General features: G+C 39.5%; 1 protein-coding gene and 1 long non-coding RNA gene across 3 annotated transcripts; one reads left to right on the top strand and one right to left on the bottom strand.

Annotated features, from left to right (window-relative positions):
• Window positions 1–2608: 2608 nt before the first annotated feature.
• GNAI1 (G protein subunit alpha i1) lies at window positions 2609–38956 on the bottom strand. The gene is made up of 9 exons (XM_075081474.1): window positions 38417–38956; window positions 19335–19377; window positions 19115–19256; window positions 14515–14672; window positions 12583–12711; window positions 6248–6377; window positions 4931–5084; window positions 3192–3406; window positions 2609–3090 (listed from the first exon to the last, which is right to left on the bottom strand). Exons 1-8 carry the CDS (start codon window positions 38532–38534, stop codon window positions 3216–3218), a joined length of 1065 nt encoding a protein of 354 aa, XP_074937575.1. The 5' UTR covers window positions 38535–38956; the 3' UTR covers window positions 2609–3090; window positions 3192–3215.
• An 80-nt stretch (window positions 38957–39036) lies between these two features.
• LOC142051855 (uncharacterized) lies at window positions 39037–46512 on the top strand. 2 transcript variants are annotated; one of them, XR_012658656.1, is made up of 2 exons: window positions 39037–39094; window positions 43029–46512. It is a non-coding gene; the product is annotated as an uncharacterized LOC142051855 (long non-coding RNA). The 2 variants fall into 2 exon arrangements; XR_012658655.1 differs by having other exon boundaries at window positions 39040–39099.
• The last annotated feature ends 75384 nt before the right edge of the window (window positions 46513–121896 follow it).

Below are 121896 nucleotides of genomic sequence, written 5' to 3'. Positions count from 1 at the left end.
ATATGGTATAATAACTTTCCACGCAGTAGGATAGCCAGTATCTTGGTAGGGTTTCCTTTCTGCTTGATTTAGAATAGAAACTTATCTTTTCATTTTCCCCAATTCTAAATGCATGCTAGCCATCATGCTGTTCAGCATGCTGCAGATTGCTCCCTAAGGTTTTATGTAGAATTTAAATCATCAAGCTGCTAATTGCGTAAATGGAAACACTGCAATCCAGCAAATGCTATGCTGTTCCCATGCTACGATCCTGGACCCTGTTTTAGTTACTAAGAAGTAACTACATTTAACATCAAACTTCCTCCAATTTCAATAGGTAGCATTACAAAGCCAAATACCAGATTTTCCAAACCACACTTTCTCCCAGTTAAGCCCCTTAAAAATAACTGCTTGTTTAATGATAGCTGCATTTTACTGAGAGACTTCAACCACAGACAATATGCTCACAAGACCACAGGGGCTGGAGAAGCCTCCCTAAGGTTATAATTCCCTACATATACTAAATTTAGAATATTTAAAATAATCTGAAAGAATATCTAAGCTAGTAGAGGGAGCTTCCTTGTGTAAGACCAGAAAAAGCAGTTTGTGTGGATACTTTGCATGAAGAAATGAGAGGAATGAAAAACTGGAAGAGAACGGAGGCTCAGATTGCTGAGGGACAAGACTGTCCTCCTCAGACAGTGGCGGAGCAAAGGATTTCCTCTGTTTTCTGCAGCGCTCGGACTGAGAAGCAGCACCCTGACAGAACAGAGATGGAGTGCGGCCTTATTACAACTGCAGTGAACACCAAGTATGCGACTCCCACTATTGCACGTAAATCCTCTTGTGGCTTTTCCTAGAGCAGTGGCCTTCCATCCCAGGACCAAGATTGATCAACCAGTACAGAGCAACTATAAGGAAACATACCTGCTACCCACTCATCAAGTCAAAAGAGGCAAGCTCATCTGCCTCGAAAAGCAAACGAAAGCAGTACACAATTTTGTTCTGTGTTAAGACGTAAATACTTTAGAAAACACCAGTTATGAAACTCCAAAAATTCTGACTGAAGGTGTTAGGAAAAATGGTAAAGGAAAATTATTTATGAATTATTCAATAAACATTAATTTATGCTCATTTTCATTTTACTGTTTCTTGCATAGTTTCTGAATTTACTCTTGACTTTGTATCTTCTCATTTTTATTACTAGTTGTCTCCATTGGATGGATGCAAAAAAATTTCCATCAGCACATTTAAGGAAAAACATTTCTTTCAAGCAAGGCACAAAATTTAGATTTATTTATGTAATCTGATTAATCCCAATTTTTGATTTACATTAAGTACAAAAACCATCTTGAATGTAGGTGTAAATACAATTTCCACAAAGTAGTTCAATGAGATTCAAGATCAGTCATGTATCCAGAACTGTAAAGCAGAATTAAAAGCAGCCCAGGATATACAGATTGCTACCGTAAGTGCTGAAAGAGCTCATAATGTATTAATATATTTAATAACCTCCAGTAATGAGTTATTTCCTTTCTAATCTTTCATTTGAAATGCATTTAGCAATTCTGTACCTAACAAAGGAAGCATTAAAGAATCAGAAGTGTGTAAGTTTTACTCAAGCTATTTGAGGCCTAAATGAAACACATACACAATCAAAAATTAAATAATAGAACAATGACTTAAATATTTTGGTTGAACATTTCTAAGAACAGAAATTCTAAGATAATATAGAAAAATATCAATGGGTTCAAAGACTTATTTACTTCTCAAAGAACTTACGGTGTACTGTAGCTGCCTGAAATATTTTAACAATTATAGAAAATTGTATTTCCAAGTTTGGTACGTTTGTGTTTTCTAGATGACATACATTTAAGACAACCATCCAACAACTTATTTACAAATAGAAGCTTATTCATTTTAAGATCTGTATTAAAAAAATCAGTTTTGGCACTACCCATAAGGCAATGGATGATATGTACCTAAGATAGCAAATCATACAATGAAAGCATAACCAGAAGAAAATTGTATTTTTAACTTATTATTTAAAGAAACTGTGAGACTTTAATTATAATTAAAGAGGAAATTAAAGAATCAGCATTTGCAAGTCACTAGAACAACATACCCAAAATACTGGATTCTTTTTATATGCAACAGGAAATTGCTTTAATCTGTGAAGCCACTGTGCCATGTCCTGTGGGAGAACCTGGTATTTCTGTGGTTATTAAATTATCAAACCAGTTTCATTACCAGAAAATAGCAAAAAGTTTAAGGAGAACACGATTTTACTTCTTAAGCAGGAAAAAAAAAACCATATTACTCTGAAGTCCAGCCTTTGTTAATGGTCTATAAACAAACACCCGAAAGTATTTTTGCCATTCACTCCACTGAGTAAAAACCACAGCTTCAAACTGTTTTTTTTTTATTGGTATGAATGGTTTTAACAACTTCCTGTTTGCATTTCCATCAGTTTCAATAATAGTTGAACCTTAAAATCCAATTTCTCAGTGTTGCCATATTTGCACTGCAAAGACTGCAAGCCCAGATTTCATAAACTGTGGATTTCATTTAAATTTAAAAAATAATCTTTGCATTTATCTTAGATTTATAAAAAGATTTTTTTCAAAACTTAAGGCAAAAACGAGTTTTATTGGTTACATTTCTTTAAATCTGAGCAGGAGACGAGGCTGTTGAAATATCAAAAAAGCTAATGCCATACACAGGATTACCAACAAAAGTAAAGAATAAGGCAGCATGCACCCTTAAGATGAAAAGAAAATTTAATTTTACAAGATGCTTAAATAATCCAAGGGCAAAAAGTATCTGTCTCCTCTAAGAGTATCTTAATAAAACACGGAAATTTTAGAGGACATCAAGTTACTAAAATATTCCGTTCAACGTTTATACAAATACATTACTACAATTATAAGTTTACATACAATCAACTGACATCTCAGTGTTAACTAATTACTTAAATTTACAAGACAAACATAAATAAAGCTGTTAAAACAGGCAAGTACAGTACTGATCTATCGTTCAGCACAATGTATTTTGTATTTCTTTCACCTTGAAAAGAATCAGATTAGAATTGTGCGAAGTCGTTCTCCAAACCTAGAAATAAAATAAAAGAGAGTTAAGTATATCTATGCAGGTTTTACACAGCACGGGCATACTCCAAATGCCTAAATCCTGTTTTCAGGCATGTAATTTACCATTTAACCACCTTTCATCTGTTCTCAGAAGAGGCCACAGTCTTTAAGGTTATTTTTAATAATGACATCAGTTACAGCATCGAAAACAAACTGCACATTTTTTGTGTCTGTGGCACATGTGAAGTGAGTGTATATTTCCTTTGTGTCTTTTCTCTTGTTCAGGTCTTCAAACTGACATTGAATATAAGCAGCTGCTTCTTCGTAAGTGTTTGATCCTAGAAAGAGAAAATTGCTCAGTAAGCAGCTTCCAGACTGAGAAAGAACAAGAGGCATATTGTATCTTTGAAAGAAGTGGGTTTTGGAAATAGTTAACCTAAATCTGAAGAGGAGTAATTCCACAGCCATTGATTTAAGATACCATAAATAAATCTTAAAGGAAACTTTTTGGACACATTTTTAAAAATAAAAACGGCCAATAAAAAAAAGGCCAATAGGACGCTGGGTTGCATCAAAAAGGGCATCACCAGCAGAGGTAAAAAAGTCATTATCCCGCTCTACTCAGCACTTGTCAGGCCACACCTGGAGTACTGTGTGCAGTTCTTGTCCCCGCTATACAAAAAGGATGTGGACAGGCTGGAAGGGGTCCAGAGAAGGGCCAGGATGATCAAAGGACTGGGAAGCTGCCATATGAGGATAGGCTGGGAGAACTGGGTTTGTTCAGCCTTGAGAAAAGGAGGCTCAGAGGGGATCTCATCACCATGTACCAGTACTTCAGGGGTAGCTACAAAGATGATGGAGGCTCCCTTTTTACACGGAGTCCCATGGAGAGGACAAGGGGGAATGGACACAAGTTGCTCTTGGGGACATTCCGATTGGACACCAGAGGGAAATTTTTCACACTGAGGACAGTCAATCACTGGAATAATCTCCCCAGGGAAGGGGCTGTCTGGGCCACACTGGACACTTTCAAGAGTTGTCTGGACAGGGTGCTGGGCCATCTTGTCTAGACTGTGCTCTTCCTAGAAAGGTTGGACTAGATGATCCCTGAGGTCCCTTCCAGCCCGTGGTTCTGTGATTCAATTCAATTCCAGCTGCAGGAAGAGTCTTTCCATCTACTTCAGTGGCAGACACAGCAAGTAATTAATGACCCATCACTGTTTCTAGATCAGATATTTTGTTTCCATCATTCATGGTTATTCACTTTGAAGTTTTATGTTTTTAAAATGTTTGAAATTTTTCCAAACTCAATTGAAGACATTTGACCTACATATTTCTCCTAAGCTTTTTACCTCCAACCTGCTACTCTCAGGACAATGGAAATAGTCTGAAGTTACAATGAAAATGATACTTAAAAAGGCTAAGGCCTGTTAAATGAAATCATCCTCTTTTGCTATATATTTCCTGAATAAGCCACCTACTTCTAACATGCATGTACACTCCCTTGTTCAAATAAACTCTCACGTATCCTCAGGGATTCCTGCTAGTGAAAAAAGTTACACCCAAGTATAAAAATAGGAGGACATCAGAAAAAAGAATGGGCTAAATAAATTAGGCTGAAAAGAGCTGCAGCAGTAACATGCAAATACTACCAGTGGACCGGCATTATTTCACCTGGTTAAAAAGATGAATCTGACTTAGCGCTATTTTATTTGTGATGTGTAAAACCAACACCCCCTTTTTAAACATTATTTCATTTAACTATTTTAGACACCTAGAGCTATTAAACTCATTCTCATTTGTGCATCAAAAATGAGGTAATTTAACAAAAAATTACTTGACATTGCACCCCCCTCCAATACCTGCATATTCAGGGTAGCAAATAGTGAGAGGACTCCTTTTGATTTTTTCTTCAAAAAGATCTTTCTTGTTCAGGAAAAGAATAATAGAAGTGTCTGTGAACCATTTATTGTTGCAGATACTGTCAAACAATTTCATGCTTTCATGCATCCGATTCTGTATTTGGAAAAAAAAAACACCTTGTTATATTTTATCAGACTACAGTAGTAAAATCAGGATACATGTTTTTGATTAGTTACAAACAAACCAGGTAAGTTACAAAACTAAGTTTCTAGCATACAGAATCACATTTTACCATAGGAAATAGAGAGAGGCCAAGACCACTTCAAAGAACACTTTCACAAGTAGGGTTCCCCCCCCACCCATTTCCAGGCTTAAGCTGTTTTACAGATATTCTACAAGAGTTGCTGAGTTACCTGAATTTGCTTTATACTGATTAGATCTTCTGGAAATCAAAAATTAAATTATGCAGATTCCAGCATAAAAAAATAGTTCTATAGAACCAGAAAATCAAGTATGTAGGTTTTTTTCCTTTTACCCTCATTTTTTAAGTCTGTTGGCAAACTACCCAACATATGAGTACTCTGGCCAAGCTCCAGTCATTATAAGTAGCAGGATGCTATCTACGACCTTCTTTGACTACATTTGACTTGAAAGGGTTTTTTATTTCTCTTTCCTGCCCAAACTATATTTTATAAGAAGTTGCAGATCATGAGGAAGAGCACAGAAGCACAGAAGTTTGTTAATGATTCACACACAACAGATAAGCATCACTTTAGATCATTGGGATAATAAAAAGCATGCACTCTGTGCGTACTGATATGGGGGGAGTCACATCTTGAAAGAGCAGAAAGGAGCAGAGTGGGTCACAAGGGAGAAGGAAGAGCAAAATTTCTGCAACTAAGGAAAGAGATCAGAGAAATAGAAAGAAACAAAAACTGAAGACTGAGGAAGGACAGGAAAAAAAACCCGTGGTAAAGTAGAAAACAGCTAAGCAATTTTTTATTATATACTTCTAGCATCCATAAAGAGTCTAAAATGTGTATTACTGACAATCTATCCTCACTAGTTTACACCTCCTTTAAAACATGAAAGAGGGTAGCTGAAAAGAATACTTGTCTCATAGAATTCCTTCTGAGAATGAAGAAATCCTTTGAAACCTGAAAACATTAATTCTATCACCATTTCTCAGACCTTTTACACAAAACCCATACATCTCATAAAGCAGGAATACACTAAGATATATTTATAGCTTTCCTTTCAAACTTATTTAGTTTCTATCCAACAACCGTTCCCTTCTTCAGCATTAAGGTACTTGCCATTTCCTCATCTTCAGCCAAGACCAAGTCATAATCACTTAATGCCACACAAAAAATAATTGCTGTAACACCCTCAAAACAATGAATCCATTTCTTCCGCTCAGATCTTTGGCCTCCAACATCAAACATTCTGCAAAACAGAAGTGCAAAGCAGGGAATGAACTTTGGAACGTCTAGCTTTCTGAATGTTAACCAATACAATCTAAAAGTATCTGCTGTGTATGTATGATCACAAAATTTAAAAAAGGCATAAATACCTGCAACATTTGTTCCTATTTAATGTCTCAGTATAAAAAATCAATTTTAATAAAGGCTTGAAAGCCTTCCTATGCAACATTTTACAAAACATGAGAAAGTGTGAGATGAAAGCTAAACAAAGCTTATCATTTACAATACTGTATTTCATTAACAAAGTTAATTGTAAACTATAAAAAATAAAAATACAGAGTTAGTTTTACTAAAACTAGATGAAACAGTTATTTAACCTCTAGTCCAAATAAATAAAAAGTCTAAAATTATAAAAGGTGTTGATCAACAATATAAGATTCTTTAAGAGCAGAGTTGTGCCTGTTTTAATACTTTGAAATAAGGCAATACTAAGGAAGTTGGATACAAGTAACACTGACTTCATTATTGTTGCTTTAGTATTCTGAATATATAAAATGAAATTTTCACTTTTTCAAACTTACTTTGGAATCTCTAAATCCTGGCTGAGTTTCAGCTCCTCTCTCTCCTAAACCAAAGTGCAGCTTGATCTATTTTCAGCTGTCCATGTTTAAATGGAAGTTTTTTAAGAGACACTAAAATTATTTTCAAAATTCTCTTAAAAGACAAAATAAGCTTTACAAGTAACAATATTAATTTTCCCCTCTAATAAATGCTTTTTTTTTGGAAATGTAGTGAAGTGAGGAAACTGAGCCATAAAGATGAGTCTTGTTTCTTTTTAATTCTTAGCTTAGCAAAAATAGAGCAACAGGAAAAGACCACATTCCAGAACTTAACAGCAGAGGATCAGCAAATTAGCATGATATAAATGGGTTTGCTTTCCTCTGCTATCTATGTGCTTTAAATGGCCATTTACTATGCGCTACAGCCACTCTTAAAGACAGAAATTTCATTAGACATCATTAGAAACTTCAAGTATTTTGCAAGCCAGATAAATACCACCCTGATAGAATGAACTGTGAATCATGGTGGGGACCCAACACACACACAAAACAAAAACAAAACCTCCAAACCCTACAAACAGTAGTATCCTGAAATTACGTGATACATACATGGTAGGATCTCCTCAGAGGGAACACAGACTATCACAGCAAAAGTAGTCTGTGGTCTCAAATTCTTGCGGTGACTTACGGCTTAGTTAATATTCTATCCTGCAAAAATTTTATTTTTCTTCCTATTTACAAGAGGCCTGACTTTTGTCTTCAAAAGTAATTTTAACCTTTTTCTACATTGTCATTAAAAAAAAAGCTTAGAATCCAGTAGGTATAAAAATGTTCAAATGGGAGCAAGAAAGAAGAGAAAGAACAGAGGACAGACCAGTTCCTACATCTCCATCCTCTTTCCTGTAAGTAGTAGAATGGCCAACTCTATCATGAAAGCCTTATTTGGGCAAAAATGTAATATGAACAGGAAGAGGAATCCAGAACAGAACAACAATTGTTCAGATGCATAGTTATAATTCTTGTAAAGATATTCCAGCATGGCCTAATTCAGAATTCTATTAGTAATACGACTATCACAGCAAGGGCTTTTGGTAGACGGTTGGCATGCAGGGTTGAACAACAACAAATCTCATTCTTTGCAGAACAGAACAGAATACAAGACAGAAAATTTAACTGAGAAACTGAGCAAGAAAATTGCTCCTTTCATTTTTTGTGGACACCAGCTTCTAAGGAACAGGAGAAATTAAATGCTTTATACTGATGGCAGGACTGTAATATCAAGCTGCATGGATCTCACTTGTTTCAATATCATCTTAGGGCACTGCTCAATGCAAAAATGTTACTACTACGATGGTAACCGAGAGGTATAAGAAGACATGGCACAACTTCCCATATTAATAAAAAAATGTAGTAAATCTATTCTTTCCAAGAACAGCAAAAATACGTAAAGAAAACAGCTCTGCACAACAGGCAGTGGATAATTTTGGCTTGTTCAGACTATGTTGCCAGCATGTATCCTGGGAAGGGAGGGGAAATGCAGAAGCCTGACAACTTCTAGAACATAAAAAGAAGTGTAATTTCCAGTTTGTATTTGCAGATATTGATTTTAGCTAGAAATGTTTGCTTCAGTTCAGAATAGCCTCTCTGCCCAGTGGTGTATTTCACCAGTGATGTTTGTCTCTTTTTGGGGTTGTACTTCTAACAAACTAACAGTCTCCCTAACAAACTCCCAGTTCTTTATCAAACCACCTTTCTGCACTCATCTTTGAAATTTTTATATACTAAAATCCAGCGTTGGATGAAGTTTTGGCACCACAGTTTCACTGTGAACACCCCAACAACAGCAAGTAGTAAGAACATGATGGACTGTTTTATGTAATGAAGCTTCTTCTCCATATGATATCAGTGCAGAGAAATACAGGCATACAGGAAAACAAACAAACAAATTAAAAACCCAACAAAACAAACAAAATCCAAAACGGACAAAACCCCCCCAACAAACTATCTGCCAGACAAAATTCTTAAAAAAGATAAGGCTGTAAGTATCTCTCAGAAAAATCAGATATGCTGAACAGAGTGGTCTTAAAAGTTCATAAGCTTTCCATCTGCCCTGTTAAAAGTCACACTGAGACTTGTTAGGTCACAGCCTCAAAAGGCTGAAACACTCATAGAAGCTGCTTAATCTGCAGACAAATTTTCAAAATTTTTAAAAGAATGATTTACAGTTTCCACCTTCCAATATGGGAGGGTGCGCACACAGGGTTGTGTGCAAGCACATCTCTACAGCTTCCTCACAAGGGGAGGAGGAGGGGCAGGCGCTGATCTCTCCTCTCTGGCAACCGTTGACAGGACCCGAGGGAACAGCAGGAAGATGTGCTGGGGAGGGTTAGGCTGGGTATAAGGTAAAGGTTCTTCCCCCAGAGAGCGGTGAGGCACTGGAACAGGCTCCCCAGGGAGGTACCAAGCCTGCCAATATTCAAGAAGCACTTGGGCAATGCCCTCAGAGATACAATGTGAATTTTCGGGCTGTCCTGTGCAGGGACAGGAGTTGCACTTGATCTTTGTGGGTCCCTTCCAACTCAGGACATGCTATGATTCTATCTTTTAAGCACTTGCTTCAGGCGCTAAAATTCACAGTACTGTCCATGGTTAGACTACTCAAAAGAACCGTATTTTGCTTACGCAAGGTAAGCTAGAGTCTATAAGACAGAGTACAACTAAAGAAATACAAAGCAGCGCTGAAAGAACTTAAGGTTGTAACAGCTGAATCTACCCCCCTTATCTAAAGAATGAAGGTATTAGAGAAATGCTTTGATGACTTTCCACTATTTAAAGAAAGCAGACTTCTCCAATGAGATTACAAGGTGACTATGCCACATTAAGACAAAATTCTTCGCAGCACTAGATGTAAAGCATTGAAGACACTTCTCCAGTCATCACTCAGTATAGCTATGTAACACAGTTTAGTAAAGTGGGTAGCTTTCTGAACGGTTTGTCTGCAGTTGTGTAAATTCAAGGACTTATGCAAGGCCCTTTCATTAGCACAATACATTTTTAAAAGCTAATGTTGCCAGATATACTATGTTCCGTTTCTTTCAGAAATTTAAGCAAATAACATGATGCCAGTAGCCGTACAAAATGTAATATGGGCCAAAAGGACACCAGATATTCATTATGAGTGCTTTCAGTTCTTTTTTTAAGGTTATACAAGTTGTTTGCTCCAGCACAAGCCTTGCAAAAGTGACTGAATTTGACAAACATTTTTTTGAGGTAGGGTGAGTGTTTACAAAAATATGATACATATTTAGAAAGTCTCACATGTCACACACTTATTAAAACTGACCTGTATTTTTAATTATCCCCATTTCCTGTCTTGCCTGGGCTGTAACATTGCAGGGGCCAGGGGAGGGGCCAGGTAGATTAAAAAACCTACCAATTTAATGTTTGTGTACTACATGAGTAGGTAAATTGCAGTAGAAGCGATTCAGTTATGGTTGTTATTTTTAGAAATCTTTGAGTGTTCTGAGTTGCTAGATTCTTCTTCAACAAATGCAGTAAAAGTAAGTAGAGAGGAAACAAATTAGAAATAAAACAAAGACCCTTGGTTTTCTGATCAAAAACTGTCAGAAACATCATAACCTCTAATGAGGTCTCCTACTTCGGTCCACTATCATGCAAGTGACAATGCTCATTGCCCATTTAATGTTCTACAATGGAATAATGCCATCTTAAGAACATTTTAAAAATTACTCCTGCTAGAATTTAAAAATGAAAAAAAGTATTCCTTAGAAGTGTTCCTTACTTTCAGAGATATCTTTGAGGGGAAGTCTCTGGATATCACCCTACACAACTGCAAGTCAGCCACATACTCCTACTTAGTTCTCAAATAATTAGTGAGGGCTGTACCCACAGAAATACATTTTGTACTTGTATACCTTAATAATTAATATCTTAAACTTTACTCATTATTTCTGTCAATTCTAATGCTAATGTTTTATAATTTTATACTAAGGCCTGAATTTCCATAATAATTTGTTAAATTATCAGAACAATATTCCTACAAAATAAGGTGTTCTTTGAAGACAAAAGTAGTAAATAATCAGATTCAGCTTCTGAAATAGTCTATAGAAACAGGATGAAGATGCCTTGCTATTTGCATTTTAGATTGAACCAATAATCAAAGCTATGCTAAATGCTTTACAGAGAAGGCTGAAATGAGACTAAACCTCAAAGAATCTAAACACACACGTGAAAACAGGGAAGAAAAGATAATGGAAAAAAACTGATGTACACAATATTGCACAGCTAGTCATGTTTATGCACCCTCACCTTGGTATAATCGAGCCTTTTATGCCTTTAGCTCATCTTAAAAATTCTTGTCAATGTTATGTAAGAATGTACTTCTTCAAGCCTTTCCAGTAACTTATTAAGCCTATCTCCTAAGGCGTCTAAAATTTAAACACCTGCTCTATAGGTGTTTAAATGTACAACATTACAGCTAAACACTTCCAAAGACCTGTCTTGAAGTTGCACATTTTATAGAAGTGTAATCATATGTTCCTTATAATGGACTTTATAGAGACTGTAATCGTATGGTCCTTATAACAGCCCTAATAATCAGTGCAGACTGGAAGTAGCTACCTGCATACAAATTCATTGAGATTGTAGAAGATTTTAAACCCACCTACAATAGGGAACTGAACAAGAAACATGAGAAAGTGAGTGAGAAAATGAATAACTCTCAGAATACCGAAGATCTCTCTTGAGGCTTGGCTAAGGACTACTCTCCTTAGGTTTGCAAGAGATTCATTCTCATCTACCACCTATTATTTTATGGATGAATACAAATTCTGTACACTTAAACCCTAAAACAAGGAAACAAAAAGTATCTCCACAGTACTGATGGTCCTGAGGCATCCACATTACAGTACTTGCTATGCATTTACATGAAACAAATATTTCCCATGAAGATATTAAAGAAATATATAGTATAGACACGCTGACAACAATCTCTACACAATCTAAATGCAGATGCAATGCAAGTTTAATGAATTTGCTTCTCATTCTTCCTGATCAGTAGGAGGTAGAACATTATTAGATATATACTATCCGATGTTTTCACCATGAAAATCTTTGGACATAAAATGTTCAGAATATTATCGTTATTTTGTAAATCCTACACCACAGGAAACGTAAGTCACATTCTTTCATCGCTAAATAAAGTACTACCTTAAAGTACAACACATATTTTAATTTAGTTCTTCAGGAAAATGGTTTTACTCTTTCATACAATACCAGCAAATATTTATAAGATCTCCAACTGAATTTAAAGGGAAGAATCCAATAGAAGAACAGCTATTTAACATGGCAGAAAAGGGAATATTTTAAAATTTAATTTACAAATAAAATATATTTACAAAAAGTTTCCAATAAAACCAAAGCATTTATTACTTAATATCTGCATATTTATTCTGAGTTATCACAGAAGTTCCAAAGACTCCCACATCCCTTCAAAAAGTTAAGCCAGGCATGAGGAATTCCTCCCTCCCAAGAAAAAAAGAGGGGGAAGGCAGATCAAAGACAAATTTGTTAAATTACATCACTGAAAGTCTATCTTCTAGAACTTTACAGAAACCGTAACAGAAACATGCAGCATGATTTACATACTTAAAATGAAGATCTTTGAAAGTAAAGTGAGTTTCCACTATTCCTGTAGTTTTCACTCTGGTCCTGAGAACATCCTGTTGGGTTGGAATGTAGCTGGTTTGTGCTATCCTGTCCAAGTCATTCAAGTAACTGAAGGTAAAAATAAATACTGCTTTCAGTTATTCATAAAACAGTAACAGGATAATTACAAAGAACTACAGAAGTTCTAGGTCCATTCATTATATTGTGCTTCACTTGTATAAAATAGCTTTCTCTGAGATGAGACAAACACCAAGACACATTATTCTCAATTCTACAAGGTTTTTTGAAATAAGCTTTAAAGACACAAAGATATTTCATCGTCGAAGAAAGAAAACTTATGCAATTGACTCCACTAGCAAGAATTATTCTTTTGAAATCCTAAAATGTAAACAAGGTTCCATGTACACCCATGTTATTTACACTAAGTATAAGAACACCTTCACCTTTGTAACCTACTGAACTACAAGGTACTTTGAAATATAACCAAAGACCCAAATTACCCTAGATTTGATGACAGGTATGAAAAGAACAACTCAGTGTTTTCCCCAGAATTAATGTGTTTTAAGAAAATGCTTAATACATAACAATTAACTTTCTATTAAGAATTTCTAATTGCACATTTTTATAATCTTATAGTTTCATTGCCAAAGTTCTTGTGATGCAGGCCAAGAAGCCCAGCGTTTCTAAAAAACATACAAATCTTATTTGTGCTTTTCCCATAGTAAATAGGGAAGGCACTATGTTGTTCTTCCAGTGTAACCAGAAGTTAGCAATTTTAAGAATACAGTTGCATGGCTAGAACAACGGTTTTCTTATGAAATTGGAGGCAGAGGTATCTACAACAACAAAATAGAACAGAGGAGGTTACCAGAGGAAAATAAGTAATCCTCCAAATGAAGTGTTTCATACTGAAGAAAAGACATAGCTCTTCTATAAACTAAGTCGAGAGATCTGTCATCGTGAGCTCAGATTGTTGCCATCTACCTTCTGTACCCTCAGAACAACTTCAGCAGACAAGTAACAATCATGCTGGAAGTATCAGTGTTAATTCAATACAATTGGATCACATTTCTGTTCATTCAGCAAGTCTATAATTACATTACTCCAGCTGTAGCCTTCTCAGTTACCTCACCTGCATGTTGTTTATTTACGTACAGTTACTCTAAAGAACAAAAGTACCTTAAGGAATGTGAAAACCAACTTCCAACACTAAAAATTCAGAATGATAAAGCTTTAAAAAAACTGCCCTATAAGGCCAGTATCACTGCTATGCTGTTCTTTACCACGGGAGAGGTAAGAATTCTCCTTTGATGAGCTCTTCTCCTTGACTGACTTAGCATTACTTGCTGCCATCACGTTTTATTTCTCACACACTTGATTCCTTACTGTTTCATTTTTTAATGAAGTACCCTAGCATAGAAGATACATCCTGACTGTTACCTTTGCTCGACACGTTTCTAACAGAGACTGTTAATGAACAAAGAAAATGCCGCAATGTTGAACCATAGGAGAAACTCTATTATGAACATGATAGTAGTATCCTTGGTAATACAAATTCACATCATGTAATCAAGTTTCCTGGACATATTCAGATACTGAACAGGTACTTGAGTCATGTTATTGTAATAAAAATGCTGTCAAAATACCTTAAAGCAATTTTTGTCTTCCCTAAGATGATGAAACAACCGGTCAGAACACGACTCAAATTCATAATTACACCACATCTCTTCCTTTCCAACCTAGAAGACTAGTTGGAGCATTTTGACCCAAGTAGACAAAATGTTTGTCGAGATACTTCTAAATTTTCCAGCTACGTGGAAGCAAAATTCCTCAAAAGATGATACTTCCATTATGTTCCTTTAGTTACTAATTACAAGACAAAGAGAATCTTGTCTGTCACATGGTACTTACTAGGCAGCAGAGTCATTAAGCTGGTATTCTCTAGATCTGTTGAAACAAGCTTGAACTCCACCGTCTTTCCACAGTCTTTTGATAACTCCTGCAAGCTCTGCAGTCATAAATCCTTCTTCTGCTGCTCCAGCTAACACAAAAAGTTGGCGAGCATCATCCTGTAAGGATGTAAACAGAAAGTGAAGAGACAAACATTGAAAAATACAACAGAAGTAGTATCACCTCCGAACTATATTCATCAAATGAATGAGTTAACCTGCAAATGTGAATGTAACCAAACAAAAAAAATGTGAAAGAAAACAACTGGTTTTAGTGTTCTGCATATGATATTAATTCCCACACATTTCAACAACAGAAAAAGACTAGTAAACCAAATTTTTCATTAGATGATAAAGTGTCTTCTGATCTGTTTATAATTTGAACTAAGCTTCTATAAACTGTAGTAACATATTTTGTGCTCAAGTCTGAAGCTAACCTTATTTGCTTATCAGATTCCACAACTCAAAAGAATGGTTACAACGCATACTAGAACCTTCATAAATGCAGATGTATATTGATTGACTCAACACATTGACCACTTACACTTCAAAAACCAACTTTCTCTGAAAGTGACAAATGATCATTTCTTCCTAAATCATGCATCAGGAAACAGAAAAATATTTCTTAAAACCTTTCCAGATAAATCAGCTACAGATAGCCAGTACCTTAATTATTCCACAGAGACCACATTTTCTTGACGATGCAATATAAAGGAAACATCAAGATTTTTAAGAGCAAATGCTGGATTTTAAGACTATATATAGACTGTCTTTGAGAGCGAGGCTAATGTTGCACAAGTTGCCAATCCACCAATCTCCTTTAACAGAATTTGACCAGTTGGCTACCTTCATCCAATTCTGACTGAGGAAAGAAACTTAAAAAATTGTTAGACCTGTAAGACACTGGAAAAAGAAGATAGCAGCTGGCTAGAGGAAATAGATTCACATTAATACTCTCCTGCGGGTAACTGCTTGACCTTGGTTATTAGCTCTATGTGATCTAATGCCAAGGTATGTCAGCCAGAAAAATCAGCATACTTGTGGCTTGTAACTACTACCCACAGCATGGACTGTTTGTCCAATAATTAAAAAAAAGAGAACAGATGATATGGGAAAGGAAGAAGAAGAAAAAAAGAGACTTAGGCACATCAGCTGGGAACTGAAAGTATTTCAAGAAAGATTAAAAAAAGGCAACAAAAACCCTGTAGTTCAGTCAACTCAAGGCGAACCTGAAGACATTTTTATATATGTATACATATGTAGTTATACATATGAACAACAGGTATATAGTTCAAGAAGTCTTTTGAAAGCTAGAGTAGTTAAAAATCTATAAATGAACATGTGTCAAGCAAATTAATCGAGTACTGATTACTATGCATGCATAGGACAAATTATGGACAACTAATAAAAATTCAGTGGATTGCATTCATAATTACATAAAAATCAGAGTGGTTAATATCAAGGGGTTGGACAGTCAGATCTCACAGACTGAGCGATAAGCCTGCATAGAAGAAACCTAAATGACAATTCCAGTCTTGAATATTCTTTGTGGATGCAAATGCCAAGGACCTACAACTCACAGAAGCAGCAGATCTTGAACAAGAGCCAATATATTAAGACACATGATGGAAACAGCTTAAAAACTGACAGTCAATTATGTCATGAATGATTATGCCATTTTATACCTAACTTGGTCTGACTTTCAAACACACAAAATTTATCCTGCTTCAAATTGCTCTAACCTCTACATGCTCTAAAATGGGGGGAGAGGAAAGGGGAGGTGGAACAAGAGAATCAATTTCAGCTTTTTAAAAGCCCAAACATTAAAATAGAAGTTGTCTCTGTTATCCCATACTCCCTTTTCTAAGGATGGCAAGTACTACAGACACCACAAGTGAGGTAGTATGCCATGACCAGGCCCTATTTTCATTATTACCCGATTCTAGATACTTTCCTTTAATTTTACTGGAATGGGGCAGCTTCCTTTCTAGGTGTCATTATTTTTATACCAGATTTCATAAATTCGATAATATAAAGAAACTAGTTTAACCATCTCTCTAGCTAATTACAGCAAATCTCACATTCAGAAAGTTGTCTATAGTACTTTAAAGTATATTCACTAAATGTCTCTCAAAACCTGGTTTCTACTTTAGTACCAAAACATCCTGCAGGACAGAAGAAGATACACCAGTCTTGAGACTGACCATTACTGAAGCTGCTGGTGCAATCTGTGCTCCCTTGATTCAATAGCTTTTAAAAAGAAAACATTCAACTCACTCTTTTACCATTAATCTTATGACAGAAATAAGAGTATATAATTTTCTAAAGAAACTTATCCCATTTAGAGTAAAACCCTAAGAAATTCCCCTCGGAAATTTGAGGAAAAGAGTCTGAATGTAACAGTTTTCATCAGGTGTTACAATTTTGAGCTTTTTTTTTCCCCAAGAAGCCAAAAAAATTACCACAAAGTAGAATAAAACTAAAAAGACTATACTACAATAATCGAAGAGTAACCATACTTTTTTATTTTAAAGTAAGACTGATATATAACACAAGCTCTGAATTCCTTTTTCCATTTCTGACTTTACAATGGGCAAAAATTTAGTACTGACGTTCCATAGCAGCGTTGCTCTGAAAAACTAATTTGGACCACCAAGACCTGCCGAAGTGCAAAGGGATGGACACCTATTTTAAGATTATCCCTGACAAATGTTTGCCTCATCGTTTATATAGCTCTCTGAAGTCAAGAAACTCAGATGACTTCAAACTGATATCACATATAAAATAGCCCTCAAAATCTTGTTAGTCATTTTATCTGCTAACACCTAAATTTACTCCTCCTCCGTTTTCTCTTACTATGTATTTAGTAACATGAGTCTACCATCTGCCTCTTTCCAACACTAACTGCCAGACTCCAGAGAGGACTCCACTGCACAAATACTGAACTAACATGTGGTAAGATACTGTTGCTGCCCTGGAAAACTTTAGCCTTGAGGAAGGACAACAAGAAACATGAGAACAAATGTGGAGAAGAATAACAAATGAAAAAGAGGCTTTTACTAGCTATGCTTACAACTGAAGAGGTTTCAGGTGGAATTAACATATGTACATAAAATAAGGACTATCAAAGAGCAAACTGAAAATTAACTAATAATTCATGACTGCCAATCAGATTTAGACTTCAGATACAACTTTATGACCCACTTTATGTAATCTAACAAGCATTTGTCTTCATTATAACAACCATACATAATGCATTACATGAGGTTACTGAAGGTATATGCTCTAATATTTATAAATTGCTTTTTAAGCAATAAGATCTTGAACACAAGACTTTGTAATGAATGAAGAATTTACATACCATTTCTTATTTTTCAAGACCCTCCTCTTCTCCCAAACTGTAATTCAACCTTAACATGATGGAAAGAACTTAACTATGACAGAATACCCTTCTGACTACCTTACATACTTATTTCAATACATGAAAAGCAAAAGAACTTCCTTCATCTTTCCTGCAAGACAGCCATAACGTGGCTAGTTACTGCTTCAAAAACTGTACTGGTGAGCACTCCGTATTCTGACACGGATTTCTGTGGAAAGAAAATAAAACATCCCAAACTAAGTTTGTATACTATTCAGACTAACAACTTTGGTGATCAATTTCAGCACTGCAGCACAGAGTGTACTCCTGTAGCCAGAAGACAAGCAAAAACACTTAAGCTAAGCATTTTACAGAGAGATTCAAAGCATCTAACCTCCTGACAAGACAAGAGTGTAATCAGGGTCACCACAGGTAAGAGTATAGGGTTAGGAATGGAGAAACAATAAGCCAAAAGAATGAATTCTGCAGACCAGCTTCAACAGGTGGAATGGCAAATAGACCCATCAGAGGTTTGTATATGGCACATTAGATGAAACGAGATGGAAAAGGTGCAGAAAAGCTTAGAAAAAGGCCTCCTGTTTCTTGGGAAAAATCCTTAATCCATGTAGTATCGTGAAAAAATGGGATACCAGCAGCAGGGCTATGCCCATGTCTCTGCTTTAAGTAAAATAAAATCCTCCACACTGGAAATCAGTATGAAACAAGATCAAGCTCAGAGGCTGGAAACATTTGAGGCACCGCTGTGCCTATGACATAGTAGAAAAGTGCAGACAGTAGCTATTAGATGCCTACCTACTTAAGCTGTGTTTTTTAAGGAACGTGAAGATGTCTAACTTAAATGAGTTACAGAACACCCCACAAGTCCATACAAATAAAGAGACATACCTGCATAGTTTAATGTTATTCAAAAAATCCCTAAGACTCAGATGTTTAGTTCTCAAAATTTAGATAGAATTTGGAAAGCTGTATCTAAAATGAATAGTTGTTGTGAATCAGCCCAGTGCTGATTGCTCTGTAGGTCACCTTGCCAGGTAAAGACCAATGGCATTTAATCGAACTTTGTATCCTACAAAAAGATTTTTGGATATCAAGAGATTTTTTCAGGAAATAGTAACAGACAAAAAAATGAAAACGAATGGATATTTCAGCTGTATATCTCTGTGTGTACTTCAATACTCACAGCCCTGGTTGGATCACCAAAGTCTATCTTCAACCTCCCCATTGCTCTAATGATAGCAATAATGGACTGAATGGTGTTACTGTAGACAACAGCTTTGTACTGTTTACATTCTTCTTCTGAATAACCAGCTTCATGGATAATCCTATGGAAGGAAAAAAAATAAATTCTCTATTCAAATTTAAAAAAATATTTCTCTATCATAGTATTTCACCATACTTACTTCATTTGTTTGACGATTGTGCTTTTCCCTGATTCACCAGCTCCTGAAAAATAAATGTGTGAAAATTCATTAGAGTAGACTTTTATTAATCTTTGAAAATACATTTAGTTTCTACACTTCAAATAACTAATATAAAAACCTTTGATAGTTAAAAATATATTTGTTAAAAATTAATTTTTAATATTGGAATTTTCAAAATCAAGACATTTTAAGAACAAATCATTCAGCTCTAAAGTCTTTGCTTCTCTTTCTACAGAGGTGAGCATAATCTTTACATAGTCTGCTGATGTTTCTAATGCAAACAGATGATCAGTTGTTCAACTTCAAAGGGGTCTGAAGCTCAATTCCTCTAACTGCCTTTTTAATCAACGCCTAACCAAAAACATCGTTCTAAGTTCCCAACACCGTATTAATGGTCTTCAGTGTTGCAAAAGAACATGTTCAAACTCTTCAGGGTTCTAGCCTTTGCAATCATCTTTTGGCCCTTGCAAGAATAAACATACACAGACAACTTTTTGTTGGAACAGATTGCATGGGGTTTGCCAGACATCCTAATACCACTCTCAATGCCTAACAAATTAAAAAAGAAAAAGCATGCTATGCTATAAAAACAATTAGTATGCCTGTCAGCAGACGGGGGATTAAAAAAAAGCAGTTTTTGCTGTCTCAGCAACCTTAGTTTACCTCCACTTTCTTTAGTCTCTTTCTTTCTCTGAAAAAATTATGGAACTCTTAGAGCTGTGATCTAACGCCTTTAGACAGCACGCTCCACGTTTGTCTGTGACTTGTGCTGAATTATTCCTTTTACATTTCTTCTCGCTCAATATGGTTTTGCAGAAATTAGTAGAATCTTCACAGAGTCTACAGGTGTTTCCAATGCAAACAGATCGCCAGTTGTCCAATTCCAATACAACCACAGAAATCTCTTTTCTTTAGAGGTCACTGTGACCACAGGAAGCCACTGATAAAGGCTGTGTTTATTCAGCTTCAAAAAAGGGTGAGAAGAAAATCTGAGGCGTTGTGAGACAGTCAGCCTCACCTTGATCATCAGACTAACTATAGAGCAAATACTCCTGGAAGTAATTTTCAGGCACATGAATGAAAAGGTGACTGGGAATTGCCAGCATGGATTTACAAAGTGCAAACTGCACCTAACTTGATAACTTTTTGTGAGGAAACAGCTGGTTTTGGGGATGAAGGACACCAACAGATGTCATTGACTCTAATAAGGTTCCAATGCCACCTCCCACAGCGTCTTGCACCAAATTGGATAAATATCGACCTCAAGGTGTCTGGGAAATCTGCCTAGACACGCAGACTTAAAGACAGTTCAAAATCTAACTGGAAGCCAGTTAGAAGAGGCAATCTTCAGGAGATGATACTGGGCTAATGCACTTTAACATCTTCATCAATGACCTGAAAGCCAGGATGGAAGGCACCCACACCAAGTCTGCAGGCAGCACCAGCCTGGGAGGCCATGAAGTGGCCACAGTGTTAGAGAACAGAGGTACTGTTCAGAGGGTCCTCAACAAGCTAGATAACTGAGCTGACAGGAATCTCATGACAGTGAACAGAGGCAAATGTGAAGTCCTGCAAGTGGCATAGAATAAGCCATGCAACAATACAGACTTGGGACTAATAGGTAGGGGACAACCTTGAGGAAAACTCTGGGGATCAACAACCTGAAGAATCAGTAGTGGGCCCTTGTGGCAATGAGGGTCAACCACATATCAGGCTGCTGCGCTGGATCTGGCTGGATTAGAGATAACTTTCTTCGCAGCAGCCCATATGGTGCTGCGCTTTGGATTCGTGGCTAAACCAGTGCAGATAACAGCGTAGTGTTTTTGCTATTGCTGAAAAGTGCATGCACTGCATTGAGGCTTTTTCTCTTTTTCACCATCCCCCACCCCCAGCAAGCAGGCTGGGGGTGGACAAGAAGCTGAAAAGGGACATAGCCAGGAGTACTGACCCAAGCTGACATTCCATACTTTAGGATGGCTAAGCAGTAAAAGCTCAGGGAAAGAATAAGGGTAGACATTTGTCATCACAGCATTTGTCTTAATCTTTGTCATAAGCTTTGGAAGGGTGATTATGATGAAGGCTCTAGAGCACAAGTCTTATGAGGAGCAGCTGAGGAAACTGGCATTTTTTAGTCTGGAGAAGAGCAGGCTTATCACTCTCTACAGCTACCGGAAAGGAGGTTGTAGAGAAGTGGGTGTCAGTCTCTTCTCCCAAGTAACAAGCAATAGGACGAGAGGAAATGGCCTCACATTGTGCCAGGGGAGGTTTAGATTGCATAGTGGGGAAAAAATTCTTCCCCGAAAGGGTTGTCAAGCACTGGAACAGGTTACCCAGGGAAGTGGGTGAGTCACCATCCCTGGAGGTATTTAGAAGACATGTAGATGCGGTGTTTGTGGACATGGTTTAGAGGTGGACTTGGCAATGCTAGGTTAACAGTTGGACTTGGTGATCATTAAGGTCTTTTCCAACCTAAATGATTCTATAATTCTTTGCACGCATCCATTATGCAGGCTGAGGCCCTGCTTTCCAGGAAGTGGACAAACATCGGCCAAACATCTGCCTCCCAATGGGAAGCAGGGAATTAATTCCTTTTGCTTTGCCTCTGTGAGTGCATGCAAGTTTTTGCTTTCCCTATTAAAACATCATTATCTCTATCCACTAGTCTTCTTGCCTTCCATTTTCTCCTTATCCCAAGGGAGAGGATAGTGATCAAGCAGCTTGTGTGGATGTTTGGGTTGACCCCAGCAAACAGTCACTGGCAAAGCTATAGTCAAAAAGTCAAAAGAGGCTGTTACTCCCCAGCAGTCAGCATTAGTGACACCGTATCCAAGTACTGCGTACTGTTCCCCCCTCAGCACTCAGTAAATGTAATACTGATAAACTGACAAAAAAAACAGTAGATGACAACTTAGTTGATTAGGGGGCTGGTGCACATGGCATAGAAGCAAAAGCTACAGAGAACTGAGCTTTTTAATCATGGAAAGACTACTGGGGGGGCAGGGCATGTATGGTGGGCTGTGTGTCCAATTGCTGTCCTCTCCATAAAACCCGGTTAAGACAGCTGAAGACAGAAGCAAACTTCTCAGAGGTACACAACAAAACAATGGGAGGCAATCAAGAATCTGCAGCACAGGCAATTTCGCAGATATTAAGGGGGGCAGGGAACCTATCGCCATGGAAGAGGTTAAGCACTGGAACCAACTGTGCATAGAGAAAGTAGAAACTCAGCCTTGGGGTTCTTCAAAATTCAGCTGGACAAGGCTCTGAGCAACCTTATCTTTCTTGATCTTAGCCTGGCTTTGAGCAAAGGGTTGAGCTAGACAACCTGTAAAGGTTTCTTCCAAGTTAAAATATTATTTGGTGTCAGTGTAACAGAATATTTCTATACTTTGACTATTGTATAGCGATGCCTTTGGGATATTCCTTCTATTAAACCAAATATGTAGCTTCATGACAGGCTCAAGCCAGTGGGGCTGCCAAAAGTTGTCCCACCTCCGCCCCAGCACTGCTACTGATGTGGCTAGACTTCCCTTCCTCCAACACACAGTAGAATGAGCGTTAGCACCCACAGGAGCTAGTGTGCTGCAGAATTAAGTAGCTAAGGAATAAAGTAGGCCTGTCAACATCAATCTAAGATTGCTAAAAGCCATCTTTAGCTAACGCCCAAGTAAAAGATGTTTTTGATAAACCTGTAGCAATAGTCCTCAGACTCTGAGCTGCCATGGAAGTTCAGTATCAGTAAGAAAAGAGAGATGGCAGTACAAAAGTAATTTGTTATTGTGACACCTGAAGCATTTGTAAATCAAATTAACACAAGCTGTAAATACCTAATTATGCACTTATGGACAGATAGAATACGAAAGTTTAAAGATTATCTTTATTAATGAAATTACTATAATTTGCTTTGGGTTAACATTTTTATTCAAACAATTTGAAGGAAGTATATACCCCTGCATTCAACAGCAATTTTAGAGATATTAAGAAATACTACTACAGCATTTAACATACATAACCTTGTGAAGTGCTCTTTCTGGTAAAGATTTGCCACACTTGGCAAACCAAGCAGGTCCAAGTCAGGGCTAGTCACAGTATTGAAATTTAATTATTTTGTAATACACTTTCTACTGTTTCTCCCGAGTTAGATACATGTGCTTCTCTATGGTGTTAGAATTCACATGTACCAAACACCTAGAATTCTCATAAAAGTCCTCTCAGTAATATAATCAAACACTCATAATACATATGAAAAATAATTGAGTCATTTGTTACAGAGTACCTAAAATCAGCAGTGAGTTCCTGGAAGATGCATTTCCCTATTTTATTTAATGGAAAATAGAAACGGTTGTGTTTGATTTGGGTTTTTTCTTTAACTGCATGCTAAAATGCCTGCAGCCTGCCTAACAATCTTTACTAAGTATGTAAGAAAATTACACCTTACTCACTGTCCCATACTGAAAGGAGGTTCATTATTTTTGCACTCCTGAATGCAGAGGTCAGGCAGACTTTCTGATGGATGTATATGCAAAATTTCCTCCCTCATCTCAGCGTAAGTTGTCCATACAGCAAAATTACAACTAACTCTGTTCTACAAAGTTTTAGACAGGAGCGAGCAGTATCAAATATTTCACGTGACAGCTGCATATCAAGTGTCAGAGCTAACTGTACTGTCACAACCAAACCCCACCCAAATGTAGACAGACTTGATTGTATATTCTTCAGTCACCTAGAAAATGATGCAATTTCAGCTTCACTACTGCCAATAATCTGAACAGTCTTATTGGCTCAGTTACTATTTATGTGTAACAAAAATATTAATAAAAAGACTTGACAGTTCTGCTCAGACTAGAAAAATAGCAATGTATCAGTTCCGAATTTGAAAGAATCATGAGCGGTTTTTCTTTGCTTAGTTTTAAATGAAAGTCTAAGCTAACTGTTAGGTCATTACTTTTACAAAAGAAAGTTTCAATAACTGCTGAATATTTTTCTCTTGCACATTTTGCATCCTTTATGTTTGCCTCAAAAGAAAAAAAAGAGGGCAACATCCTATGAAAATCCAATTTAAAGCACAGAATTTTAAAGCTTTTATTCACATAGTTCAGTAGCAATATAACTTCAGCTAAGTCTCTTGTTACACCTGCTTGCCGGAAAGCAGGCAGATCCTTATGCCTCATTATGCAGACTGACAAAGCATGGAAGCAAAGCACGTCCAACTTAATCAGCACAATTTAACAGAGGAAACAGCAGAAGCACATTCTCCCCAATAGATTCTACTATAATCTGAAGGGTCTTTTCCTCAAAGTTTATTAATCAGGCTCTACCTTCACATGTCAATACTTCCACAGCTAGTACTGGTGCTATCCAAAGCACTTGTTTACCTAGATCCAGCATGAGTTATGACAGCACTCAGTGAATTCCTACCTTGCACATAAACCCAGGCCTATGATGAACCCTGCTGCACCATCCATGGCAGTTAATTTAAAGCTCAGTTAAATAATGGGCTAAATTTGTATTACAATTTTTCTTTCAAAGTCAACTTTCAACTTTGGAAACAAAAAAAAAAAAATCAAAGCATCTTCATGTTCAAAAGAACAATTAAAAAAACATTTAACAGATCAACCTCTGAACAAACTGAGTAGGGCTAGCAAAGCTCAAATAAACTTAAGAAATGGCTAAAGCAATATTCAATCTTCCAAGCTGCTATTTGGCCAGTTACTCAAGAACTTACTAAAAAATATTAAAAAGACAGACTTGGTTGGACTCAATGATCTTAAGGGTCTTTTCCAACTTAAATGATTCTGTGATCCTATGACTCACTACTACAGAATTGTAGCAAACATCATTTTATACAGATTCAATATTCTTTTACATTCCAAATGGAGCAGGTCTGTGTTTAAAAAGAATTGAAGTAAGTATTTTATAATGATTAAAAATAACAGGTCAGCAAAAATGTTACTTTGAACTACTCATAGTGTCTCATGATTTATTATCCCACACACTGCCTACGTGGCAAGCATTCCAGAACTACAAATTTCTGGAACAAATGTTTTATGCACCCAAGCACAGAAACTGCTGTTTGCAGGTGCCGAGATCTTAATAGTAACCTTTCTAACTTGTGAAGCATTTGCTAATCACTTACTGAGGAAGCTAATCAAATACCAAAATAAAAAAGCAATGTAAACTTCAAGTTCACAGTATCCCTCTTTGGAAGAAACCAACTGTGAAGTACAGTTCCTAATAGCACAAATATGCTCCTCACAACACTAACACAGAAAAGATCACAGACTAAATATTGTGGAGGAAAAAAACCCCTAGATTAGGAGAAGAGGAGTTAGATAAAAACTGATGAGTAGAATGGGGCTGGCTTTGAACCACCAACTAAGTCGGACAGGAACTAAACCCACAAACAAGTAGAATAGTCTTGTATGTTGCCAGAAGAGAGTTCAAGTATGGACAAGAGTAATTAGTACAAATCTTTCAATGGATGCTTGTCAGCTTTTCAGACTGTAAAACAGGAGACTTGCACCAGATTAAATTAAACATAGAGACACATGCAAAATTTAAAATAAAACACATAGGGTCATAAATTGTTGGGTTCTCATACTGTAAAGTCCTCTCCGCACAACCCTCCTATCCAGTCTCCTGGCAGATGTTAGTATTTCACAGAAGGCAGAAGATGAATGGTGCCTTCTCCTCATCTGTCACTGGTCACAGCACAAGCTAAATGCCCTGACTTCTGTTTCTGCTACAGGGCCAGGAATCTCTTACAAAAGGAAATGGCAAGCAAACAGCTTGGAAGTATAATGTCTTCAATTTCTTACCTCATGACAAATTACCAGGCATGAGACTTAAATTAGAATGCAAGCTGCTAATCACTTTTACTAATATATTTACTATATTCAAAATATACCAATTCAGTACAAAGAACCCATAAACAGTGGAAACTGTTGCTACACATCCACTAGACAGGTTGACCACTAAATGAAACGTCCTCTGACACCAGCACCCACACCACTCTATCTCCCTGCAAAATTTTTTTTTTTTGTCCCCACTCCCCCTTTTTGGAGCCACACAGCAGTTATGCTTCTTATCTACCACCATCTTGTTTTCTTCTAATTCTGGGGCAGCTGCTGCCAATGACAAGAGTTTAGTTTTCCCCTTTTCCCCTTCCCAACTATTTTCATGTAGTCAATCAAAGATTGACAGGACTCATATGGTGGCATTAGTCTTGGAACTTCTGTAGCTACTGGAATTTGAATGTGCCAGGAAACTTTGAATGAGTTAAGAATGAAGCTGTGTGAATAATATTTGGAAGAAAATATTTCAGTAACTTCGCCATGTAGTAATAGTGTGAATCCTAGATTACATCATTAGTGAAACCACAGGAGTGACAGACTCTAAAATTATGACGCTGACTCAGATAAAAAATCTGAGATGATTCTCAGGGTTTCAGTAGCTGCATACTGGCTTAGTTCTACAGAAGAAGCACCATTTAAATCCATAAGCCACTGTCACTTTGGTAAATTCCCTATCAATAAGTAATTACAACTAATTATTTCCTAGGTCGTCAGTATTACTCCTAGTAGATGCTTGAAATCAATAGTACACAACAAAATAGTCAATAAATTCTATATAAAACATCATTTAAGAAAACCATTGATGCAAAATAATACATACAATCACGTATTAACTCACATTAGTGTCCTGTGTGTTTACTCAGGTCTAGACGTCCAATAAACTGCTTTAAGTTTCTTAGATACCTAGGCTATTACTATAGTGAACGCATAAGCAAGTGATAAAGACTGTATTAATTAATATTGAAACAACAAAAAAGTATGGGTTTATATTCAGTATAACCTCTGGAATTCAATGAATTAAAAAAATAAAGCTTCCTGTGAAATGAACAGAGCACAAACTCCATTTTGCAAACCTTAAGGTAACTTTTATTCACATCTTTATCTTTAGAAGTATTTCAAATTTTCTATTAATGCTTAATATTTTTGACAGAAGTTTTATATCTTTTTTGCTTAGAATTTGATGCATGTGATAAAAAATTCTGCCTAGGAGTCTGCTTATTATATGCAATTTTATGTACCACTTAAACCATGTCCACTTAAATGCATGCAGTTTTGAATACAAATTGTTTCTGTTCTTCAAAACTGTTCTTATATTCCCCAACTGTTTCAAATTACTGCCTGTACAGCTACTGCTATATAGTAGGAATGCTTTTATCATTATGTGCATCACTTACACCATAACCATATTGTGGACTCATCATCTCACAATAAAGGAGAGCACCAGTACAATGCCAAGTGTCATGTTTCAGAAATTCTGTGAGACATTCAAAAGGAAATATGGTACCTTGGAACTGAATCTACTTTAAAAAGACATATCCATTGAGAATGTACATGAGATCTCTTTAAAAAAACCAGTACCATTGCCTTACAGAGGGACAGTGCCATTGTACTTCAAAATCTGAAGTATTTTCCTCAGTTAAGATGTAGGTATAGCTTCCTTTGTGTAAGGTGCCAAACCCAGCAGGACGATGACAAATTGAGCCTCAAAGGTTTGGAAATAAACCTCTTATTATGCCAGAAATTAAATAAGGGAATGGATGCACATTTAGAGATGAAAACTACACAGCAATCATGCTTGCTGCCTGACAACCATATGCCACACTACCAACAGCTAAAACATTTGTGGCTCTGGGTTTATCTAACATGTCAGTGCTGACAGCAGCTTGGTAAGATTATCAGTTGACTATTTAAATGTATCAAAGGCCAACCTCCACACTACTATCCTCCAAAAGATTTGGGAATCTCCTCAAAATTTAAAGTCCGAAAACTTCTTAATGTTTCTAATGGAACTTCACTAATAGCAAATGATTGCTCTCAAATTAAATTGAGAAAGCTTTGAAGTAAATTAAAATTTCAACCCATTCAAACAGGCAGCTGCACCCAACAAGTCCAGAAGCAAGGAATAAGATAGATACCTACATAAAGAGCAGCTTGTTGGGCCTCAAACAAGTATGTTGTCAAAGCCCGATCTAATCTAACCCCAAAAGGTCCTATGTTCCAGAACAGCAGACAGAAAATAACCTAAGTAGTCTCTAACCTAGGAATTAAATTACAGCCTTTGCTAGCAAACACTGAGGCACTAAAGCATATTAGAAGGAATCCCTGTCAACATCTTTAAGAGCTTTAGAAAGCATATAATGGTTTTGCTAAGAGTTTATTGGATTTATTAAGGATCAGTAACTGAACCTGCATACAGCTGAGAAAGCCACTTTCAGAATGCTTCAAGAAATATTTAATACATCAGGGATACAGACAACACTTAAACGACAGGTAGGAGCTTCATTTCAGTCCACTCTTGTACAGTGCCTCACTGGTAGATTCTGAATTCAAAGAGCATTCAAAATAATATTTAATTAAATAAAACCTATAAACACTCAAGACAATTGTCTTGTTTACTCCAATTTTATTATTGGAAGACATTTATCTCCAGTCACAGCAAGTTTTAAAATTGCATTCCAATACTACATTCACTCTGTATTCTGTTTATAATATCAGTACAACTTTACTGTTTTAACTGGAGACTGTCTCCATTCTCTTCTCTGTTTGGACACTGAGCTGGCCATTATGCTGCTTGCTCACTACCATCCTGCATTCTTCACAAGGTGCTAGGTACAAGAGGATTCTTCCTAGTCAAGTATACAACCTGTAAGTTAGAATAGCATAAGGAAAGATAGGTCTGAGACTCCTTGGACTTGGAACGAAAACAAACTCCGACCTCCATTCTCCAATCAAGTGCCTGAATCAACACACTATGTGAGGGACCGGCACTACCTCCTATTCCAGATTTTACAATAAGTAGGTTCTGAGTAGGGTTTGATATATCTATCAACTGGAACTCACAAGTGAACACAATTTCACATTATTCCTCATCAAATTCTACAGTAAACTGTGACACAGAAATGCAGAAAGTCAAAGAATCGTCTTCTGTACCCATTTTCCCCTCCACCTGCTGCTATGCATTTCCAGTATTCCATTTGCACAAGGCAAGTATTCCTCTGCTCCTCATCGTGCTTTTATTCAGGTCCTCACCAGACCACTATGAAATATCAGTTAAACTGACCACTCTAGCAGCAAACAAAGTCCAAACAGGACAGCCCATTTGACTTCTAAACCAGCACAAACCCGAATTAAGCATTTAGAAGTGCCAGGGAGAGGGCAAAACCATTCAGCCAGATGCTGCAAGAGCACTCTCCTTTTTAGCAACACAGAGCTTCTAGAATGGCTCAACTGCTTATTAGGCAACACACACTGCTTATTTTCAGCATTCCGATACAGATTTAGAAAGTAGGCAAGAACCTCTTGAGTTTTACTGGAAACTATTAAAAAAAACCCAGAGATTCAGAATGTCCTTATGATCAGGATAGGTAACAACTCATAATATGAGCCAAACAGCTACAACAGCTACACCCATGTAAAAAACTCAACATATAGTTGCATGCAAGAAATTCTTTTATCAGTTCTGCAAAGGGAAGATGGTATCCTCTTCATTCCAACAGTATTTTCATTTCAGGAAACATACCATATTAAATTTGAGAATATATAAGAATTATAAACCTGCTTCACAGCTTCAACAGGAATTTTCATTACAGTACATTGATTTCTTCTTTAAAAGCAATCTATTTAGAGCAATGATTGTAAAGACTTCCTGTCCATTCTGGTTGCCTAGATACTGCTATATTTCACTAAAGATTTAATCAGGTACCTTTGCTAAGTATATTACGCACTTCAAATGCAATACTACATTTCTAAAAAGCCTATATGAAAAAGTAACGAGGTACAGTTTATTTCATAAATTGAAGCACTGTATATTTGAATGGTGTTGATTCCTTTAAATAAGTAGCTTTACATAAAGTATTTTCTAATTTCAATATGAATTTATATAGGTACATATAATATTGCAGTTTACATGTATCTCTAAATATAAATACATAGTGCCCATTGAAACATATAGATATATGTCAACACTGCTGCTTGATTTATTAAGTTGATCCCTGAACATACAAGCAATTGTGTTATTCAGAGCTTCAGTGACTCTTCAATTACCAAAGCCAGGAAAGGAAAGCAATTTACTTGCCTATCATATGTCTAACAACAAATCTTGTATTTAAAGAAATGGTTCTTAAATGCTCTCTGTCAATTACCCCCAACACCTGAGATCCTGAAAGAATGATATTAAGAGAAATTTTAAGACATTACACAGAAATATGATTTTCAAGGAAGGTCCTAGCCATTAACTAAACCAAAATTAAATGGGAAGTAAAAGTTTGACCTGAACAGATAACATACTTTCAAATCAAGGAATAATGCATACGGGTTATCTGTGACACTAGGTGATCTTTAGGCCATCTTACTCGGACAGTATAAACAGATACATGATACTTTACCTCCTGTTACATATTCAAGATATAAGATAATCCCAGAGATTCTGAAGCTGGCTCCACAGCTTTGCAAATTCCAAGGGCAAAGCCACGATGATGGGAAACATCTTCCAAATTCTCAACTCTAATAGCTCTTATAGCTACACTGCAAGAGGGTTATGAGCAGTCACAAACACGGATAATTAGTCTACAACATCATATCATTCCTTTGTTTCCCACCCTGATTCTCATTAAAAAAAAATCTTATTTTGTCTTGTCTGCTCCTACTCAATGGACAAGGACAATAAAATACGTTTAGCATTAGGAAGAGGCGAGCTTGAATCTTTTACTGCAAAAGCATACATTCCCAGTACACAAGTGTCTCAGCAAAAAGTTTACTTCTGTCTTAATCGTCTAATAAATTTCAGTATCTTAATTATCCTTCTCTCAGATATATCACTAAGAGAAGCCACTTCAGAAATTGCATTTTTCTGAATAGTGCACTCAAAACTTCTTGCTCTCGAGTTCAAAGTTCTGATTTTCTCAACTGCTCTCTATATACCTTACCAACTGAAATAGTTTTTGGATACAGAATCCCTCAGGTAAAGCAAACTAAGTTGCACTTACAGAATAACAAATGGGTGATTTACATATAGGCTGAGTTAACAGTAGGACACTAAGCAAACAGGGACAATAACTAGAACAGCTGACTTCAGTAAAGCTGGACAATGACTAAGACAACCTCAGAATAGCAAGTTTTCATCAATACAGGTTCTCCTATACATATCTTAGAAATAAACTTTTAATAGCTAATTATCAAGTCAGTTCAGCTGACTTGATAATTCAGATGCAGACATCCATTAAGCTCAACAGCAAAACTGACTTTAGAATTTCATGCTCTCTGAAGCCAAACTCACAGCTTGATTTCAAAATATTTAGCCAGACTTTAGGATGTCCTGACTACTCAATTATTCATTCTCAGAGGACCAAAACAACTAAAGGGTAAAATGTGGCAGCAAAAGAACAATTCACTTTGGCGATACAATTACATAAATCAGCACAGCCTAACTCTCTATAGGACAAAGCCAAAGTGCAAGTTGTGCCACCACAACTATGCAAGGAGCTATAATACTGTAAACTTTAGTTCTGAAGTGAGTTAAAAATAACTTCACAAAAGGAGGTTAGCTTAAATACATTATAATTTCAGTAATATAATCTATAGGACTGAAGTAAACTGTTGTATCAGCACAATGATGATACAATAAACTGTACTGCCAGACAAAGTAGGAAGAAAGTAATTAAGTCACTGTATTACAGAACTTATGTGCAGTCTTGAGGCACCACTGATGATGGGAGCAAACAGCTTACCAAAAAGTACCTCACCAGAGCCTTTCTGGTCTCTAATTCAGGAGGTGGGAAGCATTACATTGGTTTTAAAAAACAGTTTGAAGAAAAATAATTTTTTAGCTTAAAATGTTTTCTAACCCTTAAAATATAATATAAAAAAGCCTTAATGCCTAATGCAAAAGATAAGTTAAAGTGATTTTTATGTATCTGTAACTATATTTTTTAATCAAAAGACAAAAAAACAAAGTCACCATAACTGGTACCATGATGTAGTACAAATCGTACAGTTTCTCTTTAGCCTCTTCTAAAGCTACATGTACTTAAGTAAATTTTTTCCTAAGACTGTTAAAGAATTAAAATCATGATACAATCATAAATGGTAACTTTATGAAGAAACTTCCAAAATCAAGATTTAAAATAGTAGTGTAACAGATGACCTGAAATCACTAAAGATAATGTGTATTTTCATAAAGTCTATATGCACATTAAAGACCAATCCTATAATATTGTAAATTATTATACCAACAGATAGAAAGTGACAAGTATAAAAGAACCCAAACTGCAATTATGCAAACACAACCATAACTGAATGACTGTTTTCTGTACATCCATGAGCCTCTTTCACAAAGCAAGGGGGATTATTACACTGTGCCAATCTAGTAATTTTGACTTTGTTCTTTGAAATTGTTATGTTCAGTACAAAGGCTTGAGGATTTCATTGACTTAACTACAAAGTCAGATATAAAAGTCCACATAAATAACATCCTGATTGCCAGAGTCCAACTGTACCATATTAAAATACAAGAGAGTTCCTAGTTCAGAACTCCCACTAAATCTAAGCAGACAGGCAGAAAGTTGGGGGGGGGGGGGGCAGGACAGGGACAACAATACAACAGACACAAGACCAACAAGAAAAAAAACCCCAACCAACCAAAAAAAAAATCCTCCAAACATAAAGACTTTTTAGATATCACAAAACAGCTTTTAAGTAAGAGGTGAACTTTGTAAATATCTATAAATAGATAGTTGTCTCACAGCGAGACAGGAAATATTTTGTCAGACATGTTTTAGACTAGACTGGTATAACTTACAAAGATGAGGTCAATGTCTCTGAAATATGCAATGGTTGTTGTGAGAATAAGGCTTTTCTGAGAGCTCCCATAAATTCAGCCTTCTAAAGTCTTTTTTGTCTGCAAGTGTGAAGAAAGAGAATACTCTGGAGGAAAGGCAAGAGAAGTAATGGTACAAACAATGTGTGTGTATATATTTTTTTTTTTAGTCCAGTGTGCAGTCAGGCCTGGAGGAAGGCAGGTATTGCCAAAGACTGCAAGGATCATGCTGTTGAAAAGATTGAGCATGCAGAGGCAGTTGATTGAGCAGAGAGAAGGATGGAGGTCTGTAAGAAAAAGCAGCCAGAAAAGATGCCCGAGATGTGAAGATTTACAAGAACAACAACACAGAATTGCTCTTGTTACTGCCTTAAGGAACAGGAAGAACGTCAATGAAAAAGATTAAGAGCAGTACTCAGTCTTAAATTAAAAAACAGCTGTCTTTAAGAATTCAAGATGCCAATGTTTGGTATGAATCACAAGGACCTACTTGGGAATAGAAAAATGGCTCTGTCGGTCATGAGTATGAGATTTAACAAGGCCAAGTGCCAGGTCCTGCACTTGGGGCACAACCCCAGGCAACACTGCAGGCTTGGGGAAGAGTGGCTAGAAAGCTGCCTGGTGGAGAAGGACCTGGGGGTGTTGGCTGACAGCCACCTGATCATGAGCCAGCAGTGTGCCCTGGCGGCCAAGAAGGCCAACAGCATCCTGGCTTGTATCAGCAATAGCGTGGCCAGCAGGAGCAGGGAGGTGATCGTGCCCCTGTACTCGGCACTGGTGAGGCTGCACCTCAAATACTGTGTTCAGTTTTGTGCCCCTCACTACAAGAAGGACACTGAGGTGCTGGAACGTGTCCAGAGAAGGGCAACGAAGCTGGTGAAGGGTCTGGAGCACAAGTCTGATGAGGAGCAGCTGAGGGAACTGGAGTGGTTTACTGTGGAGGAGGCTGAGGGGAAACCTTACTGCTCTCTGCAGCTACCTGGAAGGAGGCTGTAGCAAGGTGGGGGGGTCAGCCTTTTCTCCCAAGTAACAAGCAACAGGACAAGAAGAAATGGCCTCCAGTTGCACCAGGGGAGGTTTAGATTGGATAGTAGGAAAAATTTCTTCACTGAAAGGCATACCAAGCACGGGAACAGGCTGCCCAGAGAGGTGGTGAAGTCTCCATCCCTGGAGGTATTTAAAACATGTGTAGATGTCATGCTTGGGGACATGGATTAGAGTTGGACTTGGCAGTGCTAGCTTAACAGCTGGACTTGAAGACCTTAAAGGTCTTCTCCAACCTAAATGACTCTACAATTCTATGAGTTTAAAGGTATCCATTGAAGTTAAATCTGTGAACATGATTATCCAGAAAGAAGACAGATAAGTACAGTTGTCAAACACATGGTCTGTGACCTCCTGGATCCCAGGATCCACTGCTAAAGAACATTTAAGACATATCTATTGCCTTTTGCATTCAAGATACTAAGAACCTGAATGCTGAATTTCCTATATTAGGCGAAGAATGAGATAATCCACAAGACAAAGTGCTAATCCTATAAACTCATGATGCCAGTTTGAACATATTTGTGAAACCTGATGAGTTAACCTCATACCAGAAGGCTTTCTACTAAATGAGGTACTGCCTGTTCTCCTGCAGCTGGCATGAATTCAGTCTTATGTTCTTTAGCTAATTCAACAGAAATGTACTTGCAAATCCACACCTGATCTGGATCACATGTATATTAATGCAGCACACAGATCAGTCACACAGAACTACCACCTCCCAACATGAGTAGAATTACATTCATTCTGCAAGCATCACTGGAATTTTTATTTATTGAGCAGTAAAAGTTAAGATTAGGAACCATGGAAGAGAAAAACAACTTGATCTACTGCTTTTTCTACTTGGAAGCCAGCTAAAATATGCACTGTTTTTCAAAAATATCACTCACACTAAGTATATGAGCTTATCTATAAGAAACTAACAACAGAAAAGAACCAAACATTACCTCAAACAATTAGGAAACAGAAGTTTAGGAACTGTCAAATTGACACAAATACTGAAGTGCTTAAGGAGAAGTACTTATGTTAATTATTTAGTGTTGGACAATATACCAGACTGCATTTGCATTTTCATGAAATTTAAGTATTTCTTTGTCGCACATTGATGGAAAAGAATTTTAAGTGAAAGAAGGTTATTTAATGATTTTAAAAAATAAAATCACCAAATTCCATGTGTAAACAAGCATTTTCCATTTGGCTTACAAACTACATGCTCAAATTCAGCTTACTTCTAATAATGAGGGTGGCTTTCAAATTTTCCAGAAAAGACTCTCCTCCTGTTGGGATAGCACACTGAAGTGCTTAGAACTGTAAGGTTAAAATAATCTTATACATGGATAATGTTCAGAATCCTGTATTTTTACTCCAAATGACCCGTAGTCAAATTTGTACAGAATCATGCACCAATTTACAGATATGACGAAAGAAGTTAGATAATCCAGGCACAGTTTAAATGTTTGCTTCTTCCTAGAGACAGGACAACCAAATATAAATCTAACATGGATCAATTATATTGTTCACAAAGCCATGGTTTAAGTCCAGCAATGTCACATCTATCTCTTAATTAAATCACTCCAATTTCCTGTTTTTGAAAAAAACTTTAGAAAAGCATATAATGGAACAAATTAAATTTAAAGGCTAGAAATAGACTGATTTTATAAACACATCTTCCCTCAACTGAGCATTCTAGCTCAAGCTTCAGTAGGATTCTCTAATCACCACACAAAAATATAGTTTTTATAGGTACTGAAATTAATCTGCCTTATTGGCTCAATAGGTATACAGCTACATGCTCTTTCTCTACATAAGCAAGGTATTTTAGATGCCTGTCACGCATTGTGTTTTCCTGGCAGCAGACCACAGTTTGTACTTTTCCTTTTATTTCAGTATCTTTTTAACAGAACAAGCCCATAAATAGATGTAGGAGTACAACTGAGGAAATGATAAACTATGACATATGGGCTGAACAAGCAAATGGGAAAGTGAGCAGTGAGAAGAAAGTGACTCTAGTGGAAGTAACTTTAAATAGTTTTGCCATCAGATAAAGCACTGACATAACATTTAAGACATCTGACACAGTTGCAAGGAAAAGTAGCAGAAAAAACTTTCATACCAAGACATGCGAAATACACAAACACATCCATGAGTGTATATACAAAACCTCATCCTGAGTTCAGTAAACATTTAGGTGATTTTTGTTTAAATAACAATTCAAACACTGGTCCTAAAAGAAGTTAGCCTGCTACTTCTCACACCTCTTTTTAATAGGGGAGGGGGAAATATTAAACCAACTGAGCTACAGCTCAGAACACTATAAGAACACACATGTAATTGAGCATTTGTTCCATATCCAAAGATTTTATGAGATTCCAGCAAAAAAAAATATTTTCCTCAAAAGCTTTTCTGTATTAGAAACTCAGAAATGTATACATTTATTTTTAAGTTTTATAAAAAGAGCATTAAACAACTGAAAATAATGACAAAATGCATTCTCAAGTTTAAAGTGTCTTTCTATAGATGTGGACTTCATCTGTATCCCCAGAATATGATGAAAGATATGAAGACAACTACCAAACCAGGTGTACTAGAAGTTCCATACGGAACAGCAAAAATACTGAAAAAAATAATTTTAAATGCCTTGCCTGAAGACATATAAAGCATTATTTCGCCACCTTCCAAAAAGACAGTAACATCTTCTGAACTATTGCTGCTGATCCCATAGGGGATAACCTTTCCACGCAACAATCTGAGGATTCCAAAGGAGTGCAGGACTAGGCACAGTACCAACCAAAAGCCTAACACTTTCTGGAAAATAAACCAAAAAATTTTTTTTTAATTGTTTCTCTCACAAGCAAAATTTTAAATCTATAAGCATATTTTAGGACTTTTGTTTCATCTCTTTATCTGCACATGAAAGTGCTTCACTTTCCTTTCTGTACCTTTCTGGAGCTATTTTAGAATTCAGCAACAAAAAGAAGTTAATTAAGAGGTCTATGGCAGTGTTGGTAGTGAATAGAGCACTGCAGATGAGGAATCTAGCAAAATCAATGTTAAGGAGAGTGACAAATTGGTCAGTTGTTTAAAAAGTTTGCCTGAAAGTGTAGCTCTGGGAGGAGAAAGGCAGCATGAAGAGAGCTGCAAGTCAACAGCTTTTTACCTCCTGATTAGAAGGATCCAGTCTAGTTTAGCTCTATGGTATATACTGCAAAACTCCCTACAACATTAACACAATGCAAATTTGCCGCATTCAGCTCTCCGCAAGTTGTGCGGTCATTTTAGTCCTGCACAAAGGTATTTCTAATTAAAACCCTTGCTCCCTTTTTTCTTTTGTTTTTTTTTAAATCTTATTTATTTTTACATGCAGGCATTTCACTTAAAACACACAAAAGCAGCTAGCTTCAAGTACTTGTGAGCAAAACGCATAAAACACACGATAGCATGTTATGTGAGTCACTGTATTATAGGTGTAGAACCCCCATCAAGGTTGCACTTCCCGCTGTACCATTTCAGCAACATAGGCAACTCCCACAACAATAAAACAATGCAGAAAGTTAAGCAGTGCTTTGCCTTGTGTTCCTTTGACGCTTTCTGCACTTAATTCTTACGGGAACAGCTCAGGTAGCGGTCGGGTCTACAAACGTTAAGAGCACACATCCCCCAACCGAAAATTTCCTTCCCCTGAGCAGAGGTGCACGGAATCTACGTCAAAAGTGTGAGGTGTTATCCCCTTCGTATGGAAGTTGGTGCTCGCCCTGAAGCGGGGCCCCAACCGAGTGCGCCGTGCCGTCTCCCCACAGCAGCCCTGCCTCCCCCCAGCCGCGGCGGAGGCCGGGGCGCCCACCGGCCCGCCCAGGGTGCCGTGCCTCCCCTCACCCCGGCAACCTTCGGGTGTCATGAGCACATCCCCGGCTCGGGCCAGGCGGCGCTCCCCCCGCCACGCCACGCCACGCCACGCCACGCCGCCCGCGGGAGGCGTCCCGCCGCCCTCCCAGCCGCGAAGCGGGGCCCTCTCCTCCGCCACCCGCCGTGCCACACGGCTGTGAGCGGGCTCGGCGGCCGCCTGCCGAGCGGCTCTTCCCGCCGGGCCGGGCGGCGACGGGGCACCGCGCCTCGGGGGGGGGAACCCTTACCCAGGAGGAGCAGCTTCACCTCCCTGGCGGCTTTTTCGCCGTCCTCCCGCAGGTTCCTGTCGATCATCTTGCTCCTCTCCACCGCCGCCTTGTCCTCGGCGCTCAGCGTGCACCCCATGGCGGGGAGGGGGCTGCTCTGCTCGGCTCCGCCGGGAGAGAGACGCGAGGGAGCGGCGAGGTCTGGCGCCCGCGGCCGCCGGAGAGGCGCTGAGGAGGGAGGGGGAGCGAGCGCCGCCCCGCTCTTTCTCCTTCTCCCCCTCCCTCACCTGAAACGCAACGGCGGCGTAGGCACCACGCGCCGAGTTTACCTCACACGCAAGCGGGCAAAGAGGAGGAAAACCGGGGGTGGGCGGGGGGGAGGCTGGCCTGAGGCCGTCCCGAGGCCGTCCCGGGGGCGCGGGGGGGCCGCTGGCGGCGGTGGGATGCTAGCGGGGGACACGCACCGGGGGCCGCTGCCGGTCCAGAGGTTGCCTCTCCCGCCGCCGAAGCCCTCGCGCTTCCGCGGCACCGCCCCCGCCCCTCCAGAGGCGCTCGGCCGCGCGCACCGCCCACACGGCGGCGAGAGCGGGGCGGGGGGGGAGCGCGCGCACGGCGGGCAGGGCGGGGCGACTGCGCGTGCGCACGGCATCAGCGAGCCGTTGATGGGGGGCGGGGGCGCGCAACGGAACCGAAACGCGAGTGAGGTTAAAAACGGGCGCGAGAGGGGGCGGTGGAGGGCACACGATAGTTCCCTTGGTTCGGGCTGTATCTGTGCGACGCCATCACGCGCGAGCCGCGGACACCCGCCGCTGGCGCGGAGGCAGCTGTTGAGGGTTCGAATTTAAACGGTCCTGTGCGGGAGGTCCCATCACGGGGTGGGGCGGGTGCCGGGGGCTGAGGTCGCCCGGGGCGTGGCGGGGAGGGAGGCCGGCGGGGAGGAGCGTCCGCTTCAGTCACGGCCCCACCGAGCGGCCGCCGTCCCGGTGCTAGCCCCCAGCCGCCCCAGCCCTCCCGGTGCTCGCCCCCAGTCGCTCCCGCCCGCCGCCCCAGCCCGCCCGGTGCTCATCCCTCGCCGCCCCCGCCCGCCCTGTGCTCGCCGGCCGCCGCTCCCCTGCCGCGGTCTTTCAGAGGGCCTCGGGTCCGGCTCCTCCCGCGGCGCTGGGACTGGCGGCTGCGGGCGATCGTCCGCTCAGGAGCGGGGTGCCGGGAGGAGACCCGGAGGGGACCCGGGGCAGCAGCGGGGCTCTCTGCCCTCCCGAGACTCACGGGGCAGCGGTGTTTTTTCCCCTGCGAAAGGAAAGCCGGGCGACGTGATCCCACCCCGCGGCTCAAGACTACTCAGTCAACTTTCTCGTCGTGTCGCTGGCATGCCCTCCCAGAGCTCAAGTGTCGGGCTGCCTGCATATCCATGTCCTGTCCGTGGGTTGTTGCCTGTTCTTCAAGATAAAACCCTAAGAAAACTACATGCACTGTCTCCAACTCTTTCCCCCTGTTGAGCTGTTTGGATTCCAAAAGCAAGATCCTAGTACCTTACAAAAGAATGGCAAAAATTTGGGTTGGAGAGACCTCAGAGGATCACCTGGTCCAACCTCCTGCTCAAAGCAGGATTAGCTGAGCTTCTGCATGGCTTTACAAGTTGGGGGGGGGGGGGCGGGGAGTGAGGGGGGGAGAGAGCAATGGATGTAAGCACAGTCACTTTGAAACAGTACATTTCTCAGAATTTATTAGATGAACAGCCTGGACAAGAGATAACACTTTGTGAATCTCAGGAAAAGTTTCAGTCAAAATGTCACATGACACAAGGATCTACAAGGCAAATTGTTAAATTAAGGTTCGTCTTCCCCAGGGAGTCTTCAGGACGTTTGGTTTCTATGGGATGTCAAGAATTTCTGCCCCCAGAATGAGCTCAAAAAGAGCAGGGTTTTATGATACAGGAGATGTTTTAGCGTTCGAGTATGAATAAGTTAGACTCAGCTATTACTATACTTTCTAAATTAAAAGTTTTTTCCTGTAATACTTAATCTTGAAGGAAAAGTGTATCAAATGTTCAATTTTTATTGGACATGTTGGATTTTTCTTCTTTACAGGGGTCTTTGAATGCTGATGCTGAATAAACCATAAATAATTCTATAAAATGAAGTAGAAAACGCTCAATTAAGCTGTGATTTAAATAATTTTAACATTTTCTGGTTGGTAAGCATGCACTTAACACTAGCAAAGTATGGTATAAAATCCTTTCTTAAAGGAACCCCAAACAACATCAACTCTTAATGCTTCATAAGACCCCTGAGACATTTTATTTGGCTGTCTTCATTGTGCTGCTGCTGTTGAGCATGGCTGGTGGCAGCTGAGAGGTGCGACTGGCTGCTCTGCCACCAGCCATTCACCCTCCTGCATGGTTCGTGTACACAGTCCATTTTATGTTCTCTTGTGCAGACTCCCACACTGGTACCATGGGATAAGAGCTTTTACAAAACAGTTCAGCTCACATATGAGAGCCTAGTCTTGTTTTAGGGTACCTGGCGTCTCCTGGGACAAAGTGGTAGACATAGTGATGTAGACTGCTGCTTGGGAGGGAATGGAGTGAGGGGAGAGGAAGATCAGTAAGCTTAGGAGTAGTTTTCTGGTTTGGAAATAAAGGATAAAGAATGATAAAGAATGAACACATCGTTTGGATATTGGCAAGTGAAAGTGTGTGGATTAAGGGATAAGAAAGAGGTAAACAGAGATTAGGGTGGATGGAAATAAGTGACAATGAGAGATGTAGATGTTATAAGGATGGAGATACTGCGAGTAGGACGCTCCAACTTTCCATGGATTTTGTTTCATTTAATCTTGTCTAGCACACGCATTTTTATACTTTTAACTAAGAGTGTCTGCTATGGTTCTGTCTCTGTCCTTGCCGTTTTAACACTGTCACTACACCCAGAGGTATAAAACATGAAATAGGCCTGAATTCCTTTCCTTTTTATCACCCTGTAGCAGGAAAACAGAACTGTGTAGTGTCTGGGGTTTTTTACACATTTAGCTAGTTTTCAGCATAAACAGATCTGTTTCTCTTTTTAGCCCTGTTTATCTTAAAAGCACTTTCTTTCATAATTAGGGACTTTTCTACTACCTTTTTCCTATTACAATCCTGTGGATAAGGTGTGCCTTTTTGTACACAGACAACAATATCAAAAACAGGGCTAGTCCTGAAGACATGCTTGCATATGTTCTCTCTGACATGTATGTTACTTGTGTTGAAATATGCAGGCAATTTTATTGATTTTTAATTTTACAGGAAGTACTTGTTACAGGTTATATATGATTCACCAATATTATTTCCTTACGCAGTCTGCTTTGAAATAACAAGAGCTTTTCAATTGTATTCACCAATGTCAGCTGTTTAGTTTACTTATGGAATAATGGCCCAGGTGATTAATGTTTATATTCTATAGTTACTTCACATCAGTAGAAGCTCTCAGGATCATGGAATAATGCATACTCTTTTCACAGTGCTCAGGAAGGCTGAAGAATGATCGTGCTAACTATTGTGGCCAAGAAACTCGCAATATTCAAAACAAAGTTTGTCAGTACAGTGCTTTACAATAAATAATGTCTTACATGATGTGAAGTTGTAGAGCAGTGGAGGCCTGAATCTACATCCGGAGCTAGTATAGATCTGTACGTGGGAGCAGACATTCACTTCTGCTATCTTAAAAGTATTTTCTTATAACCTAAAATGTTCTACTCCATAGTAAAAGAAACTATAGTTAAATAGTTAAATATAGCCCGTATTTGGGCAGTACACCATCTATCGATTTTATTCCAGAATGTCAGGAATTATGTTTGCTCTAACTCATTGGTCCGAGTTGCTTCACAATAGTATGGTTATATAAAATAGTGTATTTCATCCCTATAGTTAGAATTATACAGCTTTTCCCTTCATCTGACAAGCTGGGAGGTTGCTCAGAAACTGTGTGTCTGTTTTGCGGCCTCATTCCCGAGAGAGGATTGTTTAGATTTTGTGGTTTTGCTTGCTTTAACAACAAATAGCTGTTGGTTGATATGACCTCTTTTTGAGTCCCCAGCACCTGCTCTTGGGCTCATTTCTCTGCAAGATTATCTTTAGCTGCTGTTGCATCAGCTTAATAGATAAAATTTCTTGTGTTTGGTGTGGAATAGACAGTGTTGTGTGCAGATAATTATCACCCTTCACCTTTCTAGTTTGTTGTTCTCCAGTTTTTAATTTAAATCATCTGATTCAGCCACCTTACTTGCTCTCGTCTTTAACTAGACACAGTACACAAAAGCACATATGAGAAATTAAATGTAATTGTTATGAAATAAATAGAGGATCATAGAAAGAATTTTAATTTCTGTCTTTGAAAAAGTGAATAGAGGAAAGTAAAATAGTTTCTGAATGAAGCATGTAACTATATGCATAATTATAACTCAGTGCCTAAGCTAAAATTTTATCTAATATATTTAATTTGTTTTTTGTGCTAAGAAAACAAGATGTTACCAAGATTCAATGCAAGGCATCTTCTTCCATATTACTCCTTCACTTTTAGAGTGTGTATATTGCAGTTTTCCCTTTAGCCAGCTTCTTGAATTTTTTACAATTCTAGTAACCCCCATTTTTTCCCAGGTTAACTAGGGTCCTCCCATGCGATGTCATCGTCCCATGTGGCACCATATCTAAATCATTACCAATGGTAGGAAGCTGTACTACACTATTTGAAATTTAGAGGTGAACAAATGGTAAAAGAGACATCAAAGGTAGTTAGCGAATACAAATCCATGATATGAATTAAACGTCAGCTGCTTCTCTGCTTCACTGCTGAGTCTCCTCTTGGTGAAATATGTGCAGTCCACCTTCAAGGACCTGTGGATTACACTGTACGCATACCCAAAGTTGATCTCTTCTCATGTTAGTGTGATTAATTAATAGGCAGTGGATACTTTAGATGTTAATTAGCTATAATAATGTCTTTGTTCAGCAGTGTCACTAATGACAGGGCAGACCTCAGATGTCATGTGCAACACCTCTGTGACAGGCCTTCCTGAATAAGAGATTTTGTATGTTTTAATTCAAAATGAAATTTTTATTGGAAACAAAACAAGTTCAGGTTTAAAATTTCCTAACACCATAGCTGAACAATACTGAATAGATTAAGCTGTAACTGTGCAGCATGTTGACACCAATACTGCTTGTTCAGGTGGATGTAAGCAATTAATGTCAGTCCCTTGGGAGGTTCCAAGGTGTGTATTGTGTGAGGATGATGCTGTTGGGAGGGAGGGGAGATGTATGTCATGTAAGTCAGTGAGTGCTGGGCATGACCCAGTACTTACTGCTGGCCTGAAATACACAGTGAGGATTCTGTTAATTTTAATGAAGGCAGTGCTAATTACAGTGATGTGGGAGGAGAATCAGCTTTGTGTATGCATACAGTGTAATCCAGAGGTCCTTGAAGGTGGACTGCATGTGTTCTGCTAGGAGGAGGCTCAGCAATGGGGCAGAGGGGAATTTGACATTTCATTCATATTATGTTAACCTTTCCAAAAGATCAGGTTTCCAGCAAGTTGTGCAAGTCTGTAAATTGATGATTTTAATGTTCAAAACGCTGTCAATAAGTCCTCTGCTAGAATATGATAGAGCCTGATGCAAATGTTTAGCAAGGCGGATTTCTTTTTGTGCAGTCTGCATGTTTTTGAATGATTACCTTAGATTTGTTTCTGAATAGTTGTGGCAAAAGAAACTATATAATCTACTCTCCATTCTAGCCCTGAGCTGCAAATGAACTTATCATGATATGGACTTCGTATATAAATAAACAAAAGAAGAACTCCTTGAAAAACTGAGCATGCTATTAATAAAGGTTATATTAATTTGTAAGAGAGAGAGACACACACACACACAGATACACATTTGTTTCCATGGTGCTAAGAGGCCAGCACAAAATCTAGAACTTCAGAACATTATGCCTTTATTATCGTAGAAACAAATTACATGTAAAATAAACAACAGAAAATCAGGTAAACATGTAATATTATGAAATACATGCCTCTTTGGGACGTGGTCTGGGCAGTTATTTTTTGTTCCTTTGTAGGTATGGATAAATTTAAATTCTTTCACAGTAAGTGTGAAACAGCACTGTGAACCACTCAGTGTTGTGTTTATAAATGTTATTTCATATGAGTAAAAATTAGATACATGAATATGTATATTCATGTGCAGTTGTCGACAAAAATTGCAGGGTGGATATCATTCTATTTGTGTAAAGCTTTAGTAAACCATTTTTGTAGTGACTGTTTCAATTTTGAATTGTAGGAAGTAAGCATCAGTGTTTATGCAAAAAGTATAATGTTTACTCTTGAAATGCGAGGTCATTGTAAGTTGATGTCTTTTTAAATTAATTTAAGATAAACGTCTTTAGTCAAGGTTTGTAAAAGTATAGTGAGTGAAGCAACTATGTAAGATGATATACTAAATGAGATATTCTGGAAAATTACATGTAAATGAAAAAATAATTTCTTAACAAGTGGACCTTTTCATTTTTGCAAACATTTACATGTGGCTTATGACAGTAGTCTTTTGATTTTAGATTAGAATGTTTAGATTAGAATGTTGCATAACTGTGAGTACTGACCAATAATACCAAGTAAAACTACTTTGAAATATATATATATTGAAGTGGACTTTCCGTCTCTTTGCCAGGCATGATGACATAAAGCTTAATACAAGACCTTGGGATTCTATTACTGTGACTGTAGGATTCTCTTGATTATAAGAGATGGAGAAGGAACAAAGTCATAAAACTGCCTATTTCCTTTTAGTAATTATTATTGTGCAGCAACATCAAGCAGGTCTGAAGGAAGGCCTTTGCCATGGTTTTATGTTTACGCTGAATCTTCAAAATGTTCCTGATCATCCTCAGTCGTACACGGTCTCGGATTCAATTCAGAGTTATATTTACATCTATGCTTGCTTTCTCTCTTAGCTTGTACTTGCCTTTGAAGTCTGCTGCTTCTGAAGAAGGGCTTGTGTGCCCTAAAGCTTGTCCTAGCTACACTGGTGGATCTAAAGATATTACCTCTACCAAAAAAAAATAGTTTTAAGCAGTTTATTGGTAGCAGCAAAGTTCATGGTTCAAGTCCTGGCTGTACTGAAGTAAATGGAAATGTTTCCGTTACTATTACTTTACCGTTACTGTACTTCAGTACAGCCAGAACTTCTCCTTTGGAACTGCTCAGGTGCTTCAAGCTATACAAGTGTTTAAGTGCATTCCCAACCTACAGCCAGAGTACTCAGCATCTTTCAAAATTAAGTCATGCATAGTTAGATTATGCTGACACTTGCTGTGTTGCAAAAACATGGCTTTTACTGGGTAAAGGGAGAAAGTAATTATAACTTTTTGTCTAAAATCTGATCCTAAATGATTTGGGAGGAAAGATATAGTTTAGGCCTTGAAATCATAACATCTGGGTTAATTTCCATGTCGGTTCAAAATGTTGTGTTTCTGTGGACCGAGTAGTTTTCTCGTTTATGTTTCTCCTTCAGTTGCCTGAAAAAACCCAGAACATTTTCTGTCATCACAGGGATACGAATAAGTATACAGGATATTCTCTAATGCGGTGGGAAGATGGGTTGTCTTTTGTTGATTTATATGAAATGAATAATCACTCAGTGCAAAACAGATATTAGCCTCATTACAAGAAAAAGTGGTTTCTAGTGCTTCTTCCTTCATCTTCTGAACAGGAACAAGTAAACCCAACCCGTAGTTGATTAGATTTCAGTGCTCCTTTTTTGCCGTGGCATTTGCTTCACTTATATATAAGTATCAAATTAGCCCAAGCTGCCTGGGCAATGTTACTCATTCTGTTGTTCGGTTGCGTGTCCAATGCCCTTATACCTTGTAGTAATGATGGGCTGCTACTTTCTTCGAGTAGATTACTTCACTTTTCTCAGTATCTGTGCAGAATACAGAAAATCAATGGTTGCAAAGTTATTCATTTTTAATTTTCATCATGAATTGAATACCGTTATGGTGTTTAGGTGAATAATACATTACGTCTAATGGTGCCTGGTATTATAAATTAATTTTGAATAAAATCTTCCTTTTGAAAGCTAAGACATTTCACCTTGGAGTATTTTGTTGAGCTGTTTAAATCTCACAAAAAAACCTGCAATCACATGTACCAGAGGAGGATTCTGACAGGGGGAGATTTTTTCTTTAATACAGTTTGTAAAATCAATTGTGTTAACAGAATAAAATCAAGTAACACAATGTTTTTTATAAAAATGCAATGTTGAAACAGGCATAAAAACTGTTTGTAAAATAACAAGAAAATATTTTCAGTAATATTTTGTGTTAAAATTGTTATTTGTTAGCAATAGAAGTAATATATGTTAGCTAAATACTGTCAACGTTATTAATACCAAATCCTGGATCCACTGCAATGAAAGAAGAATGCTGTCATCAATATCTCTAAGACTTGGTTGTAACTTTGGATTCCACAGTGCTGAAGGAAGCGTTAAAAGAATGCAGGAATAAAAGCCTTGCTTTACAAAATAATTTTTTCTCCTCTCCAGTATGCAAAAATAATTTTTCCTTGTCTGTGTCATGAGATCACCTGATTAGATAATCAGGCAGACTGTTCTATGCAGTTTATTCCGTCATGTTGAGTTTTGGCTAGTGTATCTAGGCTTTATTCCCAGGAAAGTAGATGCTGTTTTCAGCTTCTCTCATGAGAGGCATTTGGAAGATCCAGATAGTTCCCTAACTGAAACAGCACTATAAAACTGAGTTGTGAGCCTTTGCTGCAAGAACTTGAGGAACCCAGATTAAGAAAACTATGTCTTGATAAAACTGTCTAAGGGAACAAAAACAGGAAATGTTTTTAGATGAGAAACTGCTGTCAGGAATTTAAACAGGAAAGGCTGAGTACAGTTTGTTACTGCAGAATGCTAATGCTGTGTGCAGAATGACCATTGCCCTAATGATTAGAGCTTTAACAGAAACTCAGTCCAAGGTCAGGCAATCCAGGTCAGCAGCGCGAAGTGGTCCGCAAGGGACTTCGCTGCTTAAAAAAGCTGAAAATGGAAACAGAGGCAAGGGAGTCAGAAGTCAAACTATCCCCTAAGTTAGTAGGACCAAGTTGCAAACAAGAATTAGGATCAGAAGAAGATCTGGGGCACTCTAAAAGCAAAGTACTGCAGCTAGGGTCAGAGAAGCCAGAGGCAAGCTGCGAAGTCCAGACAAGCAGTGAGCTCCAGCTGGCGCAGAGTAATACAGTACCACAGATACAGTAACCGGGAGCTGATCACAAATGGAGGTACAAGCAGGTACGGGGCTGGCACACAGAATGGGTCATTGTCTGCAGGGCAGAAAGCCTTGAAAAAAAGGAAGATGCGGCAATGATTTCAATGCGTCATGATAGCGTGCCTTATGGCGTGACTCAAGAGCTGCCCTTCCCCCGGGCGTGGCAAGGCAGGCTGCGTGGGCTGGGAGGGAGCCCGAGCTCCGGTTTCAGAGCAGACCGGCAAGCAATGGGCAGTTTTCCCCCAGAACTTTGCCTTGGACTGAAACCAGATAGATAGTGAGCAAAACAGTTTGGGATCCACAAATTCCATTTTTGCAAAAACAAAACACAACCAACCAACCGAAAACCATCTAACATTCACATACGTTCTAAACGGATCCATTTGGTAGGTTTCCTTCACCTTAAATAAGCCTTCTCTCTCACTGGTCTAAGCTTCCATTGCATATTGGAGCAAAGTAAGAGTAAGTCCCATCACAACCTTTGGTTTTGCCAGGCAAAGTCGGCACGAGTTTGGGCTGTATTGTATCACTTCCAGAGGTATTCTGATGTATGTTCGAGTAATGTATAAAGACTAGGTTCCTACAACAAGTTTCTGTTCCTACAAAAATGGATCTGATGTTATTGTATTATTTATTTAAAAGTAGTAAGGAGTTTATGCATACAGAAATATTATAAAAAATAAGTACGATATTAACATTGAAATAGTGCTGCTGAGATATGCCCTGCTCCAGTAGGCTGGTCAGCCTGAGACAGAGTAACAGAAAACAGATATACAGTTCACTTCCTTATGAATTAAAAGGTAGGAATAAAATCATTTCCGATCAACATTTTACTGAATTTTATTTTCCAAAAATAAATCTTTATTTTTTTATGAAAACCTGTAAGGTTTTTGACTAAGTATTCCATGACATTCAGATTGAAAATGTAGCAATATGCGTTATCCATGATTCAGACCTTAGAGGGATTTATGAGAAGTAAGCTGGAGGATTTTTTTAAGATATACATAGAATTTTGTATCTTTATATAGATATGTATTTTTGTCATTTGTGACATTTATGTAAATATTATGTCCAGATTTTAACCTTTGTAGAAGGGTTCTGCAGAAAACAGGACACGTTTCTGTTTTGTTCAACACTGTGTTTGATAACTTTGAATTAATTATCATACCATATCTGATCAAACTTGCATATGACACACAGGCCAACAAAACATTAAGTAATGATGATGCTGAGGCAGTTATAGAGAGTGACCTAGAATGACTGTATTACTGGACACTGGCAGGGGGAAGATGTTTATATGGCTAAACAAAGAATAAGTGTATGAGGAGGCGATTTTACCTCTTCTTGAAGTTTTAATGAGGCCAATATTGAAGTACTACTTACAGACCTAGTGTGGACGCACCAAAAAAAGGAAGTTGACAATCTGCAGTCAATATATAAATAATCATAAAAAATGCCCAGGGAAAATTCGCTAATAAAAAGGATGAGGCACGTGAGCAGCGACGGAAGGAGCTTGGCTGCACCGTGTCTGGCAGCGACTTGGACAGTCCCTTCCGACAGCAGGGCGCGTCTGTGCTTTACTGAGACGAAGGCGGGGGTTCAGAGCAGTCGCCTCATGCCGGGCAATGCACTGAGGAGACGGTTGAAACTTCCTCTCTCAAATAACAAGTGCATAATTTAAGGGTCGGTGATAGATGGAAAATCAAACTAGATAATCTGGTGTTTATACTTCCTTAACGTCAGTATACCAATGATAAAATAATTTAGGAATGAGCTCTAGCAAATCTTTTCTAATCAGAGATGACAAATTGCCTCAGTGTGATCTTGTGAAAGATCCCACAAGTGAAGCTGATTCTCAAAACAGCACAATTGTCCTTTAGTTAAATTAAAGCTGTGTGACTTGCCACTGATAGCTGTGATACAGATTTCTGTGATTTGAATAAAAGGAACCTTTTAATTCATTATGAAACATGGTGGAGATACCTGGCAACTTTCATGTTCCTTTGAACTCCTTTTTAGCTCATTGCTAGCCTAATGGCTGCTAGGCCTTACAGTTACAGCTCGAAGCCTGATTTATGTTACTGATTAAAAGTCACCTAAAAGCTGCTGGAAAGAAAAGTATGGGCATGTGAGTATGCAGTACGGGTCCATCTACCGGGTTTACCAAGCCTTTTACTGGATCTGGCTGCTGAATTTTGATTCTTATTGAAGTTTCAGATCTTGATGACTGGCAGAAAAAAGACGCTGGTCTTGGCATTAAAAAGTCACCTCTGTAGTTATTGCACAGAGTAGTCTGACTCTTCAGTCTCTCATCTGATATCTAAACAGGATAGTATATGTAACTGATAAATATGACAAAGAGAACTGGGGAGAGAACAGATGGTGCTTTCCAGTTATGGCATCATGGGTGAACATGTGATGTGAATATGTGACTTGACCATGGAGATTACAGAGACAAAGGACACTGTAGCAGTTTGTGTGACAGCACTGACAGCGAGTTGATTTTACACAGGGAATGCCCACACTGCGCAGTGGTCAGGGGCATGGCAGTTTCTGAGCTAGCAGGGCCATGCAAGAAAAACTCTTTGCGTTTACTGTGCTTCAAGGAGGGCTTGTAAGGCCGGGCATACTGCAGTACCTTGCCTAAACCGCAGAGTTGGCTCCCCAGCTCTGCTGGCTCCTCAGTGCAGTTTGAAAGTGTCTGCGTGACCCAGACACCCTCTGCTAGTGTCCACTGCTTGCTATGCCCTATTTAGTAACATAATAAGAGAGCAAATAACCCAGATTTCAGGGGCGAGGAACAATAAAGGTATCATAGAAACATGGCAGTTTTCTCAGGAATAGGTGCTACAGCACCGACTTGGCCACACCAGCCTAGCCTATCCAAATATAAATGTTATTTTTCACACCAAACTTTTTCATTTTAACTTCCTCTTTATACATGTACATACATTGTTTATTCACAAGCATGTTACAGCTTCTAGTGGGTTGAAGCAGGCAGTGGGGTATCTCTCTATTCATACATTTCTGCTTTTTAATAGGATCTATTCAGAGCAAGACAAAAGCCTGATTGAATGCTGGGAGAAATTTTGTATCATAGAGTCATTTAAATGTGAACTAGGACATTCTCTGGACAATTACATTAAAATGGCAAGCGACCCTCTGTACAATAGTTGCTTTCAACATGATCCAAGGCCAAGACAGGCTTTTGACAGTTACATAATGCAGATGGGTCATGATCAGCCAGCACAGGAATGTTCAACATTGTGCAAAACGAGAATCACATTGAGCAAAGTTGAAACTGAAAAAAAAAGACAGACAAAAAAGCTTTCATTTTCAGTATGCTGATCAATTTTCTAATTAATAATATTCACATTTAGAAATATTTATTTGTAGTCTGAAAGCAAAATACTAATAGGAAGATTGGAAAAGGCTGAAATAAGAAATCTGGGCGGTCTTCAAACTTTGACACACCTGTTTGCAAAAACATCTGTAATATATTTTAAATGGTTTATGAAACTACAGATTAGCAATCATATATGCTATTGATTTACATAGAATACAGGTATTTTTATTTAGAAATATTTTACTATGCCTTTAAAATAGCTATAGGCGAATTTAGTTACAGAAATGAATTCCAGAATTCACAAATCCAAATAATTTATCTCACTGCTAGCATCCTGCTGCTTCTGCTTTTCTTCCTGCTTTACCCACTGCAAAAAATGTTGCTTAGTGCTTTGTGTTAATACTTATTTGCTCTTTCTTACACCAAAACAATAATTTCACAGAAAAATATCAACAATGTATCTGAAAAAATACACTTGCATCAGTAAACACCACATTGCAGCAGTGTGAACCTTCTCGTCTCCCAATGGCAATAAGGTCTTAAACTACGTGGAATTGTGGCATTTCGGTGTACTTAATTTATACTGTAAAAGCCAAAGGCTTTACAAACAGATATGTGTATCTCTCTATATATAAAAAATACATTAAAAAAATATAAAGCCTTTTATATCATAGAATCATAGAATTATTAAGGTTGGAAAAGAATTCTAGGATCATCAAGTCCAACCGTCAACCCAACACTACCATTCATCCTAAATATATATATAAATCTGCTGCAGGGGAGCTATAGCATAAGCTTCTTTGCTATCTCTACTATTATTTTCTCACTGTAGCCTGAAGAGAAATCTGTTGATATTAAGGATAATTTATGGTCTTCCTTTGCATTCGCTCATTGACTTCCAGGATGAGATTGAGAGTGTTGATTACTGACATAGAGGAATTGTAATATCATTTCACATTAATTATCCTTTTGTGGTATCCCTTCTTTCAGAATAGCTGGCCCCAAATGTTGCCCAGTAAATATTCCAAAATACTGTAGTGGATAATCATGTAAAAACAAATCAAGAAACTTTTTTGCAAGTGAGGCTAGTAAATGGTTTGTTTATACAAACTGGTGTTGCAAATATTAGTATCTTGATTTTGTGTAACTAAAGACAATATTTTATTATTCACTCTGATCCTTTTTTTCCTATTAAACCTCCTTATATTCACAAAAACTTTTATAGCAGTGAAGGAGTGAATTATAGGTTGCAGTAAAAACAAGATTTCCATCTCCACCCTTAGGTTCCTGTTTTAATATGTATAAACTGAATTACAGTGGTGAATTTTATCAAGAAGCAGGTTTTTTATGCTAAATCATAAAAAAAGGCCTCTATTACTTGTCATGCAGTCTTTTCTGCTTCGAGGCTAGATAGTTTTGGTTACTAATTCTTTTTGCCAAGTTGTATACTGTCAGTCCATGGAACAAGTATACAAAAGGCTGAATCTGAAAGAGTGAAAATTAAATTTGATCCAAAACAATACTGGACATTGAGCAAGTGTTGTTTAATAATAAAAATGTTTTTATAACTTAAGTTATCAATCACTGCCTGTTACCAACATGATTGTTCTGAATTTGATACTAATTAATCTCTTGAGGCTGTTTTTTGTCAGAGCTTTTTTTCCAAAGCCTAGTTAGGTAGGGAATTATTCCAAAATACTTCCACCTCTTAACACAGTAAATATGCAAGCTTTAACTCTTCCGTGGAGCCTTCCTTACTATTAAATAACAGCAAAGATAAACCCTAATTTGATATTCTTGTTAAAGATGGCTTGTTTCCAAACCCTCTTTCTGCTCTTCCAGGTCCATTTCCTCCTCGTGGGCTCTTGTATGGATAGCCTCCTAGGAAAACAACATAAATAATAAGCAGTGTTACATCTTTTTGCAGAACCCCCGTACCTGGTACTTAACTGAACCAATGCATCATCTTTACATATCACTGTAGAACTGTGGAATGACAGGTCCCTGACTGTGGGAACTGCATTCATTATGAAAGTAGTATTGAATTAGTTCATTGCCAAAAACATATAAAGAAGTCCTAAAGCAAACAAGCACTGGTTGACAACAAATAGTCAAGAGCCTGACAGATTAATCATTCCAGCTTTAATTTTGTTTAATTTAGTCATTGATTAATAAGGACCTTTCCACCTACAATACACTGAAATCTCATAAAATTTGGCAGAACCTGCATGAGAATAAACTGAAAGATACAGAGAGGAAAGCAAGGTTTCCTCCAAACTGTAGTACTTTTCAACAGAAACGATATAAAGATCTCATTTAGAACCTTATCTTTATCTCACAGAATTTATAATGAGTATTTAAAGAATTGCAATGAACTTCAGATAATGCCCTTGCTGCATTAGTATCTGATAGTGGATTTTATTCACCTCACAGCAAAGCAGAAGTGCAAGCTTACAAATATTTAATCCTTTCCATTTAGTTTGGGTGAATGAACCTGTATAGACTTTGAGAAATAAGTATAGTGTTTAATAACACAGTACCCTTTGCTGTGTTTTTTCAAAAGTAGGTCTTACAATGCTGGCTGGACTTCACTTTGGGTCATTAGCCTCCATTTAAATTTCCCCTGTGGTTCTTCCTAGTTGGAAAACGTTATATTTCACTGACCTTTTTGGGGACATAGATTGCTTTTTCCATATTAAATGTAACTACCTTTTCTAACAATTTTATGTCTGTCAACTCTTTGGCTTCATTGTTCCCCATTACATATATATAATAATATATAACCCATTATATATATAAAAATATAAAATATACCCCATTATTATATATAAACCTGTCTGCCCCTACTGTCATGTTTCTATGTAATGTTTAGTTAAGGCTCATGCCAGACAGCAAACTCTCTAAGGTATAGCCTAAATCTCAGTGCGTTCTAAAGAACCATCCATACTTAAATCACTCTATAAATGATAACACAGAATAAAAAAGACTTCATTGTGACATAGGTATCAGTGGTATGTTTCAGCTGCTATCTAGCAACACTGCAATCAGGGGTAAATGTGTACGTTACACAGCTTAGTTCTTTGTAATAAACTCTAAATGTAGGGTGCCATTTTAGTAGACAAAGACTGAACATGGAAGCAGAAACTCAGAGGAAGCAGAAACAGAACATCCAAACCCTTGGATGACGTTCTTAATATACACATACAAAAATGTATTCTTTCTCATAAATCTGGGGTTAGCTGTGAACAATTCAAGGAAAAAGATGTATGTTAACTGTTGTCAGCTGTGGAGAGAGTGAACTTTCTTGATATTAACAATACTGGTTTGTTGTAAAAAAAAGCCAAGATGATAGAAAAGATATGGCAAAGGTTTGTGGGAGAAAGAGTCCTATTCACCTGTTATCTTGGGAGTTTAACCAAGTGATTCCCCCCCACATTACGGGGAAGCAAAGCCAATGTTAAAGTAAGCAAAGTTAAATGAAAATTTGCAAATGGTTGATGAAATATGAATATGGAAAAAATAATGCACACAGTGATGCTATCCAAAAGTGTCAGAAATGCCATTTCCCCTGCTGTTTGCACTCCTGAAAGAATTCAAATGACACCTTGCATCTAAAATCACAATTACCAAGCCTCTCCTTTTGCTTCTGAGAAGAGAGGGATTGCTATGGAGACAATATATACCTAATAGCTGGAGGGTAGGTGGAATAAATTCAATAAATAAACAGTCGCAGCTGAAAAGAAGGAACAAGGGATGACAACCAAGTCTGACAAAAAGCTTCTGATTTTATACTGAAACTTTGAAAATTATGTGGAAATCAAACACTGTCACTAAAAAATGATAAAGCCATTGAATCGATCAGGAAAAAACATCAGGAAATGATATGTTCAAAATGAGAAGCTAACCGACAATCATAGGACCTTTTACTAAACTCTACAGCTGTTTCTATGGCTTTGAACTGGTCATTTATATTATTGCACTCTCTGAGCATCAGATTACTCTGAAATCCCTCTAGGTTTCCAGTCTGGGCATTGTGTGAACACTTGCCCTCTATTTAGCCAGTTCATTTCTTCCTGTGCTCCTAAAAACAGCAAAAAGCTGGGCTGGTATGACGAGCCAACTCCAAGGCATACAATCAAACAGCCTTACAAATCACCTGCTGATTTTAAAAAGCAATTAAATGTCTGAGAAAGGTCATTAAATAATGCATAGTATGGCAAGTGACATAGAGTTATATTAATGGAAACACTTAACACTGTTACCATGGTTAGCATGAAAAACATGCCCAAAAAGGGCCAGTGCTGTTGACTGCCACCATTGATTCCAGAAAACCTCATTAGTTCTGCTTCTCAACAACTTAGGAAATACTGGAGAAATGCCTGTCGTTGTTCTTCTGTCAATTAGACTCAAATAACAAACGTATAATCTGGTTTTTGTTACCGTATCTCTGTTCTGTATGTAGCTCCTGTCCACATTATATTATTTAGTATTGAACAACAGAAGTATTTTAATGGTGGGAAAGGAAAACTCTGACTGCAATTGTTACCTTCTAATAGTCTTTCTGTGTACCTGGTCTGGCTTCACATCTTTTGTTACGGAGCCAGATCATAAATACTTATCCTTTAGTGACTTTTTCCTTTTCAATCAGATGGCTTTTAATCATTAACTTGTGCAGTTTTATGCTGCCTTTCCTCAGATTCACAACCTGGTTCTGATGCTGTCACTGGCCATCTTTCACATACCAGTAAAGGAAGAGGGTCTTTTTGGGAGGGGTGGGGAGGAGGAGGTGAATGGAAAGGCTGAAGGGTTTTTTTGCTAGAGCCCCAAATTCTTTATATCTCTTCTGTCCCAGTTATTCACCCAAACTGTAGCTGATCAGGGTGACAACTTTGTTAATTTTTGCTGTTATTTGCAAGAAATTAGCTTTGTCCTATTTATTAGTATATAGCCTGAGTTCTACGAGCTCATTTGTGTTCCTCAATATTCTTCTGTAAAATAATACAAATCTTTTAACAATTTGCAAAGAAAACTGACAGAGCTCTGGTTAGAAGATTGCGTTTGGCTCATTTTTCTCTCTGTTTCACCTAGTATCCTTCAAATCACACATGGCTCACAGTGAACTGTAGCAGTTGAGAAGCTGACATGCATCAACCTTTGATTGTCCTATTGCAGATGCAATAACCTACTGCTAAGAAACTATAGTGGCTGCTGAGGGCAGTAATACACTGACATGACGAGATCCAACAAATACTGTTTACCTAAGAAACTCATGGGCTATTCACTTTAATTGCTGCCATAATTGGTGGAAGAGGGCAAGTGGGTGTGATTAGGCTATGGAGGAAGAAATAGGCGGGACCATAACTGGGAAGCCTGGACTTTTAATGCCAGCATGCCTTCATTTTAATGCCAAAAGCATCAAGAGGAGCTATATTACTCAAAGTTTCTTTTACAATATACTGACATGTAGCACATGAGAACATGCATTGTAGACTTCTGTATATAGAGAAATATAAAGAATCCTCGCATTCCCCCAGGGCAATAAAAGCTACATGTGCACAGTTCAGTGAACCCTGACGTGGAACAGTACTACCACTATCCTCCAACCACCACCTGTCTGTCTCGGCCTACACTTTCCACCTCTCTGACCTCTACTCCTGGGCAGCCCACTGGACGTTGCAGCAGCACATGGCTAGCACTGAGTTACTTGACGTGTTCTTGGTACTGTAGGAGTCCAGAGAGGGCACCATGGAACTGGCCACGTGTTAACCTTCTCTTCACCTAGGATGGGTTTGCAGTGCATGCTGGCATCTGTGCTGCCACAGTGGTTAAAGGCCACGTCCAAACTGTGCTCCCATCACTAATTAAGATTCTTTTTTCTTCTCATTTTAGCTATCTAGAAATTAGGTATCTAATCTAGTGGGCGTTACCTCCGTGTAAGCAATGGGAAAGTTAGAAACTTCTGAAAGACAGTTTGTCTTCTATTGCGTTCAACCACTTTGGGATTAGATGAGTCACCCCTAGATTTCTCAGTCCCTCCACACTGAATTACAAAGGAAGCCTTTATGACTAGCTGAGATTACACCACTTTTCAGATGATAAGAGCCTGGAGACATGAATCCCACCTAACCTGAGTGACAGGAAAATTAGTTGAAAAAGTTATTTCAGTGAGGGAAGCTGAAATATAGAACTGCATAGAAGCTAACAAGTAAAACAATAGAAGTAGTAAAACAATAGCTCTACACGTCATTGTAGTAAAGCACTGTAAATTAATTTATAGCGTAATGAAGCTTTGTTACAAAATGCCATAGTACACCCAAGAAGTGGAGACATTACCTTGTGTGTTGAAATTCTTCTGTTTCACTGAAAAAAAAAACAAACTCGAAATTGGCTAATGTCACAGTGTTTTGTAGTTTTATTTATATGCTCTGGTAATGTTCTAGACTATTTCAATGTCGTCGAGCTATGGATGCCAATATCTAGGCACATTAACTCTGTGAGCAAATTATCAACTGCACAAATAAACAGAATTCCACTGGTGTAAGTACAGCAATACTGATTTAAGCCAACTGTGATTTTGGAGCTATGTATTTTGATGGAAAGCTTTGAGAAAAATAATTCCATAATATAAAAAGTGTAAAAAGAAATTTGAAAACAGAAATAATTCACTCCATTTAACTGTCCAGGATGAAACACAATTGCATCTTTTCTTCTTTTGTGCATTCTTCTTTATGATACACAGTAAACTATCAAATGGAAACAACCGACATATTGTGTAGCTTCTAACAGTGGCTGACACTAGGTTCAAACAGATGATCTTGACAGCATGCCCAAAGAAATGTTTCAGCTTTACGGTCTAGAAAATGTTTTGTTTCTTCTGTGAACTAAGTGCTTACCATGAAGCATGTATAGATAAACTTTTAAAATTAAGAATGTAGTCTTTATTTCATTGTGACTGCATTGTTCAAGCTTGCGGCCCCACGAGGAGGAAAAGGAGTTCTCGGAGAAATGAATGGAGTGCTGATTGAACTTCACTGCTCATCTGAAATACCATGAAAACTATTAATACAGCTGGAGTAGCTGACTCAATCACATGTTTTCATGTGTTCTCAAAGGATGATATTAGCTGCCAGGGCTTAGAGCAGAAGACATGACTGAATCATGACACTTCTCAACGAGGCTGTGTGAACTCTCTGGGTCTGCACCAGAACCGTGGCAACGTACAGACTGTAGCTGTGCTGTGGCCAGGGATCAGGCTTTTGGGGTTTGTATGAATGCATGTGAACGCATGGGTCTGTGATTTCAGGGAGTGTCGACTCCGCAAGTGAACTATGGAAATAAAATAAATTCAAGATGCCCAATGTATCAGGCTGTGGATGTTGTAAATTTTGTACCAGATTTGTATGTTTGTACCAGAATTGTGCGAGCTGCCTAGTCTGGAATGCTACCAACAGTAGAATGGAAAATTCAAGGCTGCTAGGCTCTCTTTTCTCATCCATTATGTTTATAGGTCATTGACGTCTATAAACGTAGAATAGCTTGGTCATGTTTGGAAAGCTCTATAAAATATCGCATTTGCTCAAAGCAATTTGAATTAATACAGAAGTGTGTGAATAGATCAAATTCTTCTGATAGTTTTCATCCCAAGTATCTGAGTTAACATTTATTTTTTTTATAATAGTCCCCTTCAGTCACAGGGACGATGAATCCGAACACAGGCTGCAGCCCAACACCTTCACAAATCTATGTGGACAAAGTGTGGCCTGAAAGGTGTGTTTGGTTTACAGTAAACTAGCATGATCAGCAAGAGGTTCTGCATGTGATCTTGCTGTTTGGGGTAAACCAACAGCTGCCAAAGCTTATGATTTCTATCAGTTCTGTAAGAAATGCTGGGTCTGTGATACAGCTAAGTATAAATTTGGCCTTTTTTAAAGGAATAAATATTTAAATGTATAAATATTAACTTCTGCTGGAATGCTCACTCCAATATAACTATGAAATGGTGCAGTATCACATATTCTGACATTTCAATTTTTGAAAGCATTCAGCTGTTTAACAAAACATTAAGGAACAATATTTTATCTTCACGTGCACTGTTACATTAGCTATGTGCATTTAGTTATCAGCATGAGTGTATCTATTGAAATGATTCGTTGTGATAACTCAGACTATGAATCACACTCAGGCAGCACGGGAAGCCTGCAGTAGCTGATGTGCTGTTAGAAGGGCAACCAAGTTGTCCACTGCTATGCCAAAGTGCGATGCATTCGGGCGCACACAAAATGCAGCATAGCCTAAGGGGAAGCTTTTAGGCTGCTGTGAACCCGTTATTCCTGGGTTTCAGCTCCGCTGCTTACTGGATTTATGATTTCAGAATTATTTCCTACTCTCTCTGACCAGCTCTGTACTAACTGGTTTTGCTATAAACTGCCTACGGTTGCTATCAGCCTGACAGCTCCGGTTTTGGCAGCAGGAGCTGGAACCTTGTCACCTGTGAGGCTCCGGTGGACACTGTCAGCCAAATCATGCCTGGGTTCTGTAGAGCTGCTCTGACAGCCAAAACTCAGACAACTTCTGCAGAAATCACCTAGTGATAACCACGGTGTGTTATATCAGACGTGATTTCAACGTAATGCACATACGTTCTGCTGGTGCCATGAGGTCAGCTGATGTTTGGTCAGATGCTAAATGAGAGTGAAACCTGCAGTTTCAGTCTCCAGCCTTTATAAAGATATGGCTTAACTGGAATTAGAAGAAAAAGAAAAATATCAGGCTAAGTCATAATGTAATTAATATTATTTTTAGAAAGGTCAGTACTTTATTTCATTCACATTTTTATATCCCAGACTTTTAAAAATAATAGTCTTTTATTCAGTATGCCCACTCAAGGGAGAATAGACTCTCTGTTAGCACATCCTAATTAAGAGGCTTTTCTAGTAGATTACAAATGTGACTTTTTAGCCTAATTATGTACAATAATATTGACTGATTTAGCTCTGCATCTGTCAGTGCAGTCTTTACTGCACCCTCATTCCCTTGTTTTTCTGTTATGTGAGTACTCCATAAATAACATCAGTTCCTCTATTCCTGGGACACAGCCTGCCTGGGGCGAGTCAAGTTTTATCAATGTTTGGGTTGTTTTCCAGTTTGTTTCTCAGAAACATACTGGCAGAAATATACTGGCAAGTATGGCAGATATGCTGAAAATTATTTCCCTACCATGTTGCAATCATGTAAACCCTTTGCTTCGTGGAAAGACTTTCTGATGTATATTGAATCTGAACTATGGACTTGATAACATTGCTAATAGTTCTGCAGAAATTGTGCACATTTATCAAATCAGAAATTGAATGTTACACATCTGTATCCCATCCTCCGATTTTTCTTCACAAGAAGACCAAACATGGATCTTGCTTCTCTGCTGTATAAATGTATATTAAGCTTTGGAATTAAATTTAAAAATATAGTAAAAAAACCCCAAACCTGGAATAAAATTGTTGAATGTTAACTTTGGATTCATTAATGATTTGTTCAAAATGGGCTGTGATTGAGGCTTTACTTCAAATTAAAATGGGGACAGTGTATGATATCTGCTGGTCAGCAACAGAACATACATCCTTAGTCCAGCACACAGTCCCCACTCCAAAATATCAACTATTTTCTATTGCAAATAGAAAGTGAACTTTTCCCTGAAGACTATAATCAGAGAATCAAATATTAATTCAGGTGTTTATTATGAGGCATTCATAGCATATATGAAAGGCACAAATATCAGCCCACAATATTTTCAAGATATTTTGGTGAGAATTTTCAAAACTGCAATCTTTCAACAACTAATTTGAATCAGCAGGTGCAGAAGAAGTATTTACAGTGGGGTTTTTTCCCATTTTCCAGCCAGCTCACCTTGAATTTATATTCCTGATTTTTAGCATTTAATATGCCCATCCATTAATGACCTAATTTCATGACTTCATGAAATAATTTGGGATGTGACCCTGGATATGTGTACGTAGGGCCAATAAGAAGTCACTGGGAAGGCTGCAGTGCAGAGCAGAGGGTGTTTCTTGTGGGATGGGCATTGGGACCACAGCATATTTAAAGCATACTCTTAATTTTATTTTCTCATTTGAGCACACCGTGTTGATTTGACAGAGTACAGCAGAATGGAAATAATTTAGAGAAGATGTCAGAGGGTTTTTACCGTCTGAGACTGAAGTTGCTGCCTTTGGGACTGTGCCTGATTAATACCATCTGCCACGTGCCCGGCATCTCACCGACAGGCAGGGAACATCCCGCAGACTGGAGCAAACTCAAATTCTGCTGTTTTCTTTAACTATTAACTCTTCGGGAATGAAAAAGGGTTCAGAGGCACAGCAAGCTGTGCTTGGCCTCTGTTTGATTTGTGACAGTTTTAGTACAGTTTTCCTTTTGCAGGTTATTCTACAGTCTATAGGTCTGTTAAATCTTGGTATTTTTTTAGAAAGCCAGGTTCTCTGCAGCTATGGTGGGTTTATAGGGGCAGATTTAGTTTGTGGAACAAACAAAGGAATGATCCAAGACGAACACAGACTGAGAAGAAGAAAACAGACAAATGTGAAGTGGACAGGGCACACTGTAAAGGAATAGATAGGAACATATTGGTATTGGCTGGGCACAGTCTGCAGCAAAAAAGTTATTCCATTGTCACAGCAACTAAAAGCCAAGAGGAAAGAGTAATAAGCAGTGGTGAGGCCTTAACAGTATTAAAGGATGCCCCATGATGCCTTTTTTCATTTGAGTTTCAGATTAGATATTAACTGCAGTTGTTCTGTCACTTTCCTGCAGTGTAGTGTTTGCGCTCTTTGCACATCACAGGCCTGTTTCTGTGGAGGGCTGGGTGCTTCAGAGCCGACGGAGGTGAGGCTGCTCAGCAGCTTGAAACACCGCATCCCATCCCAGTTTATAGAGGAAATCTGCATTATCTGTCTGGCAGTACCAAAACTTGCTATATTTTGTTTCACAACATCTTTAAAATGTTATCTAGGCTCTACCTACGAACGCAATCGGACTGTTGCCTCCAGCTCACCTGTTTCATACCCGCACAATTCTACTGAGGTCAGAGCGGTTCCTATATTAAACTGTTCAAGACGAAAAAAAAAGAATGAAAGGTTTGTAGTCTGCAAGCCTATGGCTGTGAGTGATTAGTACCAGCTGTCTCATCAAACTTGATATGTCAGATGGAAATGCAGCTGGAAAGCTACATGCAAATGAGCATATATTGGCTACGCAGTAAGAGAAATCCTGTCAGTAACAGCATGAAGTAAGGCTACAGACTGATGGTGGTTTTCCAGAAAATGGAAACACGCTACAACATTAAAATGCACTATTTATTTCTAATCATCCCTGTTCTGGCAAGCAAGGTTTCTAAAAACAGTGTCAGTGAACCTGGATCCTGGTGTTACTACATTGAAAACACCATTTTGCCACCTAGTGGTGGACTCTGGTTTTATGTTTTACATGTTTTTACTTCTCAAACTTGCATCTTCTTACTGTGTGGTAAACCATATATCGTTCAGGCAGACAGTTCTTCCTAGAAGGCGTATAGTAACTTTCTAGAAAAGTAGCTCTGTTTTCTCAAAGTTTGGTGGGATGAACTAGCCAGTTTATTCAAGTATTACCCGATCTGGAGAGTTTCTTAATGTGCAAGATTAGTATTATTTTGTGAAAGATCAAAATAATTAGCCTTTTAGCCCTGTCAAAGGTTTTAATTAGACAGCATCTTCCAAAGTTTTACTCTGTTATGATTTTCAGAGTAGGTAGAAGACTTGATGCTCTAGTGCTTCATCAGGGGAGGTTTAGATTGCATATTAAGAAAAATTTCTTTAATGAAAGAGTGGTCAGGCATTGGAACAGGCTGCCCAGAGAGGTGGTGGAGTCGCCATCCCTGGAGGTATTTAAAAGCCGTGTAGACGCGGCACTTCAGGGCATGGTTTAGGAGACACGGTAGTGTTTGGTTGGCAGTTGGACTTGATGATCCTAGAGGTCTTTTCCAACATTAATGATTCTGTGATTCTATGGTTCTATATAGCCAAGCAGAGCCACACGTAGCTTTCTGAGCCTCATTGGGCTGCAGCAACAAGGCTGTAGGTGCTTTGGTGCATTGATGCATTGCACCTAATTTTGATGGATGTAGGGAGCTGTTGTGCAGCACAGCAATAAACCCTTCTGAAATAACAATATCTCTAAAAGAAGTCCTTGCAAAACTGTGCCCTGTGTGTGGGATTTTGTGCATGGAGACACTCCCATCTGAGATATGTTTATTTATAACAAAGCTGTCTTTTGTTTAGCATCTCAGAAAAGCTGTGTTTTGTCCATAAGGCAGAGAACAAAACTGGGAAAAAAAATAAAGGTGTGTTATTTTAGTCTGTGTAGTTTTATTTTGATGTTTTCTGCTTGTGGGATTGAATGGAGGTAACATATTTCCTGAGTGGTTTCCCAAACATTTTTTTCATTTAAACCTCTAAAATATGTGCCAAAACTCCAGTGACCTTTTCTCTTACTATAATGGCTCTTGTCTTACTGGAGAGGGCTAGCTAAGTATTGCTGGTAAAATTATACCTTCCCGAATGTGATATGGAGCTGGCTAAAAAAAAGAACCATGTAGAAAGGAAAACTATTCAAGACCTAAGAGGCTAAGGAAATTATGTACAATTCTTCCCAAGAAAATGGCCTGTTTCTAGGTTTTCTCAGTCACGGACACCACTGTGTGAACTGATGAGAAGTCAGAGAGTATTGTGTAAAGACTGGATCAGTGACAGTTCCAACCTGTCAGTTGGGGGGGGCTAAGGGCACCCTTAGCAAAGGTAAACTCAGGTGCGTCAGGGCCATCTGGTGAGCAAGGATGGTCTGGGGAGCGAGGCCAGAACTACACACAAACACTCAGTCATTTTTGTTTGCCTGGTTATTCATTCACAGCATGGCATCATTGTGCATATTCCTTTAAAGACAAACTCTTGGGTTAGTGGATAGACCCATTACTCTAGGGTTTCCAAATGAAAGTGAATGACTCATTGTCAGCTCCCCAAAAATCCATCTAAAGTGGCAAACCTTTCTTCAATAGGCCAAGATAAAATTCAGAGGGCAAGAAGACATAGTCCAGAATTGTGTGTGATTTGACACAGGCTACACTAAATTTTACCAATTTCCTGAATACATTTCAAAGTAAAATATCAAAAAGATCCTCAGAAAACTATTTTAACTCATGCTGACAAATATGAATCCTAAAGAAGACGTATTGTTCAACTTTTCCTCTCTCTCCTCTCTCCCCAAAATTAAAGAATTTAATTTATAAGTAAAGTCTAAGTTAGATCCAACTTTATTAATAGCAGATCTCATACAAAAATACTTATTTATTTCATTGTTGTTTTAACTTTGGTAAGGTTAATGCACATTTGTAGAAATTCCCATTAAGGATGTTTACTCTATGTTTCTTCAAATTATTTATTTCCTGACAAAAATAAAACAAAGCTTTCTTCCTTGCACGTATATCAAGTCATGCACCAAATGACCAGTGAATTTTACTGTGGATTTGAATCAGGTTGTTGTGGTATAGAAAACGGAAACCATGACCTTTATTTCCATCAGCTTCACCTCTTTGGTAAACAGATGGTATTCAGTTTGGTTGAGTAAACAGAGATATTTCTGAATTGACTTTAATCATCCATCTGTGCAAGTTGTTTTTCAATAAATTGTAGGATCGTAGGATAATTCAAGTGGGAGAAGACCTCAGGAAGTCTCTAGTTTAACCTCCTCCTCCAAGCAGGATCAGCTATGGGGTCAGACCAGGTTGCTCAGGGCTTTGTCCAGTCAGGTCGTGAAACCCTCCCAGAATGAAGATTGAAACAATCTCTCTGTGCAACCTCTGCTACTGCTTGGTGGTCCTCACTGAACACTTTGACTGAGCACAAGATGCCTGAGAGACCTTGTCAGTGAAGACTGAGGCAGGGAAAGCACTGAGTACCGCAGCCATACCAATGTCTGCTGTCACTAAATCACCTTCCCATTCAGCAATGGTTCCACATATCCCTTGTTCAGCCTTGTACTATGAACATAGCAGAAGGACCTCTTCATTGTTCCCTTTGGTGTCCCTTGCAAGTCTCAATTCCAGCTGAGCTTTGGCTTTCCCAACTTTATCCCTGCATTCCTGGGCTATGTTTCTTCCACCTCCATAGGCTGCCTTTTTGCACTGAAGCTCCATCGCAAGTTCCCAGGTCAGCCAAGCCAGTCTTCTGATTTGTCTACTTGTTTTCTTGAGTATTGCAGTGGAGGATGATGTCCTTAAAGACCTGTCAGTTTCCTGAGCTCCTTTATCCTTCAGGGATGCCTCCCATGGGATCCTCCCTGGTAGTTCCCTAGATAAGCCAAAGTCTGTTTTCCCAATGTCCAGGGTCTTCACACTGCTACTGTCTTTCCTCACTCCCCACAAGATCTTGAAGTGCATGATTTCATGTTTTCTACTAACAAGACTGCCAATGATTATCCAGACATGTCTGGGTAATCACAGCATCACAGAATGGTGGGGGTTGGAAGGGACCTCTGGAGATCATCTTGTCCAACCCCCCTGCTTGAGCAGGCACACCCAGAGCAGGGGGCACAGGAACGCGTCCAGGTGGGGTTTGAATGTCTCCAGGGAAGGAGACTCCACAACTCCTCTTGGCAGCCTGTGCCACTGCTCTGGCACCCACACAGAAAAGGAGTTTCTTCTCATATTGAGCTGGAACTTCCTGTGTTCCAGCTTGTGCCCGTTGCCCCTTGTCCGGTCGTTGGGCTCTATTGAAAAGAGTCTAGACCCATCGTTCCAACACACTCTCTTTAGATATTTACAGCTATTGATGAAATCCCCCCTCAGTCTTCTCTTCTCCAGGCTAAACAAACCCAAATCTCTCAGCCCTTCCTCATAAGGGAGATGCTCCAGCCCCCTGATCATCTTGGTAGCTCTCTGCTGGACTTGCTCAAGCAGTTCCACATCTTCCTTAAACTGGTGGGCCCAAAACTGGACACAGGACTCCAAATGTGGTCTCACTAGGGCAGAGTAGAGGGGGAGGATAACTTCCCTCGCCCTGCTGGTCACACTCCTTTTAATGCACCCCAGAGATGCCCTACCAGTTCTTCCTGTGACTAGGAGATCCAGCTGTGCATCATCCCTGGTTGTCCCATACAGTACCTGTATTGAGAAGTTACCCCTGACAATCATCAGAAATCTCACTGGCTCTTTGTGTCCCATTGTTGCCCATCCACCAGACGATTGGGGGTTCAGGTGCCCCCTCAGAACCAGGGTATGTGACCAGAAACAGCCTTGAGTTGCTTAAAAAAATCTCTGTCCACTTCTTCACCCTAATCAGGAGGTCTGTAAAAACAACCCACCACAATGTCTACCTTACCAACCTCTCCTCTATTCCTGACCCACAGGCCATATGTCCCCAGTCATATGTCCATCCCATAGGAGAAGTCCATACAACCAAGCTGCTCCTGCACACAGAGGACAACCCCTCCTCCTTGTTTTCCCTGCCTATCTTTTCCGGTGAGCTTGCATCCATCCTGTTGCTCCCTCCAGTTGTGCAAAATGTCCCAACATGTCTCAGTTATTCCAACAATGTTGTGGTTTTGTGACTCTATGCAGAGCTCTACTTCCTTCTGCTTCTTCCCCAGGTTGCAGGTCTTTGTGTACTCTTTACCCTTTTCATTGATTCTGACGTGTCTCTTGTTCCTGCCACCCTGTACCCTTTGCTTTCCACCCTTGTTCACTGCTACCTCCCTTAACCATGGGTTGTTTTTTCTGTCATAATTTCTAGTTTAAAACTAACCTCACCAGGTTGGCCAGCTTGTTGGCAAACACTTTCTTGCCCTACATTGTCAGGTGGGTCCCATCTCCCCCTAGCAGTCCTCAATCCTCAAAAAGGATCCAGTGTTTTTAAAAGCCAAATCCCTGTTGATGACACCAGTTGCACAACCAGGTATTGATTTGTAGGGCCATCTGCTCCTTCACAAGCATTTCCGCTTCACCAGTGGGACCAAAGAAGCACCACCTGGGCCTCCATGCCCTTTACCCTCATGCCTGGAGCCATGTAGTTGCTACTGACTAGCTGTTACCAGTATAAACAATTTATTTCATTGCTGAAATTAGATGCTTATATTAGAAATATAACTTGAATCTAAGATTCTCTTAAATATGCAATTATTCAAGACTTTAAATAATTTTCTTCTTTCTATCCAAATTTGACCGAACATTGAACCTTGGAAAATCAATTACTTAGGAATAGATACAATCATACAAATCCTTTGAACTTTGATCGCTACATTCCTCTTGCATCACTAGTATTTCTTGATAAATTTCTTTTTATTGTGAATTTTATAGATAGGGACAGTATTTCAGCTACCCCTGTAGACTACAGACTGGAAAAGTCTGTATATTTCTATATACCTATAGTCTTTTCCTGTGATTTGTTTGTAGAATGCTGTCTCTTGATTTTGGTCTCACAAACCAGAGAAAACTGACTGTCCTTTCATAAGAAATGACCTTTCTGTTGCTGAGATATCTGTTCCTTCAAGAATCTAGGAAAAATTGTCTGCCATAGTAAAGACTGTTCAAAAACGAGATTAAATGTTTTCATTGTAGATAACATCTTTTATTGGATCTTGAACCTCAAATTGAAGGCAAGGCAACATAGTTCTCAAAGAAATCCTGAACTCCTCCTGACTGAACAATTCATGTTTTCTGTCTTAAAATACAGTTTCCAGTGGGAATAATTTGTTACAAATTAATTCTATGATTTCACAACACCTCTGCAGTGCCATTTAGTAGTGTTTTGGCTTCCCATTAACTACAGCAGTGAGTGGGATTTTTTACAACAGTATTTGTTCTCAGTGTTTTAACTCTTTTCTCTAATTACCTCTGATGTTAAAATCGCCACATTGTCAAGTCTAGCGAAAATTTCACAAACATTCATTGTCTGCACAAAAAGAATGAAATCTCAGCTATAAAATGCCCGCTGATTATACAGCCTTGAATGAAACATTATACTTCTTACTTTGCATTACTATGAAAACATTTTATGTCTGTTCTGGAATATGCAGAGCAGGTTTTCATTTTGTTCAGTATTTATATGGAATATTTGATATGAATTCCAAGTTATGAAATGAACATCTGTCTCTGTGCATTGTAAGTTCAGAAAACTATATGGCAAAAAGCTAGCAAACCAACAAGGGTTCTCTTAGCAGAGAACAAAGCGCACTTTCTTCTGTAAAATACTTATTTCATATTAGTATATGGGAGGTATGAAAGATATAAGGTATGAGGAATAAAAAAGTATTTTGCATCTACAACCTCATCACTTTGTACAAAAATATGTACTGATCCAGCCAGCAATAACAGGCAAATAAGGTCCCTAATTTTTCCCTGGTAAATCTCTGCCTATGTAAGGCTACAAACAAATTTTGTAATTAATTAACAGTTATATTCATGATTAGGAAACAGTCTGAATTGCATAAAAGTATAGAATGGTACTCTCTGCCCAGAAAGAGGAAAAAAGTTTAGCTATGACTCTGTGTATGTGACAACTGTAAATGTAATCAAAGATGTGTGCATCTTGCCTGCCCCCTTTGCAAGCACACAAAAAGAATGCAGTGACAAGGGAACAAAATTCAGTGCCAGTCACTTTTTCGTACAGATAGATCATCTGTTGGTCTAAAATGAAACAAAATTGGTGCTCCATGATCTCCAGAAGAGCAGTAACCAACTGGGCCTATCTCAAACCTGTCTGGATGGAGATGGGAAATTTTTGTGCAGAGAGAAAAAGGATCACTGAGAGAAACAACCTGCCTGGTTGTGGGAAGTCTTAAAGAAGCTTATACAAGCAAGCAGGAAAAGTTTTCTTTCCCTTCAGGGCAGAAAGGACTCTGCTTGCTTCAGGAGCAACTTTTACCTCATCCCCTACTAGCAGGATCCCAGTAGCAACTCTGTTTTTAGCGAAGTGAATAAAATTTAACTTTAAAGAGCTATTGTATCCCCAAAGTTCAGCAATAACCATGTCCTCTTCTTTTAGGTGAGGGACTCCTGAGGCAGTTGGTGATAAACTATAGCTTTCATCATAGATCCACTGTACTCAGGTATCAAGTCCTGGGGCTCAATCATCACTCAATCACCTCACCACGTCTCCATCCCCAGGCTCCTGGGAGCTACCCTGGAGTCTGCACCCTCCAACTCCTGCATAATGCTGGGCTGCTCACTCAGATACAGCTCTTGCTTAGTCCTGCCACATCTCAGCTCTTTCAGCTTTATTGCATGGTGATCCAATTAATGTGAATGTCTTCACTTGTAGAAAAATAGGAAGGTAAAAAAAGATGCTTAGGCCTGCTCATTAGTTTCTTCCATTAATCACCCTCTATCTCTGCTATATTGTCACTCTGGACTTCAGCCCTTCTTAAGCTGCGGTTATCCTTTTTTCTTATTTTAGGCCTCAGTCATCAAATTCACAGTTCTGGTAAGAGAAGTAGTTTTAAAGAATTGGTATTAGTTTAAAAGCAGTTTTACAGAGGATTGCTTTATTTTAATGGCCATCTTTTTAACAGCCAGCAACCTTGCAAAAAGTTGTCTTTGCCCTCTGTGCTTTAAAAGGAATAATTTTTCATGAGTAGAATTGCCTATGAATTCTTAATATGCAAGCTTTATGAAAAACCGACTTAAAACGCTGAGCAGCAGAGAACACTAAGACTGTGTTGTGCTGCATAAGGAAAAGCAGTCAGAAGAACAAGAATTTATTTGGGCATTGAAAGTCCTAAGCTATGAAAAGTTAGACATTATTACATGGCCTGTTTGTTCATCGTCTGTACCACGCTTTTCCAAGCGTCACATCTGCAGTTCCCAATTCACTCTATGATTACTAGAGGCAGCACAGGATTGCTATAAATAGGCAAAGCAGAAAATATTTGGGATCTAGCAGCTCCTTTTGAATGAGAAAACACCAATCCCAAGCTGTAGCTGTAATCTTGGTACTCTTTGTTGGTGCACACTAAATCCTGCCTCCCAAAAGGAAGAAAAAACACCAAAATCTCCTCATCCACCAGTTTTCAAGTAGGCACCTGTAGCAGGTATGTGTCTTTAAGCCCTCACACAGGCAGTGTGTTAACTGTGCTTAAGAGTGGGTGCAGAAATAGGCATAAATAAGTTTTTCTATTTCATGAAAAAAATGGGTGCTGTTGGAAGACTTATCTCAAGAGAGAGCCACACTAAGAGAGGAAACATCCAATAAGTTTTTAACACCCTTTCTATTTTCATAGAATCATAGAATCATTAAGGTTGGAAAAGACCCTTAAGATCATCGAGTCCAACCACTTTTTTTTTTTTTTTTTTAAAATGAGATTTACTTTAAGACTGAGCTATAAAGTATTACTCTTTTGGGACTTACCCTCCTTTGTGTGTTTAGTTTAGCAACAGTCTTATTTGGAAGCAGAATATTCTTCTCTCCTGTTGTCCTTTAGTTCCAGCTGTAAATGTTTACTTGGAGAGGCATACAAATATGGGTATCTGTCTGACATTGCAGAATAAAAGGAAAACAGAAACCGGGGACCCCTCATTCAGAGTGAGGGAGGAGAAGGACCAATGAATCACTCTTTCCTGGCACTCTGTAGCTATCTGTCCAGCCCCAGGGGTAGACAGCATGTATCTCTCACATCATCTGGGTCCTTCCAAAGTACCTGTTCTTTCTACTAAAGTTCTGTCCCCAGCTGCACACAGCCCTCACCAGCTACAGCTGATAATCTGGCTCAAAACTTGTCGAACAGATGTCAGAAGACATCTTTTCCCTATATGATTTGCAAAAGGAATCTACTTCCAAATAAAATACAAGATAGCTGCACCAGAACACCGAAGTAGTCTGAGGCTTCCTCAGAGTAGTCTGAGTTATCTGAACTGAAATTTGCTGTGATGCATTTGGAGTCCAGCTTTACCCTTTCATTTGTTTCTTTCTGCTAGTTGCCGTTATCTCAGATTTGGGTTGCTGAACTGTCAAGGAAATGGGCAGATTGACCAGGCAAATGGGCTCTATACAGCACTGTGGCACTGAAAAGCCTCAAAATGTCAAAGTCCTTGGGCTTTATGGAGTCCTGGCACTGCCTTATAGCAGTCAACACAATACTGCATCTCTGGACAATTTTGATTTTTGTAGACCCATAATTCTACCCTGATAAATGAAAACTGTCTCCTTGCTATTCACATGGGACACGATGGTGTTGACATAATTACTCTGTATACACTGCACTGGAATGCGCCGATGAGATTTTGGGATTTCAAGTATCTTAGAATATTTGTTCAACAGTGCAAACATTAACAGCCTTATGAAGTTCTGCCTCGGGATCAATTGCAGAATGTCATAGGTGACTCAGAAATGCAGGATTGTAATGGCGTGTTGTAAAACAGACAAAATCCTACCCATGAGCTTGTTCGCATATTTAAAGAATACTCATCCTAAATCCTTTTAATTACAATTGAAATAACAAGGTGGATGTTTAAAGGAGTGTTTTCTGTGAAAATACACTCCAGATTAAATTTAGGACTCGGTTAACTCAAAATGAAAACCTTAAACCCAGATCCGTTGAGTTTAAGACCAATAAACATTTGAAGTCTTTTAAGGCATGTGTGATTCTTGCCTCCAAAAGTCTGAAAAATGCTGTGTTACTCAGAGGGTCAGAGGAGGGTTTAGGATGAGCTGTTGAAAACTCTTTTGTAAAATAAATATATGAATGTAGGCTGACACTGAATAAATCCACTGTGCATGAATTGAAAACAATCTGCAAAGATCTGATACTGTTGTTGTTTATTTTCCCTGTAGGATCTGTTCTGTATGCACTGCTGTGCAGTTCGGTGTGGTAGCCAAACTCCTCCCAATAGCACTCCAAGCAATCAGGCTAACACATGCCAAGTATGACTAGAGTTTCTTAGCCAGGAACCCCACTGTGGAAGACAGGCATCGTACATGAGCATAAATAAAACAGCATACTCATGCTAAAAATCTTGCAATAAGGAATCATCAAAAATTTCAGTTAAATTCCCTGGGGTCCGCATGAGGTTCCACTTGGCTGCAGCATCTGCTGAGCATTAATATCTGAGCATCAGTGTCCTGAAGTTGATTGCTCCTTCCTACCTGTGTGCTTTCCCCTCAGAAGCTGGCATAGATCAGCTGTGGTGATCTGAGCTACAGAAGGGATTCAGGTTAAAAACAACGTCTTTTTTTTTTTTAACAGTTCTGACCCTGGTAGTTTCTTATATGGCCCAAAAACAGAAGCTGGAGGGGAGAGGGGAAAGGAAGTGGAGGGACAGAGACAAATTGCTGGTAGTTCAAGAAAGGTCATAGCACCTCTTCCTGCAGCAGTGTTTGCTCATGGAAACACAGGGACAGCTCCTTGTGTTGGATCTTTGTGGGCAGAGGAGAGAGATGGGAACTTCCAGAAAGTAGTTTTTAAAATCTTTAACAAAAGGTATCTACTAATGCTGGTGTGCCTCTCTAATCCTCTTTGTTGATTTGTAAAACAAGGATTCAAATTTGAGAAATTATCTCTACACCTATTTAATTTGTTTTGCATCTATTTTTCTGTCTTATGTTATCACTGCATTCTGTTCTTTGAAATCTTGATAATTTACTTTGCGAATGGCTGTTGCAAGGACAAAGAAGAGGAGAAGTAGCTTAAAGCCAGATCTTTGTGCTGCTTTAAACCGCTGTAGTTCATTTATGGAGTTTCCTACCTATAAAACTTGATAAACTGCGTCATTCTTTGGATAATATGCAGTTCCGTTACACAAACGCGTAAATGGTACCCAGTGAGCTCAAGCATGACTTGTACTTTCTCATGACCAAATTCTGAAGAGTGAATCAGAGCAGGCTCGTTGCCTAAACATCTCTTTTACATCACTAGTTGCATGCTGCTTTTGTACACCCAGACTGTAGGGCTCCAGTCATCTTGATGGATGTCCCACCTGTGAGGGCAAGTCTGTGCTCAGCACCTGAGACCTAAACCATAACTGATCACTTTTCTCAGCCCTGAGGTTCTCAGCATGTTTTCTTTGGGCAAACCTCATCTCTAAGCTGAGCTTGCCTGGTCCCTCTATAAACAATGCAATGAAATGGACACTCCTGGCTGTGATTCATCTCAGCCCAGAGCAGTTACTTGAAACAGGTCAAACAAATTTCTGCCTCTGCCTTTCTTCTGGGGAGCATAAATTTCTCTCAATTGACTATAAAGGGAAATAGGAGTTACCACCTCGTGACCCTCCCTTAATTACCTCCCTCAAGACACAGCTTCATTTCAGGACCATATGTAAAAAGATCTGTATAATTTCATTTAAACTGGCTCTCTGCATTGGGCTTATTGTCCACAGGTTACAACAAGAAGGATTTATCTTTCATTAGCCATATAATAAAATGAATTTTCCGAACTGTCAAAGCTATTCATCAAACACCAGCAGTTATCAGATCCTGAGAGCTTCTTTAGGAAGCACTGGGGAGATAAACTCCACAACACCTTCAACTGATGTCTCCAGCCATGGACATCAGATAAATAATATGGCTTCCCATTACAGGCAGCAAGACGAATAGGTTGGGATACAAAACCAGGGTCCATTTTGCTGTTCCTGCTGGCAAGCATCCCCTCTGATAAAGCACAGAATGACAAATCAACATACCAGTTGCTAGAGAGCTGGAAATAAACATTGCTCCTTAGACTTCTGGCTGGATTAGGAAATGAAAAATCTCTTTAACCACTTTCGGGTCCTGAAAACAACTTGAAATATTCTTTTGCAATTCAGCCTCCTGAGTGTTCTCAAAATTTATCATCGGAAACAATTGCAAAAGATGGGAAAATATTTAGTTGACCTATAACCTTACAAAATTAAACTGAGTTGATTTTACAGGTGTTATTTTAACCATTTTTGAAAAACGTGCAATAAAGTCTTGTTTTAGACCTTTTTGTTTAGTTTCTCTCAAGAATATTTGTTTCTAATTAAACTTATTAGATATATATTAGCATTTTGGGTTTTTTTATTTTTATTTTTTTATTTTATAAAAATGTTTCAGCCTTTAAAATGCTGCAATCACTTTTCAGGAAAGAATCATAAAAATATTTAAAATGCGGAGCCTCCTTCCAGTTACACACACTGCCTATTATGGGATGACATCAGAAACACTGATAGGGCACTGATTGTGTCCCATTGCTATTCTCTATTAAAAAGGAGCAACAAATAAAAAAAGTTCCTATATTTTAAACTATATGTGGCTATGGGCTGCTGTATTAAGACTTCCTGTTGTTGCCACTAGATAGCAGTGTATGTCTTCTGAGTTTAGAAAACAGTTCTTACCCAGCTAACCTATAGATCTCACTTCTTATGTATTAGTATTTATTTAAATTCTTCCTGCAGGGTGTTGCAGGATTTGTGGAAAGAGCTATAGAATAGCATATGCTAAATATATAAAGTAATATTTGCTGTTATTTGCTAATTTTTTATGAAAACAAATGAGCTGCAAAATAGAAAGGATGAAAAAAGGTGTAGACCTTTTGATGTACCACTTGTGCAGATTCACAGAAAATCGATTAATTAGAATGGATTTCCTCTGATTTATATTAGTATAGTGGGAGGAAAATATGTCCCACAGTCTATGAATTTCTAAGCCTCCCAAGAAAGTGGAGGATTAAACAAACATAGCTATCACAGGTTGAAGGGAGAGCAAGGCTGTCTATACTTGCCTGCTGTATTTATTGCTATATTCCATTGAAAAAGGTCTTGCTTCAGTCAGCACTGTGGTAGTCAAAGCATGTAAGAGCATTGTGCTTAAAAATGAGTCACTGTCGGTCCATTGCAACATGTTGAATAACCTGATTTAATTGACTTCAGCAGTTCACTCTCTCTGTTCTTAGAAATATTTTGATGTAAACCTTTCCCTGTTTAATGCATACGGAAGTTAAAAATACAGCCACCTAAGAGGTGACTCTGGTCTGCTTTCCCACTGCCCATCTCTGCTGAAATAAAACTGTTGTTCTTGGTAATGCAAAATTAAGAGGCTCTGCCTTCCAGAGATTTACTCAAACAAGTTATCACTCTGATGTGAAGTAGGCTGTGATTCAAAGATTGCACTTTTCTGATGAACACCATTAAAAAAAAAATCAGAAAAAAATTAATGCCAATATTGTTATAAGGAGACATTGCTGAACAGATGGGCAAGCTTCTGGCAGGAGGACTTTAGAAACTAGCATCAGTGACTTGGCTGCAGGGAGGGAGAGAGAGGGAGAAGGGAGGATAAAGGAGAAGAAAATAAGATAGACAGATGCCCAAACTTCAGCAGAATCCTAGCCAACTCAAAGCAACAAATAAAATTGCCTTGTCTATCACTTTAGAGAAGAAAACATGGAGTTTATTATTAGGTGCCTTGCTTTGTTGCTGTACTCAGGAGTTCAAAAGACTTGAATAAATTTAAATATTTGAATATAAGGGTAAATATAAATATTTGAGAATTCTTCATTTTGTGCTCATTGGGGTTTGTTTTGTTTTGTTTTATTCTGGTGGGCCAAGGTGATATTCTTTAGGGAAGAATAAGCCTGAAGCCAAGGCACAACTAGCTCTCAAGATTGACTGGATCTGATGTATGGGTATTGTTTTAAACATAGAGGAATCAAAAAATATACAATGAAAAGCTTTTCCATGTTAGAGACTGAGCAAAAGAACCAGAGCTGCCACTGGACTTGTCCTTCCTGGGATAAATGGCATCCTGCAAGGGCAGAACTGTAGCCTTTTCCTTCAGTTGCCTTGCTTTTTCTGAGGGTTCCTCTGGGGGAAGCCATTTATTCCCTTTCAGGGATTTTCTACATCTCTTCTTTGCCACTGACCGTATAACGTTATATTCCCCCCACCTCCCACCCCGCCTCAGTTGTCCGTGGGATCAGCTGGAGGAGGTGCCTGGGTGCAGAACATGAGCCACCACTATAGATGGAAACTCCCCTCCTGAGCAGGGAAACACACGGAAAACACAAATAGCAGTGGAAACCCATGTTTCCAAAAGTGGTGTTGAGAAATTATCTAAGGCACTGTGCAATAGAGATCAGAATTTTTGCTATGTGTCCAGGCCCCCTTAATTTCTCATCGTTTCAGAAGAAGGCTTCCACCGCAGTCACATTTTCATTTTTGTCTGATGGTGACCTAGTGCTGTTGGAATGAGGCTGGTATAAGTCAAATGAGAAGCAGGAGCACAGCTTCCACTGCTGACTGCAGTGCTTCTATCCACATCTTAATCATATACTCTGCAATGTTTCTCTTAATTTCCCTTGTGGCAAGCTCTTTTGAAGTTTTAATATGTGACCTGTTGCCATCTACTCAAATAGCTCTTTTTTTTTCTATTTTCTCTTTTTCTATGCTCTTTGGAACATTACATTTCTTAGCTCCAGCCCTTTTAATCTCTTGATATATTAATAAAAAGTATCATAAACCTGTTCTTTCATCATACCTATGTTATGCAATGAACCTATATAGTTTATCTGGGTCAGATAATCTACTTAAATAGCATTGAAATAAGTGAAGAGATAAATGTGAACTTCAGTCAGGTCATTTATTTAATCTCAGAATGTTATGCACTATACTGTATTGTAACTAGAGCTGGTCAAAATGAGTGAAAATTATGTCAATGACAATTGCTTTCATTTTTCAAGGATTTTGTTTTTTCAGAGTTTTTTTTCTTCCTTTTTTTTTTTTTTTAATAGGAAAACAGTGTAGGTCTGCACCTATTTATTTTCAAAGGCAAAAGAATTAAGAAAGAAGAAAACGAAAATAAGTATAATTTTCATCTTTCACAATAATTTCTGAGAATTCAGACTTTCTTGTATCAGCAGAATCAATCACTTCTAGCAGCAGAGGATCTGTGTGGTAGGATTGAGCTATTTTGGTTCTGTACACCTGAAATTAGTTGAACAGAGATTCACACTCTCTACTTAAGTGGGGCCGAACAAAAAAGCACTGAAGTCACTTCTAAAAGAGAAGGAAGAGAGGAAATAAGGAGACAAGATTATATTTATATTGCTTTGAAACTGGAGATGGGGACTGACTGCACTGTCTGTCTTGTTTCCATTTAGAAAGCCTCACCTTAATAAGCCTTTTTGTCAACCAACAGAACTTTAACATAATAACAACAGCCCAGAGGTACTGGGATAAAGAAGGTCAATGTGTGCCTTCTTATTCCAGTCTGAGTATATTGATGGGATTATTTTATAAAGCCACCTAACTAAATAGGCAGCAAAGTGGCCTTTGGGTATGAAAACGGTAAAATGAATCTGGGAAGGCTCAATGCGCACTGGAAAGCATGCAGCTTCCAGTCAGCCCAATAAACTGAGTCTGAAACTGCTTTCTAGTTATACTCAATTAAACAAATCAGCAAAAAATAACAACTATAGGTATACACCTGGTATTACTGAAAAGACATTGTCAGGGAAACCTGAAAGTTTATAATTCCAGGGCAAATCTTGGTTACTGCAGTTTAGGGATTCCTTATGTTGACACTGATCATAAGAAAACAAATCATGTATAAACTCAAACCACTCCACACAATTTAAAATATATTAATGAGATTTGGAAGACATCAGAAACCTTACGTAGTTTATGCATTGTTATGTTTTCATCCATCTCCTTGACCTTCCCAGAAGCCTCTGTTGCCTCGCTCATGACGGAGCTACTGAGAACCAATGTCTCTGCAGGCTTTTGCCTGAACCTTGCTAAAATGAAGAGTGCTGAGCCTGTGGGCATTGCAGTATTGGGGTCAGATGAGGAGTGTTCTCCTCCTGCCTGCCTTTAATACTGCCTTTTGCAGCACTCAGGTTCACATGTCGTAAAAAATTGTCGTGGCTGTATGGCCAGATAGATGCCTCTGCTCATAGGTGTTACCAAGGTCAGCGGACCAGTCCTTGCTAATACAGACACATTCAGTGTGTTGACAGTGGTGTTTCAGCTGTCTCTAAGGAAAAGCCAGTGTCAAAAGAGGCAAAGGAAATTTCCCTTCCTGGAATTGGTATTTTCTTGGGAAAGCAGTTCAAGTCTGGTTTGAGTCAGAGCTGTAAGATGTTTCTAGCCTTGTAGCAAGAGTCTTCTGTAAAAGTCAGATCCTGAAACAGTTAGTTAGAAACGGATGGGTACATCAGGCTGTGGTCTGTGAACCCAGGCAGGAAATGGGGCAGGAAGATTGATAAGGAACTGGAAGTTACGCTTCATATTTCCTCATGCTCTTTTCTTCCTGGTAAAGGATCTGAATTGGTAGTGCTATGAAAATAAAATTAATTTGCATCATCCAAACCTTCTCCAGTTATTGAATAGATTATGCTATCAAAGAATGACTCTGACCATGCTATGAGATGCTTAATGGGCCACTGATTAACTGATATCCAAGCAAGTAGAAGCTGGAACACACCAGAATATTGAAATAAAAACTCACACACAAAAAGGAGGCGATAATTTTCATTTACAGGCTTAGAATATACATTTCTTTTATTTCTTTAAAATAATTCACAAATTTTAGTCTTGGAAATGTTACCTTTCTGGAAGTGATTCAGGTTTTTCTTTCTTTCTCATCTTCCGGTCTTCTCTCGACCCTCTTTGCTGCCCCCCTAGAGAGGGAAGTGGGTGGGAGAGAGAGAGAAAGGACGCAAAGGGAAAGAAATGAACAATTATTATTAATTTTCCCATTTCATCAAAATGGCAAATGTGTTTCGTTTTTTATATATATAATGATTTTTTTCCCCCACAGTTTTGTAGTATAATGAGCCCAAACTAAGCATTTATTGTCTGGTTGGAATCTTCTTTCTTTTACAAAAATTTTTTGGGTCCTTTTGTATTACATCAGCTTTATAAATATAGTGTTTATAGCTTTAGCACAATATTATTAAATAGCTATGTCTTATTGGCCGTTATGAATTTCTCTGTGAAAAGCAAATGAGGCTGGACTATTAAGTCTAATAACATTATTTATCACTGATCTTGAGAAATGTTGTTATAAAAATTTTAGTCACTTTAATTCATTGAGAACTAAGATAACCAGTTCATTTTAATGAATTACAAAATAAATCAAACCATAGCTTTCTCTCAAAAAATATCCCAAATTTTATCTTTTCAGCACATCATTAATAGTTTCAGCTTCTATCTTTAAGAAGCAAGTTAGTATTGACTGGCTGACAAGGCAGGGTATCGTAACAGTATTTTATGCTTTTTACTAAAACTCTTGGAGAAAGCCAGATAAAACTCTTCCATAAAAGAATTGCTTGGGCAAAACAAAATTTGTGATTTCTTGTATTCCAGTTTCAGCATAAAAATTTTCTTCTCCAAAACAAAATGCCACCCCAGAGAGGGCTAAAAGGAGGAAAAGAGTACACAAGAGCAAAAAAGCTAAAGCTAGCCAGGGAGGTGGTGCGCATGAAAGCAACTGAAGACGCAAGGAAGATCTGGCTCTGGATTTAGACACGTAGCACCAAGCAGTGCTTGCAGATGCCCACGTGTGAGCAAGGGCAGCAGCAATATCTGGACCATCCAGTGGAAGCTGGAAAGCAATTCAGCTCACCCTGAAGTTGACATCAGGGACTCAGCTCAGTTGCCCAAATGTACATGTCTAATACCACAGGGGACAGCCTTGAGTATGAGAGTATTCGAGATGCATCCTGCAGGCAGGATGGCCTACAGGTCTGTGTGTGAGCTGACTGACCAAGCCATTAAACCATCAGTTTTAACAGTTGACTACCTTGAGAAAGGAAGGTATTTCACTAGCTATACAGAGAAGTACAATAAGGCTCAGGACAATGAAATTGTAAAAGCTCTACAGGTGAATACTGGTAGTGCTGGGCCTGGAGCCCAAGGACACAGTTCTGCAAACACACAGTGTAAATTTATTTGGTGATTTCAGCATTCCCGTCTACATCAGTACATCAAAACACAGAAGGAGCAATAAATCCATTATAACTTTATCAAAGTATGAATAATATTGCCAAGGACACTTGTTTCTTGGAATTACAGATTTGTGAAATTTCCTCCCTCTCACAAATATACAGGATTTGGTGTATATATACCAGATTTGAGAATTTAGTAACGAAGTTTTGAAAATCCTGGTTATCTATACCCCAAGGAACTTCTGAAGATTTGCACTTTAAGCTCTGCTGAGATTCTGTCACCTTTTAATTTAGGAAAGTGTGGTAATAAGAAAGAGAGAGAATCTGCTATAAAAATATTAACAATGTATGCTATAGTATATCAGTAAATGCTTCAGTACACTGCCAGCATATTTAGAAACAATAAAACTTGGATGCCCTGGAAAGGGCATGAACCTTGCTCTCATTCATGCTTGATTTCATAGGAGATAAGTGCTCTTGTGGCACCATAAAATACATTCTTGCACTCCATCAGCAAGATCATTCACAACTGTAACTTGTCTCCCAAATTGTTGTCTGCCAGGTTGAAAAAGAAAGGAACCTAATCCACTATAGAAAAGAGTTTGCAAATGGCTCTGCTTTATTACACTGATGGCAGAATAAGGAAGAGACAGTCTTCATATAATTAAGAATCTGCAAATAAAAAGGCTCAGGGCAGCACTGTTTTAGGATTACATCTAGAGGAGGCTGCTGAGGTCACTGATTTTATTTTTAGCTACTAACACATTTGTTTCAACTACAGAAGCTGCTCCTTGAAAGAACTCTGAGAACAAACATTCTTCTTCATTGCTTTCTTTTTTTTTAAATAAAACCAGAAAACCTTGAAGATTAAGCTACTTATCAACACTTCTAGGGATATGTTCTGCTTTTTTGCATCTCCTGTCTAGCTGGAGCCTCAAAATCAATTATCTAAAAGGTCTTCATCACCTCTGGAATTCCACTCATTCACATCAGTAATTACAGAAGGTCTCCATGAAGCAGTGGTTTCTCAAAGAGTTAATTGAAATGCAGGAACAGCTTAATACTGATTCAGCAGACTTAGCTCTAAACTTCAAAGGTATTGTGATTTACCACTTGGTTCTTTATTTGTCTATTTAAATTAATCATATTGCTCAAAGGCAAGGAAAATGAAATGTCAGAGGTCTCAGTCATTCCAGCATAAATGTTAAGATACCAATTCTGAATTTATATTTTATTTTTATTTCTTTTATAAAATATTTATTTCATCTATCTTTTCTGGCAAATATAGGATTTGCCCCTCAAATCTCTGAACTGTACACCACATCCAGGTTTATTAATCTTAAATACACTAACATAAGAAAACACCCCCAGGGCCTGGTTCAAGTTTTACAAAGGTAATACAAAGCTTATCAGATCTGTGATTTACTTACTCTCTAGATGGAGTAGGCTGCCCAGCAATCCCAGCACAATTCACAACTTCAAATAGATACCTACTACTGCTTTAGACATCCTGATGTTTGGCAACAATTTATCTCAACAGACGCAAAATGAATTTGTAACACCTGCACTATGCACCTGTATTTTGATCCCCAGACATGCAAAGTCATAAGGCCAGAAAGGGGAGTTTACAGGATGCCACTGGGTTTATGTCCATGCATGCTGTCACCGTTCTCCATCTGAAAGAGTGAATGACAGGAAGGTGAGACTACACAAAGACCTTATCCAGCTTCCTAGATCTTCCTGACAAGGCAAGTGTAATATCAACGCCATGAATTCCTGGGCAGCCTCTTCTGAGACATCTCAACCTTTAGTACTCACCACAGCCAGGGCACGTGTGATTAACTGATAACCTCCCAGCGCAGGGATGGACTAATAAACATCACTAGCTAGGTGCATATCCTTCTGCTGAGAAGGGAGAACATTTTATCTACTTGTGGTGTCCAGAAACAGCCTGTGCAGACTTGTCCAGACAGGGTTTCCCTGGTGTGGTGCCACAGTGGAAGGCATTTGCATCAATATCCAGAAGCCACCCAGGGAGGTTGGCACCAAAAGACATACATGAAGAAACAATGACTGTCTGCAGTGGCCAGTCCCCACCTTAGCAGCCTCTCCCCGATGCTCGTGGGTTGTTCCAGTCTGGCTTCAGCTGTCGCTTCACTGTGGTCAGCAGAGTTGGTGAATCGCTCACAAGCCAGCCTCCACAGCTTTCTTCTCTACCTATAGCATCCTGGCTTACTCCATGCAGCAGGGATAGGCTCCATGGGTGACACTGTTGCTGGACAGAGAGGGTGGACTTCAGCAGAGGACACCTGCAGCTACAAAACTCAGCTCCCTCTGACTTTTAAGGTTTGCCGATCACTAGTAATGCCTCATGTTATGGACTACTTCACCCCAGATGTCATCCTTCTCAGTGTCTCTTTGCCCAGGTCTGACCATCATTAAGTCCTTGTGTGTCTGCATAAATCGGTATATTTCTGTGAGCTGCTTATAGATTAACAACTGCTGCTTGAGAACCAGACATAGCTCTGCTTCCTTCTCTTCTTTGACACTGCTCCAGAGGGTCTGCTACTGGGAAAGATCCTCATGCTACTTATCCTGCACCATCATATACAAAAAATATCTCTTCCGACGTGTCTGCCTGGTATTGCCTGAGCAGCAAGAGATTGTTGCCAGCCAGCCAGCAAGGAACATCTCAGCCACACGTAGACATCTCTCACACGTCTGTGTTATGAAGACTTTTCAGGACGTGCCATCTAACATGTGCTATGAGTTACTTGCTTCTTCCTTGCCATAGCTTTGAAGGTTGATGGGCAACTGTGCTCTCTCTGGTACATGGAACCATGCCTGCAATGGGAGGGGAGGAGCTGGAGAGGACAGTTCCTGGCCGGCAGCATTGTTATGCTGAAAATCCGTAGCTGCATGCCAGGAGGGCTTGGCAGTGATGTGGGTTAGGAAGCATTGCGAAGAAAAGCGATGTGGTGGGTTCTTGCCTGCCTTTGGAGCTAGCACAACCCTCTGGTCACCTCCACAGCTGACCTTCCTGCTGGTGGTGACAGCTTGTGGTAGAAGAGGAGAAATAGAGATGAAAGTAAAAGCCCCTGAGGAGGTCAAATAAACCCAACCTTTCTCAGACCTGACACCAAGGAAAAACAGGAGGCATATGTGTCATTCCTAACTGTTCCCTGTCCTGTGGGAGGACAGGAGCATTGTGTCAGCTGCTGGGCTTGGCACAGAGCCACACGCAGCAGCTTATGAAGTGAACCGTGCTTTGGCCATCATTTCTAATTGGCAGTGGGATACTAGAAGTGCACGTGGTGGTGGTGTGCTTCCCCCGAAATGACATTCCTCTGATGGCAGAGTTTGAATTCCTTCCTGCAAAAGTCTCCCTGTCAGTGAAAAAATCTACCAGTATTGCCTCTGATTCTTTCCTCATGTGCAGCCAAACCGTGTGTCGTCTTCAGGCCCCTCTGCCCAGAGCATTGACAAGCAGGCCAAGGGGGCACCTGCTCCATTCTCCTGAGGAGATGCTTACCCTTAACCCAGGCACGGGTGTCTGGGGATCAGCAAGTCACTTGAAGCGTAGCTATACATAACCCCATAGCCTTCCCTGGCTCTGAAGTGTTTACATGCTTTTTGCCCTGCTAAGGAAGGCTTTGGCATTATTCCTACCCGTTACCCTCTGAAATGATGGGCAAATTGAGAGAATTTAGTAGCTGTGCATGTCTTTTGTCCTTTCTGTCCTCTAGCCTGCTCCATCCTATGGCAGCCCATGGTGACTCCCTTGCTGGGTCAGGTGAACCACTATGTCTTTCCACCAGAAGCAAGAACCACCCTGGCAACTCTTACCAGTAGCTGTGTTGTCCCATGCAGAAGCGTGCAAATCTGCTTCCTTGGGCTGACTATGGGGTCTAGGGCTGAGGAAAGGGGGTATTAGAAGGATGTCTCTGGTACAAGGGGGTGGGAGGAGGATATACCTCATCTTACAGATATGATAGAAGCTGCTCCATCTAAATAGAGTGTCTCTATGTCTTTCTGGGGTCTTTTACAAAGTGATTCCCTGTCCTGCAGTAAAGAACAAGCCCTGAAAGACTTACATGGAAAGTAGAGACAGCACTTCCTTGCTTTTACATGAATTAAATTTAACTTTTTGCTACAGAAACCCCCAAGAAGGCTAGTTGCTTAGCTTTTTCACTTCTTAGATATGCAATCTTCTCATTACAGCTTTCAGGATGAGCAGAAATCTGTAATTAGATATTTAACTTGGAGTGAATGTGAAGTCTGCTGCATCCTTAACATTCTTTGAAGTGAAAGGGGTTGCTTTGTAGCACTGTTCCCTAGTCATAATTTTTGTCCTTGTGTTTTCTGTAAATACAAGTTTAATTACTAGCTCATTATTATTACTCACTGTCATTGCAGGATAATTCCATTCTGAAAAAAAGCTATGGTAAAATAGATCCTTTACTCACCAGCACTTCACTCTGAGAGTTTTCACAGCAGTACCTCAGTGATTAAGACTGGGGTTTTCAAAGCAGCTCCGACCCACTATTGAATTCAAATGAGACACAAGCACTGAAATCCCTTGGGGTCCTTTGATGATCCCAGCTGGAAATTATTTTTCAGTGCTTTTTAATTTTTCCATCTACTACAGAACCATCACAGCTAAAACCAACTGTTCTTGTCTGGTTTCTCTGAGGTGCATAATTAGCAGACCTATTTTGGACTGGTGATAACTGTGCATCTGTGGAAACCTTGTGGAAGCCATGCAAGTGTAGAGATGCACTTGCAGGTATGATGTGAAGAGGCAGGGCTGATAGTTGTCCCTGAGCTCTCTGTGTCTGCTGAGGAACCCTTTCACATTATGCAGTATATGAATAGGAATTAAAGCCAGTTGGCTCTCAGGACATTGTTTACTGCAAAACTTACTGTAAAAGTGCCACCATGATCCATGATCCTCTCCTCTGTTTTACCAGGGTGCATTGCTTTACCATGGAGTAAAATGCAGCACAGGAAAATTCAAACCCTTTGTTGAAAACTAGTGAGGAAAATCAGGATATTGGGAGGCATCAGTTAATGAATGGTACATTTATTGCAGTTATCTGAAGCATGCAGTACTAGCTGCAGAGTACTGAAGCAGCATGTCATCAGCTGGTCCTGAGAAACATGGATCCCTGTTTGAAAGGCCTGATGGCCACAGCCTCCCTCATGATTAGTGCTATAGAGTCGTCTGACTCCAGGCATGAGTCCCATCTCTCCTTCTCTGAGCGTCTGCACTGTTTCAGCCTCAGTTCCAGGTCTCCACTTTACAGATGATTCTAGAGATTTCTTGCTGGAGTAAAAATCATTCCACAGACTGTTTGCTTAAGTGAGCAGGCTATGGAGGTATTTATAAATGGGCATGCACCTGTCTGCTTGAGTGTGTAGATACCCCCTCACCTTCTTCTTAGTAATCTTCCATAGTGGTTTTCTACTGCTTCTTGATTGTTTCTGGTTTAAGTACATGACTGCTTTTGCTGCAGTTTAAATACCACCTACCACAAGCACTTTAGGACTGAAGTGTGTGTGTAAATACAATTTTATGTGCAGCAAGTCATTAAACATCAGTAATCTCAGGAGGTTTGGAAGAACTCAAAGGGCATAATTCCTTCCCTATTCTTCCATGGTCTAGGGCAGTGCTAGGGAAATGGAAAAGGATGGCAAAACAGCCATCAGGGGCCCAGAAACTCCATCGCTGGAGAACAGACAGCCTGACATGGCACTACATCCTGCCATAGGGTCACAGCCTTGCCCTGAGCAAGGCTGTGACCCTGGTCCCTGCCCAGAGCCTGACCCTGCCAACATCAACTTGGCTTCACTCTGTCCTTTCCCAGTTGACTACAGCTCTGTGAGTGGAGACATGACAGTGGTGGTGCCCTCTGTGGCAGCTCTCTGCCTGCATGGTCTGGGTGGGGAGGACACCCCCCAAACCAGCCTTGAAGCACCAGCTGTGCCCCAGGTCCTGACATTTGGACTATGCTGCAGCTGCCACTGTTTTATATGTCAGTCATAGATTCCTGCTCATTTGGCTCTGAGTCATAACATGCTTCTTGCTTTCTAGTTGGTTTTATTCCCCACCCCCAATAGGTTTTTAAAAGGAGAGTACATTTTCTCCTTTTATCTAAAATATAGTGCATCTCTATTTACCTGAATTCCACACTGTTAACTTTACTCAGCAAAATTTTATTTTCTGTCTATCATTGCTGGGGGGAGATGAAAGGAAAACTGGCTTCAACTGGTAATATGTACAGTTCATCCCATTTTATGAGCAGAGCTATTTGCCTGCCTAGAGCAGAACTAAGCCTGGGCTGTGCTGGGCATCCAAAGCTGATGAAGCCATTGTGAGGGAAAGGAGCAAAAAGAGGAGCCAGTTCTAAGGACCTCAGTATTTTTCCTGTAGTTAGACATTCCCAGAGAGCTTAACCTGTGTGTTGGACTTCATAAATTATTCCAGAAGGTCACAGACACTTTCTTGGCTCATTAAGTATTATCTTTCCCCTGCTTCATTTTTTCCTGAGTGTTTTCGGTCCCACAGACTTAGATTAGACTATGACTCTAGGTCATATAGAAAAAAATACTCATATATGTAATGAAGGGTCATAGCACAGACCCTTGGAGCTGCTGTACAGTTCTACCCAAATGCACAATTACTGCAGAGCAGAGGCAGCCATTGGCTTCCTAAGACAGGACATAACAATTGTAAGAAATTGTCAGCATGACTTCAGCTCAAGGATTTTTCACAGCACCAATGACCCTTGCTCAAAACCTAAGCAGATGAACTAAGGTGTATTCACAACCCCTCAGTGTTTTAAATTAGTTTAAGTTACATGTGCTGTAGCTCTGTTAGCATAAATTAACATAAGTGGGATCCCTCCCTTCCTGCATGTGTGTGTGGTGGAGGAGTGGACAGTTTTAGTTGTATTAACCTGTCACATAATTATTATATGGTATGGACATCTGCCTTTGCACTAAATTCTGTTATATGTGCCTCTCTAAAGATAAGACAGCCAAATTATCCTATTTAGCTGTATATGTGACAGCCTGAGGCAACTCAGAAGGGAGTTCTGCTATAAAATATATAATTGCTGGAGACATGTTTGTCTGTGGTTGATGTAATTTCAAGCATCCCTTTTTACACTTCTCGGAAAGAAGCACCTACCCTGCTCCCAGCCTCCAGTATCAGTGCTGGCACCTCATCCCTCCTCCTTGTCATGAGATCAGTCATCTGTGCTGTTTCCACTTGGGAGCAAGGCTGGTCTGAACTGGATTTCCCACACTGTTGCTATTCATACCATCTCCTACTACTGCAACACCTTGTGCTGTAACAGCGGTTGCACAGGAGAGAGTAATATTTTAACTTTATGTTTGATACTCCTACTGCTGTGAGTCTCGGTAGTCCAAACTGACTCCCTGGCTGTGTGTGATGTTAGCCCTGATGGAATTCAAACAACTTGGGTGTCCTCTGGACTGTCTGTGACTAGGGAGTCCTCCACTGGAGTATTTCTTTCCAGTCAAAGGGCCAGGTCAGGATGGGGTGAAGGATTTCTGAAATAATCCAGAAGTATTTCTAACTAATCCTATATAGAGTGGATGGTGTCTTGGTTTCCAGACCCAATGTCACACAGAATCACAGAATGACAAGGGTTGGAAGGGACCTCTGGAGATCACCTCGTCCCACCCCCCTGCTTGAGCAGGCACACCCAGAGCAGGGGGCACAGGAACATGTCCAGGCGGAGTTTGAATGTCTCCAGGGAAGGGACTCCACAGCCTCCCTGGGCAGCCTGTGCCCCTGCTCTGGCACCCACACAGAAAAGGAGTTTCTTCTCATATTGAGCTGGAACATCCTGTGTTCCACCTTGTGCCCATTACACCTTGTCCGGTTGTTGGGTACTATTGAAAAGAGTCTAGACCCATTGTTCCGACACACTCTCTTTAGATATTTACAGCTATTGATGAAATCCCCCCTCAGTCTTCTCTTCTCCAGGCTAAACAAACCCAAGTCTCTCAGCCCTTCCTCATAAGGGAGATGCTCCAGCCCCCTGATCATCTTGGTAGCTCTCTGCTGGACTTGCTCAAGCAGTTCCACATCTTCCTTAAACTGGTGGGCCCAAAACTGGACACAGGACTCCAAATGTGGTCTCACTAGGGCAGAGTAGAGGGGGAGGATAACTTCCCTCGCCCTGCTGGCCACACTCCTTTTAATGCATCCCAGGATACCATTAGCCTTCTTGGCCACAAGGGCACATTGCTGGCTCAGGGTCACCTTGCTGCCCACCAGCACTCCCAGGTCCATCTCAACAGAGCCGCTTTCCAGTATTTCAGCCCCCAGCCTGTACTGGTGCATGGGGTTGTTCCTCCCCAGGTGCAGGACCTTGCACTTGCTTTTGCTGAATTTCATGAGATTCCCCTCAGCCCAGCTCTCCAGCCTGTCCAGGTCTCGCTGGATGGCAGCACAGCCTCTGGTGTATCAGCCGCCCCTCCCAGCTTGGTATCATCAGCGAACTTGCTGAGGTTACACTCTATCCCATCATCCAGGTCATTGATGGATATGTTGAACAGGACTGGACCCAGCACAGGCCCCTGGGCAACACCACTGGTGACAGGCCTCCATCCAGACTCTGCGCCATTGATCACAACCCTCTGAGTTGTGTTGTTGAGCCAGTTCTCTATCCACCTCACTGTCCACTCATCCAACCCACACTTCCCTAGCTTGTCTGTGAGGATGTTATGGGAGACAGTGTAGAATGCCTTACTGAAGTCAAGACAGACAACATCCACTGCTCTCCATTCATTGACCCAGCCAGTCACGCCATCACAGAAGGCTATAAAGTTTGTCAAGCATGATCTTCCCTTGGTGAATCCTTGTTGACTGTTTCTGATAACCTTCTTTTTCTCTATGTGCCTAGAGATGACCTCCAGGATGAACTGCTCCTTCACCTTTCTGGGGATGGAGGTGAGGCTGACTGGCCTATAGTTCCCCAGGTCCTCCTTCTTGCCTTTTTTTGAAGATTGGAGTGACACTTGCTTTCCTCCAGTCCTCGGGCACCTCTCCTGCCCTCCACAACCTTTCAAAGATGATGGAGAGTGGCTCAGCAAGAGCATCCACCAGCTCCCTCAGCACTCGCGAGTGCAACCCATTGGGGCCCATGGATTTGCAAGGATCCAGTTTGCATAGGTGATCTCTGACCCACACATCAGAGATCACCCACATGTCCTACCCACATGTCAGAAGCACCCACGTTTCATACTGGTGCCTGTTGGATATGTGGAGCTTAGTGCCATAGGCAGGTTTCTGCAGTTAATAGAATTTTTCCTGGCTGGGTTAATTCTGGACATCAGTTCTGAAGTGTAACCTAGTAGGAGAACACAGAAGAAATAAGTTATATATAGTGATACATTTGTAGGAGTCGCAAAAATCACATCATTGAAACCCCTCCGGCTGAGGAGATGATTAAACCTAGCTCTGTTTCTGCTGATTTAGTTCCTTAACTAATGGGCCCCCACCATTAGATCAGATTTTTAATGCCAGGCAGTTGCAACTGCTTTGTCTTGTCCCAGTAGATGTCCCCTGCTACGTCAGAGCGGACTCTTCTCAGGATTAGATGGAGTTTAGCTGCCTCTCGAGCTTGTCTGTGGCTCATGGGCAGTGCTTGCAAGAAGTGGGTTCCTGCTGTGCCAGAGATAGCATGGCCACCCAACCCAGGCACTGCTGAGGGAGGGAGCAGGGACAGATTCTGAACCCAGATAGTCACTCATGAGGAGTTGCAGTATCTCCTAACACCCCTCTGAGGATGTCTGAATTAGTCCTGGATATGACACCTTAACTGTGGTACCTACATGTGCCTCTGGCATGTGGCTGTACGCAGGTGTATCCGAGGCAGACATCATCCTGCTCCATCCTGCTTCTTCCAGCAGAGATGAAAGCTGATGCATAGGCTGGAGGTAGCACTGCTTTACACCGCAGCAGCTATCTGCCTAACAATTTTGACATAGCCTAAATCTATAAATCTTTTGATCCCTTAAAGCTGTGTTTGCCAGCTCAAAATATGTTATTTTCCTTTCAGAAGAAGCTTAGCTCACTTAAAGTAGCCCATAGAGCTTTTTTCTCACTTTTTCCTGGTACTTAAATTGCTGTTCCTCCAAGGGATGAAGCGGTGAAAGTTTCTGTCTATTGCAGTAACTTGGAAGGAAGGGAAAAACCAGAGTAGCAGCGAGCTTTCAGCTGGGTGACCCTATCATCTCAATACCTGCCTGCATTATGAAGCTAAAGCACAGAAAAGTAGTTTTCTTCTGGTGCTAGGGATAGATCAGGTCTGAGGAAGGGGTCTGCTGGCTCTTTTCTGGCCTTTTTTGGGAATCTCAGACTATGAGGAAAAATCTGTCCTCTTCTCTCTAGCTGTCAACACACTTGCTCTCTGCAGTAGGGTCTTTTTGGCATCACTGTGATGAATTTCTTTTCAGGAATGACTTTGGAGGCGGGAGGAGGTCTTTGTGTGTGTCCTGTAGTGCATCCAAGGCTCCTGCTCAGTGGTGACGCCTCAGGAGCTGCTCGTCTCTTGCTCTCTGCTGAGTTGCTGACATCTAAAACACAATAAACACACTGGATTGTCAAGGACTAAACAAAACCATTTTGCAGCTCCAGTCGAGTTACTGAAAGCAGTTTTCTAGCTGTGTGTGTCTTGGGTTCTGCATGTATGTCACATTTGGATATACTCTTTTGTTGTGTTAATAGATAGACTTTGGAGATAGCTGTTCACAACAAACTAATGAGACATTTCAAGACAGAATTCTTACCAGCTAATTAAATTACCTGCCTATCTTACTAGCATTAATCACTCCTCTCTCAATATATCTGTGTAAACAGCCAGATTTTAATGTAAATTAAATTATGTTTGAGATGGCTCATGAACACCTTTGAATCTCTGTTGTTTGGTGATTCTGACAGTAGAGGAAAAAAGATAAAATGTCTAGAAATCACTCTTGATTACTGCTTCCACAGATTCATAATACTTTACCAATTTCTCTAACCATATACCACAGAGAGGGACTAGCCTGCTCCCCCATGAAAAGGGAGACATATGGTAAAATCTTATTTCCAACGATTAATAGTCAAGCATGAGAGCAGCTGTAGCTGTCACAGGTACAAGTTTGGGAGATTTTAACAGACTTAAGTTATAATGGAAGTCTTTTGTTGGAGATCCATATTTCTCCAAAAGATTATAAACAATGACTGAAAAAAAAAATATTACATTTTATAGGTGTGTTTTAGACCTAAACAGCAGAGGGCCTAAACAGCACTTTTCCTCTAAAAAAGATGTTTCTGATATTTTTTGGTTCTGATCCACTCACTGCTTTCAGGGGTGCCTACTCCTCCAGTAGAGGAGGCAAAGTTTTTAAGATTTTCTATCGAGAAAGCTGCTAGAAAAGGAATGAAGAAAACTGGGTTCTTTCTCCAGCCCTCTTTCTGATTCAGCTGCATGAGCCACTTTGTCCTTCAGTGCTTCAGCTTCCTCTCAATGTCCCTTTCCTATGTCATCAGTTGTGAGCATCACCCGCTGCAGATGCTCTTTTATTACTTATAAGCAGTGAGATATCAGTAAGAATGTAATAAAATAAGATTAACTTTTTTTTTTACTGCATTGAGCCAAACTGTAAAATTCAAATCAATTTCAACCAATTAAAATTTTAAAACTTATGTTCTATGTTCTGGACAATGAACATACCAATTTCTGGATTAATAAAGCTTAACTAAATCTCAAACAAATGTTTTAATTTTCAAGCATTTGATGAAAGTGCCTGGCAACTTGAAAAAAAAGGCTACTTCCAAAAACCGGGATAAGGAGGTATTTGGGGTGTCTCCTTTCAGTCTGAAGCCTCATGTTCCCAAATGATGAAGAAAGCCAAATTCAAACTCCTTCTCTGCTTGCTTGTGGGTCAGGAGAAATTCCCTGTCTCATAGTCAATACCCTAAACAGCAACAGTAAGTTGTCTAATTCGGCACAGGTGACTGCTTCAGCTCTTCTAATCAAGTGCTTCCAGTTTATAAGAGAATATTTATATTTCAGTAAGAGAAAAGTAGGAGCACCAGTGATTAGCAGCCCAGTAATTACAGGACACTACAGACAGATGGAAAAGCTGGACTGAAAATTGTGACTCTTACTTTTTTAATGAAAATCTGATTTTTTTTAGTGCTTGTGGGATCAAATTTTAAATTGTAGGGTGTGATATGTGTTTCCTGAGATAGGGCACTCTGGGGGGGAATTCTGTGAGTAATTTTGCTAGGTGTGAAAAGACTAGGCAAGTAAGAGTTATTAAAGTCGTTACAAAGCCTTATTTTTAAAGTAATTCTTCATGTTGGCAAACAATCTATAGTGGAGGAATTTATTACAGTTTCTGTTTTTACATTTCCTATAGGCCTAAAGATCGACATCTGAAAGTTTCCTCTCTGCAGCTGTAATTACACTGAGAGATTCAACACTGGATACAGCTGATGAAATTGCATTTGCTCCAGCAAATGTAGGAAACTCTTATCATGAAGATGCAGGAATAAGGCTGATCTGGTTTTGATCCTGTGTGGTATTTCCAGGTTAAAGAACAAAAAATCAGACAAGCATCACTCCTGGGACTTGAATGCATAGTCCTCCTCCTGACAAAGTCTGTTCTGCTGCCTCTTACGTATTGTGGATCAGCATTAGTGTTATTACAGGTAAAGAGGAAATTCAGGCAAAGATGATAGAATGATTAAATTATTGATTCCCTTTTTGTCTGAAATGTGCCATCAATCTTAAATATTTGTTCAATTGCAAGGCTTCCTGCATTTCCATTTTCCAGAAAGCTTCTGCATAAGCAGGATCAAAGATTGTGCTTTCACATAAATGGTTTCCTTTACTGAACATTGTTTCTAGCACATTCCTGTCCCAGAACTTTCAAAGCCACACTTAAATTTACTTTTGTTGGTGGTGTTTTCCTTTTAAAGACTCATATGCAAAGTGTCTCTCCTAGGCTCATGAAATCTGATCTTATTTCTGAATATATTTCTGTGGCTTTCAGAGGTCAGTTTATAACATGCAAAGTTCATGGGTGAAGTTCTTTAAAAAAGCACAAAATTTAAAAGTTTGTGCAATCTGTGGATGCAAATCAGAGAGACTCAAATAAACATCAAGGACAGAAAACACACCACTAAACTCACTGTCTTGAAAAACCTCAGCATGCCAGTCTCAGGAGGTACATAGAAAAGAGAGGATTTCAAGTAACCCAAAACTGATGTAGACACAAGAGCTGGTAAGGGCTGAGAGGGAGTACCCATCAACTTGCCTGCGGTAAGCCCAGCAAGGCAACCCTTTGGCTTTCTTTCTGCTGCTCTAGTCAGGGTTAAGAGCCATTCGGCATGATGTTTTGTCTGATGGCAGGTGTTTCCTTCAAGAGAAAATGATGTTTATTTTTTATTCAGGAGACCAAGTCGAATGCCTCATACCAGGCTGATACCCATCTGCATGTCCACAATGCCACCAGCAGGACAACAGCGGCACAGCCTGCCAATGTCCCTACTGTCACAGGGCAGCCCAGCATCACACAGCGTCTAAATCTGCCTGCTGGGTGCCTGGGATTATCAAGGCTTTGTTACAAGGGACCCCTTGGTCATGTAAAATGACACATAACAGCCAGGCTAATGGAGAGTGCCTAATCCAATTCGTCTGTGTTCAGGATCACACAAGAAATCAAAGAAATTGCATTTCATTAAATGAGCTATTTCTAGCACCTACATGTGTTAAATTAGGTATTGCTCTGTTGCACTGCAGTGCAGTGTACACAATTTGGTCTTTTTGCACCACGGTTGCTGAGCAGAGATAGAGGGGAAGAAGAAGGGGACTGGCCACTCCTGTACAGATGACGCGGCAGTGACAACCTTGCACTAACACAGCCCTTTGGCTCTGTTTGGAGACACAAATCACAAATCTGCTTATGCAGCAAACAGAGCAGTTTTTCTTGTGGCAGTCAGCTGCATTAGAGTTTTTGTTCTGTGAATGGCCACCAGAATAAGAAGAGATTTTGCATTCAATTTCCCTAGAATTTTGGTTGGAAAAATAACATTTGTTTAAGCAATGAGGATAGATGACCCCTATAGAATTTGCAGCTCAGATATTTGAGCAAATAATGGTTTACACTCAGCTTCGTGGAGCTTTCAGGGTTTACAAATATTTCTACTGACAGGCTTTAAGATACTTGAGTATGACAAATAATGAATAGGGTACACTGCCAGAAGCCTGGAAATTTTCCTTTACTTTTACAGCTTTACAAAGTATTTTTATACCTTTTGTCTAGTCCTACCTTTTACATGGATACTGTATGTTTTGCAGTAGATGACAACACATAGTTATAATTGCATATAAAAATACCGTTCTGATTGTTTAGCTAGCTGCCTCTCTATGATTTCTCTTTCAGTGTAATCATCTGAAGTATAATTATGCAGGAGGATCTGATAGATCATATAATTTTAGTTCTACATAAGCAGCAGGTTTCTGCACACAGTGGGGTATTCCAAGGCCAATGAGAGCTCATCTGTGTATTTCAGGGAACTGTGCATAATAATAGTCGGTTTTAGTAAGGTTTAAATGAGTCTGTCTGAGCCCCATAAGTTTTCAGTATAAATTGAGATTACTGACTTCAGCCTATCATCCTAAAAAAAGAAGTTTGCAACTGACGGGTGGATTTTCTCTTCTACCTCTTCCATAGTAAATTGCAGATAGAACTTCTTAATGATCTTCCGAAGCAATAAGACACTAAATTTATGTATCATATTTTAAAATAAAAAGCCTGCTACAAAAATTAAAGCTTGTAACATTTTGCAGAAAGCGGGCTTTCAGGAAGAAAATGGATGCAAAGAGGAATCTGTTGGGTGTGCTGTCTGCATGCAGTTTGGTTCCTTGCCCAGGAAGACTGAAGTGGCCCTGGCAATTTGCCTGCCTGGCTTTCTCCTGAATGCAGGATGGTTAGGCCACACTCCTGTCAGAAATATTTGAGCTGATTACCTTTTTTTCAGCCAGAGGACATGATGTGGAGTATCAGGCTCCATCTGCACTGATCTTCCAGGAGGGCTGGCTTTGTTTTATAGCTTAAAACCTTCTTCTTCCCCTTCTCTGCTTGTTCCTAGAGTATTTACAGAGCAAAATCACGCTGCACTCTGACTTTTTTTTCTCTTAAGATTAACAAGGAATTGCCTTTAAGCCTACTCTAGCAAGACAGATTCTGATCTCCCTAGCAGCATTTCACTGCACTCTTCCCAGTATTAACAATTTTTTTTTCCTCAAATAAGTCTGACCCAAGTGCTATACAATATTCTAAAAAAGCTTTTCTTAGTGCCTTGGACATTGTCATCTGTGCTTCCTTGTCTCCACTGAAAACACCTTGATCCAGCCTGTGTTCATGTTTTCCTTTTACACAGCCTTTTCTTCTCACGTGAAAAACAGTTCCTTAATTGTGCTGCCATGAGATATCTGTTCTGGTTGTTTTTGTTATTTAATTTCCTTTTATGTGATTTCTGTTTGACTAATTACTATGCCTTTCAAGCACTTTATTGAGATGGAATGAGACCTTAAGTATCACATACTGTTCACCACAATAGCCTACTCAGCCAGACACAAAAAACTCCATGCAGATTCCCTTACTAATGAAAGCAAGATTATTTTTAGCCAAGTTTACGAGGGTGGGGTGAACTGTAATTAAATTGCTGTAATATTCTGAGGAATAGTGGTACGGTATAGTGTATTATTTGTACTGTCTACTCAGGCTACTTAGACATCTTAATTAAGCTCTGATTCAAAAAACTGCAGGAGCGTGATTCAAAAGGCCAGGCTCTATGAAGGCAACGAAAACAAATAAGGACTTGTGAGGGGCTGAGTTAGGTGTGCTGGTGCCTCGAGGAGCCTAAACTCAAATCCCCTTGGTAGCGCCCACCATGGAACAGTGCTGACTCCAAACTGCCTCCAAGTTCATCCTTCATGAAAATCAGAGAATTTTCCACCCTGAGGTGCACGAGGGCAGATGGGGATGCAAATATAATATAAAATAATTTATATATAAAAGATATTTAATTATTCCTATACCTTGCTTCCATGAATCTGCTGGTTTCTGTGAGATATTTCTAACTGCTGGTGTCCTCTCTTCTTGGGCTGAAGTCTCTCCAGTGCTGGCTGAAATTGGCTTAAATATTAATTTACAAGTGCAAAACATGAATCATTTTAAAATAAAGCTTTGCTATGCGTATTCCTTAAAGCCTTGTGGGATACGATAGTGGTGGTGAAAGACAGACAAAACGTTTAAGATTAAATATTTAATAAATCTCTGAAGATTTTATTTTCCCTTTGCTTTGAAAGTACCCAAGTGGGAAAACACAATATCTAATGACTAATTACTTCTCCCATTAATAACCTGTTGACTTAGACTTCAGAAGATCTCTTCACTTTATCCTTTTTAGTGTATTTTTGCCAAGCAATCTGTTGTCTTCAGCTTACTTCCTAACAATAAAAGTTAGCTGATTTTTTTTCACCCTACTCACAATAAGGTCAGTCTCTGTTCACCTGACAGAGGTTATAAGTCCTACTACAACCCTTTTGATCATAACACCAGGATTATTGGCAAGCTGTCAAAACATGGGTTATCACTAGTGCTTTTCTGAGCGTCAGTATTGACTATATGCCCTAACAACAAAGAAGCAGCATCATCATAATTTCAATTCCCAAACCAATAGGTTGCAGGTCCCAACCAGTGAAAGACTGCCAGACTGAGCAGAACAGCAGAAATAGCTATCTTACAAAATGCAGAAAAGTAATAACGTTGTGAACAATTATGTTTCAACATGGAATTTTAGAAGAATAGAGGGCATCAAGGTTTCTGAAATATGGCACTGCACAGTTTCAGTTTCCATTGTAGAACTTTTGAAATAAATGGTCTTAATAACTCTTACTCTGCTTCTCCTGCTCTACAGAAAAACAACATTCATCTCGATTTTGTAACATATATACTCAATATTGAAAAAAAGTTGTCACAAATCAACACAATGCTCCTGTATTGTTGTGTCTACCAATAACTGCTAACATTCATCAATAATAAGAAAATTTTAACTACCAGTTTAATAAAAAGATGGAGCCTAGATAGATGAAGATTGTAAACATCCCGGAAAGTAGAATCCTTGGGTACTGGATACATTCAAAGATTGATGGCTCAGGACTGTTTCCAGCCTTGATTCTAGTTTCCAGGGTCTGTCTGGGAGTTGGTAATGTTTGAATTATCTGCCTCTTGACTACCTCCTTGCCCAGGTTATAGGGAGAAAGAGTGACGGTCTATGTTATGTTCCCTTCTCTTACCTTGGCAAAAAGTCTATTGAAAAACCTCATGCTGTGCCTATTTTCCTGACATTTTTAGTAAATATAAAGGAGGGGGAAGTCTGTCCATTCTTGTATTGCAAAGACGCAATTGAAAATGTCAGTAGCTGGATGCTATGAAAGACAAGCATGTAGTTAAGCTGGTAGACGAAGCCCAAGTTTAGGTAATGCCAGCTGCCCCATAAACAAATTACCATGGGTGGCTATATATTGAGTGATTAACACTGATACTCGGGCCATCTGGAGCTATAACCTTTATCAATTGCTCTGCTCATCTTTAATCTCTACTTTTAAAAACAAAAAACCCATTTTCAATGATGTTATTGTGGAGCAAACTTGTACTGCCAAAAGTGATTTATGTGTTCTGCTAAATCAGATGACACATACTCTTTTAGGGCCAATGCATTGCATTTCCTCTCAGAATGCTGAAGTACTTTACAGACAACTAAGGTGAACAAAGTAGGCCATTCACTGCCTTGTTATGGCTTTGTTAAGGGTACCAGTAGGTACAGTGTATTTTGACAGACTCTGACCATTTTTCCATATGAGATGCTAAATTTACTTGCAGACTGTTTCAGAAGCATCTCAGCCACATGCTTTCAAGAACTAAACTACAATAAACTCATTTTGCTGGTTCATAAAATTCCCGGTAGATTTCCTAGGCAATTGAGCATCATTTGACTATGGCTTTCCAACTGTGGGCCTGGTTGGCTACCATTTGTCTGTCCCCCCACAGCCAACATAAAACCAGCATGGACAACATATTGCATGGTGTGGGGGTGATCACTGGGTAAAGATTAAGGGTAGTGGATTGTCTCTAAGAAAGGGAGAATTTGGACGATGAATGTGGCTGTGAAGCACAGGAGAGAATAAAGAAGCAGCTACATCAGGAAAGGGACTCTCCTCTACTATTGTTGTGATACTCCATGCAGCAAAGATGAGATTGAACCACAGATCCCGAAAGAGGAGGATTTGCCAAGGTGCAGATAAAGGCTTTCAGGGATGTCTCCACAATGATTATTGGTGCAAAAGATGTGATCAGAGATGAAGCAACGCAGCACAGTGCATCACAATTCCTGCACCTCCAAGGACAGCAAAGAAGAGATTGTTGCCTTTTCCTCTGATTTTATTTTTGTTCCTGGTTATTTGGATTGGTTATCTTTTAAATAAGATTTGAACAGGAACAATCCAAAGTGCTATACCTCAAACCCTGGTTTTAGTTCTCTAAAATGGGGCATATGCATCTTTCAAATACCCAAGGCAAACAGCTTGATAAAGATTGCCCTCCAAAGTCATGTTCAGTCTCTGCATAGGCTTCTGACACTACAAAGGCTTGAATAAAACTATGGGAAAGACCTACAGAGTCATTCTGCTTCCATAGGGCTGACTTGGGAGTGGCTCTACTTACAAATGCATTTTGAGAACCTCAAAAGCTCAAGTAGCTTTTACCAAAGTAATAATTTTTGAGTGGATTTAATGTTAATGTCCCTACACTCAAAAGCAAATACAGCATTAGAGGGGGTCACTTCTGAGAAATTATGGTTTTCTCAAAATATATTAAAATCATATAATTTTTTTTAGGTTGGAATGGACCCTTAAGATCATCAAGCCCAACCATTAACCTAGCACTGCCAAGTCAAACTCTAAACCATGTCCCTGTGCACCACATCTACACATCTTTTAAAGACCTCCAGGGATGGTGATTCCACCACTTCTCTGGGCAGCCTGTTCCAAACCCTGACAACACTTTTGGGGAAGAATTTTTCCCTAATATCCAATCTAAACCTCCCCTGATGCAACGTGAGGCCATTTTCCCTTGTCCTGTTCCTTGTTACTTGGGAGAAAAGATGGACACCGGCCTCACTACAACCTCCTTTCAGGTAGTTTTAGAGAGTGATAAGGTCTCCCCTCAGCCTCCTCTTCTCCAGGCTAAACAGCGCCAGCTCCCTCAGTTGCTCCTCATAGGACTTGTGCTCCAGACCCTTCACCAGCTTCGTTGCCCTTCTCTGGACACGCTCCAGCAACTCAATATCCTTCTTGTAGTGAGGGGCCCAAAGCTGAACACAGGATCTGAGGTGCGGCCTCACCAGTGCCGAGTACAGGGGCACGATCACCTCCCTGCTCCTGCTGGCCACACTGTTCCTGATACAAGCCAGGATGTTGTTGGCCTTCTTGGCCACCTGAGCACACTGCTGCCTCACGTTCAGCCGACTGTCAACCAATACCCAGGTCGTTTTCCACCGGGCAGCTTTCCAGCCACTCGTCCCCAAGCCTTTAGTGTTGCCTGGGGTTGTTGTGACCCAAGTGGCACTTGGCCTTGTTAAACCTCATACAGTTGGCCTCAGCCCAACGATCCAGCCTGTCCAGACCCCTCTGTAGAGCCTTCCTGCCCTCCAGCAGATCAACACTCCTGCCCAACTTGGTGTCACCTGCAGACATACTGAGGGTGCACTCAATCCCCTCATCGAGATCATTGATAAAGATATTAAACAAGACTGGCCCCAACACTGAGCCCTGGGGAACACCACTTGTGACAGGCCACCAACCGGATTTAACTCCATTCATCACAACTCTCTGGGCTAAGCCATCCAGCTAGTTTTTTACCCAACAAAGAATGCATCTATCCAAGCCATGAGCAGGCAGTTTCTCCAGAAGAATGCTGGGGAAAGCGGTGTCAAAGGCTTTACTAAAGTCTAGGAGGACAACGTACGCAGCCTTTCCCTCATCCACTAAACAGGTCACCTTGTCACAGAAGAACAGGTTAGTCAAGCAGGACCTGCCTTTCCTAAACTTGTGCTGAACTGGACCTAGTCACTTTGTTGTCCTGTACGTGACATGTGATTGCTCTCAAGATGATCTGCTCTATAACATTCCCCAGCACTGATTAAACTGGTTCTTATCCAGTACTATAGTTTTGACAGGATAAAAAGGATGGGGAAGCTCAAAGCAGTCTTGGGACTTGATTATGTGTATTGCTGAGGTGCAGTACAAACTGGCATCAATAAACATTTCCGAGTTCGCGCATATGAAAGTAGCCAAGTGCTAAGTAAAAGGAGTTAAATTAACAATATTTGGAAACTAAAATCCCCTCTGTATCTACAGAACAATTTTATCCAGGTCTCTTCTCAACTCCTTCCTAATCAATTTGAACTCTAACCTGGTGGGCTGAGTATGTGGGGGGAGAGGCTAATTCTTTAATCTGTGTGCTGAGGCTGTCATCATTAATTTCCCAGTGATTTTGGCCTGACCACCTGTTGCAGGGAGCGTTGGAACAACATTACCAGGGAGCAGCTGGATGATGGTACAACCTAGCAGCAGTGACCTGGAGATGAAAAGCCTGATGGTTCTTCCCTCAACCCACCAATTTTCTCAAGGTCAAGCTTCTGATGGCAGACAGATTTTTTAAATCAAAGTTACATTTTAGCAGATCTGTTTTGCTCCCTCTTTAGACCTGATGGCCATGTGTAAAATATGAGCCTGAGTTGCCTAAGTGGGATCTGTTGATTTACACAGTAACTGCTGTAACCAGGAGGCAATAATATGAGTTTAACAGATAAGAACAACTTACTCAGCATTCCTCAAAGGCTGGAGAGGAGGAACAGGCAGCTGACCCTAAATGCTTTAAAAATATTCCTCCTAATGGTAATGGACTAAAGTAAACACTGAGGGGAAAATGCTGTGAAACAATTTTGTCAAGGACCAGTGTAATAACAGAACAGCTCAAACTAGGGCTAATTAAATTGTTTTAGCTACTAGAGGGATGGGGTTTTCCAGCTGTGTGCAAGCTGCTATAACAAACTTTCCTTAGGGTGCAGATTCTTTCCCAATTCTTTAGCTTTACACAGCTCAAATGTTATTCTTGCCTTGACAGTCTCATCAGATATTTGGCTTCAGAAATGCTTGCCTGGCTGAAATAGTCATACAAGAAAGCAAGCAGGGTAAATTAGATAAAGAATCCAGGGTTCTTGACAGCAGTGGGGGTTTTGGGGTGAGGTGGGAGGAGGGAGGAAATGTTCCTGGTAGCAGTTTTTCTGTAGGCTGCTCTATCTTCTTTGTGCTTTCTTCAGCTGTATTAAGCCTGAATGTGAGATCCAGACTTTTCTGTTTTCCTCGTATTATGAATTCTTATTCGTTTGTGCAGTCCTTTGAACTTCAATACTTTAAGGAGTGGCTAAAAAACCCTGCCTCCTTCTTTAAATGCCTGGCTGGTGGCTTTAATATAGGATGAAAATGTTGCTACAGTGTCCCTGCTCTTTGGACAACACTCCCTAGAAGTAAAAAGAAAAATGAAAAATATTTATTAGGAGCTCACTATACCTTCTAACAAACACAATAAATTTTCATATAGCAAAAAACTGGACAAATGCCAGAGAACTTTTGCACATAAATAGGATTTTAGTCTGAATTTAAGAAGTCTAAAAAATTTAATCATTAAATGTCTGATTTTAGTCACTAAGCAATTACACCTGATGAGTGAGGACAGAACAGAGTATCAGCAGAGACAGTGACAAGGCTTCAGTCATCATGGTAATTAAGAGCTTCACTGTCCATGCTTTAGTTGATAAGATGCCCAAGACGTGCAGCTGTAGCTGTACTCACTTGCCAACCCAGTCAGAAAAAAGGCAATACAACTCTGTGAAACGAGTGACAGTGATGCTGGAATGAGTATGTGCTTGTGATCAAGAGCAACATGGTACTTTATACCTACATTCCACAAAGAAATGCTGCCGCCATGGTAATTTTAAATGGGATTTGTTGAAGATATCAAAAAGGACAGAGTTGGAAGAATCAAAGCACCATGATACTACAGAGTCACTGATCTAACTTTTCTACTATATCCCATTCTATAATTTTCTATTAAATAGACCAGTGACCTATACTAGATACAAACTACAGAGAATTAACTTTTTTTTTCCAGTTACAATGGAAAAAAATTAATAAGCAAATATCAGCAAAGAGCTGAGCAAAGAATTTACAACAAATACGTTAGTATAGCTTAGTTTCTCTTCCTGCTTTTGGAACTATGCAAGCATAAACTATTAGTTAGCATCTATTATATTCCCTTTGTGTTTAACCCACAGATAATATTTAACTCTTACAGACTGTGGCTGTGAAGGATGAGTGTTTAGCTCAGCCTGGAATCACGTAAAGTGATAGTTCAGGAACATGTTCCTGTTTCAGACTTTGGTGTGGTGTTGTGCTCAACACAGAATTATCCTGAAAATTTACATCAACTAGTTGCTGAGTGTAGATTGTTTGAGCCAAGATTTTGCAAAAGTGCATTAGAAGTTCACAAAAGTTTTTGTATATAAGCTTAGAAAAGCTCTGATAATACAAGCTAAGGTTTGTATTCAGGAGGATGATCACCATATTCAGTCTGAGTTGCTTGGGAAAAATTTAATCTGAGAGGGCTACTAATTTATTTGAATTAGAATATGTGTACAAAGCTCTGTATCATAAAAATTGCACTGATGTAAATACGCTGGATACTTACAGTATGTATATGTAAATATGAAGAGAGGTCTTCAATGACATTTACATTTTTAGTTATAGTAATTTATTTTGATTAGGCACATAGGCCCGAATTGGTCCACTTTAGTTGAGGTACCCCCACCAGAAGCAAAGCATCTCTTCGCTCCTCAGCCTAAGGTGGGGAACTGCTCTTTGGAAGATCCTCTTGTTCCTCAGGCTGTACCGGAAGCTTCACTGAAGCACCTAAATATCTTGGGCTGGGCTATTTGTTTTACCATTTGAATAAATAACCCAACTGATCATGAAGGTGCTTCTGGTACAAGTATCCTTGTGTATAAGGCCAGAGTCAGATTCCATCAGGTGTTCTCTGAGGGATGAAACTTGCTGTGACCAGAAAGGTCCCAGCTGAAATGAATGAAGCCTTAGTGATAATTTTATTGGAGGATTTTTATAGATAATGTGGTTATTAAATTTTCTGCTGTGGGTTATTGCCCCATACCTGTACATTTCCTTCCTTAGTCTAAAATTTCTCGGTGCAAGGAAGGTGGCACTCAATATGAAAATGCAGCTTTACAGAGTTTCCGCCCCATTCCTTGGCATGTGAGTTTGCTGACCCTCTCCCATTTATATCCCTGCTTCAAAAGCAAGGACCTTGCTTTGCGGTGCTTTCACGATCCCAGATGTCTCAAGAGAAGCTTCAATAACTACATAGAGCTACCCAGACATAGTTGTCTGTTGTTCAGTTGTGAGATTATGAAGTGATAAACATTTCCCAGACATTCAGGAAAAGCAGATGCTTGCCCCGAGAAGTTGTCAGCCCAACAGCCAACATATAGACAGACTTAGGAAAAGATTAAAGAACTAATGCTGAACTCCTGAAACACCCATCTGTGATTCAGGTGTGAGTGTTTCAAAAATAAGTTCAACTATGAAGAGGCTGGGGAACCTTCTGGATGATATCAGAGATTAAATCCCTAGAAGAAGGCATAGATACTTTGCTCTCTGAAGGTGAGAAGAACGTACCAGGGCTAAGGGAGAGGAAAAAGGGACACAAAGTTCAAGGTGATTGAGCAACAGAGCGATCGGAGCCATGTGCAAGAAGGTGAGATGCTGTGCAGCTGTGATGAAAGGAAACCTTTGCTTTGAATCAGCACGTCCCCAGGCAAGGACAACTGCTTTAATTTTGGGACCCCATTTTTCCTTAGTCATCATTTAAACCATCCTTTCTTCAGTGGGTGAAGGTGTTTTAATAGGGTTCAGCTCATCCCTGAGAACCACTTAGAAAGCTGGAAGGGTTCAACGGACACCTGCCTTGTGCAGGAGCATCTCTGTCCCCTCCCTGTACAGAGATGAGCCACTTGTCAGACTTCCACAAGGCCCCAGGAAATGTAAAGCGGAAACAGACACAGATACCTTCCTCAGAAATGAAGCAAAAGCTTAGAGAGAAGAGCAAGTATGGAAGAAATAGATCTGTTCCCTCTGCCTTCTTTTTCTATAAATGCATCAGCATGATAGTTGAAAGGTGATACAGACCAATTCGTATGTAAGCAATTGCTTTAGTTGCTTTTATTTCATCAGCTGAGTCCACCAAGCAAAATAAGTGACAATTATTCTGCATTCTTAAACTGCTGGTGAATAAAGTGGACACAGTCAATTTCTTGAATAAACAAGAGTAAGTCGCCTTGTATTTCTGTTGCTTAACTGCATGCAGCTGTTCACAGGTATTCCACATCATCAGTCGTAGAGTTTCTCTGTTCACCTTGACAGTAAGAGGAATTTGTCTGTAAATAATTCTTGCTTGTTTAAAGCTGTGTGCCTCATTTTCTTCCAGGTCCTCGGAAGCCAACCTGAAAAAGGTATATTTAACAACATAACTAGAAGGATCAGGTGTAAGACTTCAGTGGCAATTGGGAAAAAAAATAATAAAAATCTCTGTATTAACATTAATGTTTTTGCTGTAAGACATATAAATGTTAGAAGGTTCTGAAATTCAAAATTGCATTTGTGTTAAAATAGAACTATTTTTTTGAAATTTGAACAACATTTAACTCAGGAGTCCAATACCTTTCTCATCTGCAGACTGTGTCATAAACATGGCATTCTACTCTGTGATCTCCAGCTTGTCCACACAAATATACTTGTCAAGTGTGGTAAAAGCTACAGGTGAAAAGCACATTCAAAGATTCAGAAACCTAGGAAAAGCTAAATTCCAATTTATTTGGGAGTTTGCTTATTCATGTGTTATCAAAAACTGCATTTTCAGGAAAGAAAGAAAACTAAAGATAACCCAATCTGAAAAAAGTAAGTAAGGACAGAACAACTGTGAAAATTATGGAATGCTGTGGAAATGCAGAATTCACTTTAATTGCTAAGACACACTAATGCCTTCGTAAGAACGGCAAACAAGGCAAAACTGATGAGAAAAGTATCCATGTTTCTGCAGTCCTTAACACTGAAGAAGCTAATATGGCATTGTTAAGACATTAAACACTGGAAGTGCTTCGGGTTCCTTTGATGAGGAGCTTCAAAAATCAACCCATTTCCTCCTGCATTGTAGAAATGCAATAATTTCTATCATCCCCCAAGCCAGTGCACTGTCCAGCAGTGATGTCTGTAGGACCTGGGGAACAGTTTTGGCTGCAAATCCCTGTTACCCATGGTTGGATCATGATTTGGGTCTCGGGAGTGACATGGCTGAGGACTGGAAGAAGCCACCAGCTGCTCCAGCACTTGCTGCTGTTATCTTCTGATCATCTGTTGCTTTCCCACTGTCCGCTGAGCATTGAGGGGAGCCAGCACAGAGCTACCAGTGAGTCTGCAAGGCTGCAGGCTGGAAGAGAATTTTCCCAGAGCCAACCTGGATTTATTTTGCCTCCAGAGCAGGACAAAGAGGAAGTGACAGGGATGAGATTTTTACCTGCTTAATTTAAAAGACTTCCAAAACTGTGAAGATCCCCTAACAAAAGGATTAATGAAGTGTCTTGGTCCTTCATGAGGAGTGCAGAGCATCATACAGGGCTGTGCATGGTTTCTGCTGCAGGAGAAATAAGCAGTGCGCCAAGAAAATTAATTGCATCCCTAAATGCTGCAGCTACGAATTAGATTACTTTTTTTTCCCTTCTCTTTTCCCAGCAAACCCACTTATGCATCACACAGATGGAAAATTCATCTAAGATGAATATGCAAACATCTCCCCCTTTCCCACAGTCAGACCTAGTGAGATAATTTGGGGTTAGAATGGGATAAGACTTATAATAGGCTTACAGAATTTCATGCAGGACATCCATGACTCATTAGCTCATTGTTCTTCACTGATGTACAAAATCTTTCCCTTCATACAGGATATATCTTAGCTGTCTATTATGCTGACATCTGAACACTGACTTCTCAGTATTCATGCCTTATGTAACAGATAGCTCGACACAGTCACACAGATAAGTAGGGAATGGCTTTACAGTGTTGGTACTTTGAACTATGCAGGAACTATTTTCTTCACTATAAATAGATAAAAGAGAGCAGAAGTATAACCTCCAGTGAAATCAGCCCTGCTTTGGATAGCATCTCCGCAGTACTTTGGCACAAGAGAAAGAATTATACTTTCATTCTCACAGAAACAGCGTCATAGCCAACAAAACTCCAGCTGTTCTGCCTCTGTGCTATCCTGAGTTTCTGCGAAATGTATATTTCACCTGTAAAATGGATTGGGTTAATCTTCTGGTCTATGCCACATTAGTAAGGCCTTATATGAAATACGGTGTCAGTATGGGTCACTGTACTTCCAGAAAGGTTTGAGTGCACATGAGAAAGTTCACAGGAGACCAGCAGCAGTTATCAGAGAAAACACCAAACTACTGAAAGAGCTTTTGAAAGAAAAGAAGATGGAAAAATGAAGATATAATACCCTTGAAATGCACAAAAGCGTGCTGCATGATGAAAGGTAATGATTGGATCTTCTAGCTATAAAGAAAAACACATTGAAAGAAAAATTCTTTGGAGGCTAATGAAAACAGCGCTTCTGGCTTGGGAAGTCCCAGGCCTTATTGAAGTGAAGGGATATTTTTGGGAATTACCTCTGTGCTTGACCTGCTCTTTTACCCATCCCCAAACTTTTCTTCTCGACCCTAAAGGAGTAGGAGTTAGATGAACATTTCACCTGACCCTGCATGGTTTCTATTTTCATTTGTTGCCATTGTCTGAAATAATACTTTGTGATAACAAATGTACTTAAAAACCTCATTGCTTCATTTGTCACTGAGGCAGTCAAGAAATCAGTCTACTATAACGAGTGGTTTGTGATCATGAGATCTATTTTCCCTTCACTCTAAGGACCATGAGGAGAGCTGTACATTTTTATTTTCCCTTTTGTGACTTGCCTGTGACTTCTCCTACGTGTATCGCATCTGCTCACCAGATCTCAGAGATCTTCAGGGCTGTTTGCTGATACACAGGATGCCTAAGCTTTCCAGGTACAGGCATGTATTCTGGAATGGACAATATCTTTTTTCAATAGTCTGCACATTACAGTTTGACTGCAATGTACAGTTTGATGTGTTCTTGGATACTCATCTCATGTCAGTCTTTCTAGCACATCTCAAAAGGAGTTGTGACTTCTTTCTGTGGGACCAAACAGCCTGAGGGAAACGTGTTATGAGTATTTGTGAATGTTTGCCTTATGAGCTTCATATGATTCTCTCCAAACTTTTTCTTAAAAATGACATGAAAACTCATTGTCCAATGATCTCAGTGTTCTCACGTTTTTTATATTTCTGCAAGGGTTACAATTTTGTATTCTTGTTCACTTGTCTTTCCTTTAATGCTACAATTCTTCCCTGGATAAGTTGTCAGTAATTGCAGTCCCTTTCTTGCAGCATATGTCTAAAATAATAGTGCTGCTCTCTCAGAGCGTGGGCTGAAAGCAGTTTGGAGCAGCTTATAGTGGCTTTTAAGAAATGCCCTCCAGTGATTTATAGTTGTGTTCTACTTGAATGCCTACCTGCTCCTGAAGGAGCTGGTTGCACTTTCAATGCACAAACATCACTGAAAGACATTTCTTTCAGTTTGGGTCTACTTTTATTCTATCCATGTTAGTGTCACTGAGGCAAAAACTGGAGGCTGTCCCTTTCATAGGAAGTTGTCTCATCTCTTGCCCCATGCCATAATTTTTACCTTTACCTTCTCATTCACATTGTAAGTATTTTAGAATAGGTCACTAGTTCTCTGACATATGGGAAAAATGCATCACATTGAAGAAACTATGGTTCTTTCATTGTTTGGTCAATCAGTGCCTCAGAGTTCACAAATATCTGTGATTTATGAAGGATACTCTGAGGTTTTGAGATTTGTTGTAGCGTTTTTGAATTGATTTATTATCTTTACTTAGGTTTTGTAATGATTATGCCTTCCCAGGACCTGTATCCCAATATTTCCACAAATAATCAAAAGTTCATATTTGTCCGGCTCTAGATATACTCACCCTACTCTTTCTAGCTGTTTGAAGGGTCTGTCATCTCAATCTGACCCTGCTGTCACCCATCTGGGCTCTGGGTTGCCTTTGGCTGTTCCGCTGGTCCAGTCAAGTCCTGCTTTGCTGACTGCACATTCCCTCTTCCAGTGGACAAACATTGTCGTTGGCCACCATCGCCTCACTGCTGTGCCCACGCTGCAGGGCTGTAACTACCTCCTCACTCATAACAGTTGTCAGTATCCTTTTCCAGACAAAGCACTTGGAAATATTTTTGCGTGTTTTAAACTGGCAGTAGTGCTCACACACTATTTTTCATTTATCTCCTATCTTTGTATTTCTGCATTTGCTTTTTGTAACAATTTAATACAGTGTCACATCCAACCTGAAAGGGGAGTGGGAGAGACTAAGATTCACAAATCCCCTTGGTGTGGGTTGAGTGAAATATCACTCACAGTCCATACACAAGCATCAGCTTTGATGGGAGATTTCCATAAAGCAAGTATTCTGTACACATTGGCCCTCTCACAATTATATCTACTTAAGCTATGCGGTGTTATGGGAAATCAAGGTAGGCCTTTTGTTACTTAACAACTATGATGGAAAAGCACACATGCAAGAGAGAGACAGAAAGATCACCAGTCCTGGATCCAGTGTTGGACCTGCCAATGGTAGTATTTGGTGTAGAGAGAGCCCACTGAGAGCATGCCAGAGCCCCTATGTATGGCCACCATCCAGGCACTTCTGGAACTTTCCACTGCTTTGGCTTCTTGGAGTGGCTGAGACATCAGTCAGTCAAAAGGGGTGACACTAGGTCCCTCCTGGTGACTTGCACTTTGCCTCTGACACTGCTCACAGTACAGCCACTTGGGGCTCGCCCCTCACATACAGCTTCCTTACAATTTCCATATTTATGTATATTATTTGATGGTCTACTGTGCCTGACTCATATGCTCTGCATTTTGTTCTGAGCTTATTTATTTGCTCTGCATATAGCTCTTGGTTGATTTATTATGGGCTATCAGAGAATTCCCATTTGAGCTCCTTCATACTTCATGGCCATGATTAATCTATCACAACATTGGTTCACATTTTAAGATTTGACCATCAGTCAGCCATTTTGCACAGGTTGCCAATATACTTATTTTGTGCTTTTCCTTTAAATAAGCATAATTTCTCTGGACTGAAATACTTTTACACCATTGCTAAGATTTTACATAGATACTTCTGCCAAGGCATAAGATATATATATCATATATAGTACTCTTTTAAATTCAGGATTTACTGGAGGTAAGTATTTAAAATTCCCAACATTATCTTATTTATAAAAATAATATTATACAATATAGTGATTTTTATAAGCGAGGTATCTTTTATAACTTGGTTTAGTTAGATTCAGTTTTAATTGGTGAAAGTTGTCAGATGTGATTTTGCCAAGACTACCTCTCACAAACATGTTCAGTGGCCATACTTTCTTGCTTATTTATTTCACTCTTTTCCCTCTGTTGCTTCCTCCAAAAATATTTCCAGTCAATTCCAGGCTGGCCATCATCTTTTTCCTCTCTTTCCTAACACTTCTCTTCCCCTCTTCTGCGGAGCTGGAGATGCTAAAACTGATCAGAAATTATAACTGGAAGTTGCTGGAAAAGAAGCGAAGAGGCATCCCTCTGATTTTAGTAGCTGAGGATATGGAGAAGGAAACCAATATCAAGTGAAGGTTATAGCTTGTCAGATAAACTCCAACTCTCAAAAATAAATGTTAATTTTAATAATTGATTTTTAATAGCAATGATTTCCACCAAACCCAAAAATGTCCAATTACATGTTCCACTACTATTGTTTAACATGACCTTTCTAGCCTTGTAATGTCACTCTGCTCTTTCATTAGGGTTTATAGTAGCATAACTCATTAGTCTGAGGTCCATAAAATTGTTCTTCTCTTTTGCAGATCATTCATATGGATTCTTCATACAAGGTTAGCAATCACCTTTATTTTTTATTCACATCAGTCTCTTCTGAAATACGTAACTACCTATGGTAAGCTGTAGTCCACTAATTTCATTGACTCAAAGCAAGTTGGCTTAAACTCCTATTCTATTCCTCAAAGTAAATTCTTGCATACATGACAACTCTGGCAAGTTAATTTTTGTTTAATTGGAGTTGTGTGTTTTACAGGCACATATGATTAATCTGTCACCCTGGACACATAAATTGTACAAATTTAAAATTTAGAGCACTCACTTTAAATATAATTTCATCAAACTTCTTTAAGATTCTCTTCAGCAAAAAAGCACAGCATAGACTTTTGCATCTATTTCTAATATACATGCCTATTAATAGGGAACACTACAAAAATAAATTGAGGGCATGCTGAGCTATAAAACAATATTTAGATGACAGAGAATTGATTTTCTATAAAGCAGAGGGATTTTTATAAAAAAGTAAACAAAATCTTCAGGGAACAATTTACAAATGAAATATGTGAAAATGGATGTCTCTAAGTCACATATCGATTTGATTTTCATAAACACATTTTCTTGTCCATACTGTAAGTGATCATTGTTCAGTCTTCTTGAAAACATCAAATGGGGTAAGACAATTATAGCAACAACATCATTAGGGCTGGACCTCCTGGAAAGTTGGAGCTGAGAAAGCCTGATTTTTCTGTTGGAGTTCACCTTACACATCCATGAAAAATCGATGCAATCTCTTCTGTCCAATGGGCACCAATATGGCAATGATTTGGGAGCCTTGTGCTGCTGAACTGTGGAGGATGAGGCTTACTGTGTGTCTCTAGGTCCAGAAGAATGGGGCAAACATCTTTCGTCAGCTCATTGCACTTTCCTGCCAGGAGGGCAACACCCAGGTTATGGCATAAGCTGGACCAGGAGTACCCCAACAGGAGTGCTGGGTGGGAACAATTCCTTCCCTGCTCCCTCCTTCTTTTTTATTGGGAGTAAACCATAACAAGAAGTACATACTTTTGACATGGCCATTGTGACCAATATTGAACTGTACTACAGGTTATAATAAATTTTTTTGAAGTTCGATATGAACTTAGAACAGTCTATATATTTTGTTGTAAGAGGTTGTTAAGATGCAGTTATCAGAAAAAGAATTCTCAGCCCAGTTTTGAAAACAGATTCATTAAACAATTAAAATTAATTTCAACCTTACATTGCTATCAGATTTTATCTATTATTTTAAGCAGTATCACTGCCTTGAAGAATACGAAGCAAGAGACAGATTGGTGTGGTACAGACATGAATATTTATTTCTTTAGTAATAAAGTAATTTGCAGCACTCTAGCTGCCACTAACAGAGAATATGTAAGTCATAAAGTGCACTTAAGTGATAAATTTATTTATAATGTACCTTAGCCATTACTTCTCTGCTCACTAATCCTTCTTCCCCAGGAGTTATTCTAATTTTAATCCACCGAGCAGATAGGTAAGCGGTACACAGGGTAGATGAGAATGAATCCTTGTCTCCTGCAAATGTAGGATTTTCTGTCCAAACTTATTCCAGTCTAAGGCACAGCATGAATGTGGATCAGTCCAATCTGACATTTAAAATCAAAAATTCACAACCATGAAGATATTGTTTTGTTATCCTGCAACTGTACAAGTAGGACCTATACCCCTTCAGAACATGTACTTTTTCAGTTTCTCACTCTGAGTCTCAGAAAACCTTGATAAAATGGCTATTAAAGCTAAGATGCCTTAAAGCTTCAGTAGGTTCTTATTAGTTGGCTTTCACTGCTTTATGCAATTGAGTTCCTGGTAAGGGGCATATATAGCTTTGTAAGATAAGAGTTAGGAATTAACTGTTTCAGGTGGCTGTTTCAAAAACTCAGAAATGTTATTAGAATGCTACCACAATATCTTCACCAACATGACTGTGTTGCATGCCAACAAAGAAAGTCATGATACACTGCTTTTGCTCTGTGAAAAGGAAACCAAAAATGGAAAGGAAGAATGAGAAGATCTAGACAGAAATTGTTGTCTTACAATTTTCAAAGAAGTGCCATTATATACATTCAAAGAGCTTAACTTTTGTAACTGACCCTTTCAACTGCTGAACTGCTGAATTCCAAAAAGCATTCATATTTATAGGATTTGTAACTTTAAAGAGATTGGAAAACCTTAAAAAATAAACATTAGAAAGAAACTCTTGCAACACTAGACTATTGTTTTGCACATTGGTTCAAAACACATTCAGAAGATAGCACTCTCACTGCACATCCTAGTCTCTGAACAAGTTAGATGGTGCCTCTTCCATCTGCCTTATGGCTGCAAGCAAATCCAAGATCTAAGCAGAGCAGAGGGAGTTTTCTCGTAGTCAATCTCTGTTTTGCATTAGCAAACCATAAATTCTGTTAATCACTGCTTAGCTCCTCGATCCAGATTGTCAGGGTCTTGGAGTGAAAAACCCAACAATGTACAAATCTGTGGTAGATATTGGACAGCACTGTGCCAGCTACGGTGAAGAAAATCAACTCTATCCTGGCTAAAACCGTGACAGACAGCAATTCTGCATTAGCTTCTGGGCAAGAAACACTTGTAAAATCCTACAAAGGGAGCCCTTTATCTCATAAATCTCACCAAAAAAGCAGGAGGAATTCTGTGTCTTGAAAAAGTTTTTTCCCTCCTTTTTCCTCATTGAAGTATGTATCTCTAATATATAGTTAATGAAGGAACTAGATGTAGTTGAGGCTGCATGTAAGGCAAGATTTAGAGCAGATCTCAGACTGGCTTTCCTTTCCACAGTTCTAGCACTAAACTACTACCTACTCATGATCATTTTATGAAATGCATGCTGTTTGGCTAAGAATAATGTCAAGCCAATCAAAATCTTTAAAAAAAAACCCCAAAAATCCCACCTCAGTTCCTTGCTGATGAGCGAAGTCATGCCAGAGTTCAGCCTTTTAATGTGATAACTTTGCTGATTATGTTAGAACAGCAGTACTCCTGTGAGACCAAAATTAACTGAAGAGAGAACAGGAGCTTAGGCAGCTGCTTGAGCAGCTTCATAGCTGTCTGCAGAACTATTAAAAGCATGGCCATGAGATTTGTCTTACATGTGTGTAATACCTTTGTCACCGAAATACATGCGAGTTACCATGCTGCCTCCTACAGAACAGGGAACACTTGAGTGTTGCAAAACATTTTCTCACAGGAGAAGAAATCAATTGTATGATAGCTCTCAGTGTAAATAATTTATTGCCATTATATATTCCATCTGAACACAAACAGTTACTAAAGCCACCCAGGCAGTCCTTTTTTTCCAGGAACACTGACATGATCCTGGCTATCCAATGCCAAGAAGTGGTTTTCTACACCAAGAACTGGTTGGAGAGGATGACGATAAAGAAACTTTGCTGCGGCCAAGTTTCCCCAGGCAGAGGGCTAGAATTCTGTGTTTTTACTTATATACACCATTTCTGCACCAAAAATCCCATTCCCAAGGTGGTGTTGGCACCAGCTGGTGCTAGCAGCTAAACAGGGTCAGGGTCCAGGCTGGAGAAGTGTCCTCAGGATCAGATGGTGGGCTTTGGTCTTCTGGTAGTGATTTATTGGCACAAAGATGGGTTTTCTGACCATATATTTTCAGATCCCATAGTACTCCTGGGACAGCACAGGTACAGTAAGGTGGATCCTGAGTAACTGGTCTTGCCAGATGGAGAAGAGACAGAAAGAGCTGGCAAGATGAAGGGATGTCTAAGGTGAGATGGGAAAAAGATGGAGGAAGAAAGAATTTGGAAGCTAAAAGGAAAGAGAGAGGAGAGAGAAGAGCAAACAGGAGCAGTAGCGATAATAGTCCATCTCTGCTTTCCATCTTCTTCTGCCTGTTTCCTAAAGGCAATCCTGTAGCCTCCCATCCTCCTTTACCTTACCACCTTGTACCAAAGAAAGACTGTTCAATTTTTGTTGCGATTGCAGTCAGAATAAATTTTGCACTGTTGTCTTTGCACTGTTTTATTATTGGGTGCAACTTCAAGCCAGAGTTAGCAGCCCCACTGAGAAACATGCCTTAGCCCTCGATGGCCCTTCCTGCAGTGCATGGTCTTGTCAATTCCACCTCCGCTGGACAAGCTGGGTCATTCTGCTGCAGGAGGATACAATGCAGCTGAATTGCAGCAGACAGGTGAAGTGTTTTGTACTTCTCAGCTTCCTCTGACCTCATTCATGTGGAAATGTATTATGTTTGTGAACACACAGGGAAAAGGCACATTTGAAAGCTTTTGCTTTCAAGTGATTTTTACTACAGTGACATATAACACAAAGGACAAACATGAATTTTCATGACTAAGCATAATGTATATGTTCCTCGTAGACCAGCTTCAACCAGATCAAGAAAAATATGTTTGTTCTTCAGGCAAACATAGTATTTAGGTATGAAAAATAAAGATATCACATCCATACCAGTAGTACAGTAGATATCTTTATCACTTTTCTGATTATACTGTCATCTGGAGGAAAAATATAACTCCATATCATTAACCAGATCATAAGTTAAACTGCAAACCAAATGTTCATTAAACTTTGTTATCATTCTGCAACTGGATAGCCTTTGTGTTTCTTTAACCTGCACTTTCTTAGAGTTTCTAATAATTCCTTCAGAGTCAAATATCTTGATACGAAATATGCGGAGACATAAATCTATAGCTTTGCTTTGATTGAAAGTTCCAACTGTGGATTGCCAGAAACTTCTTGAAAAAAAATATCTATCTTTATATTCCACACTAGGTGCAGAGTAGTGGAAAACCAAATCACTAACAACAGTTTTATTAATTTTAATGTGATAAAGTCAAATTTATTATTCTAATTTGAAATCATTACAGTGATTCTCTCTGAATTTCCCCTGAATCTTCTTCTTCTTAAGACTTACTAGCAAACGTGCCAAGCTCTTTCATTAGCACGAATTAGAGCAAATGCAAGGATTTGTACTTCAATAAATTTTCATGGATGCATGAAATTGCATGGCCAATAATTGTAGCTAGCTCAGTTATTTCAGCGATTATACTGTGTGCAGAGGAAATTAAAGCAAACCGTTGCAAACTCCGATCTTGACAGTTTTCCACAAAGTATCCTGCTATGCTCAAATATGGGCCTTCAAGAGAAAAACCTTGGTAATTTAATTTTTGTCATCTGTGACTCTGGACCTCATACACCGTGATGGATACAAGCTCAGTTCTGGCACATAGTTTTGAGATGCACCGCCTCTTACCTTTGTGAAACCATGACTTATTGAGGGACCTTTAGAGGTCCTACAATAGTTTTCAGAAAGCTGGGATTTCTATCACCTCACGTAGTGTATTTTCAGTCTGTTATCCCAACTTTTTGAGCAGGATGTTGTTCTTCACCTTGCATTGCTGCTGGTTGCATACTGCTGATACAAACGGCTAAACAGCTGCTGCATTCCACTAGAGAGCTTCTCCTCTGTTGTAATATGACTGAAACACAAATCCTTACAATTAACAAACAAATCTGAATAACAAGGAACCGACAGAATAAAACACAAATTAGCCAGACAAATAAGTGCAAGCAGGGACCACAAACCCACTGCATAGAAGCAACTAAAGCTGCTTATTCAGCAGATGCCAGACTCAGGTTCAGAGGAGGAAGTTCCCATTGCAAAATGTTGGTTCACTGGTGGAGCCCAGCTTTGTCAGACATAATTCTGCAGCAGCAGCCACTCTGCCCTGTGTCACAGACCAGCCAGTTAACTCACCATCTGCCTGCATGCCAACCTCTTAGCCAGGCAGGGTAATTTGGGTGGGCAATGACTGATACCCACATGCAATCTGGTATCTCTGGACTGATGGAAGCGTTCCCTGTAGCTATACACACAGACCCAAACGCAATCTGGAACAGCCTCAAGCAGTCTTTAATTATTCCTCTTGCCTGCAGCTCAAGTTAGGGACAGAGTATGTAGGCACTGATAATGAACCAGTTAGCCAAATCTCTGGTACAAACCAGCCCTGATGGTTTCAGAGTAAAGCGGTATCAGAGAGAAGAAAAAGCAAACCTGAAAATAAAATTTTAAAAATGTACCAAACAAATATAGGGTGTAAAGTGTCAGGGAAGTATCCCTTTATCCCAAAATACTGACTGAAATTGAAAGAACGAAGTTACTTTGCCATGGGCTTCAGTCTTAACTGCCTGATAGGACTGCAAACTTTAGAGGATACTACATGTCCTCAGTGACCTCAATGATCTTCAGATGTCCAGGGAGAGAATGAAATCGGAGGCCATGGTGTAGGGAGCATATATGGCTGATTTTGGCACAGAGGCTGAGAGTCCTCAGGAAGGATTGCTGGGGACAGGCTCTGGCGAGGCCAGTGATGAGGAGATGGGCCAGGAGGGCTGGGGGAGTGAAAACAGCAAAAATGGAGGTAAGTGATGCAAGAAGGGTAGATACATGCTGGCCCACAGGGTTTATCAAGTGTGCTAGACAGCTCCGTTTTCCAAAATATACAGCCTTTCCTTTTCTGGGACTCTGACTGGGCACACCATCATGGACAGGGAGAATTAAGTCCTGTTTGCTGTCAGTGCTGTTCACCCAGTGTCCCATGCATTCAAAAATTAGCTAGTGCTTGGGGCAAGCACTGCACCATGGATTATTCTAAATCTTGGAGGAATGCTCTGTCCACAACATCATGCTTGCACCTATTGTACACTCCCTTCTGTAACTGGTATCACATTCCTTGCTGAAACAAATTATTTTTATCAAAAGCAGACCAGTATTTGCTTAAAAGAATCATGACTATGAGTAAAGGTATGTAAATAGTATGTTGAAAAGAACATTTTGTGCGAACCTACTTTCACATGTGCCCAAAAATCCACTTTCACTGCAATAACTTAGCATTTTGCTCGGATGAGGCTCGTGTACAGCAACTCTACGAAGATAAATGAACCTTTCTACGATCTATAAGTGATTTATTGTCTCCACACTGATGCTACATTTTATAATGGATGAAATTAGGGTTAAAACAAGGTTATGTGTAATTGCCAACAGTGCTCAACGTAAGTACCATTTTGTTCCACCTCTGTACATCAAACGCAGTATTTTAAAAGGTAATTAATACCTGTCTTATTATTAAGTGCTAACATTGATATCAAAGGAAACAAACCCAGAGTTAAGATGAAAAGATATTCCACAATGGTTTTATTAACATTTGTTATTCTACTCTATGGACCAAATTCTAAAAGACTTCCTGAAGGTAGATGACTTTGTCAGAAACAGAAAAAGCGTCTCATTATTTGAGCTTGTGACTTTGGCCTTCATAATTAAAGGTAATTAGTGATGTAACTGAGAACTATCTTTCAGAAAGCAACATTACTTACTTACTTGGACATCTGGTCTTAGCAACCTATTCTCCAATTTTATTGTGAGATTGCACGTCAGACTGAGTGCTGATACCTAGTAGTGTAATCAAATCTTCTCCAAAAGTGCTGAAACCTGGAGAGTTTGTTCCATTGACATTTTTGTGGGCCTGGCTCCTGCTCTGGGTTTCTTCATCTCCTGTACAATACCTCTAAAGTTTGCTGCTGCATCCTAGTGCTGCTACCTTGAGTGGAAGAAATTAATTCACTATGCTTAATAGCGAAATAACCTTTCTGTTCAGACTCCTTCTATAATGATAAGCACACTGAGAGTCCTGACCCAGAATAGATTTGGGAACTATGAAACAAATATGTTTTCAAAGGCTCCCAAACAATAAAATGTGTGCTCCATCACCATGTATTTAATTTCTTTTTCTTTCTGAGAGTGAATCTCCTTTCATGTTAATTCAAGGATCCTGCTGTTTTAACTTTTTGAAATTACATATTCAAACTTATCTTCTGTACACGCTGCATATTTATTCCCTTCATGTCTACAGGAGATTTATACATGGAGTGAATGATAAATGCAACAAAAAGGAGATACACAGCATGGATTAGGAAAGATCATTTTCATTTTAGATGAGTTCTAACAGAGCCTGCAGTAATTGTAAGCCTTGTAGATAAGTTTATAACAATTTGAATGCAAGAGCAATGCATCTCACTTGATGATAGATGGCAGAGGAGAATGCAGTAGCCCTGGCCTCCCACACAGAAAAATTCAATGAGGCCCTCACAGTGCCAGCCAAAAGACTTCAACAATTTTAAAAAAGGGAAGTTATTCAGAAATAGGGGTTAAACCCACAGAAAGGACTTAGGATTTTTAAGATAGAAGGCCTGTAGATATCACAGACCAAAGAGAGCAGATATACAATGGGTGGCGTGGATTTGTTCTAACACAAGCAGTTAGGGATCGGATTCAGTTTGTGGTCATATGAAGTCAAGTGTCTACAAAAAGGGGGACAATTCAGTTACCTAAACATTAGCGTCTGCTGCTGTCTGAGGTGCACGAGGTTCCTCCACATGGTTTCTTACTGTCTCTCCAGAAGAAGCCCCTCTCTGCACGCAAGACTTGTGCAAACCGTGCGTCCTCCTGATACTTGTACGTGGATATTTTGGACAACGGACAACCGAGGACATCATAGAAAACACCAGGTACCCATATTTTAGGCACCTGAATTTCATGTTAGATGTACACAGCTGAGCTAAGTGCTCAAGTTTCCACTGCAGTCACTGGAGAGTTGGCCAATGGAATCAATGAGGCTTAGAAAACTACCTAGGTGACTGATCAAGAGATGTCTATCCTGGGGTGAACTGAACCTCTCCTGTGGTTCCACTGGATGTATTGACTATGCTTCTAAGGACTAGCATTGGACCTGACATAGCTAGTTCACACGTAGACACCTGTATTACAGACACCTTAATTCTATAGTCTTGATCTGAACCAAAGTCTGATCTATATTCAAAGCGTTCACACAGAAAAGGGTCAGCTCAGCAACATTTATCAGATTAATTGCCCTCCAGGAGGGCATACCCTGGGACCCACAGAGGCTGGTTCAGACCCAGACACTAACTCTTAGATGTCTAAGGTCAGATAGCATGCATCTGTTTACCTTCATGATTTGGAAAGTTAACTGGCTACAAGAAGATAACACTGAGAAAACCTCAGAAAAATACTCTTCTCAGAAATATACTGAAATGTTCTATTTATATCTGCAGTACCGTGTTCACTTATGCTGAGGTAATAAAGTTATTGTACTGCTCTCCCAAGACTTACCACCATCTACTGGTTGTTTGCAGGCTGCTTTCCCAAGGTTACTCTTGTCTTAGTCATTTTAAACTGTTTCTGCTTGTGAGCGATTGTCAGACAAAGTGATTTACAGCAGCCTTTACCCAGATCATAACACATTGCCACAGATCCTTTGCCAAGGCTTCTTGACCTTTTTTTATTTACAGTGCCTAGGGTTGAAGGATTACTTACGTGTACATTTTGGTCATTTGAGATAAGGGCCCTGACAGTTTCGTTCACACACTGCTAACTTTATTGAATTGTCCTCTGTGCCGTGGTGTACAGCATATGCTGTTGGAAGGACATGGATTTTTGATGGAGAAGAGCAGTTATTCTGTTTTCTCTGGACTAAAACCTGCATGCTTCCAGATTCCTAAAGAAAACTCGACTGAAAAATTTGTCATCCAGTCCTAGCACTTAGGCACTATCCCAGCTAAAAGAGAGAGAACTTCACTGGGCTTAAGCCAGTATGCTTCTAGTGCAGAAGCCTCAGGTGTGATAGTTTACATTCAGAGATGATCTGATATAGGCTTTGTAACCTTTCGCACTGAAATTCTGCCCTTCTCTCAGCCCTACCATCATGAGGTGCTCCCCTACAAAAAACCCAAAACCAGGTCTTTTACTGCTACAAAAACAGTAAAAACAGGTCTGAAGCAAGGTAGAGGAAATACCTACATAAGGACCTTAATGGGAAATATGATCAGGGTTCCTTAAAAGGCATGTCATTGCCCCAGCCTCTGAGACACAGCCTGGGTTAAACTTGAGGAGCACCCATGCTTTCATTTCCTCACTTCTCATTTTGACTGAGCCTGTACTATTCACATCTCTATTGCTTTTAATTCAGCAACTAAGCTGAAGAGGATGAATTTTATGTTCTGCTGCGTAACACAGGCACAAAAGCATGCAGAACCACAGAGTGCAATGAAGCAGTCTCACCCAAAGCCAGCACAAAACTGCTCTGTCCAGAAACAAATGGGGTAACAGCTCATTCCTTTTGATGAAAAAGAAAAGAATTTATGGCAGGCCTTGAAATGATACAATTTAACTTCTCCCGTTCTTCTCTGAAATGAGCCCTGCCCAATGCAGTGGCTTGTGTTAAGCTTTGTAAAGACCCATTACACTGCCTGCCATCCATCACACACCACCTGCTCCAAACTGACCCCTAAAGGGGGTCACGGCCAAATCAGAGGTACTCAAAATCTTGCCCATATTGACTCATTGATAAGATAGATATCAGTATTACGTATCACTTCACTAATACTTATAGACACCTAAATCAACAAATTCCCTCTAGGCTGTGTCATTCCTTTCCCATCAGAAGCCTTTTCTAATAAACCAGAAAAGCTAAACTTTAAATGGAAAAATACGTAAGGCTTATATAATAATTCTCCTTAATCAGCATCTAGGCAAATTTTATTCATGGTAATACCACACGTTTTTATTATTGAGCTATTTATACATTTATTTATTGAACTGAATCTCCACCCTTTTACCCATAGCTAGTCCCTGTTATTTCCCATTTAAAAGTACAAGTAAATACAAGAAGAAAACAATCTTCATCTGTAGAAGGATATAGATTTATATAATTTTTCGGACAGGAGCCAAAGCCTACCCTAGCAGAATAATAATCTATCACAGTAATGTTGGCTGGAAGTAAGTGAGAGAAGAACGACTGAGCAAGGATGCTGACCTGTACTAATAAGACTTTAGCTGTTAGCCTGTGAGCACAGAATCACATATAAGTATATAGGATAATCATCTTAACAGTGTCTGTCATGCTATACTTTGGAAGGGCAGGGTATAAAGGATCTGTTCTGCTGGTTTGCAAAAAAAGAAAAAGTCAATTCTTTATAGTCAGCAGAATTCTTTACAAAACTTCCCAAGGAGAAAGCAGATGCTGAGTAGCACAAAATTAATCTTGTAACATACTAGCTATAAAATACAGTAGCACAAATCAATATTGCAGCCCTAGACTATCAGCTGCTGAGCACAGAAGTAGTCAGCTGTACCGTGTAGGACATATGCTCAGCGCTCTGTTTTTTCACCACCAATATCCTTTTTAGGTCCTGAGTCAGTGCCTATTGGAATCAATGACAGAAACATGGCTTTAGATCAAGCTCTTAGCTGTAGATGTATACTGACCAGTAACCAAGAAATACTGCAGTTGAGCCAATGCTGCAGTAGAGTGTTGCCGGCTATGTTATCCTCTGATGGAGCCAAATCGCTCTGTGTTAGAAGAAAGCCAATCACTTTCGAAAGGTATAATTTTAACACAGCAAAATTTGACCCTGTAAGTGTAAAACTGCACATGGCAATTATTTGGTTCTGCAGGAAATGAACTCACTGTGTATTTAATGCTTCTGTCCAACAGCAATTAGGTTACTTCTCTAGTTGAA

This window comes from Phalacrocorax aristotelis, chromosome 1 (assembly GCF_949628215.1).
Source record: "Phalacrocorax aristotelis chromosome 1, bGulAri2.1, whole genome shotgun sequence".
NCBI lineage: Eukaryota > Metazoa > Chordata > Aves > Suliformes > Phalacrocoracidae > Phalacrocorax > Phalacrocorax aristotelis.
Note: the sequence above shows the minus strand (reverse complement) of the source record. Positions and strands in the feature narration are given on the sequence as shown.

Bases quoted from the DNA above. Each gene is read 5' to 3' on its own strand.
- GNAI1 (XM_075081474.1), bottom strand. From the start codon at position 38,534: ATGGGGTGCACGCTGAGCGCCGAGGACAAGGCGGCGGTGGAGAGGAGC. The intron at 19,257-19,334 runs GTAAGTATGGTG...TTCCTTCCATAG, and splicing joins ACAATCGTCAAACAAATGAA to GATTATCCATGAAGCTGGTT. The intron at 14,673-19,114 runs GTGAGTATTGAA...ACATCCTTACAG, and splicing joins TTGGTGATCCAACCAGGGCT to GATGATGCTCGCCAACTTTT.